We start from the raw sequence: 144,179 nt of genomic DNA, 5'->3' as shown, positions 1-144,179 counted from the left end.
TTATCAAGGTCAAATCAATTTTTTACTTTCAGAATCAATTTAGCTTAGATTCTATTTGCTTAAGATGATTATCAATAAGACATGTTAGCTAAGTTTTAATCAACTTTATCTTAAACAGTTGTTTCTATCAAGATTCTGATTCTGATTTATTTGTTATCAATAAAATATAATTCATTAAAGTTAGATTGAAGTCTTGCACAAGGTCACATAATGAGCATACAATCTGGTCTACTAGCTGTATGATAAAATAATTATTCTATCATGCTTCACTACAGCTTTAAAACAATAGATCTACTTTGCTCATCCTTTTCAAATTCTACAAGATGGGGTTATAGACATACCTTCTTCATGCCAATCTTCTATAAGAGTTTTCTTGTGGACTAACTTTGGTCAATGAAGATCCCCTTTCTTGTTTGTCTTAATTTGGAGTTTGAGAGAAGATGTTAATTCATTCATCATACGTATTTCAAACTCACCTTACATGAGCTAAGTAAAATTTTCATATAACTCTTCATTAGTAGAACCAAAAATGATGTCATCAATGCATATTTTGAGCAAATAAGATATCACAAATTCTTCTTTTTGATGTGTAGATTTATCATTATTACTTTCTATCAAAAGGGTTGCTTAAACTTTTATATTATGCTTTTGATGCTTGTTCCAAATTATATATTGCTTTATCATATTTGTAATGAGTATTTTCAAATATGGTGGTTATTTAACATATATCTTCTTTAATAAAGTAAGCATATAGGAGTCCATTCTACACACTCATTTGATAGAATATAAAGCTCATAAAGCAAGCAAATAATAATGGTGATCTTTACTTCTAATCATGCAAGAATCAAGATCTATTTCATTTTCTAAGCAAACAATTTTTCTTCATTAAATGTATTTCTGAAAAACTCAATTTGGTTATAATTATTAACATATTTTCAGATTGTTATATGTAAAAGATTAACCATATACATAAATAATTTAATTTTAGTATTTTGATAATAAATCAGTAGTCTCATAAAGAATAAGATACCTTGATATTTTTGCACCTAAAAATTTTTCATTGAATACTCTATATGCATTGCTTGATGAATGATATCCAAGGGTAGACATATCTTTATCAGATTTGGCATTATTTTCATAAGAGCATATTAAGCATAACATGTACGACTGAAAAATGTGAAAGATATGCAATGGTTCATTTTCCATTTTTTCAGAAGATCAAAATTTTCATCAAAAATAGATTTAATAGAAATCATATGTATGACAAGCAGTGATGATAGTCTTTTAAAAAAAAATCATTTAAGTAGATGACTATCATACACAATTGCCTTTTTCAATTCTTCAAGAATTCTATTAACCCTATTTTACTTAAGGTGTCCTTGGTGCTGAAATAATTAATTTCTGTATAAACTTTATCAGAATTTTGGTTTTCAACACTGTGCCATGATACTCTTTATCTTCACAGTTTGGAAACCTTTATCATTTGAAACACTTTTACAAGATTTAGCAAATACAGAAAATATTTCAAGTTTATTTGCCAAGAACACATCCAATGTAAGCTTTTGAAAACTTAGTGATGGAAACAACATCTTTAGATTTAGGAATTGATTTTTGTTTGTTTCCTTAGTTAGCATGCATAGTAAACTTTGACCTTTCAGAAGATAATCTAAGTAAGCTAATGGCAAGGTCTTTTGAGATTAAGTACATACTAGCATGAGTTGATTTTATATGCCAAAGATGGTTTCTTTAATCTTGGTATTCATAGTGCATATATTCAAAAGCACACCAAGTACACATTATCATATCTATGATCAATAAACAATAATGCCATGGATAAAAACTCTCAATCAAGCATATAGAGAATTCATAGAGTTATTCTTAATAAATTGATTAATCTTTTAGCAACTTATCCAATAGTGAGTAAAGTATACTATAAAAAGAAGTGATTTGATTATATTTTCAAAAGTATTTTCTATATCATAAAATTGGTCAATACTTGCAATTCATATTTTAATCAAATACTTAAAGCAAAAATAATGATGAAATGCAAGGTTTACTGATTTCATTATTATTATTATTATTTTATTATTTAAAATTACTTTTCATAAGTATGTTTTAAGTTTCATTTTTGACGTGTGTCTAGAACACCCATTTGTATGAAAGTTCTATTTGTTCCATGGGTATCTTGGCACACCTATATCTACATCCTCATAATTTCATTTTGGGTACCCAAGCTTGCTTGGGTCCTTGAGAGTTAGGACATATGGTTCCTTTTGGAACCCAAATCTGTTTAATAGTAATAACTTTTCCATTTGATTTAATTGTACTAGAACTATAGGTAAGGTTGTTATGTCCATTCTTTTGATGTTTGAAATAAGTTATCTTATTTAATGGTTTGCTTGGTGAATTGATAACCTTTTTCTCTAGAGATTTATTATTAAGTAAAGGAGTCAAGCCAAATTTTGATTTATCATAAGCAACATATTGGCTTTCAAACATCATTTTTAATCGTTCTGAACTTACGGTGAATTTGTTAATAAAAGATTTTAATTGATTAATTTCTTTACTTAAATTTTGATTTTCTTTAATTAAGCTATGATTTTTCTGAATCAATTCTTCTGAAAATGATCTTAAGCTTTTATTTTCAGAATTTAGTTTGTCTTGTATTTCAGCAATAGAATTTCTTTCTTTTGAAATTTCCAAATTTAGCTTTTTAAGATTTTTATTTTTCATAGCTAATTTTCTACATTCACCATACAACTCATGAAAAGCATTTAAAAGTTCATCATAAGAAAATTCTTTATGAAATTCATTTGGTCTAAAATTAGATTCAGATTTTACCTTATCTTCTTGTGCCATAAAGCAAAAGTTAGTTACCTCATGTAGTTCCTTGGAGCTAATATCATCATTGTTGCTCCTAGCTTTTATTTCCTTGCTTGACTCTTCCTTGGTCAAAACTTTCTTCCTTTTTATCTCTTTCTTTCTTTCTTCTTGCTTCCTCTTCTTCTTTGTTTTTAGGAAGCTTTTGAATTTTTTTGCTGTTATTTCTTCCTCGAGTCGACTCGAGTTTACTTGGAGTCGACTCGACTGACTTGAGAGTCGACTCGAGATCTTCGGGAGACGTCTCGTTCTCAGAGGCCTAAAAGATGATTCTCTGTCTTTTGAATTGTTCTGCCTCGGAGTCGACTCGGGCCTTGTCGGAGTCGACTCGGCTAACTTGGGAGTCGACTCGGAACTACTTGGAGTCGACTCGTTCACAGGGTCTTCAAGACTGTGTCTCTGCCTTTCAGACTGTTCTTCTCTAGGAGTCGACTCGGACAAACTGGGAGTCGACTCGGCTACTGTGGAGGATTCTGCAATCTCATTGTTAGTACGCAATTGAAGCACATGTGAGCTAATCTGAGATTTATCATAAATATTTTCTAAAGTATCCCAGATCTCCTTAGCAGATAAGCATGCAGAAATTTCATTAAACTTCGTTTCATGAATAGCACAATATAATATGTTCATAGCATTAGCATTCAATTGTGCTAAGTCCTTTTCATTAATAGTTTGAGAGAGTGTGTGAAGGTCATTTATTATGATTTTCCATAAATAATAGTTTTGTGATTGAATAAAAATGCGCATGCGAGCTTTCCAATATGTGTAGTCTATGCCATTAAACAGTGGAGGCCTATCAATTAACTGTCCCTCTCCTAGAAAACTATCTATTTGAGTTGTCATGATCTTTGGCTCTTGATCGTGAGATCAACAATTAATCTTGAGCACCTGCTCTGATACCACTTGTTGCCCAAGGTGACAACCCAAGAGGGGGGGTGAATTGGGTTTTCTAAAAATTATGTTCCCTAATTTTTACTTTGAATAGAATGCAGCGGAATAATAAGATGTTAATTACTTAAGCTCTAGGCAATTACAAGTAAAGCAGTGGAAGATTAAGCTAGAGCAATTATACTATGGCTTTAGGGTGCAATTGATCTAAAACTAACTTATAGTTGTATGATCAATTTTAATCTATGTGTATGGTAAGAATGGAGTGGAAGCTAAGCAAATCACTTATAACTCTATAGAAAACAAAGCTAGAGATATTACACAATCAAGCATGAATGGAAGGCATGAAATACAAGAGATAAGGCATCACAAACACAAAGATGTATAGTGGTTCGGTGCACCCCAGCACCTACATCCACTCCCCAAGACCTCTTGGGAATTTCACTATAATCCCTTAGATTACAGTCGGTTGTTTTACAAGCTCACAACCCAACTTGTTGTTTTGCGAGATCACAACGAACTCGGTCGGTTTTCACAGGCTCACCGACTAGAACCAACCCCGATTGTTTTTCCGGGCTCACAATCAAACCCTTACACGTTGGTTTTACCCTCGGCTCACCAACAAACCTATCTCCGTTGGTTTTCCCCTTTGGCTCACCAACAAACCTATCTCCGTTGGTTTTCCCTTTGGCTCACCAACAAACCTTACACCGTTGGTTTTCCCTTTGGCTTACCAACAAACCTTACACCGTTGGTTTTCCCTTTGGCTCACCAACAAACCTTTAACCCCTTGATTCAATTCCTTGATTGAATCAAGTTACAAGATATTAAAACAAAGAATAAAACAAATCAAAGCTTCTTAAACAAGCAAATATAACAATATAAACAGATAGAGTAAAGAGAAGCCCTCAAACGAGTTTTGAAGATGGAGGAGCTCGACTTCTTCTTTACTTGACCTTCTTCTGATTTGGCACGAAGTAGAGGATCACCGCGGCAGCACACGGATGGAGAGGAAGCTTTAGGATACACTTGGAAGCTCTTCTTCTCTCTATTTCTCTTTGGATGGCCCTTTTTGTGCTTATGGGAGATTTCCCTTGTAATCTCTTTCCTAAATGTTTTCTCCCACTTCCATGAGTTCTCCCCTAGCTCTCTTCTTGTTTTTATAGCTTTAGATGGAGTGGAAACAAGAATATAGCCGTTAGAGACAAAAATATAGCCGTTGGAACCAGTCTGCACCTCCTGACAATATTACCGTTGGGATCGGAGTCGACTCGCGCGATCAGGAGTCGACTCGGCTGTAGCGGGAGTCGACTCAAGCTTTTCCGGAGTCGACTCGGCAACTGTTCCAAATTTGAATTTTGTCCACTCGAGTCGACTCGACTATCCTGGGAGTCGACTCGAATCCCAGAGTCCGAACTCCCGATCCTCTGTCTTTTGGCTCGTCCAGTCTTGGAGTCGACTCGAACTTCCTTGGAGTCGACTCGGCTCTCAGTTTTCGAAAGTTGGTCTTCTGCCATCTTAGTGTAGTGCTGCCTTGGAGTCGACTCGAGCTGTCTGGGAGTCGACTCGAATCTCAGAGTCGGAAAACTGATCCTCTGTATTTTGGAGCCGCGCTGCCTTGGAGTCGACTCGACTTGTCTTGGAGTCGACTCGCCTCTCAGAGACGAAAATACCGTCTTCTGTCTTGGGGTTGCGCTGTCTTTGGAGTCGACTCGGACTTTGTGGGAGTCGACTCGAATCTCAGTGTCCAAAAACTGCTTCTCTGAGTTTTCCCTTGTGTACCACTGAGAGTCGACTCTCGCTTTCTTTGGAGTCGACCCGACAACCATTGGAGTCGACTCGCATTCCTCAGGAGTCGACTCGAATTCCTCAGGAGTCGACTCGAAGACTATTCTTTTAAATTTTCCTTGAATTTGCTCCTCCAATTTGAATCTTTTGAACTTGAGACTTGGGCCAATAACTTGTAGCTTTCTTCCAACTTTTCTTGAGTGCTTTTAGAGGCCTTCTTGTGTTCTTCCAACTTGCTATGTTCCTTGCAACATAAATATCTTTCTCCTTGCAACATAAACATTAGTATCTATACTTCAAGGTTTTGTGATCATCAAAATCAATCTATGAATCAATCTTTGGGTCATCATCCTTTGTATGCCCCATCATACCACAGTAACTGCACATGGGGTGATCCTTTTTTTGAAAATGGCTAACTCCTGATTTAGTAGCAGATCTGCTCAAGAATGCTATATTATTCACATTCGGATTAGCATCAGAAGTGACCTCCCTCTGTTTCTCTTCTTGTAATACTAATGAAAAAACTTTATTTATTGAGGGAAGAGGATCGATCAAGAGGATCTGACCTCGTATGTGTGAGTAAGTGTCATTTAACCCCATCAAAAATTGCATGGTACACTCCTGATTTTGATATTCTATTAACTGTTTCATTGCACCACAAGAACAGATAGGATTTGGCCTATAATTCCATAATTCCTCCCATAGACCCTTGAGTTTGGTGAAGTAGGAACTAACACTGGATTGATTCTGTGACAAAGAAGCAATGGACTTTTGAATTTGAAATATTCTAGGTCCATTACCTTGTGAAAATCTTTCTCGTAGATCATTCCAAACATCTCTAGCTGAGTTGATATAAAGAACACTCTCAGCTAGCTCTTTTGACAGTGAATTTAGAATCCAAGAAGTCACCATATCATTACATCTAATCCATACTGAAAGCAATGGGTTGGATGGTTCTGGTTTGGGAAGTGATCCATCAACAAAAGCTATCTTGTTCTTTGCACTTAGTGCCATTTCCATTGATCTATACCAACTTGGATAGTTTTCCCCACTAAGCATTTGTGAAACTAGAGTAGTACCTGGATTGTCTCCATGATGCAGGAAATATGGGCTTGATTGATCATCGGCAGAAGAAGAAAAGGAAGAAGAATGCTGTGAATGAGACGCTGCCATGGAGACTTGCTCTGATACCATGACAAAAACTGAAACTTTGAACAGTGAGGGAAGAAGAATAGATGGAGGAAGACTTCCTTTATTTCTTCACAGAAAATTTTTTGATTACATCATGAACACATCTATTTATAAGTAAGTCTGAAACTAACTTAACTAGTACAACTGGAATCAACTGAATCCAGTTATCAGTTGAACTGATCAACTGAATTTGGTTAGTGGTTAAGCTTCCTCCTCAGCTCCAGCTCAGCTCCATCTCTTCACACCAATCCTCATCAGCATGTGAGTCAGCGTATCAGTGGCGTATCAGGCAGCATATCAGTGAAGCTTTGGTGGAGCCCAGGTTGAGTTCAGCAGCTGTAACAGAGGCGTATCAGCAGCGTATCAGGAGCTATGTTTCAAGAATAAGGATGGGTGTTTGGGAGTTCCGAGACCCTATTGCAATTTTGCCTCAGTTGCATCTCTACTTCAAAAGAATCTTCGGGTAGAGGAGGTCATGGAGTTGTAAAGCTGATTGAAATGTTATATGGTTCAAAATCCTGCAAAGTTGGAGAATTGCTTTTGTATGGATGAATTGAAGATAGCACGTCTCTTTCTTTTTTGGTGTATTAGGTGGCTCATATGCTCCACTACAAGGTTGGATCTCCACTTATACAATACCTTGGTCTCCCTTTTACTAACACAAATCCCAACGGAGAGAAATGGATCTCTGCCTGCAAGGTGGCGAGAAGCTCCTCTCCGTTGGAAAAATACAATCAAGAAATAATGATGCCACAAACTTCTTTTCCCTCCTTATGTAATTAAATAATATATCAATCAATAGGCAACAATAATCTCTACTATCTACTCAAGCAATTAACAAGCAAAATAATCAAGCAATATATGCAAAAGAGGCAATACAATTTTTTTAACACAGAAAATCCTTCGATGTGAAGAAAAAAACTATGAGGCCTAGTCCAGCCAAAAACTTCCACTATTTAGAATAATGAGATTACTATAGATTCTCTCTAGTTCAACTAGAGGCTGCACAAACATCAACAAGATTTAATCTTGGCTTCCACAACAATAACATTCATCACCAATAAGGTGAATTTCAATAATAAACTGCAAAATAGAAGATGGATCTCACCAAGTGTTGATGCTTGAAATAATCAATAGAGAAAATTTTTCAAACTTATACTAGAGAAGAAAAAATATAATATAATTTATAAAATATTTTAAAGATAATTTGAGAGAAAAAGATATAAGATGCTAACATTGTATAATAAATTAATTGTAATAACCCAGAATTTTGGGGCTCGCGGGCCGGCCCATAGTGGCTGGCCCAGTCGGATCCTCTATGCCTAGCCCAGCCTATGGACTTGTGGGCCGGCCCAAATAGATTGGGCTGAACTTGGCACGCGCATAACACACGTGGCAGGGGAGGGAGACTCCTGATCGAAGTCTTCCTCTTCCCATGCTCCAATTTCCCCAAGTCCACCGAAAGAGGGCAATCAAATCCTACCTAGTTTGAGGCACTCTCCATCTATAAAAGATCCACTTCCCCTCTTCTTGGGCATGAACTTTGGGAGCTCTTCTATTAGAGTCTTTGATCGCTAGGTGTTCCGTGGGAGTATCTCGGAGTGCTCGCTATCGATCTGGTCGGAGGAGCTCCCTCTCCTTCTTCTCTTCAGCCTTTGGGCCATCGTCTCCTTGAATCCGGTCGGCACGCCGCCAAATTGATGTGAAGTTGGACTCCCCTGTTTCGGCTTATTCTCTTTCGTTATGGTCGGACGTCGCTGGCCTTGGCAAGCTGCCAGCACTGCTGGGGTTGTCGACCATGGGCCACCACCGTCGAACATCCCCTCTAGTCGAGAAGAAGGAAGAGAGAGGGAAAGCCACCCGATTCTCTCCTCTTCCCTTGCCTCTTTTCCTTTCCTCTCTCTATATTCTCTCTCTTGTTTCTTACTTTCTTTCTACTGTACTTTCTCTCTTCGAACTTTCTCTCTCTACCAAACTTTTGCTTTCTATCTAGACTTTCTCTCTCTACTTTGATTGTTTCAATCTCTTGTTTCTCTTCTTCGCATGGTTCTACGGACTAGCAGGAGGGTCCTAATGTTCTTATTGTAGACCCGGGTTGAACCCAAGTAGAGGATTCTAGACTAGTGTCGCTGCCACCAATCGTCGCGTTAGCCTTATCCCAACCATCGCTAAGTACCATTGAACTCTATCATCATGAATTTTTATCGTATTACCTGAACCATAGTCTGATTCTTGTTTCATAATTTAACGGGTTAGATTGGCCAGAGCAAACCAACCTGGATCGTCGGACGTAGCTACCTACTTGACCCTGTCCGTGTTGCACCCGACTGTTGTCAGCCACCATTGGATCCATACTTAATAACTCCTGATATATTCTCTTGATTTGATATATATTTCTTGATCAGATGAATTGGATTACAATGTATTGACTAATTCGAACAATTGGATATTATCATCTAGCTGATCTCGTGTATCTTCCTATATGAATCTATTTTCACGATCAACCCTAATTTTATATGGGGATACAGTCATCCAGACAGGAAGAAGACCAATGAGATCTCATACTCTAGTTTCTCTCTCTTACTATTTCCTTCTCTTGGTATTTTCTCTCTCTAGCTTGATCCAGAGAGATCGTTGGTTGTGTAGACTGCTGGATAGTCCGGGGTTGCTATGTGTTGGTGGACCCTTTAGTATATCAATAGAAAATTCTGGGTTGTCAAATACCCTGGATAACTTTTGATGTTGACTTGGTTCTATAGAGGAACAATTTTTTGGATAAAAGGATATTGAGTAGGGTTCTATCACCCCGGTTTGTAGGTCACATAGTGGGTAGGTGATTGGTCTGTCTGAGTTGTCAGAAAAGAGGTAAGAATCTTTGTACACCGATCTGTATGATACAAATATTTTTGTACCTATATATATGATATGGTAATGATCCAAATAAGTAACATGCAGGAATGGTTTTATGATGGTTTTGGTATTAAATCATAATTTGAAGATGTTTGCTTATGATGGATTGTATGATGGGTGCATATATGAGCATAACTTCCATAATTGGACTAATTGATATGGTGCTCTAGACTAACCACGTTATATTGATTGCCCTGTCACGGGCAGAAAATGTGACCGTGGTTAGTCTAAAGTTGAAAATAAAAAAGAATTGATGTGTGGATGTGAAATTGGTGGAATGGACAATGACTTTGGGCTTATCTTGTTACTATTGATTATCTCGTCACAGGCTCAAAATGTGTTATTATCAATTGCCCCATCACAAGCTGAAAATATGATACTATCAATTATCCCATCACAGGCTAAAAATATAATACTATCGATTGCCCCATCATAGGCTAGAAATGTGATGATACTATCGATTGCCCTATCACAGGCTAGAAATATTATACTATCGATTGCTCCGTCACAGGTTGAAAATGTGATACTACCGATTGTTCCATCATGGGCTAAAAACGTGATCAGAATTTAGCCCAAATTTGAAAAGATAATTGATTCGAATCAAATTAAAAAAAAATTAAATAAAAAGTATTGAAAATACTATTGAAGATTTATGAGATGTCATATGATAAATCACTCTTATGTGGCTGAATTTTTATTGATATTTGATTACATGCTATATACTGATTATTCGAGTATTATTGATAGTTGGTTTGTGATTTCATGATTTGTGCAACATTTTCTTGCAGTTTTTAAATTTATATTATTATTATGTTGGTATGGATGTGTGGAGATTCTTACTGAGTTGTAAAGCTCACAACCTTCTTTTTTTTTTAGTCACAGGATGCATATTTTCGGATGGGTTGGGCATGGAGTTCAAGTATCAGAGTTTTTAGTTAGTTTATTTTTCTTTGATGGCCCATAAACATTTGAAGATCTTTTAACCAAACTAGTTTGATTAGTTGGATATCTTGGATTTATCTATTTGGATTAACTATTTTATTATGGAGTTGTCAGATTGTGTTCAACTTAGGCCTTGCGTGATCCTTTAGGGCACTGCTCTAGGGCTTATGCGGCTGTGCCACATGCCCGGACCCGAGTGATGGGTTCAGGACATGACAAAGTGGTATCAGAGTTAGAGGTTATGATCTCTAGGGACATGATAGAAATGATATCAGAGCTTAGGTTTTGAGATCATTGGGGATTGTGACAAAATTGGAATCAGGATAGAGAGGTTTAATATCACTAAAGATTGTGATAGAAATATATCAGATCTTGAGGTTACCATCACTCGAGAGAAGACAAAAATAGGGATAGAGGTTTAAGATCACTAGGGATTGTGTTAGAAATGTATTAGATCTTGAGGTTACGATCACTCAGGATATGACAAAAGTAGCAAAAATAAATTTAGTGCTTAAGTGTAAGATCACTAGACATTGTGATAAAATATATGTACGATGAGTATAGAAGGACTCGATAATTTGTCTCTGATCATGATAAGAGACGCTAGACTTAGGTAAGTGTAGAAAGGTTAATTATGGCCTCCCGTATGAGTTGGTTATACCGTACCATATTTATTGGTCCATATGTTGTTTAGTTGTCTTGGAAGTTCAAACTTAATATGGGTTTAGATATTATCGCACTTTTGTTTTGCTATAATTATTAGAGTGAGATTTGTACATAGATTTTTCATAATATTGGAGTGAGTTAAGAAAGATTTTTCATAGTATTATAAATGAATGTTCTTCGAGGTTAAATATGTATGCGGATTATATTTAGAAATTAAAGTTTTAGATACTAAAAATAGGTATATTTTCTGTTGATTTATTTGATTTTATTTTGATGCCATAGAGTATGCATATTGATGGGGGAATTCTAGTTATTTGAATTCTCATATTTGGATCAGGCTATTGAATTTTTTTCATAATTGTTGGAGACTATTGGATGTGTTAATTTAAACTCAAGTCTGGGCTTATGATTTGAGCGGGGATCTTCTATTATTATTGATGAAGCTACAAGTTAAATATGATATTGAGTAAGGATGCTTACATAAATTATCACATATAACATTGTTGATGGATGTTAAGAATCTTGGTGAAGAAAGATTTGGAGGTTAATAGAGTTAATTCTACTCATAATGATTTCGATTCAAAGACTTTTAACCCATTGAATTTGGAGCAAATTTTGTTGGAAGGAAGAACAATGTAGATTGTCTAATCAAATTGCTAAGAGAATCCAGGGTTAACCCCTTTTAAATTGAACCTAGATATTTCGGATTCTAAAATCGTTGTGGAGATCATGCAGTGACCTTAAATTGAGGGTCAGTATGGTAAGTATACTTTACACAATTAAAGACGAGAAAATCTAGAGGTTATGCTCTATTTCTATTTGAAATTTGAAATTTAGATTTTCTTAGTCCTAATACAAAGTGATATTTTGGTCATAAGTTATTTAGCGGTTTTAGAGTATTTGCTGGGTTAGATCAGAGTGCGCAACAGAAGAGTGCGTGACAAATTTTTTTTAGGAGGGAGTATGTAATAACCCAAAATTTTGGGGCTCGTGGGCCAGCCCAGAGCAGCCAGGCCCATCTCGATCCCACGTGCCTAGCCCAGCCTATAGGCTTGTGAGCAGGTCTGTATAGGTTGACCTAAACTCGGCATACGCTCAACACCCGTGGTCGGGGTGCGAGACTCCCGATCGGAGTCTTTCTCTTCCCCAACTCCAATTTTTCCCAAGTCCACCGAAAGAGGGCAATCAAATCCCACCTAGTTTAAGACTTCATCTATAAAAGATCCTCTTCCCCTCTTCGTCAGCATGAACTTTGGGAGCTCTTCCATTACATTCTATGATTGCTAGGTGTTCCGTGGGAGGAGCTCGGAGTGCTCGTCGTTGATCCGGCCGGAGGCAAGGCATGCTCCCTCTCCTTCTCTTCAGTCTTTGAGCCACCATTCTCCTTAAATCCGGCCGGCAAGCCGCCAGATTGATGTGAAGCCGAACTCTCCTGTTTTGGTTTATTCTCTTCTATTTCGGTCGGTTATCGTCGGTGTCAGGATCAAGCGCTATCATTACACCAAAACCCGCAGGTGTTAGTGAAGACGCAACTTTATTTCCTTAAACTAGCGCAGGGGCCCATAGCGCCACGAGTCGACTCCGACCAAGCCTCGTCCAATGCCGGACTCCGACAGGGCCTCACCAGTGGGTTCAGGGACCCCCTAGTGGTATAAACCACCCTACTCCTCCAGCGCATCCACATTGGCAGGCGGCGGGACTGACTCGGCCCTCCAGGCCTCCGCCAACGTTGACTCGGCCCCTCAGGCCTCTGCCAACAATCCCCCCCCAACGTGATGCCTGGATTTCGAACTCGAGACCTATGGCTCTGATATCAATTGTCAGGATCAAGCGCTACCATTACACCAAAATCCGCAGGTGTTAGTGAAGGCGCAACTTTATTTCCTTAAACTAGCGCAGGGGCCCATAGCGCCACGAGTCGACTCCGACCAAGCCTCGCCCAACTCCAGACTCCGACAGGGCCTCGCCAGTGGGTTCAGGGACCCCCTAGTGGTATAACCCACCCTACTCCTCCAGCGCATCCACATTGGCAGGCGGTAGGACTGACTCGGCCCTCCAGGCCTCCGCCAACGTTGACTCGGCCCCTCAAGCCTCCGCCAACAGTCGGCCTTGGCACGCCGTCAGCACTACCAAGGTCGTCGACCATGGAATGTCGCCGACCATCGGCCACTGCCGCCAAACATCCCCTCAAGTCGGGAAGAAGGAAGAAAGAGAGAGAGAGGGAGAGCCACCCCGTTCTCTCCTCTTTCCTTGCCTCTTTCTCTCTCCTCTCGCTATATTCTCTTTCTTATTTTTTTAGTTTCTCTCTCTACTAGATTTTCTCTTTCTATAGAACTTTCTCTCTCTTTGAGACTTTCTCCCTTTATTAGACTTTCTCTCTCTTTGAGACTTTCTCTCTCTATCTAGACTTTCTCTCTCTATGAGACTTTCTCTATTTACTGGACATTCTCTCTCTATGAGACTTTCACTCTCTACGGGACTTTCTCTCTCCATCTAGACTTTCTCTCTCTGCCTAGATTGTTTCTCTCTCTTATTTTTTTCTTCGCATGGTTCTATGGACCAGCAGTAGGGTCTCAATGTTCTTATTGTACACCCAGGTTGAACCCCGATAGAGCATTCTAGATGAGTATCATTGCGGCCGCCCATCACGTTAGTCGTACCCCGACCATCGCCGTGTACTATTAGACTCTATCATCAAGATTTCTTACTATATTATCTAAACCATAGTCTGATTCTTTTTTCATGATTTAATGGGTTAAATTGGCCAGAGCGGACCGACCCGGATAATCGGACGCTGCTACCAGTTGACCTCCTGTTTGTCTTGCAGTCGACTGTTGTCAGCCACCATTGGACTCATAATTAGTAATGTCTGATCTATTCCCGTGATTTGATATAAATTTTTTGATCAGATGAATTGGATTGTGTTGTATTAATCGATTCAAATAATTGACCATTATCATCGAACTGGCCTCATGTATCTTTCTAGATGAATCTATTTTTACCGTCAGCCCTGATTTTGCATGGGGCTACAGTTATCCGGACAAAAAGGAGCCCAATAAGATCTCATACTCTAGTTTATCTCTCTTTTTGTTTTCTTCTCTTAGTATTTTCTCTCTCTAGCTTGATCTAGAGAGATCGTTGGTTATGTGGACTGCTGGATAGTCTTGGGTTGCGATGTGTTGGTGTACCCTTTAGTAGATATGTAAAGGGTTCTGGGACTTGGTTCTATAAGAGAACAATCTTTTTGACAAAAGGACATTAAGTAGGGTTCTGTGCGTCCCAGTTCATAGATCACAGAGTGGGCAAGTGATTAGTCTGTGTGGGTTGTCAGAACAGAGGTAAGAATCCATGTACATCGACCTACATGATATGGATATTTTTGTACCTATATGTATGATATGCTAATGATCTAAATAAGTTAGAAGCAAGAATCGTTTTTTGATGGTTTTGACATTAAATCATATTTTGATCATGTTTGCTTATGATGGATTGTAAGATGGATGTACATATGAGCATAACTTACAATTACATAATTAGACTAATGGATATAGTGCTCTAGACTAACCATATTATATTGATTGCCCTATCACGAGCTTAGAATGTGACCGTGGTTAGTCTAAAGTCAAAATAAAAAAAAGAAATTGATGTGTAGATGTAAAATTGATTAAAGAAACAAAAATTTTGAGCTTATCTCGTTACTATTGATTGCCCCGTCACATGTTAGAAATGTGATATTATCGATTGCCCCGTTACAAACTAGAAATGTAATATTATCAATTGCCCTGTCACATGCTGAAAATGTAATACTATTGATTGCCTCGTCAAGGGATGGAAACATGACCAAAACTTATCCCAAAGTCGGAAAGATAATTGATCTGGATCAAATTAAAAAGGAATGGAATGAAAAGCATTGAAAATACTATTGAAGATTTATGAGATGTCATATAATATATCACTCTTTATACCCTTGTAATTTGTATGTATACACTTGCAAAATACTTGCTTTGCTATTCTACCCTTTTTTATTTTTATTTTTGCATATGTACCCACGTCATTAAACACCGTTAAAAAATTAATGGTTTCAAATTAAAATGATTAAAATACTCTTAATGGATAGATATGCAAAAAAAAAAAAAAAAGACATTTATATAGCGATTGTGATGGAAGAAAAAAAATAATTTCAAAATTCTATCTTTTTAATTAAAATAAATATGATTTTTATAAACGGTGTTAGAAAAAATGTTATATTCGGGGTATTTGTGCAAAAACAGCGTTTTATGAGAGTATAGAAATAAATATAAATTTTAAGAAGGTATCCATACAAATTTAAATTTTTAGAAGAATATTCATACAAAAAAAACCCATTCACAAAATTCCCTCTTTTTTGATCCCCTCCTCTATCTAATTGAAAAATATTTACCAGTTTTGCAGAACATTGAATACTCGAATTCTTTTTATTTCATCACATAAATGGACCGATAGGTCGTCATCATCACATAATAAGGACAGATAGGTGGCATGCAGACATCTCAGCAGCTACAAATACCACATGGAGTGGGCGCATGCAGATAGCTACTGCCAGCAATAACGCACCTCTCCGCTTATTACAACGCAAAAAACAGAGGAAGCCAATGACATAAGAAATTAACCATGGGATTTGGCTGGTGTCCCCTAGTTGTGCACCGGTCGGATGAGGACGTGTTTGATGATAAGCCCCTTCTTCCAGTTCCCCGCCTTGGTCTCCGTCATGGAGAATTCTACCTGGCCACTTCCGGCTGCCAAGAAGTCACCAACAACGAGGTCCAGCCATTTGTTCGAGGGCATGCCCTTGAGGGTCACTTCACGCGAGGTCGAGCTACTATCCGGCTTCAGCAGATGAAGGGTCACCGGAGACTCCCACCCTGAACATGGCTCCTTCAACATTGCAACGATGACGACCTCATACGCTGCGCCTGCTTTGAGCTTCGACATCTCGAAGCTCCCACGGATCTCGAGCCAGGATACTCCCAACAGTTTTGGCACCTCAATCTCACCGTAATCTTGGCTGGGTTAAAAAAAAAAAAAAAAAAAAAAAAACGAAGATAAATATTTATTGAGAACCATTTCAGGAAATTTAGAGCCCGCAATAGTGTCCATATATATGTATATGTATATATAGGTAGAACTTGGGACATGGCTGGCCAAAATTTTCCATTCACCTGTTGAACAAGAGGCAGTTCCACTTCCAGTATCTTGAATCTCGTGCCCAAGAGATCCACATGTCCTTCGGGTATATAACCAAACCCTTAACACCACACCCGGGGTTCTAGGTGAACAAAATGAGGAAGCCAAAGAAAAATGCTTTAGTAGCTCAAAATTATAACTCAAAGTCACTCACTGCTCTCTTTGAATTGGTTTAAGAAGAAGATAAATCTTGATGAAAATTCATCACCATGCACGCCCTTTGCAGCGTGGACGGCATGCGGGACGGTGTACGAGAACTAATTGGACTCACCACAGGCTTGACCAAGACTCTTTTGATGAGAAGCCCCTTCTTCCAGCATCCCGATGTCTCCTTCAGTGAGAATTCGACCTCCCCGGATCCTGTGGCTTCGAAGTTGCCAACGACAAGGTTCTGCCATTTGTTCCGCGGCATGCAGTCGAGTGTCACTTGACAGGAAGTTGAGGTACTATCCGCCTTGCGGACTTGGAGGGTCACTGGTGACGCCCATCCTTGGCATGGCTCTTTCAGCATCACTTCCATCACGACCTCATACCATGTCTTCGCTGTGAGCTGTGACATGTTGAAATTCCCACGGACATCGAGCCAGCATACGTTCAAGAGTTCTGGCACGTCGATCTGACAGTAATCTTGGCTGAGGATTAGAGAGAGAGAGCATGCATGGAAAGGGAATTGGTTCAGTATTAAGATACATCAAACCATTTGTAGCTGGCACCATGACATTATGTCCAAATTAATATACAAGTAGAACTAGATATATGGCTGGGGAAATTTCGATCACCTCTCGAGTGGGATCTGGTCCCATGTCCAGTATCTCGCGTCTTTGGCCCAAGGGATGAACAGGTTCCTAGGGCATAACGCTAAACCCACGGTCTCGGACTTCTCAACACCACAGCCACAACCCAAGGACATGGAAGAACCATAAGCTAGGTATAAGTGTCTACTCAATTTAAGGAAAGAATTGCACAAAGAACATGAACGAATGAGAGTATGAAGGAATTGGACTCACCACAGGTGCCATCTTGTGTTTTTCTCAGTTTGGCTCCTTTACTCAGCTTCTCGGTTGCTGATGCATTTGGAGGAATACCGAGTGCCATTTATAGTGGCAGTCGGTCTTTTTTTAATATTAATAATAACATTGAAAAATAACTAGCAAGTCAATTGGAAAGACAAAAAAAAAAGAATAAAAGAACTTCAAGCCAATGCCCATACTTGGGGATACAAACGAAGGACCAGTGCGTTGGGAGTGGCGACGTTGCTCGTTTACCCAGCTTAATAAAGAAAGACAAGTGACTCAACATGTTATTTTTTTGATGAAGATCCAAATCGTCGTTTGAGGCTTGGCCGAAAAATCGTTGGCTCTTTCCCTCAACGTAGCAGCAAGTAGCTGGTAACCTCAGTTAGCTTAAACTTCATCACTGATTTGTTTCGTTAAGCAATTGCTCCTGCACGAGTTTAATATCCTCAGTTAAGTAATACTGGTTCAGTCGTCTCTCACCATCCAAAAAAGAATTTTCATCTTGGCGATCTCCATCATGACATCAATTTGTATTGATATCAGCCACCTACTATTTACAGATATAATATTATATACTACGATTCTTGGATTTTTTATCTCAACCAATCTAAATCGATACATTGTGAAAAATCTATGGTTCGAGATTTTCTAATCTATTTTTTAGTGAATTCTCAATTAATAGTTAACATATCAAATTCAATCTAAAGATAGTGGCTAATCAGTCTAACATATCAAAATATGATATCTCGGATATTTCTTTTATGATCTCAGAATTTCTTAGGGCCCATTTGATGTTCATGCACTACATAAAAAAAGAAAATTTCCGACTCTTATTTGCCGACGCTTATTCCAAGCGTCGGCAAAAAATATTCCCCGTCAACATTTGCCGATACTTTTTAAAAGCATCGGCTAATGACGACGCTTAAAAGTATCGTCAAAGTTAATATGTAATTGGCGACGCTTTTAACGACGCCTTTTCTAAAAAGCGTCGTTAAAAGCGTCGTCGAAAGCCAAAAAACCACCTCACTTTAGTCCCACATTGGCGGATCTGAAAAAGAAAGAACTATTTATATAGCCAAACCCAACTACTCTGCATGGATGGAATGAAGGTACCGATCGGGGAGGTTGTTTGTATTTCTCTTTGTGGTGCATCAGCACCATGGAATGGAAGAGGAGAAGATGCAGACCGCCATTGCTAATTTTCTTGGCAAATGGTAATTAGCGACGCTTTAAAGCGTCGGAAAATTGCGACGCTTTAAAGTGTCGCTAAATTGGAACTAGCGACGCTTTTGAAAGCATCGGAAAATGTTTTTTTCACTGTAGCATAGGCGACGCTTTACCGACGCTTTGTAAAGCGTCGGGATGGTTTCTACTGACGCTTATAAGCGTCGCTAATAGCCAAAAAACGCATCGCTAATGTCCAAGTTTCTTGTAGTGATGCTTTTGTTTTATATTTTTATTTTCAAATTCAAGAAAAAAAATTAGCTTAGCTAAACATATTTGTATAAGGAGATGCTTCGGGACCTCATCAAAATTTCAAGTTGCCCATTACCTTCAGCGAGACGTCTTAAATTCAGTTTCTTCATTCACCAGTACCACCGGCCATGCCAAAAATGTGATTACCGTGGAAGAAAGGGTCTTTTGTGTTAAGTCATTAAAGCATTATTAGAGAGATAAAGAAAGACTTCCATCCGAACAGTCAACTATTTCCTTAGCCTTCAGCATTCGAGCCAGAAACACTTGAGGAATCTTGAGTAGTGTGAACTGATGCCATGGTGATCGGATAAGCTCTTGCAGCCAGTAATTTGTCGGTGTTGTCTTGGATGGGAATTCTCTCGGCCCCGAGCACGTTAATCTCTCTTTTCCAATATTAATTTTATTGACTATAATGTCGTTGAAATCCTCTATCTATTGAGCAATGGAATACCTTATGTTAACTCATCAAAGTCTTATTAGAGAGATAAACAAAGGCTTCAGTATTCGAGCTGGAACCTTCTGGTTATAATAGAAAAGACCAGGGAGAGTAACACGTGAATAGCGAACGCAAGCTTTGTTGGATAAGGATATAAAATTTTCCACTCCGAGACCATGATTGAACTAAGCGGCTCCTCATTAATTTAGACTTGCTTTCGGCCTTAGAAAGAGCCAAAGGTCAAAGGACTGATAAATAAATCAGCTCTCCCCTCCCCACCACCGGCCCACACCTCTCTCTCTCTCTTAAATAAAAAAAAAAAAAGGAAGAAGAAGAAGAAGAATGTAAATTCTCAATTTACATTCTCAATTTGTAAATATAAATAAAAAATAGATTCAACTCGACAATAATCTCATTCCAGGAACCTAATTTAGAATCAGAATAGATCTAATCTTAAATATCGGTACCAATACTCAACAGAAACTTGATTATCTTTTCTATATAACAAGCCAAGCTAGAGCAATATATTGTAGCACGGTAAATTAGTTGGTGTAGATCAAACATATCGGTCCAGGATCTAGAATAAGTACAAAAAAAAAAAAAACAAGAAAGAGGTAGTGGAAGAAAAAGCTAGGAGGGAAGAGAAAGTCATCTTTTTATTAAAAAATTATTACCATGCAGAACGACGCGCTTTCAATGTATATTTAACTGCTAGCCCAAGCTTTGGATTGTTTGTGTAGACGTGCCATTAGAATATGGTCAGAGGTTCAATGGGAGTAGAGAGAGAAAGACGTCTTAGAGAAACGTGAAGTTTCTGTAAAAGAAGATCCAAACTCAATTGTTTCGGCCTTTTTTTTTTAATAAATTTATTTTTTTATCTAATTTTTTCTTCCGCTACTATTCGTTGATTCGTTTTAGATTCCGAACCGGCATGTTCGATAAAGTCCCTAAGAAACTCAAATTTATGGTGCTCCCAAATTCATGGCTGAACTGGAGCGGTACTCTTTCAAACAATCTTCCATATATTATATTGTGGTCGTAATTGAGAAGGCCCATGTGGTAGAATGCAACCTATCATCTCATACATTGCACGAGTCATTTTCAATCACAGTCTTTACACAATACATGAACAACTATGATTTGGTTCAAGAAAAACATTTGACCCATCATGGATCAATTTGGTCATCGAGGAAGATCTAGACAAGTTTCGAGAGTAATACTCATTACATCCCGGCAAGATCACAAAACTCAACTTGCGTAAGCTATAATTTTCTCACATGACATCTATTTTCGGCACTCCAAGTGCCACAATTGAAGCTTTTGTCCAGTATTTTGAGAGTAGATGGCATTTGTGGTTCCTCTCTTCATTTCATCTCACACGATTCTCCTGTCCAGAGACTCAAATTGAACATGCAATCACTACCAGAAAACACGCGTATAGTGACTATACTGTGTTTCCGGTTACTAATATGGAATTTATGACCAGAGCTCTCATCACGAAATTGATTACAAAAACACACGTCACTAAATTTTCAATAACGGCAGCGATTCCTGTCACTAAACTCCGTGACAGAACCACCGTCACTAAGCCATTACAAATCCAAGAATTAAATATTTAAAAAATTACGTATTTTCCGTCATTAACCAGTCATTGAGTTAGTGACGAAGGTAACTTGGTTACTGATTTTGTCACAGAATTCGATCACAAATTTGGTCATTGATTTGTCACAACCTTCAGTGACAGATTTAGTCGTCACAGACATGGTCACAAATATTGTCACTAATTCCGTCACTGACTCACTAAGCAAAATCAATTTTTATAAACCAAAATTTTGTCACTAAGTTTATGTTAACTCGTCACAATACTTGGTAAACAATTCAGTAACCAAATTTGGTCACTGATCACATTCTAATAATCTGGTACATTTGGTACATTGATTGGCTCATAATAAAAAAAAAATACAAGCTAGAGCCTCATCCAGTCATATGTATAAACAAAACAATGGAAGTGTTCTGCTGAAAGCTTTTCATTCAACATCTCTCTTTCCAGAATACAACAGACATATATAAATGTAGTCAGTATATGATTCCAATGGACTGACATAAATGACTTCAACTCTGTCAACCGGGAAGGAGTCGGAACAAGAACTTGTACTTGTTTAGATAGAAAGCCAGCAGTATGCTTTGACCCTTTGCTTTTGCATTGCCCCTTGTTGTTTTGTTTAACCTGTTTCATTCCATTCATCAGAGGGGCAAAAAAAAACACACAGAGAGAGAGAGAGAGAGCATTGCCCCTTTTTGTTTCCTTTAACCTGTTTCCTTTAGCAAAGTATATCCCATCTGAAGTTGAAAAGAAAGCACTACAATTCAGTTCATAGTTACTTACAGAAATATAAAAACATGAGCAAAAGTTAAGAGTGACATTAGATGAGGGCATACCTGAGAATCTGAAATTATTAACCGAAATTACAATAACCAATGACAACATCCATAGTCAAAGCAAAACTAAAAAAAGTCCCAAACTATAACAACATCCATATTTAAACCAAAACCAAAAGGGAGTATCCCATGATCATGATTCATCTCACTATGAATTGGATTCAACATTGGCCGAGCATTGAGTTGATTGAGTTTCATTGTAGAAACTTGAGTTTATGACATCTTCTACAATCTCATCTAACTCGGCATCCTCAACATCTACATTGAAATATTGCAATAATTAATAATAAATTTATTCAAAAAATAATAGAAATATAATTAATAAAACATATACCTTTCTTTTCCAACACCCAATCTTGAGTACAAATCAAGGCCTCGGCAATATTCAATTTAAGTGCACTACGATACTTATCAAGTACCCGCCACCAATACTAAAAGCAGATTCAGTCCTTACAAGATGTTAATAAAGACTAATACATACTATGAAACCCTGGTCCTTGTTACCCAGTAAGCAACAATGAGTTGTCCCAGTATATTTGAGGATTTTGGTTAGCAAAAGGACTAATAGAGAACTTCAGACACCAGATACTTTTAGATTTGTTTTTAGGAGATGGAATAATTGTCCATTTCATTGAGGAAAACCCAGAAAATTCCTACTGGTATCATTTCTAGCACCAATATCAAGATGTGTGACACTAATAAGTTAACCAGGGTAACAAATCTATCACTATCAAGTATGAGTATATATGGAATTGCACTTTCTATTTTTGATTGCCTATTGGAAGCTGATGAAGTTTCATGATTCATACTACTGCTTTGAGATAAATAAGAATGATAAAATATATTGTGAGTTTTGTTGAGAACTTGTAATTTACTAAGAAAATTAATGCTTATGGTGATAAAGGTGAACAAGCTTTTACATGGCTACTTGAAATCAGGGGCGGCCCAATGCATTTGGAGGCCTAAGGCGAACTTTCTAAGAGAGGCCTTTTTTTTAAATAATAATAATAATAATAATAATAATAAATTTTAATAAGTGCAAAATACTTTAAAAATTTATTTAAAAATAATCCGTCTAGCTTTTTGAGATGCAAAATTGCTAATCAAACTTTTGTACTCAAGATTCATTAAAATACTATTTTCAATCGATAATATAGCTAATCCATTTAATCTTTCTTGTGACATAGTTGACCGCAAATAAGATTTTATCAACTTTAATTTTGAAAAACTTCTTTCAGCAGAAGCAACTGTTACAGGTATTGTTAACAATATTCTGTAAGCAATGCATGCATTTGGAAAAGAATCTGTTTTTTTAATAAAACTTAAAGTATCAATAGGGGTACAAGTTTCTATTTGTAAAATTTCTTTTAAAACGTTTAACTCTGAAAATAGATCAAGACCATCAATATCAGAATATTCACCATGCTTTAAATAGTTTTCAAGATTAAGACAACACCTTTTCAAATTCTCTTCATTCAAAGATTTTAACTTTCTAAAATTAAACAAAAAACCAAAAAAATCTTCATATATGGTGAATTGTTCAAACCTACTTTGAATTGAAGAAATAGCTTGATCTATTACATATAAAAAGTAATCAATTCTAAAAGATTCTTCAGCTGATCTTATTGTCTCATCATCAGTATTTTCATCAAATTGTTTTTTTCTACGGATCACACGTTTTTCACGAAATGTAGGTTCTATTTCCATTTCATTTGCAATTTCTTTAGATGAATTCAAAGCATTCATAAATCCATTTTCTCTATAACTTTTTAAATAAGAAAGAAGACCTTTTAATTGATCTATAGCAACATCAATATGCATGTCTTCAGATTGTAAATTCTTACTAACTGAGTTAACAGCAAACAATATATCGTACCAAATATTCATGCCTAATAAGAATTCAAAATTTTCAATCTCATATGTAGCTAAACATATGGCTTCACTCTTTATTTTAGGATCTTCACTAGTTTCCGCTAATTGAATTAAGGCATCTCTTATTTTAGGAGCTTGATGTTTAATTGCTTTGACACTTTCAATACGACTTTCCCAACGTGTTTGTGATAAAGGTTTAAGAGTTAATGTAGATACATTATCTTGTAAAATTTTCCATCGTTTTGTAGAAGAAGAAAATAAGGTATAAATTCGTTGTATTACTCCAAAAAAAGATATAGCCTTAGGACATGAGTTAGCAGTATCACATAATACTAAATTCAAGTTATGACATCCACATGGTGTGTAAAATGCTCTAGGATTTATATCTAATAATCTTTTTTGTACACCTTGATGTTTTCCTTTCATATTAGATCCATTGTCATACCCTTGTCCTCTTATATCATTAACCTCAAGTTTATGTTTTTCTATTATATTTATAAGTTCATTAAAAAGGCCCTTTCCAGAGGTATCATCTACTTCTAAAAATTCTAAAAAATATTCTTCTACTTTTACTGGACTTGTTGAAGTATCTACACATCTTAAAACTAGGGTCATTTGTTCCTGATGGCTTGCATCAGGAGTGCAATCAAGTATTACAGAAAAGTATTTTGCTTCTTTAATCTTTTTAATTATTATAGCTTTAATTTCAGACGCTAATATTTGAATCAATTCATTTTGAATATTATGACCTAAATAATGATTGTGAATTTCACCATGTTGAATGCGTCGAACATGTTCTTGCATTACTGGATCAAATTCTGCAATCGTTTCAATAAAACTTAGAAAATTTCCGTTATTGCTTTGATAGATCTTTTCATTCTTTCCTCGAAATGCTAAATTATTTTTTACAAGATTTTTTACAATAGCAATAATTCTCAATAAAACTTTTTTCCAATGATCCTTCTCTTGGTTTATTTGTTCTTGGAGACTTTTATCAATTGTCTTATTTTTTATCAATCTCACTTCTATATCAATCCACCTATTCATGCTAATGATATGCTCATTAGTTGTTTCATGACTTTTAAGCTTGATACCTAGATTTTTCCAATCCCTACTTCCTTCATTGACTAATTGACTCGTGCTAGACTTTGAATCAAATAATTTACAACAAAAACAATATACCCTATCCAAATCCTTTGAATACACTAACCATCTTCTATCATATTTTTCGCCATTAGGTAACTTACGAATGTAATGTATAGTAGAAAAGTGTCTATTATTTTCATCCCTAGGAAAATGAAGATCATAATCTCTAATTGGACCTCTTTCTACTAATAGATCTCTCAACTTTGTATCAATATTTTTCCATTGACCAGGATCATATATATTTATAGAAATAGAACTAGTTTCATTAAACTCTACACTATCCTTATTTATCCTATCTTCATCTAATTTCTTATTGTGTTCTTCACTAGATATTGTTTGGTTGTCAATCTCATTTTGTTTCGTTCTTTTTATATCATCTTCTAACTCTATTTCGTTTTGAGTTGAACTTGATGTAGTGTTTTGTTTATTTGTGACAATAAATCTATCTAAAGCACCTTTTTGAGATTGAATGAGTTTTTCGATTTTTCTTTTCTTTTTGAGTTTTTCATACCCACATTCAAATTTTCTATTAGACATTTGAATCCAAAAATAATATTATCAAACCAAACAATTAAGACAATCACTACAAACAAATCAAAATAGAATAGAGTTGAAAATGATAAAACCCGAAATGCCAATAGAAGCGGTGTCGGACTCGACGACGAACTCAAGTCCCAACAAGCGGTGCCGGACTCGACGACGAACTCAAATCCCAACAAGCGGTGCCGAACTCAATTTTAATGGAGACCCTAGACATGAAAAACTATTATCAATTTTTAAGAATAGACATAAAATATATTTTCAAGAATCCGACAATAAAATTTTTGATAGCATTGAATGATTGAAATATAAATAGTAAAGTGGAAATGGGTGCAAAATGGAGCTATGTAAGACTGTAACAGAGAGTATATCATGACATTAAGTTTAAGAATGTTAATTGTAGTTTTTACATCATTAATTGTAACACTAAAAATAGGTTATCTCTTCATTCACCATAAAATGAAATAAATAATTTCTATAATTCTATTCTCTCTTCCTCCTGGCTCCTGCACAACTATCAGAAACAGGGAAAAAATGAAAAAAGTAGACCTTGGCCTATCAGATTAACCATTGAGTGAGTTCTTTTTGATAGGTGGTAGGGAGATCGCTGCCCATGATTCCTTGTGGTAGTTTAAGGCCTCAGAAGGAGTTTTTAAAATAATATCTTATTTAATCTAACAATTAGTGTGTTTTTTTTTTCAAAAGAAAATTCTGACTACAATTTATTGTCTGCAATGGTTATGACTGCAAATAAACAACTTAGATAAATCAATTATCAAACAATGTTGGCAATACACATGCTTGTGCAAGGAGGCAAAAAATTCACATCAGTCAAGTTTCAGTTCATTGAAACAAATGAACATAGGAAGATCGAAGCATGTGAATATTTATCTAAGATGGAAAAGATAGATGCATAGAGTTTAATGGTTTTCTTACAGAATGTAATAATAATATTACACAGTAAACAGTTATAAAATAGGTGGAAAGAAACAGTTGAAAACCCTCCATCCTGAGGTTCCATTGTTGCGAAGAAAAGGCCATTTTGGCTTTAGATATCATGCAAATCACGGCAATAGATTAAAAAGATAGTTTCTGAAACAGTGAAACCCATTCTACTTCCATCTTCAAAGCTAGAATTGCAAGTCTCACCGCGGAAACAGGGGAAGGAGAACTCACCGCGGAAACAGGGGAAGGAGCTGGAGAAGCCAGAGAGGACCGAGGACGGACTGCGGAGGCGGAGCCGCGGAGGGCCGAGAACGAGAAGGAGACCTGGAGAAGAGACGCCGGCGTCAAGTCTCAACTCTCAAGAACCGAGTTATCGAGATTCGAGATTCGAGGAACGGGGTTACGGGAAGCCGGGAAGGAAGAGGAAGAAGACGGTGGCTACGGGCTAACATTTAAGAAGTAAGAAGACTGAAGACGGTGGCGTGCCGGTGCGACTGTGCCAGGCGGATGGTTGGATGGAGAAGACGGGCTAGTTGGCTACGGCATGCTAGGGCTTGGGCAGCTGGAGAAGAAATGTCTTGTCCCGTACCCGTTGCCGTTGGCCTGGATGCCGGTTGCGGACCGTTGGTCGCTGCCCACTGGTCGCTGGAGCCTGGAGGAGGAGGCGAGGAGCTCTCCCAGAGGCGGAGGCCGGAGGCCTTCCTTTGGTCCGAGGCCCTAGGCGACCGCCTCGATCGCCTAGGGCTCGGGCCGGCACTGCTTGAAATTCGAAATGCATGGATATTCATATATCCTATCTTTCATTTAAAAATTAAAATTTTCATGTGACATGCATTTGAACATATTTTTGGGGACCCTGATGATGTGCTTTACTTGTTTCCTCGCAAATAGCTTGTTCAGAAAATTATGCAGGAAGTTTCTTGTGGTCCTTTTGCAGGTTGCAGAGAGAGCGTTATTTTTATGGAACGATGATCATTTTGAAAACTTAATCAAACAAAACTCCAAGGCGATTTTACCAATTATCTTTCCTGCTTTGGAGAGAAATACAAAGTCTCACTGGAACCAAGCTGTTCAGAGCCTCACACTAAATGTTCGTAAGATATTTTCTGATCATGATCCTGGGCTATTCACGGAGTGCTTGAAGAAGTTTGAAGAAGATGAATCTAAAGAAAAGGAGATTAAGTCAAAACGTGAAGTTGTATGGAAGCGCCTAGAAGAAATTGCCGCTTCGAAAGCTGCAAGTAATGAGGCTGTTCAATCCAAAATACAAGAATTTGCTACAGTACAAGACTTTGTGTCGTTTCGATCCTGAGAATGAAAGCCCAATCCAAAATACCAGGACCATATGTTTTCAATCTTTATGATGATCAGCAACAGGGTAAAGACATATCTATCACCTACTTAAAATCTTTATAAAGCTCTTTCTACAGTAATTAAGCTCTGCAACCTCATTCTAATTTGATGGTAAAATTGAATATGTTAAGTTACCATTGATTTTCTGGAGACATAAATTAACAGCTGAAAAATATCCATTATTGTTTGGGTGGCATATCAGCCATAATCCCAGATCAAACTGGTTGCACTTAGGTGTGAAGTCCAAAACATAGGAGGGCCAAAAAGTTTCATAGCAATACACAACCAAAAAAGTAATTAGAGAGATTATAGAGAACAGCATGGAACAATAGAGCGACAGATTAAAAGAAAATAAGACTCAGATGTAGGCATTGATGACACAATCTGCAGCAATTAAAAAGCAGCTTGCCTGGATAGTGGCCAAGATATCATCACTTTGAAAAATTAATAAAAACATTAAAAAATCAAAGAAAATAGATAGCTCTTGATGTGTGAGAAGGTCCTCTAAAAATGGCTAACACATGCACCATCTCCTTCTTCTGCCCTTCTCACAAAAAATAAAAAAGAATAAAATAGGAAGCTACATTTTAAGAACAAATTAATGTGGGAAGCTTGGTAAGCGGGTTGCCAACAATAAGGAGAGCAAGCCGACCAGTTTTCTTCCCTCTTCTCTTTATCCATATAGCTACAGCCAGATCCGGAAACTTCAAGACCAGGGCAACCCAAAACCCTAACCTTGGTACATGTAGCGCAAATCCTAACCACCATGATAAAATCTACCACATAATATCAGGAGAAAACGAAGAAAAACCCAAAAATCAAGAGGGAAAAGAAGGGATAAGCTCTATACTGAAAGAGAGAGAGAGAGAGAGAGAGAGAGAGAGACCTTGAGGACAAAATTCAACATCATAGAGAACGCGACCAATAAAGCATACAACAAAACAATAAGGTTCACATATTCCATCAATAAGCTCCACCAATGAAACAATTAAGCATACAGAGAAGCGGGAGTGAAAGGGAGGCGGAGAAGGGAGAACGCTGACCTTCCAAGGACCTGAGCGAGGGTCTTGATGTAGCCGTCGATGATCTCGTCCCGGGTGAGACTGGGATCGGCCAATCGGGGGGGCTCGATGACGATAACCGCCGCAGTCGCCGTCGACGGGGAGGCAGAAGTAGCCGGCAAAGGGGAGGAGAGGCCGGAGGCGGAGGAGAGGACAGGTAAAGAAAAGAGCTCGGAAGGTGAAGTATCCGGAGGAGAGGAGAGGGGAGAGGGACACTGAGGAGAATGGAATGGAAAGGATGTTTCGGAGTTTTTTAGTGGAGGGAAAGAAAAAGAAAAGAAAAGAATAGAAGGAAAAATTTTGGGCTCTAATTCTTTTCTTTTTTTTTCTTCTATAAGTAGAAGAATTTAGAAATAAATTTTTTATAATATTTATTTTATTTTTAAATTAAAAAAGTACCAAATTAAAAGGATAAATATATCCTAGGGCCATGGACCCAACCCGACCCGACCTGACCTGATTTTCTAGTGGGTTGGGTCTGGGTCTAAAATTAGGACCCGAACAAGAATCCAGGTTAAGTCGGGGTCACTCATGATCCGGTCTGATCCGATCCATTTGCACCTCTACTCATAAGCATGAACCTTTTATAATAAAGATATTTTAGTAAATGTGTTAAAAAGATATGCTTTCTTTTCTTTTCTCTCCAAATTCCCAAATAAGAGGAACGAAAGTACTTTTTCTTTCATTCTAAAACTCTCAAACAAGAGAAGAAGAAAGTCTATTCTATTCCTTTCTTTTCTTTCCCTCCTCATTAAAGTTTTTCTTTCTTTTTTTTTTTCTCCCCAAAAATCCCAAACGGAGGGTGAGGGAAGAGAGCTCGGGCGGCGCCATTGGACAAACCCTAACCCTAAGACAAAATTGCGGACTGAGGCCGAGGGCGATGCGGCGGGGAGTTGGGCCGGCCCTAGGCCTCATGGGTTGTAGCCCTTATTTTTTATCAGCCCAATAGTTAAACAAGTTATACGGGTTAAACGGGTCAGACATCTAAAATATATATATAACCTAATTAATAAATAGGTTAAACGGGTCAACCTGTTTACGACTTGAAGCTATTTAGGCCAAACACAAACCTGTTTATGGCGGGTCGAACACGGATCGTGTTGGCGGGTCGAACACGGATCGTGTTGGCGGGTCAGGTCATATTTTACCACCCCTAGCCATCGACCACCTCACAAATATCGCCTCCAAAGCCGAAATGGACGAACTCAGGGAGGAAAGAGGGACGAAGATATGGACGAACTCAGGGAGGAAAAATGAAGAACCGAAGACGAAATGGATTGCGGGCGCGGGATTTGTTCTAGCTATTGGGCCTGAGGCGATGCCGCGGTGGGTCATGGACTCATAGATAGGATTACTGATGGATCCATCATCTGGATTCTAAATCCTAGAGGACCCGATTTGACCTAACTATCTGAATCCGCCATCGGATGAAGAAAACAATATTCGAATCCAACCCAAATCAAATACGGAAATGGATACGGTCGGATCAAATCCGACCCGCTTTCAGCCTTGGCGTAGCATTCCAAACAGTTTACTGCCATTAATCACTAGGGGTGCAAATGGGTCATCCTTTGTGGCCGACGCCATGGAATTTGGAAATGAAAAGAAGGGATTTGGGTTTTCTGGAGAACGATTGGGTTTTGGGCTATCGAAAAAATTTGGGCGGGGCGGCGGGCACCCTTAGTTTCATTTTGGATTTCCCTTGTTTTACAATTTTTTTAATTTATAATTATCAAAAATAATATTTTTAATATTTTTGAAATTAAAAATTAAATTTGGTGACGGAAATTTCTGTCAGTATCCCGTCACTACCAAAAATAATCTTTTAAAAATTTATAAACACTTGGGTTACAATTTTTGTGACGGCTGAATTTGTTATTGTCTGGTTGCAATTTCGGTTACTAGTTTTGTGACAGATACCCCGTCACTACGGTGGTCGCTAAGTTTTGGCGTCAATCCTACCTACGTATTCTATGACCGGTCTGTCACTAAGTTCACACCACGGTGACCAAATTTCTATCTGTCACTAATCCGTCACAAATAGTGACTGATAACGGGCCGTCATTAGTTTTCCGTCACTATACGCGTGTTTTCTGGTAGTGAATAAGGTCAACTAACCCGCCATAAGCAACTTAATAACTTACTATCAAACAACTTACTATTAAGCAAGACTAATAATAATTACAAGTACTCAAGCTCAACTCGTTAGCAAACTCACTCAATTTTTTTAAAAAAAAGACAAGCTTGAACAACTATTTCAAGATTGGTTGTAGCTCAAATACCCCTTTTGATGTAATGTGGCAAGCCTAATAGTTGCTTGCCTTCTTTACACACATAAAGCATGCTGCATGGAGGTACGAGAGTGGTTTCAGGCTTGCTATTGGTAGAAGGGTGCCTCCCTCTTCCCTTCCATTTTTAAAATGTTTGATCCACCAAATTCTAACATATTGAACCGTTGCAATGTCATCACTCCTTTCATCTGCCCTTTGGTTCTCCATTCTCTATGGTCTTGGCTGAAGGTGCGAGACTTCGTTGCAACGTCCACCACTCGTGCTAAGGCTTAGAACCGATATTTTAATGCCCATGGTACTATTGAGCTTCCATCCATTATTCTCATATTTTAACATTTATAAAAAGAAAGAAAGATGGATCTTCGACAATGATACTTTGCTTCTTTCTTCGAGCCCCTCTTTTCTGCCACCTTCCTGGAGATGATTATCGAAAGCCGCCGGATATTTGATATGATCATTGCTGATATGTTTTCTTAATGTCCTAATCCGGTATCTCCTTATGATTGACCTTCAAACACCACTCGGAAGAGAGGTTTGGATCAAAATTCAGGTGATCTTCTAATTGTTAAATTCTTTAGTAGAATCATGGGGCTCAGAACCGAGATATTTAATACTTGTTTCCTTTTAGAATGGTTAAACTTTTCAAGACCATAATACTTCAACACGCTATTTGTGATGACTAATTTTTTTATTTAACTTTTTTTTTCTTGGGTTCTTGGCTCTAGTTTCATGTCTTACCAAATTATTTTGGCTGATCCTCTGTTTAGTTCTTCCTTCCGTAGAAGAAAGACAGAGGGGTGAAGGATGACTATTGGAATAAAAAGATTTTATTTCTTTTATCTTCTATATCAATCATGACAAATGTGATTGCATCCAAAGATAATTTAATCAGCAATATAATATAAAAAATGAAATAACTCTTATGAAGATTTTCTTTTTGGTTCAGGTCGACCACTCCATGGATTCAAGATGTGGGCAAAAGGTGCAAGGAACATCCTAATTCAGAAGATAAAGCATGAAGTCAAATCTCCAGTGGGTTCTACCGACGGTCCTTGATGGACTAAGGGAACAAAGAGAGGAACAACCAAAATGTTCAGCGATCAATTTTCTCCATTATCTCAAGACAATTCTATAAAGAAAAAATACAATATAATTTATAAAATATTTTAAAGATAATTTGACAGAAAAAGATATAAGATGCTAACATTGTATAATAAATTTATTAATGCATGTAGTTTTGCAAGTTTTATAGTTAGAGAACCTGGAAAATTTAATCAGACTAATGGGCATAGTTGTCACATGATAGGCATTCTCCGTATGAATATGTTAACCTTTAACAATGAGACCTTAGCATTATCTAAAAGGAGCGGCATGGAAGGGCATCATTTACGTGAGGCTGGTTCTAGACGCGGACAGCATCTATCTTGGTGATTAAGTAGATTCAAAGCTAGCACAGCAACAATGACCGCCACCCGCTACTTCGGGACATACGCGGGCTCGCAGATAGTTTGGCTACTTTCGGACCACTTATATTTATCAAAAGGCGAACAGTATTGCTGACTGGGTCTCCTCCTATGCTGTACATAATTCGGAAGAGATCCTTTGGGAGACTCATGAGTTTGTTGCTCCTCCTCTCCGTCAACTTTTCTTTTCTGACTTTATTGGTTGTACTCATGCTTAATCTGTGTGAGTCGTCGTTGTATTAAAAAAAACCTTGGTAAAAAAATATAAAATTATTAAAAAGATATTTGTATGTTCTTTCTATGTAGATAAGCACATTTGTATGCACATTCAGAAGAGAGACTTCCGAAAGTAGTAGCATAGGCGCGTGGGACAGAGAGATTTTTGAAGCATTAATATGTTGCGGCAACCAACTAAATGTTAAACCACGTTCATAAAATTCTCACAACAGTGATGGGAAGAAATCTAGACAGCCACCATCTCCACTTCCATGGTGCTCATAAAACTTCTAATCCTTCATGATTTTGAATCACCCTAGTTAAACAAGAAAGTTAATTTATTGAAGACGTATTCGTAATGATAACCACCCATATATTTATAAAAATGCCATTATACAAGCTAATAAATTGAGGACAAGTTCCTTTTATTTTTATACAAATTTTGTTATTTTTATGTCTTCTAAAAATTTATGCTAGATGTGTCAGAAATTTAGAAAAGTTTAGAAAACCATTTTCTACTTTTTATTTAAATTTATTTTATTTTCTTTAGATAAATTGTATTTCCAGGTATTAAGAAAAAATTATTGGTTTTAGAAAATATCTCCTATCAAAATCCCTAGTTGTACTCAGTTTGTTAATCTATCAAGAATATTCAATAAATCTTTCTTTGAGATTTCTCTCAATTCATTGTAATGTAAGCTCTTTTTCTGGTTCATCGGTGCCTCATTTCAATGGGAGACTGAATAATCTCAGAGGCACTCCGAAGAACTCTATCCTATCCAAGTTTGGCAGCGCACAGGGATAGAAGGAAAACCTCCTTAATAGCATAGACTGGTTCAAGGAGGAAGAGAGCTGATCCCTATCTCGGGATGAGCGGTTCCAAGACTGGGGGCCAGTGATCGGCTACAACTGGTGTTGCACCAGGGAAGCTCACATGGAAATAGAGGTCCTAGCCGTTATGGTTGCCAAGAGGCCAATGAACGGCATCATCAGCATCGGATTTTTACAGTTAAGGATGGGTGTTTAGGAGTTATTTTATGTCCTTTTGCCCTTTTTGGCTCAGTGGGTAATCCATAAGCTTGATCAGATCAAATCATCTTTCTTCTAGGGTAGGACATGATTTTTAGGGCTCGTTTGGTTCACGGAAAAAGAAAAGGAAAAGTGTGGTCAACGGAAAAGTAATGAGATGCCTCTTGTTTGGTTGGAGTTTTTAAAGGAGAGAGATGAAAAAGTTGTATTTCCGTGGGAATATAATTCCCACATTTCATAAAAAAGTTACTTTCCATGAGGCAGGAATCATTCTATTTTTATTTTTTTCCAAAAATACCCTTCAAGATTAAAGAGGCATTAAAAACTTAATTTTTATTAAGAGTATAATAGGATTACATATAACTTTTATAGGAAAATGGATGGTCAACCAAACATAAGCATTCTGAAAATCTGTCACTTTTTCATGTTTAACCAACATACCAAAAGTACATTCTCAGTCATTCTCTTCTTAGGAATCTTCTTTCAGGAATCATATTCTTAGGAAGGAAAATGCTTTCCGCGAACCAAACGAGCCCTTAAAATTTCCCATTTTTTGTTTAAAAGAGCTAATGTTCGTTTGATTGAACACCTGATTCTTAAGGAAGGCAAGGAACACGAGATGCTTTTCCCATGAATGCAACTTCTCATTTATTAGTTTGTTCAATCATAGCAAAGAAAGCCACATTTACATGTACATAGCTGGGACCCATAGCAGCAAGCACAAGAGTTGCTATAAACTTATAGAACCTTCTTAAATTATCGACTAATCAGACTTGGTTTTGATTTGAGTTGTAATGCATGATGTCTTATGCTGTTGGCAAGACTAATTGCATGCTTGCTATACAACAAAACCTGCATCCGAGCCATCTCCAGTATCTGGGCTCAATTTGTAATTGTTTTGCATATTTATAAGAGTTAATTATGTTATTTCTCTTTGATTCGGTACCTGATTCTTGGAAGATGACTCGAGATGCATGCGGGATGCTTTGGTAGTAGATGGTAAATCTCATCCAGTACTTTTCACAAAAAAAAAAAAAAAAAATCACTCATGTTCACACCTAATCACCTACCTAGGAACTCAATATTATATTCACTTTCTCACCTGTACTTCTGGAGAGAATGGTCTAGTTAAGCTTTGAATCATGTGATGTGAGTATGTATATGAGAATCACTAGCAACAAAACTAGAAAATGGTGCCTAAACAAACATGCTTGATCCGGCCATCTTTCATCCACTAGGGGTAGAGTTAGAAATGGGCTCGGGCTGGCCCGAGCCCTAACGAGCCGACTCAACCTCCGGTCGGGCTTCGGGCTAGGCCCGAAAGAGTTCAGGCCGAATTTGAATTTAAATGTAAAGCTCATTTATTTTTCGAATCAGGCTTGGATATGTCATTGCGTTGGTACTTCTACAAAGAATGGTCTAGTTAAGCTTAGAATCATATGATGTGAGTATGCATATGAGTATCCAAACTTAATTGCTAGCAACAAACCAACTAGGAAATGGTGCCTGAACCAACGTGCTTGATTCGATTGATTTATTTATTTGATTAGGTTTATATTAGTGCAAGAATGACTAAGAATATGGGATGAGTTGCGGGTGTCAACTGCTTAGAAAATTCTTTAGGGGAAAATTGGCCGGATTTTTGGGATTGAGGTTTGTGCATGGTTTAATTGGAAATGTGGTGTTAATTATGGGTTTGAAGACGAAAGGTTTTATTTTTGAAGGGAAATGTTGCTCCTGTTCTCATCTATATAGGTGACGGATTCGATTTTGGAGTTCTTCTCTCTTAATGATGATAATATCGTGATAAACATACTTGGTATCGTCTAAGAAACGTGTGATCTACATCTTCTTGATTAATTTGAGTGATTACTATAGATACTATCGTTTGATTTTAAATGTGTGAGAAACTGCTCTATCTTATTGGTCGCATAAATTTCAGATTTTGGCGGATTTCAACTGATGCTTGAAAAGAGGATCTAAATAAAACTGTGCATTTGTAAAGAGAATAGCTAAGCAACACCGGAGGGAGCATAGGGAACCCAAGCTAATAAGCGATATCCTTCATGGATTATGATCTCTTTTACCTCAAAGATCGAAATGAGGATCTAAATGTTACCTGAGATTGAAATCAAACCCTAGAAATCCCTAACAAAAATATCTTTTTTGCCCAAAGATCATATATCAAACCCTATTAGGAGACTAGGGTTTCAAATTTCAGACAAGAAGGGCACCGCATTTCAAAGCAACGAAGAAGATACAAACACAATGCGCAATTCGTTCACCGAAAATAGAAAAAAAATAAACAGTGATGGAAGAGGAGAAGAAGAATGATTTGCACCCGCTATAAAAATAATGAAAGCATATAATTTACCAAAACTCTCATAAAAAAATAAATATAATTATCTTTATAGCTAATTATAGAATACAAATTATATGGCAACAAGGTTACATAAAGCCAACGAGCCAGAATTTAATGATCAATTGCTATAAAATGTCAATTTTTCATATATATTTTTTTATTTTATCGTATGCTCTTAATTAGCAAAATAATTCATTATAACTAACCCAAGCTAATCTTAATATTTAATTTTTCTTAATATTTTTTTTTAAATGAAGGATAAAAATAGATATAGAGCTCTAGCGTTTTCTTCTATATATCACCATGAAGAGAGAGCTCCGCGGACCATAAGGTAACGAGTCCTCGTCCATTCGGTAGGTATACAATCTTGACTGCCGATTTATTCTCAAGTGTAGGCTCCACATACTAGCCACGAGCTTCCGAGTCAACTGTGCACATGCTCAGCGTTATCGAGTTCCCACCTGCCAAAGCCTTTCCTACGCCACGGATATCACTTTATTGCCTACACTAGGGATATTGCTTTACTGCCATCAATATCAAGTTCCGAATTTCCTAACCGTGGAAGTCTCATTTCCTTTCATCTCCAGAAGAACTCTACAGAAGATAGAGAATGAACAAAGATATAGAATGAACAATATTGCAATAAATAACGAGGAGAATAGAGAGTTCACAACAAAACTAGCCTCTATTGAATTTATAAATTCCTTATACACTTAATCGTATTTATTAATATATTAATATATTGATAAATTTATATTTTATTAAAAATTAATAAAGCATTCTAACAAAATAAATATTAGATAAATAAATAAAAATATATTATATTCTAATAACTATATAATGAATAAAAAAGTAATATATTGGGGGTCCTATATTTTCTAAATAAAAAACTTCCAAGCACATAACGTGGGTTATTTAATAAAAATATTGATACAAAGTAATAATATTTTAACATATTAATTGAAGCTAATAATATTTAGCAAAAATATTAATATCAATAATATTACCAAAAGTAATAATATTTTTTATTAATGATATTCTTAAAAAATTAATAATATCTAATTATAAATTAATATATTAACAAAATTATATTTTATTAGAAACTAATATTTATTAATAAAATAAATATTTTATATATTAATAAAAATATATTATTGTCTAAATAACTATTTAATTAATAAAAAATAATATTTTAGAAAACATATATTTTCTAAACTAAAGAAATTACCTACGTGCGAAGGATGCGCGAAGCTTATGTGTTTGCTGTTACAATAAAACTTCAATCAATTCCCTCCATTATCTCATGCTAATTGCATAAAGATAAATTATATTATGAATTATCAAATATTTTAAAGATAAACTGATAAAAAAAAATATAAGATGATAGTTTGGTATAATAAATTGATTGATGCATAGAGTTTTGCAAGTTTTATAGTTGATAAAGAATTTAGAAAATGCAGTCGTATTCATATTCCCATGTGATATTGCCACACTTTAGCATGAAACAATTGGCAAGAAAAACATGATCTCAGTCACTCACATGGTGCTTGGCATAACTTCTAAGCTGAATGATCTATCTGGGCTAGGGGACCAGGCCAATCTGGGTTGGGCCCGAGCACTCTCGCAGCCCACAACTTTCAGGCTCCTCGCTGCTTTAATGATGTTTCTTTCCCGTTTTTCTTTCTCGCGAGGCTATTCCGAATAATACCACCAACACCAACGCTGGCTAGGCTTTTTCCCTTTTTTTTTTTTTTTTTTGGTGTTTTCGGGTTATTCTATGGGAGAGGCCTAGACAATGGCGATCAACGGAAACAGAAAGAGGGCGTCCATAAGCTTAATCAAAACCTAGGCCAGCAGAACAACCTCTGCACCAGAAGAGCTCTCATATAGAGGGAGAAATTTGCATCGTCAACTCGTCACTGAATCATATGATTGCCGGAGTTTCAAATTACATCAAATTATTTCTCCATATAATTAGTTTTTAATTTCAACCAAATGACTATTTGCAAATTGATCCGAGAATCCAGCTACTTGTGTGCATCGAATATCTTAAGAATTAGGAGGGCAGAATCCGAACTACGATATGGATAATGGGTGAGGGCAGGAGTGAGACAAATCATTGGTGTCAACCTATTTTACAAAGTAAATCCTCAAGCAAAAATTCCTTTTATTTTTAATCTAATAATTAATAAAATAAAATATTCTTCCAATATGCCTATCAACCAAAGTAAATATTTGATCATCAATTTCCTTCATCATCTCAAGCTACTTTTTCTCATTTTTATAAAAAACGAGATACAATGTCATCTATATTTTTTACAAAAAAATTAATGAATAGATATTAAATTTTAACCAGATATACTAAACTTATTAATGAACATTGTAAAGGTACAAAGTAGAAGTTTTATCATAGATATATAACTTGATACTTTGAAAATGTAATCATAAGCTTATTTATTTCAAATGAATACAGATAAATTGGATACTAAAAGTATGTATATAAAAATTGATATAAGCCCATTAAACTTTGTGAGCATAAAATAGTTTAATGACCATAAAATCAAAGATATCACTTAATACAATTAATACATTTATGTTAGATCTCCCGTTCGTACCAATGGTTACTATGAGATTAAAATGGAATCACAGCAACAATAGTTATCCATCCATATCCATAAATTTAAATTTATATCGGGAGAGCCCGCACACATGTTATCATATATTATTCGGTCCATTTCCACCCTACAAAGAAATCTCAACAATGAGGAAGAAATCCATGGAATACTGAAAGGAAAAGGAAAGGCAAATCCATTCCTGCTCTGTGCTTTTTTTTAAAGAAAAAGGAAACAATTCAATTATTCAGAGAGAAAAAAGAGGGAACTAAACTCACTCTAACTCCGGTCACCGTCCTCCACCCCATAACCCTGAAGGGCCTCTCCAGTAAGCCGGCAGATCCGCCACTGCGGCAGCACCTCCGCCCCCATCTCCTCGTAGAAGCTAATCGCATTCGCGTTCCAATCGAGCACGCACCACTCCACCCGCCCCATGCCCATCTTCGCCGCCTGCGCCGCCACCGCCGACAGCAGAATCCGCCCAAACCCCCTCCGCCGCCACGCCGCCCTCACAAATATATCCTCCACGTACAGCCCCGGCTTCGCCAGGAACGTCGAGTAGTTAGGGAAGCACAGCACGAACCCCACCACCACCGCCCCTCCGCCGCGCGGCGACGCGAACTCCGCTGCCTCCGGGTCCTCCACTGGGGACTTCAGCTCCACCCGCCGGACGATCGGGCGGAAGAGAGAGGGGTTCGCCGCGTCTTTGGGCTCTTCGTCGCCTTGGGAGAAGGGATTCGTGGAGAGCTCGAGAATGAGGACGGTGAAGGAGTGGAAGGGCGGAGGTGGAGGAGAGGGGAAGAGGGTGGAGGACAGGGAGGACTCGGTGGCGGAGAAGAGGTGGGTCAGCTTCTCGAACTCTGCCATCTGGCGGATGAGGCGGTGGATGTGGGGCACGTCCCAGCTGTCGGCGAGACGGATCCGAGCCCACACGGCGGCTGGTTGCTCCGGTGTTGCGGCGGAGGCGGCGGCGGAGGAGGAGGACATGGTGAAGCCGCTAGGGTTTTGAGGAAAGGAGTTTGGGATGCGGCTGCGGCTGCTAGGATTCGAGGGATCGGGTGTTGGAGTAACGGATAGAGTGACGAGGGGCGAGGTATCGCTTTCGAATGGGCCCAGTGGGCTGGTAGAGTTGACTCATCCAACGGGCTCAATACTTCTCGAGTGAGGTCAATCCCCAATAAAATTAAAAATCTATAACTGTTGTTGGTGACAATAAAATTAAATCACTAAAAATTATATTTTTGTTGACGAAAACTAAGATTTGCTATTCAATTAGTGTTACTAATTTTTTAGTAACAAAAATTATATTCATGAAATAACATTTGTCATAATAAATAAGAAACCAAAAGTTGTAGTAACTAAATACTAGTCTAAGATTTAAATATTAAACTTGTATTAAGCTTGATTCAACTAAGAATTGGATCACTAATCTAATCTGATTTGAATTAAAAATATACTAAAAATTAAACTATATAAAATATTAAAAGTTTTCTATATTAAATATATTACTTTTTAATTGCAATATGAATAAAAACAATTATGACTTATGTGATTTTAAAGAAGTTTAAAAAATATATACAATTATTGGAATATACCGATTATTGATCTTTCAAAATATTTTAATAAAAAGTTTTCAAAATATTATAAAGAATAAAATAAAATTAATTATTTTTTTGTCAAAAGAAAGAGAATTAAACTTTATATTAAAAATCTAATTATTAAAATATGAATTATCATAACATAATTGAAATGAGCATTCTTGTATAATGTGAATATGTTCGAATAAGCCTGATAAACCATACCTATATATTAGAAGTCAATATTGTCATAGTGGTTGAGTAGCATGCAACAATAGATTTTGGATTTGATTAAGGATGGCAATTTATAATTCGATTGTCAATCTAACCCATGAACGATCCATTTTAAGCAAGTTTAGTTGTGACAAAAATATGTTTGGGTCGTAAATGACTTAATCCGTCTAAACCTATTTATTAAATAAGTTGGATTCAGATTTAAACATTTGCCCATTTAACCCATTTTGATCCATATAATAATTAGGTCGGGTTATAACTCGACCCATTTAACCCATTTAACATAACCGATCTATTTAACCTATTTAAAATCTGATTAACCTATTTTTGACATATTTAACTCGATCTGCTTAACCTATTTAACTTGTTTAAATCTATTTAACCCGTTAAAAATTCTTCTAACTCATTTAAGTTGTATAATAAATGTATTATGTATGTTGGATCGGGTTACCTATTTAATAAAAAGATTGGATATAGATTTGAAATTTTGACTAGTTTAATAAATAGGTCGAGTTTGGATTGATAAATTTTTGACCCAACCTGCATCTAACCCAATCAATATCTGACCTAATCAAACCCGATTGCCACCGATAGATTGGATTCCTTGTATAGGTATATAAAAGAATTTTCTTTTCTATTAATTTGTAAACATTTATCCAGAACCATATCTAAATCTAATTCGACCAAATATCAAAGCGGACTTGGTCGGATAATATTTATCTTATTTACTACTCTAAAATTTATCTAATCTTTTAGACAAATTTTTTATACTTTTTTTGACTAATGATGTAACAACTTAAGACCTCACCCAAAATGGCTAGCCGGAAGTTATTATTTGGGTTCCTTGATCCTGTATAAGTACCCAAGATCTACCCAGCAAATAACCGATGTGGGACTAAACACACGTCCGCTGGGTCCTCACATACTCCCCCCGTTCAAGCCCTGACGTCCTCGTCAGGCTAAGGGTTCATATCCATTCAAATCTAATCACAAACACCACGATCGGCCCGTGGTCAGCCCCAATGGATCCGTGCTACAGTGTCCCCTAGTCCACATAGGTTATGGGCCGGGTCCGCTCTGATACCACCAAATCTGTCACGCCCCGAGCCCGAGGCGCGGCAGACGCCGCACGCCCGCACGGCGGGCCGCACAGGCGCGCAAGGCAGCTGATCATATCAAAGCAGATACAGCTTTTCAAAGATAACATAATTATTTAAATTGTTCAAAAGCGGTCTTACAAAATTCCAAAATAACATATGCCAACATAATTCAAATGTCCAAACTAAACTAACTAAAATGCCAATAACTGAAGAATCATCGGAAACTCTAACGCACTCCCCAATCCCGTGCGATCAAGCCTCTGGATCTGAAAAATGGAGAAAACAGAATAATGAGCTACACTAGCCCAGTAAGCAACAAAATACCCCAGAGTGGGGTCAGAGCATATCAGATCAAAATACAGGATAATGTTTGAAACAAATCACAAATAATATCATTTTTGTCTTTATAAAACTCTGATATCATAATCTCAACATGATAGGCTACGGCCACGTAACCCAGTGGCATGGGTTGCACAGAGTGCCAGAAACCACTATTGTTAGTCACCGGTGGAAACGGTGTCCAGAAACCACTATTCTAATCACCGGTGGTGCGGTGTCGAAATCGGTTCCTCACAGATTACAAGTCGACAGGTCCAACGTATAATCCCCATTGGCGGGGCCAGAACAGAACAGATCATAGCCATGTTGAGAATACATATATATAAAAATAGATTTCATAAACTATATAGTCATATTTCACGGATTTCAGAGCATATAATATGATTTTCAAATAAAACTTAACATGCCAGACCCATTTTACTAAATACAAAACATATTTCAAAATTTAATCCAGCAATAATTATTTTACCGAATAATTTAGAAAAATGCACTTTGAAGCATTAAGTTACTTACATCTTCTCGCTTAATTCCTACTTCAGGTAGGCGGATCAGGTTCACCTGTTAACATTTAATTAATTTCTTTGTTAATTTCAGAGCTAAGCAAAAGAAATCAAAAATAATACTATTGGGTTTCGGGTTCGCCTAAGCAGCAGAAAGGGGGGAGACTGCGCACACAGGGTCGTATTTATGCACTGACTCAGCAGGATGCTCAGGCATCCAACACGGTGGTGTCAGGTACATTGTCAGTTGCTTCTGTTTACGCTCATACACTATTTGATTCTGGTGCTACGCATTCCTTTGTGTCATCTACATTTGTGCAAAAACATGACCTGCCTTATGTGCAATTAGAGTATGATCTGCATGTTAGCACTCCTGCCGGGAGCGGGATGATTGGTAACCAGGTCTGCAAGACTTGTCCGATTCAGATAGTAGGTAGAGACTTGCCTGCTGATTTGATAGTTATAGATATGCATGACTTTGACATAATCCTCGGTATGGACTGGTTAGCATCACAATTTGCCACCATTAATTGCCATGAGAAACGGGTAAACTTTCAGATCCCCGGAGATACCGAATTCAGCTTCATAGGGAGTGGTGCTTATACCTCCCCTCGAGTTGTCTCCGCTATGCAAATTAAGCGGCTGCTTAGAAAGGGGAGTATGGCGTATATTGCCACAGTGGTTGATACCAGACAATCAGATCAAAGATTGGAAGATATTCGAGTAGTGAATGAATACCCTGATGTCTTTCCGGAAGACCTTCCTGGCTTGCCACCAGATAGAGAAATTGAATTTGCAATTGATTTAATTCCTGGTACCACACCAATCTCTAAGACCCCCTATAGAATGGCTCCAGCTGAAATGAAGGAATTAAAGGAGCAGTTGCAGGATCTTCTTGATAAGGGTTTCATCAGACCTAGTGTTTCACCTTGGGGAGCTCCAGTCTTATTTGTAAAGAAGAAGGATGGTAGTATGAGATTATGTATTGATTATCGAGAGATAAATAAAGCAACAATAAAGAACAAGTATCCTCTACCAAGAATTGATGACTTATTTGATCAGTTAAAGGGTGCTCAGATATTCTCTAAAATTGATCTTCGTTCTGGGTACCATCAATTAAAGATAAGGGCTGAAGATGTGCCTAAAACTTCTTTTCGTACTCGTTATGGGCACTATGAATTTTTGGTCATGCCTTTTGGACTGACAAATGCCCCTGCAGCTTTTATGGATCTGATGAACAGGGTGTTCAGACCCTTTCTGGACAAATTTGTAGTAGTCTTTATTGATGATATCTTGATCTATTCTGGGAGCCAGGCCGAGCACGAGCAACATTTGAGGTTAGTACTGGAAACCCTAAGACAAGAGCAGTTGTATGGTAAGTTGAAGAAAAGTGAATTCTGGCTAGACAGTGTGATGTTCCTAGGGCATGTAATATCTAAAGAGGGTATCTATGTGGATCTAAAGAAGATCGAGGCAGTGGTCAACTGGAGCAGACCCAATAGTGTTACTGAGATTCGCAGCTTCTTGGGCCTAGCAGGATATTATAGACGATTTGTTGAGGACTTTTCCTCTATTGCTGCATCTTTGACTCGACTAACTCGTAAAGGAGTTAAGTTTGAGTGGTCAGATAAATGTGAACAGAGCTTCCAGGAGCTTAAGCAACGTTTGGTGTCCGCTCCCATCCTTACCCTTCCCTCTAGTGGCGAAGGTTATACCATCTATAGTGATGCCTCAAAGAAAGGATTGGGTTGTGTACTGATGCAGAATGATAAGGTTATTGCATATGCTTTCCGACAATTAAAGTCATATGAGGAGAACTACCCCGTTCATGATCTGGAACTTGCTGCTGTTGTTTTTGCATTAAAAATTTGGAGACATTATTTATATGGTGAATCTTGTAAGGTGTACACTGATCACAAAAGTTTGAAATACCTTTTTACCCAGAACTAAACATGAGACAGAGAAGATGGTTAGAGTTACTGAAGGATTATGATTTGTCTATTCATTACCATCCGGGAAAAGCTAATGTGGTAGCAGATGCACTGAGCAGAAAATCCACTGGTAGTATTGCTGCCTTACTCACCTCTCAGAGGAAAATTCTGGAAGATCTGAGGAGAGCAGAAATTGAGGTATGTTGGCATGATTCTGATGCACAATTAGCAAACTTACGTGTCCAACCTACCTTGATAGAGAGGATCAGGATTGCTCAAGCAGATGACCCTCAGTTGCAAAAGCTTAGAAGTGATATTGAATCAGGTTCTCAATCAGAATTCAGACTTCATGAGGATGGATCATTGAGATACAGGAACAGAATGTGTATTCCAAATGACTCCGATTTAAAGAATGAAATTATGAAGGAAGCTCATAATACTGGATATACAGTGCATCCTGGGGGTACTAAGATGTATAAGGATTTGAAAGGCACATTTTGGTGGAATAATATGAAGAGAGAAATTGCACAATTTGTGGCTCGGTGTTTGACGTGTCAGCAAGTTAAAGCAGAGCATCAAAGACCGGCAGGGTTGTTGCAGCCCCTACCACTTCCTGAATGGAAGTGGGAACACATCACTATGGACTTCGTCTCCGGGTTGCCTCGCACTCTTAAAGGTTATGATGCTATATGGGTGATTGTGGACAGATTGACAAAGTCGGCACACTTTTTGGCATTCAAAGTAGGAATGACCTTGGAAAAGTTTGCAGAGCTCTACATTGAACAAATAGTGAGGTTGCATGGAGTACCCGTATCCATTGTTTCCGATAGGGACTCGCAGTTTGTATCTCACTTTTGGAGTAGTTTGCATAAAGCCTTGGGGACCACTCTGAGCTTCAGCACAGCTTTCCACCCTCAGACTGATAGCCAATCAGAAAGAACCATTCAAACCTTGGAAGATATGCTAAGAGCTTGTGTAATGGATATGAAAGGTTCTTGGGACCGTCACTTGCCTTTGGTTGAGTTTGCGTATAATAACAGTTACCAGGCAAGTATTCAAATGGCACCTTATGAGGCTCTATATGGAAGAAAGTGTAGATCCCCTATCTGTTGGGATGATGTTGGTGAAAGAAAAATTGTGGGCCCCGAGATTGTGCAACAAATTGTAGAGAAGATCCAGCTGATCAGGGAACGCCTCCGGATAGCTCGGAGCAGACAGAAAAGTTATGCAGATAATAGAAGAAGGGAATTGGAATTTCAGGTCGGAGATCATGTGTTTCTGAAAGTGTCTCCTACTAAAGGGGTGATGCGATTTGGAATACGCGGAAAACTTAGTCCACGCTATGTCGGCCCCTTTGAGATTCTGGAAAGAGTAGGAGCAGTGGCTTACAAATTGGCACTTCCACCTTCACTGTCTGGAGTTCACAATGTTTTTCATGTTTCCATGCTAAGAAAGTATATTCCAGATATGAGCCATGTGGTAGAAGTGGCTCCCTTGCAGCTTAGAGAAGATTTGACATATCCTGAGCAGCCTATACGTGTGGTTGATAGAAAAGAGCAAGTGTTGAGGAGGCGCACGATTCCTTATGTTAAGATCCAGTGGAGCAATCACTCAGAACGAGAGGCCACGTGGGAGCTGGAGGACGAGATGAAGGAAAAATATCCGGACCTTTTTGCAAGCTAAGGTATGTTAAATTTCGAGGACGAAATTTTTTTTTAGGGGGGAAGAATGTGAGACACGGGGCTGAAGTCGGCAGCCCTCGCCGACTTCAGCCTCGATTCATTTGGGGAAGGAGCCGGAACAGAGGATCGCGTGGGCGATCCTCTCCGGCTCCTCCGGAGGGGCAAACAAGGCAAGGGCGCCGCGAGATTCCCGCGGCGCCCCTCCTAGTCCATCCACGGCCGATTCACGGCCGTGAATCGGCCGTGGATCTCGCTTGACCGCCGCGATCTTCGCGGCGGAGAACCGTTACGATGGGGCTATAAAGCCCCATCTACTCCTTCCCCTAGGGCATCCCGAGCTCCTCCTCCTCCTCCTCTTCTTCCTTCCCTCCTCCTCTTCTCCGACCGGTGTACCCTCCAGACCGAGCGCCGCCCAGATCCCCCTCGCGGCCACCCCCTGTTCTGATACCCATCTCCTTGGGTTCAAGCGTCGCCGCCGCCGCCTGACACCGGACCGAGCCTCCCCCGGCCGAGATCCGCCACTCCCGTCGACTGCCGGTAAGCCCTCTTCCCTTAGTGCTCTCCGATCGTAGCCAATGCATGCCTTCCTCCCTTGGTTTTGGCCCCATGAACCGAGACCATTCTCGGTTGCTTCTTCACGCCGGGAGCCGCAGCGGCCGCCGGCCGCCACCGTGATCGGCTGGCCGTCGATCGGGCGACGGCCCCCAGCCACCTAGGCCGGCCCTTTCCCCTCTCCCCTCTTCCTTCTCTTGCTATCCAACTCCCCTGTCCATGGGGAGTTTGGGGAAGATGAAGGCCCATCGTGGGCCGAACTGGGCCAACTTGGGCCTGGTTCACTAGGGGCCCAACTTGGGCCCAGTTCAATAGTGTTGGGCCCAGATGGGCCATAATCTTTTGTGGGCCCAATTTGGGCCCAGTTCAGCCTAGTTTGGGCCCTATTTGGGTCGTACCCTTTTATGGGCCCAATCCAAATCTGAAACCCAGTCCAAACCCGAAACCCGTTTCGAACCCGAACCTGAACCCGAAACCCAATAATATTATTTTTGATTTCTTTTGCTTAGCTCTGAAATTAACAAAGAAATTAATTAAATGTTAACAGGTGAACCTGATCCGCCTACCTGAAGTAGGAATTAAGCGAGAAGATGTAAGTAACTTAATGCTTCAAAGTGCATTTTTCTAAATTATTCGGTAAAATAATTATTGCTGGATTAAATTTTGAAATATGTTTTGTATTTAGTAAAATGGGTCTGGCATGTTAAGTTTTATTTGAAAATCATATTATGTGCTCTGAAATCCGTGAAATATGACTATATAGTTTATGAAATCTATTTTTATATATATGTATTCTCAACATGGCTATGATCTGTTCTGTTCTGGCCCCGCCAATGGGGATTATACGTTGGACCTGTCGACTTGTAATCTGTGAGGAACCGGTTTCGACACCGCACCACCGGTGATTAGAATAGTGGTTTCTGGACACCGTTTCCACCGGTGACTAACAATAGTGGTTTCTGGCACTCTGTGCAACCCATGCCACTGGGTTACGTGGCCGTAGCCTATCATGTTGAGATTATGATATCAGAGTTTTATAAAGACAAAAATGATATTATTTGTGATTTGTTTCAAACATTATCCTGTATTTTGATCTGATATGCTCTGACCCCACTCTGGGGTATTTTGTTGCTTACTGGGCTAGTGTATCTCATTATTCTGTTTTCTCCATTTTTCAGATCCAGAGGCTTGATCGCACGGGATTGGGGAGTGCGTTAGAGTTTCCGATGATTCTTCAGTTATTGGCATTTTAGTTAGTTTAGTTTGGACATTTGAATTATGTTGGCATATGTTATTTTGGAATTTTGTAAGACCGCTTTTGAACAATTTAAATAATTATGTTATCTTTGAAAAGCTGTATCTGCTTTGATATGATCAGCTGCCTTGCGCGCCCGTGCGGCCCGCCGTGCGGGCGTGCGGCGTCTGCCGCGCCTCGGGCTCGGGGCGTGACAAATGATATTGTCACAAAATTATAATTTTTTTCGTGACAAGTTTGTTTATGTCACTATATATTAATCTTTGATGGTGAAAAATATGTCATATTATGATAAAATTTTCAATTTTGTATGGTGGAAACTATCATTACCAAATAATACTATATCATTTAGTGATGAATATATTTTTGTCCCAATTAATATATATTTGTTGATGAAATATTTCTATCGTCACTAGATATCTTTAGCGACACACTTTTTATATATATTTTTTTCTGGTGATGATTTTTTTCGTCAAGTATACTGTTTTTCTTGCACTTTAATCTACCTTTCCCCACCCGGTCACACCCATTCAAAAAAATCCCTTCAAGTGAGTCTAGCAAAATCAAGGAGCCCTCCTTTCTTATCTAACAAAACTATTTTTACCTTCCAACCAACGAGAACCTTAAAATGAATGTATCACATTTCTATAGTTTCCATCAAGAAAAGCAATGACCTGTTTCAAACCAGAGCCAAACAACTCGGTACTGTGTACTTATAAGACAGAATAAATGCTGAAGCTACAAACAAGACGGTCAAATGAAGTGGCAAGCTACAAAAATTTTCAACCTCCTCTGAACCATCATGGAAGTAGGACCTGCAGGACTGCAAGCAAGCCTCAAAACCTTTCACAGAACCCTTTAATGCAGTTGATGATCTAAGGCTCCTGCTCTACGGAAGATGATTAAGAAGCTACCAAAGTTTCATTTCAGATAACAATCCATCCATATCCCACTAAGGTCAAGCTCCGCGACAGCCTAGATCTCTGTCATCTTTTTCTTTGTATGCTTTTTTTGCACAAGGTAAAGAGGTAAACATCATAAATCCTTGGGAGACAATCATTGCTTGCTATGTTTGGTTGGGGGTCATGAGGTTGGATGCATGGAGTTGGAAGGATCAATGATCCCAATCCACTGTTCGGGTCAAAAAATTTCTTAAAAATAATGGATGAAAAACAAGAATTGCTGGTCCATCCTGGCCTACCAATTGCCATCCTCCTAATTTTGGGAAGATGCAAAAAATGATGAATGGAGTATGTGAAACATGGCGTTTCTACGTCAACAAAATTGCCCTTTATTATTTTTTTTTTTACAAAACTCCAACACTTCTTCATTTATTCATTTATTTTATTTATATATATTATTTTATTTAGCAGTAACAAAGACCAAATAAAATGTGAATATAGTACAACAAGAAAAGTTCTCTCTCCATCAAATATTGTTTCTGGGGATATTCCATCTGATAAAAATTACTGTTTTTGATTCATTAGCTGAAAAATGGAGAGTTAAAATGCGATAGAATGCAGAAGCAGGCATGCTTCATGATTGTTGTATGATTTCCAAATACTTTTCTTCGCTCAACTATTGCTTGACAATTAATCTTCAACACAACTTTTCTGTTGAATTGTTCATATCTTAAGTACTTACTGAAACATTTGACCTAATAAGACATTTTTTTTTCTCTTTGAATTGACTGGTGAAATAAGACCGACTGTTTATGTAAATTTGGTCTCCCCAGTCAGCCCCGTGATTCAATAAGGCCCAATAAAAAAAAAAATGAGGAAACTTGAATGGGCATCTGCATGAATATTGACTGCTAATAGAACAAAACTTTACCGTATTCACCAAATTGTTCTCGTTTGTGACCCTGTCTCAAAAACCTAGACATGAGTCCACTGCAAAAGATGTCCTATAAATTCTTTCCCCTTTCCAGCCCAATATATTCATACATCTCACTGGATAAAAGTAACTTAGGCTTTTTTGTTACTGCTGTATAGATAAATTGGTATCAGTAACTTTCATGAATTCAATTGTAGTAGTCACCTCCGCTTTGAAAGACAACTATTCATCAACCATTATTGAATTTTTTTTGGATCAGCTCAAATCACTAAGCAAGTTTAGACATCAGGGTTATTCAAGAATGTTCAGATAGCCTAGACAATATATTGGGCAACATATCTAATTTCTGATTATATATATCGATTTGGTATGCAATAAATGCCTCAGTTGCTGAGCTTGCTACTCTTTTCTTCACGTTCTTTCCGAATTAATGCTTGTCCTATTAGCTTGTGCACTTATGCTTAATTTTGATATTTGCATTGGTATTTATGTTCAACTAGAGAGAAACAATTTGACAATGGAAAGTATAAACAGATTAACCATCCACAAAATTAGCAGCCCGTTAAAAAATATATAACACAATCTCATGGGAAGGCCAGTGCACCAAAAATATCAACCCAAAGAAAACCAACCAAGATAGACATTAGATACGATTTTTGACCAAACACATTATTTAGAATCAATACAGCATTGATTTCACCACCGTTTTCTAAAAAAAAAAACCAGAAAAGTTCGGTAATAAAAGGGAAGAGCTTTCAACACATCCACTAGACGGAGAGTTCCACAAGGAAACCTAGCTTAGAGATGAGTTTTGATGACAACACATGATGGAAGCAAAGCAAGAGGTTTCAACATGTATGTACACATATATTTACAACAGTATGTAGGAACGACAACCTTAGACGGAGAAGGCAGTGACCGTATCAACGTGAGAAGATTAAGTTCGTTCAAGAATGCCTGCATGGTACAATAGAGCCCACAAATGTGCAATAAACTCCCCACCTGTGACTAGTTTTTCTGCATGTGCTGCTGCGTTATCTGATGGAGCAAGGAATGGTTTCAACTCCACCCAAAATTTTGCCAAGACCCTCCACCTCCGTTCTTCATCTTCTACGTCCATCGCCAGCTGCTTTGCTAATTTTGCACCCATTTCTATGATATTATGATCTCCTGTATCTCCAGTCTGCATCACCTTCTCACACATGCCATCCTTACTTTAAAACTCCTTCAAGAATGTCCTGGTTTCAGATACTATCTCTTTTTTTGTTTTTTTTTTGCTGAAACTTCAGATACTATCTCTTTTTGTGTTTTTTTTTTTTTGCTGAAACTTCAGATACTATCTCTTCAACCATGTATTTTACAGAAGAACCTTCAACCGGTTCTCTAGCTCCATCCCGCCCTCCCTCGGTTCCCTTCCTCTTGGCTTCCTCCGCCTCGACCGCAACCGTCTCACCGGCCCTATACCTTGCTCGCTTTCCCGATCACATAATCTCAAACAATAATAATAATTTTTTAATCAATTTAAATCAGGATCTTAAATAAATAATTCTCATAATTAATTGGTCTAACGTAACATAAGACAAAAACAATGCCAACTAATTATTATGATTCAATTCAAATAAAATATTCAAACTAAACTAGCCTAACTATAGCCTAAACTAGAAGTCCAGTAATTGTGAATATTTAGCACACTCTCCCAAGTCCCAAGCAATTATTAGTCATGATCTAAAAAATAAAAAAAGAAAAAATAATGAGCCGTAGTATGCTAGCTCAGTAAGCAACATAATACAATAAATGAAGTCTAAGCATGCCAAATAAATAGATAATATTAAGATACTGATGGAAATAAATCAATTTTTTGTAAAACGTGTGTATATATATATATATATTATTTTTATAAACTGATACTAAAGACCCAACATCAAGCTATGGCCAAGTAACCTAGTGTCATGGTTTAGATAGTAGATACAAGGTGCATAAAATTTCAGATAACAGATACCACTATTCTAATTATCAATGGCTCCATGTCAAAACTAGTTTCTTAGATTCTAAGTCGACAGGACCAATGAATAATTCTAATTATCGGGTCCAGATTATAGTCGTACTGAGACTACATATATATATATATATATAATAAATTTTATACTATACCCAATCATATCTTCCAAATTTTATCTTATAAGAATAGCATAACACATAATATATGTTCAAACAATTATTACTGTAATAACATGTCTGACCTGTTTAATCAAGTATAAAATAAATATCACTATCAAATAGAATAATCTAATTACCACTTTACTAAAATTCTAAAAATATGCTTTGAAGCATTAAGTTACTTACCTCTTCTTGTTTCAAAATTCTACTATAATTAGATGGGTTAGATTCACATGCTTTAATATCATTAAAATATAATCAACTTTATCATTACCTTGAAAGCCAATCAAAGTTAAAAATTAAAATATTATTGTGGATATGGCCTTATGCCCAAATCAAGTGGAGGAAAGGTAAGGTCAATTTGGCGGCGGTATCCGACCGCATTGCTCGATTTGAATAAGGTAAACTGAACTAGTTAAGATCAAACATGATTTAAGCGACTCAATGAAGATCAATGATGACCGAATTTTAAAGAGACCTGACAAGGGTCGAGGTAATGGGTCGGCCTATCACCTGGGCATCGGAGTAGTTTTTTTTTTTTTGGTACAGCAGTGGTTCATACCCTACAGGTATGGACGCGACCAACAAAATCAGAAAATAACAAGACAGATAAAGAAGCCGGTACTCTACCACCCTCCATCCACACAAAACCTCCAGAGTGGTGGGCTGCATAGGAGGCAGCCCAATCAACCACTCCATTTGCTTCCTTGTAGGTATGTGTGGCCTGATGGGCATCACACTCCTGCAACAGTTTGCGAATGTCAAGAAGCAGTGGCCTACCCTCGCCTGCACGACCTCGGCCCCGGACTCAGTCGATCACCGTAGCCGAGTCACCCTCGAGAATAAGCCGATCTGCACCCAAGGTCCGACGGGCAAAAGAGATACCCTCCCAGGTCGTTTCGAGCTCTGCACACACCACCAAAGCATTGAAGATCCACTAGCCACCTGCCGCCACTAGTCTGGACTCATGGTCTCTAATGACAAAACCTGCACCACCGTGTCTCCCATCGCCCACCACATTATCATCGAAATTCATCTTCAGAAAGCCAAAGGGTGGGGGCACCCAAGATACGAACACATACCTGGGCGCTACAAGAGCAGGAAGGGGGCTCTAGATGTCCCTGACCAGACCAGTAGGTGAAATCTCGGTAGCACTAGTGAACTCTGTAGCATGCAGTAGTGTTTTGGCTGCCACCACTCTCGGGGGCGTACTGCTACTCTCAAAAACTCGAGCGTTCCTGTCCAACTACGAGTGGCAGGCCAGGTAGGCAGCACGAGTCCCTCCCTCCTCCAGCCCAGGTCCTAATGCCGACTCCTCCAGAAAGAGCAGGAACTTCTCAATGGACGGCCACCTCCGCCCCTGGTCAAGATGAACCCCGGCACTCCTCCATATCTGATTGGCCCATGGGCACTCAATCGACACATGGTATATGGTCTCCTCCGCCTTCGAGCAGGATCCACATGTTGAAGAAATCCTCACACCTCGCCGAGCCTGAACGCTCCTCGTGGGTAGGCAACCCCAGGCTACCTTCCATAGAAAAAGTGCAATGTGAGGGTGAAGATGTAGCCTCCAAATCCAACCGCCCTCCATCTGCCGAGCCACCGATCTCCCACTCATCCTTAGTATATCACGAATGCCCACCATCATCCGACCAGTCAACCTCCATACCCTCCTATCCTCCACCTCCTCCACCGGGATCGGCACTGATAGCACTTACTCAGCAAGCTGCCCACCAAAAACTCTCCTGACAAGATCAGCATCCCATCTTCACTCCCCCCCAAACAAATAGGTCACTGACTGTGTGGCCCTCTAGCCATCTATGGTCAATCAGGGTGGGCTAGCCCTGTAGTGTATCCTCCGCCAGCCACCTATCCTCCAAAATGCTGATAGCCCGCCCATCCCCAACCTCCCAACTAATCGTCGGAAGCATCCTAAGGGTACAAAGCACAAATCTCCCTCCAAATAAACGAGGAAGCCTGACCCGCTCAGACGGCAACTAGGGTAGCTGGGTCCCCATACTTTGCCCACAGTAAGGAGACCCAAAGACTCTATGGCTCCAGAAGAAATCTAACTGCCAAGCTGGTGGCCAATGCCTCTCTGCGCTCCAGTAGTGAAGGAGCGTATGGAGTCAACTAGGAGCAGTTCAGGGTCTCTACATTGGAGTCAATTAGAACTTGAACAAAAGGCAAGATCTTAAACCAAGATTCCTAGGCGTGCTTAGAGAGAGAAAGAGCGAGAAGAGAGAGAAATAATATAGAAACAAAGAAGAAGAAAGAAAGAAGAAAAGAAGAGGAAAGAGAGGAAGAAGAATAAGAAGAGGAAGGAGAATGTGAGGGCCATGGTCGGGTGGCTGTGGTGATCGACGGCCAGAAGACTGGCGCAGAGGCTACCGGCGGCAGTGCCAGGGCGGCCGACGACAAAAAGAAAGGAAAGAAAGGGCTAAAAACAGGAGTTTCGCCCCCCCCCCCCCCCCCTTTTCTCTCTCTCTTCTTTCATGATTCCTAATGGTGGGGTTTCGGTGACGTCCCAAAGTGGCGTAGGGGACAAGTCCCCATCTCCGACTAGATGCACTGATGGTGGAGGAGGCCGAACAAAGAGCATTTTGGATTGAAAAATAGGAGTTTGATAGATCTAAAAACAAAGCCTCTTCTTCTCTGATTTTTCCAATAAAAACTTGGTCGGCGACAAGGCTGGTGAACGAGGAAATAAAGTAGAAGAAGATATAGACTCTTACCTGGACTTCTAGCAAGAGATTAGCCGTGTTTTCTAGCGAAACATGAAGAGTTTAAGCCGTTGGCAATCTAAGGAAAAAGATAAGAAGAACGACAGCGGCTACGACGATCTTTCTGTGAGGAAGAACTAGGGAGCTTGAGGGCTTAAATAGATGTGGAGGCTAGGCTTATCCTAGCCTCCGGCGAAGTTCGTGTTGGAGGAGGAGAGTTTTCCTCCACCGAATTCTACCAGGGCTCTGCCTTGTTTTTGACTCGAAACAAGCCTTCAAGCCTATATTTTGGCATTGGGCCAGGCCAACAGACCGGCCGGGCCTCACACTATACGAGCCATGTATTTGTATTGTTAAAAGTGGGAATTAATGACTAGACTATATTGCATTATTATTTTCAATAACCAGTACATATAGAGCGTACAAGATCACGCAGCTACAATCATAGAGGTATTTTATTCCGTAACAACAATTGTAGAGTCATTTCATTTCTAAGAGAGAGGAATGTTCTAATCATGTCATTGCAACCATAGAAGAGTCGAGAGGTATTCTTGTCTAATTACAATCCAGTATTCTATTCTAATCCAGTAATTACAATTATAGAAGAGTCGAGAGGTATTCTTGTCTAATTATTTAGTTCAAATATTCAAAGTATACAAATCCAATATACCAAAATGATGAACGAATAGATGATGGCGAAGTTATATAGACTCAATAAAGAAAGGATCTTTGCCTACATAAATATCTTAGGACATGGACCGTAGAGTATCAATATATTGGCAAAATTGTTGAGGATGATAGTGTTATTTTGATGATTAACAAGCAATTATCTAGAGTATGTTATAAGTTAAATCGATACTACATGCTTAAGTCTGTTACTCTTAGTATATTTGTTTAAATTGATATAGATACATTTCATTGTTTATTTGAATGAATCTAACCTTGAGATGCAGCAAAGTGTGGATTGAGTCGACCCAAAGGATGATTGGGTCGACCCCGGCACATCAAGAAATCATTTGGCACACTTCTGCAAAAATGGCACAGATGAACAGTGAGTTGGGTCGACCCAAGGAAAGCATGAGTCGACCCAAACATAAAGATCCTCAAAAGAAAACAGAAAATGGTTCTCTGGATTTACTGAGAGGGTCGACCCAAGATATAGTTGAGTCGACCCAAGCTTGAGTCGACCCAAACCCTGAGAGGGTCGACCCAAAGGCAAGACAGAAAAGAAGACAGAAAAGGTTCTCTGGAAACCCTGTTAGGGTCGACCCAAGAAGAAGTTGAGTCGACCCAACTGAACCTTGAGTCGACCCAAAGAAAGGTTGGGTCGACCCAAGTGAAGGAAGGCTGAATTGCAAGTTTCTGTGTTTCTGAGAGGGTCGACCCAAGGAATGTTTGAGTCGACCCGAGTGAAAGTTGGGTCGACCCAAGGACAGGTTGAGCCGACCCAAACACGGGCAGAAGCATAACGGCTAGTTCTGCAGATGTACTTTTTGTCCTTCCAAAAGTGAGTAACGGCTAGTTTTTGAATTCTAACCATTGGGGCTTGTCCAATGGATGTAGGAAGCTATTTAAAGTGGCACTATTCATCAGATAGAACATCTTTTCCAAAGAATATCAAAGAGTACACAAGAAAGAGAAAGTGCCCTAATCTTCTTCATCCAAGTGCTTCATTCAAGAATCAAAGAAAGGGGTTGAGCAGATTCAAAGAGTCATCAAGAGCTCCATCCTCCCTTGAAGAGTGAAGCATCCTTGACAAAGAAGAGAGAAGTCACTTCAAGCGATAAATACTTTCTAAACTCTTCTTTGTAGTTTATATTGTTTTATTTGCTCATCTAGGAGTTTAAATCTTCTTTCTTTATTTGTTGAACTACTTGTAAAGGTTGGTTGGTTAGCCCGCAAAACCAACGGGATAGGTTGATTGGTGAACCCGGAAAACCAATTGTAAAGGTTCGTTGGTGAGCCCGTAAAACCAACAAAGGTTCGTTGGTGAGCCCGTAAAACCAACAAAGGTTTTTGGTGAACCCGGAAAACTAAAGTGTAAAGGTTTTTGGATTGTGAGCCCGGAAAACAATCCAACTGTAATCCGCGGGATTATAGTGAATTCCCAAGGGGTCGCTTGGGGAGTGGACGTAGGTGCTAAGGAGAGCACCGAACCACTATACTTTGTGTTGTTTGTATTGTAATTTGCTTTAGCTCACTAACCATTCATTTGACTCGAGTAAGATAGTTAAAATTAAAAGAAACCAATTCACCCCCCCTCTTGGCTTGTCACCTTGGGCAACAATTGTCTTCATCTTTCTTTTTCTAAATAGATCCTTCTAATTTTCAAATATTAATTCAAGTCCTAAGTAGGTTGTCAATCCCTGTCCTCCTACGTTAGTTGATGTTTTGATGACTCAATAGCGACATATGCACAACAAATCCTATGGCATTTTATTTTCTTTAGTTTCTCAAATTTGTTGACACCAATGTATATCTAAATTTATCGGTCTATCCCTAAAGTTAGCTAAAAATAATTTCAGCCTTTATAAACCTGGGATCCTATCCTAGTGTTGAAACGTTCAAACCTTATTAAAGAAGCCAATTGATCAACTCAGTAAAGTCCCTTGGAGTTGATACATGATACTTGGATTCAAATCCCCGCCTTCATTAAAATTCGTGATTTGGATAAATTATGATGGATATTGCGTATCCTTTTTCAAAATTTAAATTCACTAAAAGAGTGAGTTTGATACCATGAGAGTAGAGGGCACCAAAAGCTTGCATTAACGAAGTCTCTTGTGGTGATACTAGATCTGGTTCAATCTCAACCTCGACTTGGTATCGGATTGCTTTAACGTTTTACATGTGTCCTTGATCACCCGTAATTCATGATCTTTGCTACCTCTGTCCTCCAAAGCATATTGCACATACAACTTGAGGACATGGTTGCACTTATATTATTTCCTTTCATATTGTTAGCTTCTTTCAAGACCAATACTTTGATTTCCTACGAGATTTACTTCTCCTCTTTCACCTTCCATGTCAAGACAAATAATCAATGGAATATCCTTTTAAAACTACTTGAGATTGTGAATAAAATGTAACTTATTTGCCTGGAGGAATATAAAAGGCTCGTGCATGGCGTTACATACATATATGAATTACTAGAGCTCTCGAAAGGATAAGGCAATGAGATTATTATTTTACCCGTGCATACAACTCTAAGTTTTGGTTTCTCCAGGTCCCGGATCATCCTTCTGAGGCATATATAATGCTTGTCTCTTCTTTGCACGTTTATCTTTTATGCTGATACTTTTCTCCTTAGTTTGCGCCTTGTATGGGAAAATTGATAAGTAATGTATTTTATTAAGTTGCAATATGAGTTTAATAGAATATCACTTTCAATCTGTCCTTTTGGGATGAAACATAGAACTAGAATGAGGTACATGCTATGCAAAATGTGATGACGTCCTAGATTTTATTGATAATATTTTATTAAAAAAATATTACATACAATGCTTTTATTTTGATAAATTTTGTTGTTTATAATTTTATAATTAGTTTAAAATTTATATATAGAGGCATTTTATTAAAATTCCAACTTTAAATAAACAGTGAAAATTTTTATACAATCTGAAAAATCTGAATTTAAAAAATAAGATATGATCAGCTAAAAAGTAGGATGACAACAAGGTAAGTATAGATCAGGTAGGCCGATCACGTACCCACTCCACAATTAGAAACCAGGTACCCATACCTACTAGCAAGACGAGTTGTGGCGGATTGGGTTAGATAAAGCTGCAAAAATTATTATTTTTATTAAAATTAGGCACATAAAAAATATAAAAGTATATATATCTATACTTCATATAATATTAAATGAAAAAAGAGTCTAAGACATAGGGCATAGCAAATCAAATTTTTAATAACGTTAGAAATACAATAAATAAAAATATTATTCTTTAAGAAATAAAATCTTCTTTAAATATAGAAAATAACAAATAACTAGACAAGCAATTCGGGTGAAGGATAAGTGGGAAGGGGAATTCAGTAATGGATTTTTGAGAAGGTTATATAATATCAAGTCAGGTTCGAGAATACCGGCACCTCCTCAAATCCATTGTGGATTTTAGAATCAAAATCCATTGTAGATTTTAGAATCAAAATCCACCCCTAGCACTGACTTTAAATGGGTTAGGTAAAACTCGCCCCATTAAGATCGGGTCAGATTGGGTATTTGATGGAGCGGCTTCAATTGCCATACTTGCTGAAAAGATAAACAATCAAATAAAAATTTTGTACCCTTTTTCTGCCTAAACAATATTCATATAACAACTTAAATCTTCCAAAACATTTGCATGGGTGCAATGGTAATTCTAGAATACATAAATTTATAAAGGTCTTAAATTCAGAAATTGACGCTGTTCAGATACTGTTGAAATTTATCAACCTTGACAGCATTACTCTCACAACCTTGCTAAAACAAACCATTGTGAGAGGATTTTGAATGGATACTTAGAGCTCAAGAGTTTCTTCTTAATAGATAAATGTCTTCTAAGTCTGTGCTACTATACATTAGTGAATCGTGACAAAGTATGCTCCGTTTTTCAATAAATATACTCCAACATATTGAAGTAGAGCCCCAACCCTACCCTCCCAAAAAAATGAAAAAAAATAAATCAAATACTATTTAATAAATAACTAGGTAAGAATACGCAAAGTGGAGCCATGCCTTCAATAATAATAATAAAAAAAATGTGAAATGAGTCTGTTAAAAGAATTTCTATTAGTTTACTCGTTAAGGACTCGTCTGATTCATGAATTTTTTTTTTCTCATTGAAATATTTTTCTTAAAAATTAATTCCTAAAAATACGATGCCTGAAAAAAGATTTTGGCATGTTTGGTTAACTATGAGAAAGTGGACATTATATAGTAGCTTATGTTTGGTTGAGCATCTAATTTTTGAAAAAATTGTGTGAAATATCTATTATACCTAAATAAATATTTATAATTTTTGATGGCTTAAGAGTAGTTTTGAAAAAAATCTCAATTTTCAATCGATAGAAAAGTACTTTTTCCATATTCTTCATGAATTTTTTTCCTATGAAATATGAAAATTTTATTCCTACAAAAATGCTATTTTTTATTTCTCTTGTTTGAAAACTTCAACTAAACAAGTGGTCTTTCTTTGTTTTTTCGTTGACTACACTTTTTTCTTTCTTTTTCTGCAAACCAAAGAAGTCCTGAGTCTTTGCATTTTCTAGTTTCTTGGAGCCATCCGCACACAATTTCTACATTGACAAGTCTGTACCAAAATTTTCCATCACCTATATGTTTCCTTGTGATATAGCATGTGCAATAAGACAAAGTAGTAAAATATTTGATATTTTCATTACAAACATATTCTGGTTCTTCAGTAAAGTGAACCCTATCCCCACCCACAAAGAAAATTAAAATTTAAAATAATTTAATCTTTTTGCAAATAATTTTTATTGATTGGATCATAATCATCGAACAGATATTTCTCTTCTCAAAAATCTAGTTCTACTAACTCTCCATTCAATTTAGAAATTTATCATACACTTACCTTGATCGCTATAGACAATTTTATGAAGGGAGAAAAAAAAAAGCTAAGTAGACGTCACTCTCTCCCTCCTTTTGAAAAACAGGGGGTGCACTTAAAAACCCCTGTTAATTGGGATCTAATCTTCTCTATTTTCCGGGGTCTTGCTGCTTCCGTTTCCCGTTCAGACTATTTTCCACGTCCAATCCCTTTCAAAAGACTTTTCCACGTCCATTCCCTCTCAAAAGATTATTTTCCACGTCTCTTCCCTCTCTCTCTCTCTCTCTCTCCCCCTCCCTCTCTCCCTCCCAAGACAGAGAGAGAAGAGGAGGTGAGGTGAGCTGAGGTGAGGTGGGGTGGGGTGAGGTGGGGTGCTCGTTGTCCAGTCTTCTCTGACGACCCTCTTGAGCCTTTGAAATTCTCCAAGCCCCTGAGAGATAAGGAGACTCGTGGGTTCTTGCTCTTTCTCCCCGTAAAGCAAGTTTGAGTTCGAACAGAAGAAAAAGCTCCTTTTTTGAAGTAAGAATGCATTGGTTTATTCTTTTCTTTAGCCATTTTTTTTGAATTTTGTTAGAAAGATAGGATTCTGAAGAGAAAAATGTGGATTTTTGTCTCGCTTTTGAGAGAGGAGGAAGTTTCTTTGGGCATCCGTTTCGGTAATTTTTGGAATTTCTACGAAAGCATTAGTTTATTCTTTGAATATTGAGCCTTTGGAACTTTAGTCGTCTGAGCTTGTTTCGTAAACAAAACTCGCTTCTTTCTGGCGACTAGCTTCAGCATCGGTCAAATCCCTTAATAAGTCGGAATGGTAGGGAAGGGGACCCTCTCTACTTCAATGGAAAAGGGGGAATCGCCATTTCACAGCCGCCCCCCCTACAAAATTTTTACCTATCATTTCGCTTGACATGATCACGAACGAAGACAGAGAATTGCGTAGATAGGAGGAGGAAACGAACCAACCTCGAGCCCCCAACCAAAGGGAATGAAATGGAGAGATGATCGGAACGATTGAGGAAAGAAGGAGAAAGGTGGCCCCTTTCGCCCTGGGGACATCGTAGGAGAACAATATCGGAGACAGGCTTCGAAGGTTGTTCCATATTTAGACGCTAAGCGCTTGAGGATAATAGGTTACGTTGGTATAATGTGGTGATTTGCCTGCTAACTTTCTGAAGAATTGAGTAATTTAGTATTGCCATGTAGAATTTCTGATATGGGTTTAGATATATTTACATTGGGTAGTTTCTTTCTTTACTCTGTAATGGTTTTGTGTATGGTTTGCTGAAGAACAAGTGCAAATGGTGGGTTTGCACGACTTACTAAAAGATGGTTGTTTACTAAACAAAATAAATAAAAAGTTATTTTTGTCGTGTAACCTTTGCCTTTTTTTTCTTTCCAAATTTCCTTTGAAATTCTCCCCTCAATGGACTGGTTATTTAGAAAAGAGTTCCTGCTTTAAATGCACATGTGACTTATTGATAATGAAATTTAAGATGGTGGAGGATTCTCTCGAAGAAACCTGAAGGATATCAGTCTTGCTATCTGAAATTTGAATAAGAGGAAAATGATGACTTCTGCTCTAATGGAGGTGAAATGTTTCCACTCTTAGAGGCTGGCTTTTGGGACATGATTTGAGAGGGGGAAATCATTGTTTTTGTTGATGCATGTTGGTATATTTCTTATATATTTCATGAGTCTTTCCTCGCCTTTCATTAGAAAAATATTAGTCTCTGATGCTTGATCTTAGTGTACAATCAAATTCTTCAGATGTGGATTGTTGATCGTGTATGCATATCTTAATGATCCTATATGATGTTAAATGTAATGGAGACGTTTTAGTTCTTTGTTACACAAAAAGTTCATGGTTTTGTGTCTCTTTTCCTTTGTGAATTTCAGTCTGCAGAGTAAAATAAGGGGTCTTACAGAGTGGGGTTATGAAGTGTTTCCCTTTCTCAAATGGAGAGAAGGGAAAGCCTCAAGCCCGAAAATCTCCATCAGCTATGTCAAGCAGTACCACATCGACAGATCGTGATATGAGGAAGTCAGGGTCTGAGATCAACTCGCTAAATGTCACAGATGGGAGTGCTGACTCCATTGGGGGGTCTCCATTCCTTCGTTTGTCACAGAGGGCATGCAATCTCAGGGCATTTACTTTTCAAGAACTGAGGAATGCTACAAGGAATTTCAGCCGCTCACTAATGATTGGAGAAGGTGGATTTGGATGTGTTTACAGGGGCACAATCAGGAGCTTTGATGATTCAAACACATGGCAAGATGTTGCCGTAAAACAACTCCATCGCAGTGGGCTGCAGGCAAGTTATTTTAGAGTCTGTTATGAATAGATAAGTCTCATTTATTAAAATTACTATCTTACTTTCCCCAAAATAGTCTGTATGTTACTCATTCTTCATAACATTATGTCATTTATTCATCATACAATTGAGTAACACTTTGTTGATAATCAGTAAGAGGGAAAAGTTCTTCGAGTGGCATAGATCCATGTTTTATAATGTCATGGTTATAGATTATCTTTTATTTAGGTAATTATTGCGTAATCAGCCATTTAGTCTAATTATAAATATGAATTGTCTATTACACTAATTCTCAGTGCAACTATTTGTCAGATAGTTGAGGATCATCGTTTTCCTTATTGCTTTTGTCAATCCATTGGGATTGTCATTGTAGATATAAGAGAATATAAATTCTTGGGTTGTCAGCTACTGCGAGAGAAATGAATGGAGGTATGATCTAGATGGCATGCCGATGCACACAAGGATTTCTATTGGAATTAAAATCATATCATTTTTCAGATGTTATAATTAGTTGTGCACCCCTGGTCATAATTTGAGCTACACAGTGCCATCTGAGGCATGCAAGAACTTGTGTTGCCAATGCCTTCATTTCTTACTAGTTTTATGTTTTGAGTTTTAGCTTGTTTAGTCATTATGATGGTCAAAATTGGGCTTAAACTTACACTATGGGAATAAAGTTGAGCTTCAATCAAATTAGTAAGGTTCTTTCGCTCGTTTTGGGTTGAATTAGATGGTATACTTCGGATTTGCAAGGTCTTGTACAAGTGTCCTAGATGGTTTGCTAGTTTGTTTACTGGATTATATTTAAGAATCTATTTTCTTTGAGTAATTGTTTATGAATTAAATTCTATGCTTTTTGCTTGCATTACAAGATTCACTAAGCAAGGCTTTAAGTACCGAATTATATTGTTTGGTACGGAATGTATCATTATTGACCTGATATGGTACCAGTATGGTATGGGGTTCTATATGCCGGTGTTGATACATGGTATGGATACTGTTTTGACTCTGCCACATGTCAGTATGGGGGCATAGTAGTAGTAAACTGTACTGGCAAGGTACTGGTATGGACTTGATATTGAGACTTGGAACATTGCCACCAAGACTACCTCAAAGAGGTGAAGCACAAGAAAGTAGAAAAAAGTGCATGAAAGATTTGAGCACTATAGAATACCAAATTTGAGGCACATCATTGTGCTATTTCTTTTTGAAATTGATGCCAATGAGATTTAATGCACTACACTTTTTTCCTCCGCTAAAGAACAATCTATAACTCTCTGTTAGTGTCATCTTTTAGCTGTGCCCAAATCAGAGGTATCATGATATAGGCATTCCCATGCAGAAGAAAATCTTGAAAAATGACTCAGAAACTGGAAAGGAGAGAAAGATGACAAAAACTAAAAGTGTGTGATTTGCTGCAGGAAGTCGGTTAATACAGAATTTGTGCTGTCCCTCAAATTTTGCTCACAAATATATTCCATGAAATAAAATGGTCATTGATTAAAATGTTATACCACTGATGCATGTCATTTTGAAGAATACATAAACTCAAACTTGTTACAAATAAATAATTATAAATTCTTTATGCTTGGTCCTGTGTCTCTGTCTTCTTTACTGCTATAACATATCAGAATTTCAACTGGTAAGCTCTAGCCTGAATGTGATGGTTGACGTACCTTATCAATATCCAAGATTATGTCATGAAACACTATTTCATTACCTTATCAATATCTGAAATTATCAACCACACACACACACAGACACACCAAAAATGACTTTTTCCTCGTTAGCTTGTCACTTGGAGCTCAGAAATTTTACGCGCTTTATGCATGTGACTACTCTCACTGGCATGATAAGGAACAAAGTCTGTGAATAACTATTTCTTTGTCCAGCTCTATATAACATATATTGCCACGAATAAATTACCAATGGAATACCAAAAAAAGAAGTAAACAAGATTACTAACTGATAGTAATGAGTTAGGAAATTGAAATTGGAACTGATACTTTTTGTTAGTCACTCTGCAGTTACATTTTCTTGAACGCTTAGTCCATTTGAATACCATCCGCTGCAAAGCTATCTTTGCAATTTACCATCATATATGACAGCCATTAAATTTCCTCCTTTTCTCTCTCAAAATCTTAACATGTTCCATGGCACCCATTATTTTCCTTATATAATTAAATTACAGGTCATCTATGAGATAAAATTCACCTCTCACCATTCACCTTTTTCTGATAACTCCACATCTCCTGTTTTATCCCGAATCCCCCTTGCCTCTCCCCTCCCCTCTCTCCCTCTCTCTCTCGATCCTCCTCTTCCCTCTCTCCTTATCTCTCGAGCTTCCTCTCCGGCCTTTGCTCCAGGTTTTGGTTGCTCGCTCTTTGGAGAAAAACCCTAGCACCCCCTTCGATGTTGCTGCCGCCCACAGTGAGGGCCTCTTCCATCACTTCGGTCTATTTGTGCTCATCCTCCTTGGGTCGGTGCTAGGATCTTTGTGGCTAGGTGAGTGCCCTTCCCTCTCTCTTCCCCCCTCTCTCCCTCCCTCCCTCTGCACCTTCTCCCCTCTCCCCCTCTCGCCCAATCTTCCTCTCCCACTTCCTCCTCTAGCCTCTGCTTCGAGTTGTCATCCTCCACTCTCTAGAGGAAAACCCTAGCATCCACTCCAACGCTGCTTTCGTCCATGGTGAGGGCCTTTTTTGTCACCTCGGCCTTTTCGACCTCATCCTCCTCAGGTCAGCACCAGGATCTTCATGGCCATGTGAGTCCTCTCTCTCCTTCTCCCACCTTTCCTCTCCTTGCTTTCCCTTCTCTCCTTCTCTTTTCCTCTAGTTTTGGCATGTGTCGGGTTGGTATAGTATATACCAGTACCATATCGAACCGATCACCAGCCAGTACGGCCTCTAGTATTGGTTCAGCAAACTTTGGAAGAAACGCTGAAACATGTTCCTTTCATGGTGTTGAGAAAGCATATGATATAAGACATTTTTTCCACTTTGAAGCGACTGGTGAAATAAGACCGACTGTTAATGTAAATTTGGGCTCCACAATCTGAGCCTCCTGATCCAATAAGGCTTAATAAAAATATGAGTAAACTTGACTGCTAATAGATCCAATTTACTGTATTCACCAAATTATTCTCGTTTATGATCCTGTCTCAAAATCCTCAACATATGATGTTCACTGAAAAAAGTGTCCTATAGAATTTTTCCCCTTTTCAGCCCAATATATTCATACATATCACTGGATAAAAGTTACTAAGCTTTTTAGTTACTGCTGCAGTAGATAAATTGGTACCAGTAAGTTTCATGAATTCAATTGTAGTAGTCACCTCCACTTTGAAAGACAACTATTCATCAACCATTGAATTTTTGTGACCAGCTCAAATCTCTGCAAAAGTTTAGACAATATATTCGGCAGCATATCAAATTTCTGATTAAATATATCGATTTGACTTATACGGCAAAGTGTTCATGATAACAGGTATACAATAAATGCCTCACTGCTGAGCTTGCTACTCTTTCTTCACTTCTTTATCAAATGAGTGGTTGTCCTATTAGCTTGTGAATTTATGCTTAATTTTGATATTTGCATTGGTATTTATGTTCAACTAGAAAGAAACTAATTTGACAAATTTTACTCCTAATTTTGTCTTTAGGGACACAAGGAGTGGCTAAATGAAGTTAATGTTCTTGGGGTTGTTGAACATCCAAATCTTGTCAAACTTATTGGCTACTGTGCAGAAGATGATGAAAGAGGAATGCAACGTCTTCTTGTATATGAATTTATGCCTAATAGGAGTGTGGAGAATTATTTGTCAAGTCAATCTACTACACCTCTTTCATGGGCCATGAGACTTAGGATAGCTCTTGATGCTGCTCGTGGCTTGACATACCTGCATGAGGAAGCAGATTTCCAGGTATTTTGTGTTTATTTTTGTCAGTTTGCTTTTACCTAGATCATAGTCATTTTTTTTTATGTTATCGAGAAATCATGGATGTCTTGTCTAAGGGTATAATAAAGTCAAGATTGATCAAGCAGGCAACGATCAAGGTCAGCTTGAAATTATTTTCAAGCCTGAATTTTGAAATCAAGCTTCATTTATTCTATGATTTTATCAAAGCCTAGTTCAAGAATGGAGCCAAACATGAGCCTAATCGATCAGCTAGAACTTGAAATCAAGCTTATATTAAGCTTGAACCAATGTTTAACTGATTTAAATAATTAAATTTGGAAAAAAAAGAGTTAATCATAAAGCATAAGTCTAGAAAAACTGCTAAGTATGCAAAGAAACACTCCATATATATAATACAACCTTGATGCATATATAACATTTTGAGCCTGTGATTCAAGTTCAAACTTGGTTCATATTTAAACTTGATTCAATTAAATATGAACCATGCTAGATTCGAGCTTAATTCAAGCTGATCTCTAGCAGAGCTCGAGCTTCTCAGATCAATTGACAGCCCTATCTTAGTCAATACTTCAATCTTCGCAGAATATGCTTATTAATTTTTGAGCTGCTTGAAGCAAATTCAGACCCGAAAAACCTATAGGTCCTATTTGATATCAAATTACCAATTCTAGATTCAACATTTCATTATTAGATATTTCAGTCCATTCAATTTTTCACTGTGTACTAGTTTGGAATTGGGATCCATGTGAGAGTGCCTTATTGCATGGGAACATTTGAATTGACTGATAAGATCAAAATGATCAGTCGCTACCATTATAACGATCTTTTACAGTATCTCAACAACTACCTTGTCTTGAGCATGGATTGTGCACTAGCCACTTGTACTGACCAAGTCAGAAGTGTCAGATGATGTCACAATCTCTCCTACTTATGCTATATATATTGGGATTTATTACTGCATCTTCATGCATCCTCCCTCCTGTTTTGCATCTAGTGCATAAGTTTTTTTTTTTTAATTTATTATTTGGCTTATTCATTGTAAATGACATAATTCTAGGTATTGTTTTTAGAAATAAGATCTCTAAATCGTCCCAACCACCTAGCTTATTTGTTAATCCCTTGACTTGTTGCTGGCCGCCTATTAATAAAAGATTTACACAGAACAAATAGAATCTAAGTTTGGGTGCTAGAGTTGGTGCAACATTCAAGTAAAATATTTGGGTTGCCAAGACCAACCACCTATTTTCAAAGATGTATGAACCAAACTGAGTACATTAATTCCATTAGATCTTCTTCTCTTTATCACTTTTTTTCTCTATCCTCTTTATCCTTCTACCTTCTTTAGAAGAGATCTTGACTCCCAACACTTTCTTCGATATTAAAGCTTTCCTTAACATCAAGGGTTGTGCTCCTTGTCCCTTATAATTTATCCATATTTGCCAAATATGTATTGTCTTATTGGATGTTTAATACAATGATGTTAATTTATTTGAGCTACTAAGGCCAACCACCTATTTCAAAGATACATGAACCAAGGTTCGCCTTCTCGGTACTGGATTCCATACCTGTGCCATGTCGGTACGGTGTCAGTACGCCAGGTATGGTGGTCAGTTTGACGTACCGAGACTCGGTATGCTCCCTATACCAAGTCTCGATTCGATACTAGTATGGTATGATATGGTCAGTATGGAGTGGTATGCACCCTTATGGTGAACTTTGAACCAAACTAAGTACATTAATTTCATTAGGTCTTCTTCTCTCTATCACTTTCTTCACTACCCTCTTTATCGTTTTGCCTTCTTTAAAGGATATCTCGATTCCCTACACTTTCTTATATCTTAAAGCTTTCCTCAACATTAAGGGTCGTGCACCTTCTCCCTTATAACCTTATCCATATATGCCATGTACAAATTGTCTTATTGGATGATTCATGCAATGATGTTATACATATGGTCAAATGGGATCAAAATCGAAAAATTTTACTGGCAAATGTTATTCAAGATCCGCGGAATTGTCCCAAACTATTCGGTTCGGGAGATACCGAGCCGTATCGACAGTAGACTACGATGGTTTTGGTTTTCAAATTGAGAAACCGGCGAAGAAAGAAAGAGGGAGAAGGAAAGAGAGGAAAAAAGAGAGAGGAGGGACGGAGAGGGAGGAAGAGAGAGCAAGGATGGCAAACGGTCGGTGGAGGCTTGAGGAGGGGCGAAGAGGGATGGAGGTCTTTTTTTATTCGGACAAAATTAAGTGAAGTCGATAAGGAGGTTGCCGACTTACTTTAATTAGAAATAAAAAAGGGCCCCCCTCCGGGATCCCTGTTTCGTTCGAAACAGGGGAACTAGAGGGTAGAGCCCCTCCCCAGCCCTCCGTGGCCGTCCGTGAGCCTCCATTGGTTGCCCGCCACCATCCGTCTCTCTCCCTCTCTTCCTTCCTTTCCCTCTCCTTCTGTCCACCTCTCTCCTTTTCTTTTCCTCTCTCCCGTTCTCTCTCTCCCGTGCCCTTTCTGCCGTGTCGAGCCATGCTCCACCAGCCTTCTCCCCCTCTCTCTCCCTCCCTTCCTCCCTCTCCCTCTCCCTCTCCCTCCCTCCCCCCTTTCTCTCTTTTCCTCTCTCATGTTCTCCCTCTCCCTTGCCCTCTCTGCTGTGTCAGTGGCATGGGGGCATTACCGAACTGTGCCACCAGGCAACCCGTACGGGCTTTGATACCGGCACAGTGATCCTTAGTTTAATTAGTTGGAGTTATATTATCTATTTATTTTAAATTCTTGATACATTATTCTTAACCATGCTTTTTGTTTTTTAAAATTCAATGTACCTTTGATAAATGTTTCTACATAATATATGTACTTGTACATTTGGTGCATCTACAATGTTGTTTGGCTAGGATTTGAGTTTTGTTGTTACTAGATGAGAGCTTAAACTTTTTCTGAGTCCAACAATATGAAGTGAATTTTATTGGCAATATAGTAGCAGTTGTGCAGTACTTTGCTAGGTCTTTGGCAACTTAAATGGTACATCTTCTTCATAACAAAACTTTGTAGCACTTTAGACAGGGCATGGATATGTGGCTATGGTGAGCGATGAAATCACCCCCCCTCCCTAACTTACAAAATCATATTCTAAGAAATAGTCGATAAATATCTTTATTCTTCGAGCATGCTGTTGGGGTAGTGCTACAAAAATGGTTAAATGCTAGAGCATGGAAAATGTTCGTTCAGTTTTAAGAAACATATCTTTATATATTGTCCTTTAGTTACTAGTATAGATCAATAAAACCACATCTTTTTTGAGAAAAGCAATAAAACAACACTTATACTTTTATTCTAACTACTAATCCCAGTATATACAGCCACCAGTTGTTCTAAAATACTTAAAAGAGTGTTTTATTGTGTCAATGAACCAGAGTCGGCCCGACCGTTAGGCGAGATAGGCGGTCGCCTAAGGCCCCGGCCCGAAAAAAGGCCCCCGCCCGACCGACTAGCTACAATAGTCTGTCCTCCGTGGAGGTAGAGCGTAGAGGGCCAAAGGCAGAGCCAACGGCTACCTCGACTGCTCGACAAGATGACTGAGGGAGTGAGGGTGAGTCACCGTCGGGCGTCCCAATCCCATCACTCATCGTCCCTTTTTTTTAAATTCCCATTGTCCTCCACGGCTCCACTCCTCCTCAATCCTCATCGTCCTCGGTCCTCCTCAGCTCCTCTTCGGCTCTTTCTGCAGCTCTGCTTCACCGACCGCCTGCCGGCGACCTCGTCTCCTCCGCCTCTCTGAGTCCCCGGTGGCCGGTACTGGGTCGCAGGAGCCAGAAGCCTTCCGCCAAAATCACATCTCCCATCTCTTACCCAAGTCCTCGGCCGCTCCCAATCCCATCCGCTGATCCGCGGTCGTTTCTAGTTAGGCCTGAGATCAAGGTATGCCTTTTTTCTTCTTGTCTCGTTCTCCGAACTCTTTTTGTGATAACCATTCCTCTGTTAAATGGCCAGGCCAAGGCTTTGGCTTGGCTTGGCTTGGCTTTACTTGATCTCACATCGTGAGTCTTTTCGTGGTCCACCAACTGTTTGACAAATTGTGTGAACGAGTTTGCTTTTTCCACTTGGATTAAAAATCTTGATTGGTGTTGCTAGGTTATAAATTTTATAGATCAATGATGCAGCAAGATGTCTTGCCTTTGGTCCCCGCATTCCCTAGTCATCAGGTTAACGTCTCTCATGTGACACCGAGATGATTCAGTTGTTTATATTTAATTGAATTTGACCTCTTAGTCCACTCTTCCGTTAATTTTAATACATAGATTATTTTCTGTTTAATGGCTAACTTATCGTACTGCAGATTTCCTGGTATGAGTGTTCTCTGAGAGTAACTCGGACGTATATGCATACGTGTGTATAATGGCTACATCAAAGTAGTGTCTTTGTGCTTTAGCAAAAAAAAAATGTAGTGTTTTTGTGTACTCGATTCGAATTTAGGTTAAATTTTGTGGAACCTAATAGGATTACAAATTTGATATCCTTGAGACATGTTCTAAATTTCTAGTTGGATACTGTTGCCGCTGAAATCGAGCCCAATCTCGGTGCTGACTAAGCTGGATGGTTGTGGAAGATCAATAGTTATCCGCAAGATAGGCCCGACCGTGTATTTTACACTTATTAAATTTTTTTTTATTTTTTTTAAAAAAGGCCTTTTTTAGTAAGTTTGCCTTGGGCCCCAAAATGTATTGGGCCGCCCCTGCAATGAACAGTAAAAAAAACTTGATTTTTGATTTTTAATTGCTTACTTCTAACCTGCTTATGTTGCTAATGATGATCATGCTGATCCCTGAAAAGGTTATCATTTACTCAAAGTAATTTGTATGCGCAGATAATTTTTCGAGATTTGAAAGCATCCAACATTCTCTTGGATGAGCATTGGAATGCAAAATTGTCCGACTTTGGCTTCGCTAGACAAGGACCAGCAAAAGGGTTTAGTCATGTTTCAACAGCGGTGAGTACATATGATGATCTAGATGCCTCAACATTATTGCTTATCCAGCTGGTATTAGTCTCTCTTAATAGCACCGGGAACTTCCTTCCAGCTGCTTTATTATGCTTACTATCAGAATATAAGCTTTTACATATGAATGTTCATGGACAATGTGGGGAGCATTTTGAAAAGTTTTGATTGCAAAGTCTTGATCCAGGTCATCTAGATGATCAGATGCCTAGAATCCTGAGTGGCATCTCCCTTTTCTTAAGATGTTCCATGGACTGTAATCCATCAATTATATAAATTTCTGAAATTTATCTACATATAGTTCAAAGAAATTTCATATTAGTTGATTCTTTTTGGTAATGGGATAGGTTATATGATTTTGATGTATGTGCTCAGTCATGTTTTACTTAACTATTGTGATTTTCTAAAGCTAATTTTCAACGTATATGTATGTTAAGAAAAATATAGATTATATTGTTATTTTTAATATAAAATGCAAATTGTCAAATCATATTGTCTCTTGCTTCCTTTTTGCAAGTATTACCTTGTCTAAGGAATCTTTATAGGGTTCCAACTGCATGAATTCCTGCAATTCTTCCTATATGCCTATAGTTTCCCTGGCCAAAAAATTGACAACATATCAAAGCTTGCCATTAGGATGAGAGTCACTTGTAAAACATTCTCAAACTATAGTGGATTGTACCTTGATTTATAAATTGACACCAAAATGTTGGTATTTTTATGTGTCAGGTTTAGTAACTTGGCATTTTTGCACAATTGCCAGGACATCAGGTGGTGCCTAAGTGGATCAACACCTTCCTAGGTTTATGCATAGACAAACCTGCCTAGATGAGCTGCTTCTAAGTGATGGGCCCTTGAGGAATCTGCCTGGACTGTTGTAGCATCTCAGGATGTGATTTAGCAACCATGGTCAAGGCAATGTAACATTTACCAATTTGCAGGAGAAACAAGAAACAATGTTTTGCAAGTTGACAGGAAGTATAAAAAGAGATAAAGTAGAGCAGCCAAGATAGGTAAGGATGCCAATAGGTGAGGTTGGGACAAAGCATATCCATAATATGAATGGTTGACCTGATGATGCAGCGCAAAACAAGAAGAAATTAGTCCTATGTGTTTCCTGTTGACCTCTCAAATTAGGAGACATGGTAATACAGGTTTCTTCCTCTATTTTGAGGGTTTGTGTTGAGTATTAGTCTTGCACCAAGAGAGCCTTCTGAGAATGTGTTTACTGCATTTCTGTGGTGACCAAATTCTTTTTTTTTGGATGATTCTGTAGTGACTAAAATTCATGAAATTAATGAGGAACTTAACAGTTTGCATGAATCAGGAGTTGGTCTTTTGAAAAAGTACTACCCTAATTTATTAGCCAGTATCCACAAAATGGTAGTTGTCATGTCGCTAACTGTATTCAAGGTAGATAGAATTGCATCATGTAATAAAAGATGCTTTGAAGGTAAATCTGATTCCTCTATAATAAAAAACAAACAGGTTGTGGGAACCATTGGCTATGCAGCTCCTGAGTACATCCAAACTGGGCGCCTCACTGTCAAGAGTGATATATGGAGCTATGGGGTTCTTCTCTATGAGCTTATCACTGGCCGTCGCCCAATGGATAGGAACCGCCCAAAAGCTGAGCAGAGGCTCTTGGATTGGGTCAAACCATACAAATCTGACACTAGGAAGTTTCATATGATCATAGATCCACGGCTACAAAGGAACTATTCTCTAAAATCGGCAACAAAACTTGCAGCAGTGGCAAACAGGTGTCTGACACGCCATCCCAAATCACGGCCTAAGATGAGTGAAGTGTCAAAGATGGTGCAAAGCATTGTAGAGAAATTGGAGATTGGCACCCTGCAGCCCCATCTGAGGAGTTCTTCAGAAGAGGCAACTTCTAAAGAAAGTATAAAAAGAGGGATGAACTCGAAGAGGAGTGGGGATTTGAAAGTGGGAAAAGGGATGCAGCTTGTGGGGCAAGGATCGACACCGAAGCTTGTAAGGAGACTGTGATGATGAAGATGACAATGATAACGAGAAATATATGTTATGCAATTTGTTATCTTAGTTGCAGTTAGCAGCAATATATGTTTTGAAATATGCATAATGCTTGTATATATCATCTGTCACATCAATGATGAGGACCTCTATATTTCTGAGTTTGGTTGTCATGCGGCAACAAGAAACCACAAGTGAATCTTGGTCAGTTTTGCATTGTGATATTGATATCAGATCTCATTCTATTGTGTTGATGCGTAGCCTAATATTGCAATGGAAATTCCCTGCCTTTACGGCAACAAGAATGAATTACCAGCAGCATGGTGGGAGGTTGTAATGTGAGAATGCTACTGCTCACCTAAGTTTAATACATTGTGTATACTTGTTATTCCCTGTAAGCACAATGAGAATAATAGCCCCATCTTCTTGAATAAATCTTGCTTATGGTTCCATATATTGGTTGATACGTGTATGTTAGATTTTTCTTATATATGTTAGATCAGAATTTCAGAATTCTTGCTCTGCACTGTATTTTGGATAAGATATTCCAGAATTTTCACAATGTTGTACATCTAGATGGACTGCTATCATTGTGTATGCAGCCATTTTTCTACATCCAGAACCATTGAACCTTGCATTCTTCTTATCAGGCATGGGATTCTGCTGCTTTTTAACCTTTATAGATCCATCAGTACAAATTAATTTGTATACATTGTTGTCTGTGCTTTCTCTTGTTCAAACATTTCGTTCCTGCTAAGAATTGCGAAGCACAAAAAGAACACCAAAGTAATAGCGCATATACCATATTGCTAAGCACATAGGAAAAGTGAGTCAGAGCAATCGGCATTATGCAAGTTGATTATTCTTTTATCAGTTTTGGCAGTCGTGTTTCATTGTTATCATTCGTTGAATTATGTTTTTAGGATTCCCATTGGTTTTACTCTTTCATCAAGTACAAGTTAATTTTCTGTTTATGTTTTACTTAGCTTTTGAATTGAATTTTTTTTGATAGGCATACCATACTAGAATATCAGATTTTGGAGTTTAATGTTTAGGGGATCTGTTCTATTGCCCATATATATATATTTTTGATTTTGCAGGCTTATGGTAGGCTAGGCTAAAAAGGTTTCATTTAACTCTTGGTTAATCTTCAATCGTTGATTAATAAAATAGCAAACATTTGGCATGTACTGTTGTCTAGTCGGTTTATGGTCCGTTTTGGTGACTTCATGTATATGTTTAAGTATGTTTGGGAAATTTCCACAAAAAAAGAGTATTTTCAGGAAATTAGTTGCACATCCATGAAATTGATTGTGATGATACTGGTGGATTGATTCTTATGGTCCATTTAAGTCTCTTTTAACTAGTTTAATGAATCACTTTATCAGAAGTGTTTCATTCCTTTTCATTGAGGATAGTTAAGCATTAGCCATCGCATGATGTGTAACAGTAGAGGTTAGAATATAGCATGTGATGATAGTGCTGAATCACATCCCTCTATGCATATTTATAGTACTCTTGAAAAGCAATTAGCAGGAGGCTTTGGTCACTTTATAGCAGTCGTGTTTCATTGTTATCATTCATTGAATTATGTTTTTAGGATTCCCATTGGTTTTACTCTTTCATCAAGTACAAGTTAATTTTCTGTTTATGTTTTACTTAGCTTTTGAATTGAATTTTTTTTGATAGGCATACCATACTAGAATATCAGATTTTGGAGTTTAATGTTTAGGGGATCTGTTCTATTGCCCAAATATATATATATTTTTGATTTTGCAGGCTTATGGTAGGCTAGGCTAAAAAGGTTTCATTTAACTCTTGGTTAATCTTCAATCGTTGATTAATAAAATAGCAAACATTTGGCATGTACTGTTGTCTAGTCGGTTTATGGTCCGTTTTGGTGACTTCATGTATATGTTTAAGTAAGTTTGCGAAATTTCCACAAAAAAAAAGAGTATTTTCAGGAAATTAGTTGCACATCCATGAAATTAATTGTGATGATACTGGTGGATTGATTCTTATGGTCCATTTAAGTCTCTTTTAACTAGTTTAATGAATCATTTTATCAGAAGTGTTTCATTCCTTTTCATTGAGGATAGTTAAGCATTAGCCATCGCATGATGTGTAACAGCAGAGGTTAGAATATAGCATGTTGATGCATGTGATAGTGCTGAATCACATCCCTCTATGCATCTTTATAGTACTCTTGAAAAGCAATTAGCAGGAGGCTTTGGTCACTTTATTTGTACCTGTAAATGACTAAAACATCCCTTCACCAGCCCCCCCCCCCCCCCTCCCTCTCTCTCTCTCTCTCTCTCTCTCTCTCTCCTGCTATATGGAGCATTAAAAAGTTATATGATGTGATGAAGCATGATGGACATTTCACCCATCTTGCAATCCCTTCATACTAAGTGTTTACTTCTCCCCAACAGGATCTTCTCCTCTTATTAATTCATTAACTCTATATTATATATATAAATTTAGACATAGTAATTCATTAAATTGAACAACATCTTCAATTTTTATGGTCTAGAATAAATGTCCCATTTATTTATGGTGAAAACCAATGAAATATTTTGGTTGTAAACTCTTTTATATTTTTATCTCGAAACTGGTGGCATCATGATCACCAAATCTCCTTATATCATCTTTTCAAGACCTCTTGCCTTGATCGTAGTCTATCCCTCCCTCTCGAGCTATCCTCGACTGGTTCAATCTACAAGCCTGGGATTATCCCCTCCCTCCCTCCCTCCCTCCCTCTTGAGACTAGAATTCGAAGGAATGGCTTGCTTAACACCATCTACTAGAACATGGCAGCACAATGCACATATATGATAGCATCAGCAGATCACTTATGGATAAATGGCTTCGTCGGATACTCGGTGAAAAAGGTAAGAAGGTTCTGTAGATGACTACAGGGCTGGAGGAGCCCATGATCATGGTGGTGAGCTGGTGGAGAAAGCCATGCAATATAAGGCTGGTGGGGAAAGCCATGCACTGCAAGGCTGGTGGAGAAAGTAATGAGATAGTTGGCGGTGCAAGTTACGGGCATGGTGAAGATCCAAGATAGTGAAAAATCCACCGGCTCGAATTGATACAAGAATTATATTGCATAATCTTGCTCTAACTAACAAAATACTTGCTTGTTCCTTGATGCTGCATAATTGTTTGTTATTTGTTTCAATGAAAATTTTATGCCAAACATGTTGCTCCAGACAATGCTATATTAGGTGACCATATATAGATTTGGAGTATAGATCTCTGATGGAATTCTATTCTTTTGTCTTTTGGAGCATAAGGTGAACAAAAATGACACTTTCCATGTATTTGTCTATAGCTGTATCCTTTATCATATATTAAAGCATATCTAAATACTTCATAGAACTTCACTAAGAATTCATCCTCCTTTATAGTCTTAATCAAGGATTGGATTTTCTTTGATGTTGCAGGTCTTAGCGTCCAACATATTTGAATATGAAGTTAGAAAGCTGTTGGAGTTTTAAATTGAAAAAGATTAATTTTTTTTGAAAAACGAAACCAACATTGTTCCCTAAATTTTAGTTGGTTTAATTGCTTTAAAATATTTTTTTGTCAAACTCCTCTTTCTGAATGACTTTCCAAAGAGTCAGGACTCTTCACAAGAAAACATTAGTTTCCAAAGAGACGTGATGTTTTCAAAATATCACATATTTTTGGAATCACTGCATTTCCTCTTTCATCCGAATCGAGTCTATAAATAAACTCTTCTAGGATATATCCACTCCATCTTCCTCTGATACTCTGTCTCTCACAGCGCATTGCTTTCCAGACCGAAATTTGCTTTTCTATAGTGCTCCTTTTCCAAATTTCCACTTCCTTCTTCCTAGGCAACTAAAAGAAATAATTCGGGTTAAGCCTCCCAGTAATCATGCTCGTTAGAGGAGAATCGAGCTGAACCAGATTGTTGTTCCTTAGGGATGACATCGTCATAGACCCACACATAGAAGATAAATCACATTCTTAGAATATTGTACACCACACACCTTGATCCAGGTAAAGTTTTTTCAATCTTAAAATTTTTTTAGTAGATTATTCTTTTCTAATACTATTCTAAAATAATAAAAATAGCAATAGTTTAAGAATATAATCATGATAAAACTAAAAATTGCGTTTTACATAAAATTTACTTTTATTGCATAAAAACAGAAAATTTTTATCTGTGTTATTTAGAGGTTTTTTCTTTACAAAAATTATTTTTTTAAGAAATTAATATTGCTTTGAAAATAGTGCAAACAGAGTTTTCTGCAACTTTAAAAACTGTATAGAAATTTTTACAGATTTAAAATTTTTGCAAAATTTCTCAGCAACTTTAATATCTGTGCAGAAATTTTCTATAGATTTAAAATTCTGTGCATAAAGTTACTACAACTTTAAAATTAATGCAAAATTCTTCTGTTGCTTTAAATGCTGTGCAAACTGATTTTCTACGAGCTTTAAATTCTATGCAGAAATTTTCTGCACCTTTAAAATCTGCGGAAACATTTTTCTGCATCTTCAAAATCTATGCAAAAATTATTGCAGCTTTAATAACTGTGCATATTATTAGTTGTTTTCAAAATACGCATTGTTGTTGCTTAGAAAAATATGCAAAAATCACAAAGTTACTTTACTTATCATATTTCTTAGTGTAATTATTTGAATTTTTTGTTGTTATTGCTCTTTATTGCATTTATTTCAATACCTAGCATTGTATTATTGAAAGCCATTAATTAAGTATTTAACATAAAAGGTAACTCCTTGAAATTTATGTTTGCAGAACCAATTAAACAACCAAAATTTCATAGATGGCTTTTTCTGATAATCATAGCGCAATTAAACCCAAGAAATTTAATGGTTTCTTCTTTAGAAGATAGCAAAGCCAAGTAAAATATTGGCTTACCATCTTAGATTTGATCTCTACTATTGAGTCCCCTAATACTAGACAATTTTTGGTAGGTAGACTAAGTAGATATACACAAAATTCAAATAATCTCATTGGTCAACTATTGAAAGAGTATTTTGATATCTTAAGGAAATTCTTGATCTATCTCTCTTGTATATTGGTATACCCTAAGGTGGTTGAGAGTTAAAGAATACAAATAGGATTACTAATTCTCTGGATCTAAAATCAACTAATAGATTTCTTTTCCTTCTCGACGATGTTGCCATAGCTTGAAGATCTTCCAAGCAAACTTTTATATCTCAGAGCACCATAGAGGCCGAGTTGATTGCTCTAAATACCACCTAAATTGAGGTAGAGTAGATTAAAAATCTTATTTTAGAGCTACCTTTAGTACCAAAGTTAATTCCAAACATATCAATATATTATGATAATAAAGACATGATAGAACTGACAAATCAAAATAAAGTAATATCATTTTCTTAAAATTTGTCAAAGTTGAGAAAAACTTGGCAGATCAATTAACTAAGAATTTATTTAGCAGTGGAGTCGCAGAAACATTGAAGAGGATGCGGCTTAAGCCCATTACTTAGCCACTGACACTAGATACCCAACATCCGTGATTGAAGATCCCATAAAAGAGATTCAATGTGATAGAAATGAAACTGATTGAGTGATTGTGTCAGAACAATTCTCGAAATGTCTTCTCCTATCTCTATGATGAGTGGCAAAATAAGTTAGAAAAGTTGAGTTACACTCTTAATGAGTTTAAGATAGAAGAAAATCTACAGGATATTAGTCCACAAATATTCTTGGCAAAATAAATTAGAAAAGTAAATTAAAATAAATCTACAGGATATTAGTCCACAAATATCCTTGGCAAAATAAATTAGAAAAGTTGAGTTATACTCTTAATGAGCCTAAGATAGAAGAAAATCTACAGGATATTAGTCCACAAATATCTTTGGAGGATTTACCGATGTGAGAATGTCGTATAGGCCGCAACCAGGGGTTTGGGCTAATCCTATCAAAATTTTCATGAAAAATCAAGATACTAAATGCAAAGGCGTGCTGACCATATAAAAACCCAATTCATTCGTACAGTATGTATAATAAGTTGAAATCTAAGTCAAAGGATTTGGGCTAATCCTAACAAAATTTTCAAGAAAAATCAAGATACTAAATGCAAAGGCCTTTAAATGGCGCTGACCATATAAAGACCCAATTAATTCGTACAATATGTATAATAAGTTGAAATCTAAGTCAAAGGATTTAGTTCAAGATCTAATCCACTATGATTTCTTCACATGGATACAATCAACATTAAGTGAGGTTCAAGTCCATAGGACACTTCGCCTATGCACAATATAAGTTGCTCAGACATTCTTCTTTAAATTTTTTTAAGAAATTTTTTTGTGAGGGATTGTTGGAGTTTTAATTTGAGAAAGATTTAACTTTTTTCAAAAAACATAAACCAACCTTATCCATTAAATCTTAGTTGGTTTGAGTGATTCAAAGTACCTTTTTATCTGAGGCCTCCTTCCAAAGAGTTATGACTCTATTGAAAAGAATCTTGATTTCCAAAGTGATAAAGTGTTTCTAAAACATCACGTATCTTTGAAACCATCGCATTTTCTTGGTCACCTAGATAGAGTTTATAAATAGATTTCTTTGGGATACATCGAATATATCACATCCACTCCCTCTTTCTCTGATACCTCCGTCTCTCACAGTGCACTATTTTCGAGACCAAGTCGCTGCTTTTCTGAAGTACTCTTTTTTCAAGTTTCCACTTTCTTCTTCTTTTTTTGAGCAACTGAAGGAAGTCATTCGAGTCAAATCTTCTGTGGATTGTACTCATTAGAGGAAGATTAGGCTGAGCCGGATTATTATACTTTGGGGATGATATTGTCGTAGACCCGCACATAGGGGCTAAATCACATTCTTAGAATAGTGTACATCATATGTCTTGATCCAACCAACGACTTTCAATCTTCTGAATTTATTTTAGTAAATTATTCTTTTATAACACTGTTGTAATATTATATAAACAATATAAAAATTTCTAGGCAATATTGCTCCAACAGTTTTGAAGATGCAGAAAAACTATTTTGAACAGAACCATAGTGCTTCCTTGGTCACCCAAACAGAGTCTTTAAATGGGCATGGGATCCATCTACCTTAGGATATCTGATTACAATCTGATATACACACTACTGTTTTTTGATACTCTACTTCCACAACAAAGACTCTTCTCTCATTCTTCCACTACAAATAGAGACTTTGTTTCTCTATTTTCTTCCTTTCTTTTCTGGACAACTGAAGGAAATCATTCGGATCAAACCTTCCAGCAATCGTGCTCATTAAATAAGAATCAGGCTAAGCTGAGTTATTTTATCTCTAGGACGAGATTACCATAGATCAGCATGCAGGGGGTGAATCATGTTTTTTAGAGTAGTGCTCTCACATACCTCAATCTAGGCAAGCTTTCAACCAATTAATTTTCAAAGTTTAGTAGATAATAAGTTTTTAATTCATTTTATTTTGTCAAAGCAAGATAGCAATTTCTATGTATATTTTATTCCAACAAAAGATTTAAAGTAGTAGCCTAGATATGTTTTTAATTATTGAGATAATCATCTGACTTTTACTTGGAGCTGACTCTTTTTAGATATTCTCTCCAGTGGGATCTCAATTACAAGTATCCTTAAGGAGCTAATATGGTCAATTTATGGCTCCTTTAATGGGCCATAATTTGGTTAAACTATAACATGTCCAACTCTATGATTGGTGTATTAATTGCTCGCAAGGTCTGCTGGAGTTCATACCAGCCAATGACTGGTTCTGTTCGATGCGGAAGGTGAGAGTAACGATGATGGCGAGGTTGGGTTGCGCCAAAGCCCATGGCAGTGATGATGGTGAGCCCGGCATGGTGGAGTCACTTAATTGTCTCATAATGTTCTTCCCTCCAATGAGTGTGGACGCCCACTATCTTCTAATAGTCTCACAGCGCTCAAGTCCACTGCCTTCCAATGAGTGACGATGCCCATCTCGACATGACCATCTTTTGCGCAAAAAAAAGGAATCTCCATTGCGTGAATACACCATTGAATGGCATAATGGTCACTTTGAGATCTGTCCAGTGCATAATGAAAGAGTTTATAGTGCTTTGAGATCGGTGCAAGGAGCGATCCCATAACCAGCATCGTGAAAGAAAAACGATCATCCTTTTGTGCTAAAAATACAACCTAAACCTTTTCGACATGGCCTTTTATCTTTTTCTCGAGTGTTCTCTTCTCCACTCTTTTCTACATTTATCTAAAATTTATATCTCTATGAAATATTTTAGTGTGTGAACTCTATTTTCTATAAGTTTATATTTTTTAATTACACTTCCTCTTTGTAACTTAAACACTCCATGGCATCCATATATGCAATCTTTGAACTCAATTTGAAATTCAAGTTAACTAAAATATAGATGAGAAAGATTTTTTTTGTAGTATTTTGAAATATATGCCATAGACAAAGATGAGGGCATGCGTTGAGAAAGACTATTTTAATTGCCTTTAACATGGAAGCACATTGATCCATGAAGATTGTTTTAAGTAATTTCCCAGATATTGCAATAAAAAAGATTCTAAATAACTAAACAAATGAATTAATGGTTTAACAAAGTCGCCCCTGACATGACTATTTGCTCGTGATGATTAATATCAAGTAGTATTGCAAAAGGTATTTCATATTGATTCATCTGAAATGTAGTACCAATAAAACCACATCCTCAAAATATGCTGTCCATAATCAATTTACCATTTACCCAAAAGAAATTGGTAACTTGTCTTGCTTCATCAATTTGTATGGCATAATAAAATGAAAGATTATTTGATTGTCTACTCTTCAAATGATTTATGAGAACTTAGTGCATATCTAATCTTAAGTTATCACAATCTCTTAATACATAAATAATTAGAGTAATCTATTTTTGTGGACCCTATATTTTCGGTCCCTTGTAATCTTTTGGCAAAAAATTGCAAGCTTGTGAACTCCAGCTTTTTCATTTGATCAATAACCATTATGTGAATTAATAGTGTTTTGCTACGCCACCTAATTAACATGTATACCTTGTCAAAACTTATCAAAGGATGATTATGGTCACTAATAACTTTACGCACAACTGATTCATTCTTATGGTCAATTTTGAATTCACCCCAAGCCATGCAATTAGATCTCTCAATAACTCCCGTTTTCTTAGTTATTATGCGGGTTGAATACCATAAAGTACCTTCCTTATTGTAGAAAAATATTCTACTCTGCATGCTTTAATTCTTTCTGCTGTTACAGTGACTCTTACGAACATTAGAATTAGATCTCCAAGAATATGAGTTATAAAATTTATTTTCTTCTTCTAAAATAAACACCAAGCCAACTTCCTGCCTAGGATGTGAACCAACAACTACCTTTTGCAATAAAGATCCATTTCCAACAAATCCCTACAATATATCAAATGATTGGAAAAATAATAGCATGCTAAATCTCAGATTTTAAGAAAAAGCTAACAAATTATCATAATGAAGCATAGTTATGAAATAGTAAGATAGAAGTTCGCAGTAAAATTGATATGGGACTACTCAAAATTTCAGCTTACCCCAACCAAGAACTAATACAATACACTACATGAAATTTTAGAGGTGTTTTCTTTAATCCAATTTATAGAAGGTCAATTCTTCAAAAGAAAGCAAAAGCAATCAACCAATTTGGATGTATCACAAATATGTCATTAGATGGCCAATAGAATGTACATGCTAACTATCTTGTATCTTTACATAACGTAATTCACTTGTTGAGTATCTTTTTCATACATAAAAGTAGATATCATTTTTCATGATTATTACGTTGCTTATTCTCCTATGCAATATGGGGCTTGAACATTACAAGATTTTAAAGTAATATACTAACAATATAAGCTTTCTCAACATTTTTATCATAAGTTTTTATACTTAATAAACTATAAATGAAATTCAAAATCTCAAAAAAAAATTTACTTACAACTTAACCCATTAAAATCTATATATTTTTGATAAAATCAACAATGGAGATAATGAGAAAACATAAAGTAAAGAAACATTAAAAAAAAAAAAAAAGCTCTTTGAAGTAGCCCCGCCAACCTTCAAGGCTAAATCATAAATTCGTGCTAAAGAGCTTGCCAAGGGATGCACCCAAATAGAGCTTATCACGGGTCAGGTGGCCCGCCCTAGTCCAGCCAAAAATTCAATAGGTTTAGGCATTAAAATTTGGCCCATGGGATGGCCTGGACCAAAAAGAGTTGGCCCGATCAAAAAAAAGGGTTAGGCCTGGAAAAATCTAAAAAAATGAACCCAGCCCGATCTAAGATTATACATATTATATGTTAATTATATTAACTAATAATTAGTACATTTAAGCCTTAAATATACCAATTATTTCAATATTGCAACTGGTTGAGGGAATTAAATTTTATTACTTGTCTAAAATGAACTTTTTAGATGCTACTTTGTATCATATAATTAGATTGAACCTAGCCCATATGTAGGGCTGAAAGTAGGCTGGGTCGGGCCATGCCTCTATCCAAATTCAGTCTGGACTTTTTTCAGGCTTTAGGCCGGGCTTAGGCTAGAAATTTTTGAATAATCCAAGCGTGAGCCCGGCTTGAACTTTATTGGGCTGGCCCAAATTATCCGTTTGGGCCAAAAATAGATCTGGCATGAACCCAACCAATGTTTAATATTTTTAATAATATTGCTTCATAAGTAATGAGCTAGTTAAAAATTAAGCTCGTTCCTATAGTACAAATAAATGATACATGATATATTATTTCCAATTAAATCTATTTTAATTTATTATTTACTTTCTCATTATTCTCTCTAAATAGCAATATATAAAAACAAATTGATTCAGGCATGAATTTGGGCTCCATTTCGGGTCTTGTTCAAGCTCAGGCTCGGGCCAGACTAATGGCATATCCGAGCCCGCCACAAAAATAAATAGACTCTACATTTAAACTCAAATCCAATCTGAACTTTTTTGGGCCTAACTGGAAGCCCGATCCAAAGTCAGCCCGGTCTGGTAGGCTTGGGCTCGGCCCGAGCCTATGTCCAACCCAACCCTACCATGGGACTGGGCATATATATTGGCCTAGCTTCTATTGTAGCCGGATATTTAGCTTCGATTGGAGCCCGATATTTCATCAGCTTTACACTGAAGACCCTGCCTAGTGTGCCCGAAAAATAAAAACGAGGGCACTCCGAATCTTCTGGAAGTCCTATGGGAGCACATTACAAAGTCCTCCTAAACCGGGGGAAATGCCATTCTTCCAGTCACCTTATCCTCAAGGTTTCCTTCCCCACCCATCTCCTCTATTATCCCTCCTCTCCCCTCTCCGTCTATAGAGAAAAAGCTTTCAATTACTTGGTGAAATGGCTTCAGCCAACGCAATCTCCACCGCCTCCTTCCTCCGCTCCTCCCATCGCCAGGTCTCTCTCTCTTTTCTCTGTGAATTCTGTTATAAGATCTATGAGAACGATGTTCTTGTTGCGGTTGGGGCTTATTGTCGAATACCTTGCTCCTGATATTTGCGGTCTCTGTGGTGAAGCAGGAGAGCCTGTGGAGGAGAGCAAGCCCGGGGCAGAGGCCCAGCGGCAAACGGCAGCTCGTCGTGCGGGCGGTGGCCAAAGACATCGCCTTCGACCAGAGCTCCAGAAGCTCTCTCCAAGCCGGCGTGGAGAAGCTCGCTAATGCTGTCGGAGTCACCCTCGGCCCTAGAGGTATTCTTGTTTCCTCCCGTTCCTTTCTTTGTTGGTTGTTTTTTCTTTTTGTGTATTTTGTAGTTGTTGGTACGTCTTCTGTCTGAAATCTGAACTGAGTGCTTTAATGTCGCAAATCCCTAAAAAATTTTAACTTTTTTGCTGGCCATTGAGTTGCTGTATGTTTTTGAACATTGGTGGAATTTTTAGGTTGTAGCTGCACTAATGTGTCGGTTTGATTCTGATTTGAAGGGAGGAATGTCGTGTTGGATGAGTTTGGGAACCCCAGAGTGGTTAATGATGGGGTCACCATCGCTCGGGCTATTGAGCTCGCAGATCCTATGGAGAATGCTGGTGCAGCGTTGATTCGTGAGGTAGACAGATAGTTTTATAGCATTCATTTAATTGCCTCCACTTTAGCTTTTTATATATTTTTTTTGTTCCATGGGTTGTTCACATATTATGATGGTAGACGTTAATGCAATTTAATCCTTTTTTTAGCTAGAGCAAGTGTGCACAAACAAATTCATGTTTTGGAGGGAAAATTACATTAAAGTTATGGTTTCTCAGATGTAATTAATCATACAAATGAACAGAGCAATAAGTAGTAAAAGATTAAAAAAGTGATACTTTCCTACTTTGCCAAAGGCATGAAGAGATCTAAAGTGTTACTTGTGAGGTGTTTGAACCTATGTAAACCAAAATTGTAAAAGATGCTTAAGTTGATTTAATGCGTGAGGGAGAGAAAGAATCCTTACCAAGGGAGAGCAATTGTGGGGCCAATAAAAGTGGGAGAGTATTTGTATAATCAAGTTTAACTTAATAATAAGATTCAAAAGCAAGGAATGGCCAGCATCCAGTCTGTTAGATCCTATGGTTGTGATTGCTTCTTGTCAGAAATTTGTTCATGCTTTTGTGCTGTTATGCTTGTAGTAAACAGGAAATTGGATTAGTGATGGAGCATGTTTTTTTAATTGTGGATTGAAGGTTGCTAGCAAGACAAATGACTCTGCTGGTGATGGTACTACGACCGCATCAGTTCTTGCACAAGAAATCATTAACTTGGGTCTGCTGAGTGTTACGTCTGGTGGAAATCCTGTGTCCATCAAGAAGGGAATCGACAAGACTGTACAGGGGCTGGTGGAAGAGCTTGAGAAGAGAGCTCGCCCTGTTAAGGGACATGGAGATGTAAAAGGTATCATAAACTTGATGTGTCTATTGTTTCTTTAATAACTGTCATTATATTTGGATTGGGATAATCAGCATCTTTTTTAGGTCAGCAGTTGCGCCACACTTTAAAAAGTGGTCACTTGTATAGTTAGAAAAGAAACTGAATAGTGCAAAAATTGATGATATTAGTAATTTATTCCTTGTAAATAGAAATTTCTATTAAAATCCTTTTATTTGGTGTTGTAGCTATTGCTTCTATCTCATCTGGTAATGATGAGTTTGTGGGAAGCATGATTGCTGATGCTATTGATAAGGTCGGCCCCGATGGTGTTCTTTCTATCGAGTCTTCATCATCCTTTGAGACTACTATTGATGTTGAAGAAGGAATGGAGGTTTGTTGCATTTTCCAAGACCTCAAACTACCCCAGCTGTTGTCTCCTTTATATTTTGAAATAGGTGCATTATGTAACTCTATTTATGTTTGTTTTCTGAAACCATCATTGCAGATTGACCGAGGTTATGTCTCCCCACAATTTGTCACAAATCCTGAGAAGTTACTAGTTGAATTTGAGAATGCCAAAGTTCTAGTAACTGACCAGAAGATTTCAACAATTAAAGAAATAATCCCTTTGTTGGAGAAAACCACACAACTGAGAGCTCCGCTTCTCATCATTGCTGAGGATGTAACTGGTGAGGCTTTGGCAACTCTTGTTGTGAATAAGCTGCGGGGTATACTTAATGTTGCTGCAATCAAGGCTCCTAGTTTTGGTGAGAGGCGGAAGGCTCTTCTTCAAGATATTGCCATTGTGACAGGTAACGTTTAGAGGTTCTGTTTCTTAATTGATTTAAGATTTGCTTATTTCTTCTCCTTGACAATTACAAACGAAATAGTTTTATACCTCAATCCTCCTTCAGATTTAAATATATATTCTGACTGAATTTGGTAGCACTGCACATGTATACGAAGATCATCATCTCTCTGTTTTAATTGGTATCATCTGATTACTACTGGTGGTTTTACTTATCTAGTATATCCTTTTTTGATAGTATACCAGTTCTCATTGAAGCATTTTTAGCATCTTATCCTTATTTTTTGAATTTGTTCTCTCTCAGGTATTTGGTTTATTATTAGATTATAAGACTCGTGAAATTTCAAATCATTTTGTGAATATTTACTTCAAAAGGGTTCTCTTCAGTCATTTAGCTACGCAGCTCAAGTGGATGCATGCTGAGACTTCTGCAAATCATTTTCTTGAGGCTGTGAACTCACTATTAGGTTAAGTAATTTGTTCTAATTGTTTCAAAATAAGTAAACTCGACAGTTGAGTATTAAATTATTTTGGATTTGTATTTGACGGAAAATCTTCTTCACATCATTTTTGCAAGGATAATAGATGCAGGTGATGAAATTGGTTAATTGTTGTTATTGATGCATACTTTCATGTAACTTAGCCTGATGTTTGAGCTAAGCTTGTTAAGAATGGCAGTTTTACTTTATTCTTCAAGTTCACAAAGTCAAGAACTTAGCTGCAGGGAGCCAATTCAATTTCTATATTTTTGGTGGAGGGGTCAATTCTTTCTTTCTTTTTTCAGAAGTGAAGTCCCTACTGGTATTTGGAGTTCCTATCTCCACATAGTTGTTGACCTCTTTTCCCTGTTGCCTGCAGAGAGACAACAAATAAGAATAGAAAATTCATGTAATAATTGTCCAGAGTCATGCCAGATCTGTACTCTATCTATTTCTATATTTTCCTGTTCAACTATTTCCTGAAAACTGTTGAGAACAGAATTTTTCTTCATATCATTCACTTTTGAGTTTCTGTTCTTTTATATTATTGTTGAGAGAACTAGAGCTCGTAGTTATAAAAATTCTTTATTATGTGATAATTGTGAAGGGGAAGGATTCACCTGACTGTATTTCTGTTCTATTAGAGTGTACAATCCATCGCATTATTTATAGTTGCAGTGTTACCTAGAGACACCAAATTTTGTGCTCTTTGGTGTGTTGGACACTACCACACTTAACGACACTCCTTGACGCTTTATAAATGGCATCAGATTTGATGTGATCATTATTATATGTCTACATCCATGTGAAAGTTATCAAGTAATACGTAACGGCCAAAAACAAACATTTTATTGATTTTCTGACATAAAGGAACAATAGGTCAAGCACATTAATATACATAGATCATTACATTATTTGACATAGGTGTATAAGATACAGGTGTTTTCTGTCTAATTTTTAAAAGGTTCATGTGTCAGAATCTTCTGGATGTTTCGCATGTCCAAGTATGGTTGATGATATTTTTTTTGTTTTGTAGGCATAAGCTGTAAACTATGGTGCATCATGCTTCAAGAAGATACTACTTTACTATGATTTTTGAAGTGATAACCATGTTTCAACTTATATCCAGTAAAACCTTCAACTGGGAGACCTCATGCTTCAATTAAACCCTGATTTGCAATTATTGTGTTCATATTGTAGCTATTTGTATCCATTAATCTGCTGTCTTTCTTCTCAATTCCCTGACTATTCTTTTCATCAACTGTCTATTCAGGAGCTGAGTTTCAAGCCAAAGATCTTGGATTATTGGTAGAAAATGCATCTGTGGAGCAGCTTGGCACTGCAAGGAAGGTTACCATCTCTCAAAACTCTACCACCATTATTGCAGATGCAGCAACCAAGGATGAGATACAGGCGAGAATTGCCCAGATAAAGAAGGAGCTTGCAGAGACAGACTCTATTTACGATTCTGAGAAGCTAGCGGAGAGGATTGCAAAACTCTCTGGTGGTGTGGCAGTTGTCAAGGTCGGTGCTGCAACAGAGACAGAGCTTGAAGACCGCAACCTCAGAATTGAGGATGCCAAGAATGCTACTTTCGCAGCTATAGAGGAAGGAATTGTTCCTGGAGGTGGTGCTGCCTATGTTCATCTCTCTACCTGTGTTCCTGCCATAAAGGATAAGCTTGAAGATGCAGATGAGCGCCTTGGTGCTGACATTGTGCAAAAAGTAAGTCTTAACAATAGTTGTATCTAAAGTTGTTTCATAAGGAATTCGTTTCAGCTAAAACTTCAGGCCTTTTAAACTCCCCTTAGCTAATAATCCTTGATTCATTGGATCTTATTATTTCGTGACCGGACAGGCACTGGTGGCACCTGCTGCCTTGATAGCACATAATGCGGGTGTGGAGGGAGAAGTGGTGGTGGAGAAGATTAAGGACAGTGAGTGGGAGGTTGGTTACAATGCGATGATTGACAAGTATGAGAATCTGTTAGAAGCTGGTGTCATCGACCCTGCAAAAGTTGCTCGATGTGCATTGCAGAATGCTTCATCAGTTGCTGGAATGGTCCTAACAACACAGGCTATTGTTGTGGAGAAGCCCAAACCAAAGGCACCGGTGGCTGCACAACCTGAGGGTCTTACCATCTAAGCACTCTGCCCTATTTGGTCTCCAAGAATTAGGTTAGATGAATGATTCAGAAATCACAGATACAAGCGCAGAGTGCAATTTGAGAAGGGACTGTGTTTTAGCAGCATTGATTATTTGTAGTGTTATCCCTTCATCGGGATTATCTTTTCCTTGACTCTTATATTTTGTGTAAGTTTTGCATGAAATGCAGGATTGGCTGCTGCTATCTTTCAAGTGTTATATGTTATTCATGAAGTTTTGAGGTTTTGTTGCCGTTACTTCAAGACTTACCCATAACTTATTGTGAAATGTTCCTATTCAGGTGCTGTCTCATCTAATTTTCATCACTTTGATTATGCATTATTTTGGGCATCAAAATTTTTGTGGCTACCGCTGTTTAGCCAATCAATCTGTCTCCAATAATATATTCTCGCTGACTGCGTCCTATCCTATAGGGATCATCAATCATCAAATCAACAGCAATAAGCTCTGTTTTTACAGGCTCATATGCCACACACATGATGACCGAACTCCAGTGGATTAGGCCGTCAACCTTACGGCGTCTCCCAAACAGCTTCCCAGTTTGCCTAGTTTCTTATTTTTTCTGTTGTGGAGTCCTTTTCTTTAGCAGGCTAGCGGCTGTATTGCAGAACAACAATCATAATCATGGATTGTGTAGAAGAAAAGATTCAGGACAGTGTTTTTAATTTATGATGGGTTTTCATTTCCATAACAAAACATTGTGGATGGTTTCGTTCTAAAAATTTGGCTGGTCAAATGAAGCAAAGCACGAAGTTATAATGGAACACAAAATAATATAATGCAGAGAAACAAATCAATAAAACAAATGAACATGAATTATGCTACAATGTTTATATTGCGTAACTGGTAAAGACTGGTGGTTAATTAGAAAAAGCATAAAGATAAAAGATGACCCAATCCTGGCTGGTTGCCCAATCAATTGATTCCAGACTGCCTCTTGTGAAGACCTGCTGCCTCATCAGATGCTGATGAAAAACTCCGCCAATCTGTTCTATATTGTTGAACATGATCTTGCCATCTAGAGCACCATCGCGAGCATCCACATACTGACATCACAATAGTTTTTCATCTTCCCTACCATGGCGGAAAAAAAATCCGTCAGTCATACTTAATTGCAAACTATTCTTACCATCACAATGCTATATAAAAGACTCATGCTCATCATTTTCACCTGGGCCACAAACAATTACTGCAAACCAAAAGACTAACTAAAAAGAGGGGGATCAGGGTGCTTACTGCATGCACACCAGAGAACTAATGACGGGAAACTATCACATATTTTGGACAGAGATAGGCCTGTATATATAGGAAAATTCTTCAGACAGAAATACTTTGATGGGTTAAATCTGCCACATAATATAAATGTGGTTCATTATATGTTTGTCGTCTTAGCAGTACATAGGATTGCACAATGAAAACATCATTGGAAAAGGTAAGACTGAAACTATAGTGATGGCCTCATCCTAGCTACCCAAACCACACTATACTATATGCTGGATTAGGCAGCAAAGATGACCCAGAAGGAATCATCAAAGGAAAACCTGAAATAGTTGTCCAGGATCCACTTGCATGCACAGTGTAGATTTCAAAATAATGAATACCTGCATGGCTTGCTATGTCTGCATGTACATACATGTTTTCTTGTATATCAGTATTAAGGTGAGAGCTAATGCATTTCTTGTCTCTACTATGCAGTAATGTATTATTCTAGATTCACTTCAATTGGGCATGTCAAGAAATTTTTATCCATGACATAATATATATACTCTTGTTTTTCATTCTTGTAGGCTGGAAATATGAACCAAGCAATGATCTAAGAAATAATAAAGATTATAAAAAGGGAATTTTACCTGTAAAATTGAATGCTTGTCATTTGTTCAGTGCTAATGTTGGTAATATGGCTGTGGCTTCACCATCAAGGACAAGAGATTTCTTATCCACAAAGCATTTTGTTGCAAACTTAACACTGCCATAAGAACCAAACGGATATGTTAAAATAAGGGAAACCTATACTCTCCATTAAAGGTGAGAGATGGTGTAACAGACATGTATCTTTTCTTGTTTTCTCTCACATGTGTTGCTTGTACTTCAGCAACAACCTCATCTTCAATATAGACGGGCAATTTAAACTTCAAAGTCTGAGCAATGTATACTGCTCCAGGCTACACATTCAGGGCAAAAAAAAGTAAATTACATGGTGGAGAGAGAGAGAGATGTCATGTAATTCAGCCAATAGGCACATGTGTGTATACTGGTGTGTACTGATATCAGAAGAAAATCTTTTTTTACCCAAATTTATAGCAACATAAAGTCATTTTGTCAGAAAAAAATTGCACCAGCACAGAAAGCTTACAAGTAGAGATACCACTGTTGTTTGCAAAACACTCTACCGGCAATCATTGTAATGAAGATAATAACAAAGGTCAAGCTAAATGCTGACGATTGAAGAGGGAAGCTAAAGAAGAGAGCTTTGATATGTGAGTCATGTAGCATGCATGCTTTAGTAAGTACTGCTTTAAGGTGAGATCCAGCACATTGTCAAAATTATAGATAAAAGAGAGTCTTGATAGACAATTTAGCTTCTTGGTCAATCATAACAAGAATGGCACAAATTATTGTTACGATGAAGTATGACTTCTTTGCTATCACTTGAATTTCTAAATCCATAATTGTTGGCAGCTCCCTCAAACCAACTAAATGGTGATGTCGATACAAGAATTCGATGTCTTCTTAAGGATCCAGCATGTAAGATGTCGCACTAAGAACCTAACATTTAGATATTGAAACCCTCTTTCACATCGTCCTGGGGGCAAAATGCAAGCTCTACCATTGTTGCAGGTTACATCACACAATTCTGTTATAAAACATGCAGATTTCCTAAACAACCAAAGCATACCATAGCCTCCAACAATTCAGGCAAAGGGGGTCAGACATTCATTATTCATTTGAGATCATTCAATGATATATAGCGAGTCTCAAATACTTCTACATTGATACAAACCAGCATTGCTTCCAATGTCACTGGCAGGACTGCAAGGCAAACAGAAAATTTAAAAATAGCAGTTGCTGAAATCTAGCTAAAGGGTGTCTATTCATCTCTTTGAAGACTTACTCTAATGATAGAAGCATAGTCAAATTTCCTGAGCCACCTCACTCTCACTGTGGTACGTAGAAGTGATATTTATTTATGATGTGATAGGAACAGAGATACAACTTAATGGGATTGTGTTCATAGGAGAGATCGGTGCATGCCACAGGTAGCAGCTTTCTCATTCGCCTTTCAGCCGATTGACGAAATTCCTCAAAGAACCTCAGTTCCTAAGCACGCATTCAACTAGAGAGAGAGAGAGAGAGAGAGAGAGAGAGAGAGAGAGAGAGAGCAATATACAAAATGGGAGGCAATGACGGATGGGAAGAGTGATGCGACGAGCATGCCGTGGACGACTCTGCCGCCATCGAAACCAGCGATTCTCCGGGCGAAATCGGCATCAAGATGGACGGGGTTGCGGTCGCCGCTCACCTCCGAGTACCGCGCCACGTCCGACTCGGAGAACCGCCTCGATTCCCTCAGTACATCGCCGACTTTGAGGAGCCGAGTCGCTTCTGGGGTCGTATAGGACGAGAATGAAGAACGGAAAAAGATGGCGAGCGGAGGAGCAGGGCGACAGAGGATTCGTTTGAGAAGAGCGGCTCCCATCGTCATCGTCATCGTCGGGAAAAGAACGAATCAGCCCGGCGATTGACAGAAGAAACGAAAGGCGTTCGACGAAAGGCTGAGGCGACGCCAAACAGTACGCAACGCGAGCCCCAAACGAACCGGGTCAGATCTGGAACTCCGGACTTGGCTATGTTTTGAGTGTTCGGTCTGATGCTGCTCTCGGGCACGGTTGGACACAGTTTTGACTGTACATGACTAATGCAACAGCCTATAACCGTAGTTTTTGGTCGCGATTTTTGTGTGCCGCAGAGAAAATTTTGATTCACATGGGAATAGAGATCCATAAGCCCATATATCCTTGGTGATTAATGTGGCTGACACTATTAGAATGGAAGGAATCCATAAGTCTATATATTCAGGCGCAAAAGATTATAGATGCTAAGGTCATCCCTATTTTCTCTTATCTAGATCATCATTGTTATTGAGTATCCTCTATTTGGAGTAGGTACTTTGCAATCTTAAGGGCTTTCTAACTAGATTAAATTTTTGCATTAGGAATTGATTAAGGATTCATATGCCATGATGTCAATATGAATGAAAGACTATTGTTATCTCTAACAATAAAGCTAACCCAGCAAAAGAAATGGTAATTGATGCATCAAAATGGACTTTTGAGCATATTCGAAGGTGAGGCAGCCATGAGTCTGGAACGGAGGGGGAAGTTTGAAGGATTTTGGGGAGCCATTGCTATGTGCTAACTCAATTCACTAGTTGAAAGAGGAGAGGACAATGTTTGATCTGGACCATCAACTTGTGTGAACCATCCGAAATAAATAATGAGTTTGGATGAGGAATTTTTTTTAATTAGGTTGGATATTGGTTGGGTATATGTGTACCTATTGGCCCTTTCAACTCGATTGAGCAAAACTTTAAAATTCAACCCCAAACCCCCAAACCCTTAGGACACTGCTAATTATGTAATGGTTATAGTCTAGTCAAGAATTTAGTCAAATGATTAAGAAGGTTGCACAATTAATACTTAAAGAATGAAAAATATTAAAAGAAGAGTGGAGAGAAAAATCATTAGAAATTTATTATATATTTTTTTCAGTTTATTTTTTCTTGTTGCTTGCTTACTTTATCTGGATGCCAAACCTAAATCTATGGTCATATTATATCTTCACTTATGAAGATATATATATATATATATATATATATATATATATATATATATATATATATATATATATATATATATATATATATATATATATTTGTGGTAGGGGTTTTCGAGAAAATGGATTGCTAGATTGGGTATATAGGGTATATATTTGCGGAAACAAATAAATTAGAAAATCACATATAAATTTATATTTTTTTTATCCTGATTAAAAATAGATTGAATATAAATTAAAAGTTTTCCAACTCAGCCCATATTTGACCTGGAGGTTAACCCAAGTTTAACTAATAAGTGCAACATTTTTAAAATCTATTGATGCATTTTATTCTAAATTTTGCACCTATGGTTAGAGTTTTAGGTGCAATAGATTTTTTAGCTAGTTATATTATTAAGTGAGATCAAGAATTTTTATTGCTTTGATATGAAATCATTTAAGCTTCAACCTTTCAAGGGATCTATGTTCTTTTTGTTTACTCAATTTGCCCTATTCAATTTCTAAGATTATAATATAAAATTTAATAAGATAATAAATAAAAATTTTGTTTACTATTGAGAAAATTAACTAGGGCAAATAGCTCAGAATAAAGATCGCAAAGGATGGAAAAGGGGAAGGGAGATGGTGTGGCAAAAATGATATAGTTAATTTAATATAGAAATCGCAACCACTTCCACCAGCAATTTAAGCTACACGCCTAGGATCATAGTAGACCAAAATAAAGTAGCAAGAAGAACAAATTTGAAGGAGGAACAAACAATCAAACTTTTACTAACTAAACAAGATTATAAAAGGATTATTAAAGGATTGATTTAGAGATATTTGATACATTAATGCTCACCTATTTCCTCCACTTACAAATGGTTGATTACAAGGATTTGTATAGATACAATATGACCCTTCATATACCTTTTATGTAAATGCATTACTATAACCCATAAGACATGGACATTAAATAAATATATAAACTCTAAGAGAGAATTACTAAGAGATATGCTCTTAGACTTCATTAATTAGTACTAATCAATACTTTGTTAAATTTGGTTTACTTTCCAACATGCTCCCTTAAACCATTTTTTTTTCATATGCCATTCTAAGCACCACTTCTAGCTTCTTAAAAAATTTGAAACTTGAGGGATGTGGAAACATGTAGCTTTTCAATTTGAAACTTGGGTCCAATGTTTTTAAATGCAATAATGCTTATGGTTGTCTCTATTGATATGAAAGGTTCATGAATATCTTCATTCTCTTGTACAAAATATTTAGTTGCATGTATGGTATCTTCACGAAGATGTACTTACCTTCCACACTGTACATGTGGCCTATCTCTTATAAAACTTTTCCAATTGTGCATGAGCTTGCTCCTCTAATTAAGAAAAGCTTCCATGCTAATCCAACCTACATCATAAAAAAAATTCCCCACTCTCCTATATAATTTTAAATCTTTTATATTTTCAAATATTTTAACTTCATGTACTTCACCATATTCATCATATGAAAGAGCTATAAAAAGGATTAAAAAACTCCATGTACACGACATCAAAGATGCCCCAAAAGGTGGCAACTTCATGTATCTTTAGATCCATGCACCAAGATCCCTTTCTTTGTAGGCCACATCCCAAAGGCACATACTTTTTATGAAAATTTTTAACTTGTTCAACTTGAGTAGTGTTTGCATTCTTATTTTCTAGAAATTGAAATCTTCTTATACTCTTCCTTGCGAATAGCTTCCAAAGTATCCCCATATTTACATTGGTGGCTCCTTAAAGCTCCTTAAAATGAATAAGGCCCCGCCACACCTTAGCCACCACTTTTGCTTAGCTTTGGCATGCATGCTACCAATTCTAGATATGGTTGGAAACAATCTCCCAAAGATCTTACCCTTAGAGATAAGCTTTCATGCAAAACTTTTGACATTGGTAGTTGGTATTGTGGAGCTTGCTTACCTCGAATTTGTTCAAATTGTTGCTAGGATCCATCCTTATCAACACGAATCTATATGTTTAGATATTCTTCTACTAATCTTCCTCTTTACAATATTACAAGCACAACTAAGCTCCCAAAGAGCTCTAATCCTATGTGGAGAGTGCAGGCACTCTTACAAGTCTAGCTGCACTCTAAGCTACATCTCCAAGATTGAGGAAGAAGAAGTACTAAAATAAAATAGCAAGAAGAACAAATTTAGAGAAAGAAAGATAACAAAGGGACTAATTTAATCAGACCTAATACACTAGTGCTCACTTGTTCCCTCCACTTATAAAACTGTGAATTACAAGGATTTATATAGATACAATGTGACACTTTCTATACCTTTTATATAAATGTGCCACTATAACATAAAAAGGCACAAACTTAAATAAATACATAAACTCTAAGAGAATTCCACTTAGAAACAGTTATGTTCTTGGACTTCATTAATTAGTACTAATTAATACTTTTTAAATTTGTTTTATTTTCAAAAAATTAAAAGCAGGAGGAGACAAGAATTTGACATTTATCCAACTTGACTAGCCATTGTAGATTTAGAAATAGATACATAAATGGAAAAAAGGGGATTGAAAAGAAGGAAGAAAAACTACCACAATCAAAATTATAGTTTGATATTTTTCAAAATAAAACATAATAATTTACATAGTTGAAGTGTGCATTCACCAAAAATCTACAACGCATGGAGCAGTCAATTAAACTAGGACATTAAGAAGTCTTCTTGCTCTTCGTAACTCATTTTATGTCACCTATGAATGAATGATGCATTTGATGACCTTAAATAGCCAATTATATAAGCACATGTCTTTATTTTTCCATTAATATTTTTATTAATTCTAATTTTAATAGAAAACCACGCTTCCATCATCTAGAAATAGTTACAAAAAGATTTTAGAAAGATTTTTAAGAGGTCTTCTTAAAATTGAGAAAGTACTGTAAGTGCAAACATATTGGCATATTGCTATGATCATTCGTAGAGTTAAAACAATCCTTCTATTATATATAATGAGTATAATTTGATATTGTTATAAATAAAGATTAAAGCTTTAATTAAATCGTGTATGGGTGAAAAAATTTAAATTGTTTGCACATCAAGTATAGTATATGAGAAAAAATAGAAAAATAATGTCTGATAAAATAAAGTTGGAAGTTAACTATTTGAATATGAAATTTTGGATCCCCAAATTACCATGGGATATGAGTGGGAAAAGATCAAATTTTAGCTGCATGAGATGAAGGTATACTATAAGTTAATGTGAAAGTGCAAATACATCATAGGATTTAGTTTGAATATTTGAATGCAGCCAAATCTGAAAGGAGAAGGTTAGATTGGCTATATGTGGTTCAATTAAATAATTTTGAAAAACTTATCCCAAAAAAGTTTCACATCACATGCTGTCTAAAATAACAAACAAATGATCAGAGCAGAAAGAAGTAAATGTGTCAAACTTATTGAAATATGTTTTCCCAAAATAATAAAAATAACCCACATGAATATATATGAATTCATGAAATCTCAAAACTATTACAAAAAGAGAGTTCCTTTTGAGCACCTATAATTAAAAAATTAAAAAAAATATATCCTCAGCTATGTCAATGCATTCTCTTGTTGTTCTTAGCCTGCTTATATAATTAGATCACCAACCACCCTAAAAAGATCTAGAAAGCATGAGGAGAGTTGCAAATAGGTTGGGACAATCCATGATCTGACCAAATCTCAATCTATTTAGACTTGATTTGAACCATATTTGAAGACTCGTGGATTGGGTTGAGTTCAAGAATTGGATCCGATCCAAGTCTCAATCTTACATATATATATATATATATATATATATATTTAACTCGATCTAATCTGACCTAGTGGCAGTTGCAGAAGCAAAGGTTAAGCGGAAAGCAAAGAAACTAGCTGGGGCTTCTCACTTGATGCTTAAGGAAGAGTTATATGATAATGCTCCAACTGAACAACATGGTGGCCAGTCTCCAGCTGTAGGCTCTAAGTTGAAGTTGATTGGCAAAAAACAAATGGCTATTGAGGGGTTTAAAGCACAGAGTGAAATGGTCATTGAGAGCCTTGATCAACTGATCACTGCTTGGGAAGACCGGAAAGAATCTGTTATTATTGAGGGTGTTCACTTAAGTCTCAATTTCATGGTGAGTACGTATGGAAGAATAATGCCTTATTCTGTTTCCTTCTTCACATTTATCTCTTTGTGAGGACAAAATTCGTGACGGTTGAGTAGTTCTACAGTCTATACAATGCATCTAAGACAAATCATATATTCTAAACTCAGGTCATTAGTACGCTATCAAAGTTGATTAATCATATTCATGTTGAATTATATTTTGTGTTCAATTTCTTTTCAACTTGATGGATATGGTCGAAAGTTTCCTTCCATGTATTCTAAGAAATATGACCTATTTACTATATAGGTTTTATTTTTATTTTTAAATTTTCTAATTGTTTCTCTAATTCTCATCTGCTAGATGGGACTAATGAAGAAGCATCCTTCGATAATACCATTCATGATCTATATAGCAAATGAGGACAAACACATGGAGAGGTTTGCTATACGTTCAAAATACATGACATTGGACCCTGAAAAGAACAAATATGTTAAGTATTTTCAGAATATCAGAATAATCCAGGAGTATCTGTGCAATCGGGCTGATAAACATGGAGTGCCCAAAATAAATAATACAAATGTTGACCAGAGTGTGGCGACAATTCATGCCACTGTCTTCAGCTGCCTACGGAGGCGTGAGGCCGGAGAGCAGCTATATGATCTTACGACAAACACAGTGCCTATGATAGATGAAGAGTATCGAAACCAGTGTGCTGCTAACTCACTGGGTTCCAAAGGAATGTTTCAATTGATCCAGAGGAAAGGGTCCCCAAGACATCTGATGGCTCTTATCAATAAAGATGGCTCTGTTGCTAAGTCTTGGCTTGGCAATGGTAAAGGAAAACTCTTCTCTAACCAGGACAGTGAGAAGTGTGGAGAAGGTCCTGTATATGGTCTCTTACAGATAGGGAAGTCAGAGCCAGTTAATCTTCAATTTGGTAATTTTGGGATCAGTGGTTGGCCTAATGATATTGGGAGCACCAGTCAGACTGCAAGCATTAGTGACTCTGGGGCTGATGGTACTGACACTGGTAGCAGATATTTTTCCTCCTGTTGCGGCTCTCCAAGGTCATCAGGACCTGCCAAAGAGGTATGTTATATTTTTAATCTTCTAATATCATGATCTTTTTGCATGTCTTCTGATCCTTCAATTGATCCCATTTGAAAATTAGATTGTTGAGCTGGGCAATATATTTCCATCTTTCTAGCAAAAGTACCAGTTTTGCAGAAGATGGAGGTGTGGACTAATGGTTTTACATCGCATCTTTCTTGAGTCTCAGGAGTTGAATAAGGAATAAGAATACACCTAAGCTAACCTGAACATCTACTTAAGTTGAACTTCTTGGATCCGTAAAACTCAGAAATGAGTTGTTTCATTGTCTATTGCTTCTCACCCTTGTTGCTAATTTTCATATTGCTTTCCAGTCCCCAAGTTTTGGTTTACCTTTTTCTGTAGTTGGGATAATTTTCAGCATTTCTATAGGCTTGGATTGCTAGTACGTAGTACTTTCCATGTTGTGTGACATTTGAAATTTGACATGTTTTCGTGATGCAATGTTTGCTATTTGCTGCCTGGCCTTTTACCAGGAAAATATTACATTATTATTATTTTGGGTTCTGTTGACTTAATTTTTCTTGCACAATCTAACCAACAGCCTCACAGTGCAATTTACTACACAAGCATTTTTCACCTGAGTGACTTCATCACCTAGATCCACGGTGATGTGACCACTAATGTTAACCTAATTGTCTCTTTAGATATCTTGACAAATTTTGGCAGTTGGGTGCCCCCCCAAAAAATACTTTCTTTTATTCATTGTGCAAATAAATGATGTGCTTAGGATGGCACATGCATTCTAGCTTTTGTAGCTTGAAATATGGTATTGTAGAAGTTTAACTGTCTCCTTAAAAGATTTTACTGATTCTACATCTGTAGCTTTATGAAGATATATCAAAATATAAAACAGCATCTAGTGTGTTTGGTCTTTACTATTTTATTCTAATGAAATTTGACACATTCTCTTGTTCTTAGATTGTTGCATTAATTGATAAAAGGAATAAGTGAAGGTATACCGAATCGGGCCAAACCGTCTAGTTCACCCTGTACCAAACTAAATTGGTGGGGAATTAGGTCGGTGATGCGTTCGCAAAAATGCTTTCACGAAACTAATCTCCCAAGTGCAGGAGAATCGCACAAGCAGTAAAACTCGGGAGTCCGAGGTCGATTCCTCAAGGAGCGGTCTATGAATTATTAGTTTAATTTCAGATGTGATTTCAGATGGTTTTTAGAAGTTTAGAAAAACTAAACTCGGCGATTTCTTGATTAAGGATTAATTTGATAGAATAGTTCTAATCATGGAGTATATAATCTGAAAACATGAATTCAACATCCAAGTATTTATCGTGCCGGTTACGTTTACGACAAATCAAACATCGAAACAATCCATGCATCAATATATATAAACCATACAAGATCTATCTAATAAATAAATATGCAAGAATCCAAAACATACCAATGGATATAAATCAATTAGAATAAAAATTGAGAGTGTACTTGAAGAAAGCAACATGACAAAGGTTCATCCATCACCATTTGCTAAAGGAGTTAGCCTCCCATTACAAACATCACCTCCTCTTTTCTTTCTTTTTTTTCTTTTTCTTTTCAGAAACAGGGCATATCCTGTTTCCCTTTCTTTCTTCCCTTCTCTCTTTTGAAAACAGAGTCTCCTCTGTTTTTGAATGGGAACCAAAACAGCATGAGAGAGAGAGAGGAAGCCCCCCTCCTGGCTTGCTAACCCCTCCTATTTATTCAAGGAAATCCTCTCCAAATTTCAAATAATCTTCCAAGCAAATCAAAACGGACGCTGGAATCTGGGATGCGGATGGTGCCGAGATGCTCACGAACGTTGGAATGGAGGAGGAAGCGGGCGCTGATCACAGGACCTGCAGGAGGAGCGGATGGCCGGGAAGAAGCTGGGATGCGGATCCAGAAGCAATGGACGCTGATCTCGGCTGGGAGGAAGGCTGAGAAGCGGATTGAGGTTGTGAATGGCTGGGAGGTGAAACGGAATCAGTGGAGGAGGCGAACAGCTGGGAGGTGATCGCGAGATGATCACGGAAGATTGCTCGCGGGAGAAGAAGCTCGGACGCCGTGGATCTGAGACTCCGGAAGATCGCTGATGCTGGGGGGTCCGATGCGGGTCCGGAAGAAGAGCTGGGAGGCGGGAGATGGTAATGGATGATGCGTGGGATCCTGAGATCTGGGAGGTGATCGCGGGATGCTAGGGGGTCTGATGCGGGTCCGGAAGAAGAGCTGAGAGGCGCAGATGATAATGGATGAGAGCTGCGGCAGGATCTTTGGCATGTGTCATGGCAAGAAAGCTGGGAGGCGCAGATGAGTGTTGGGAGATTGCACGCGGGAGTGCCAGGATCGTAGATGTTCCATTGTGCATTCCATATGGATGGTCGCCAGGTGTCGCTCCAATATTGTCAGGCTTGGCTGCTGCCCATAATTGTGAGCTTGATAAATGATGGGTTCGACTAGGCCATGGCAAGATCGGGTGCGCACAGCTTGGGCTATATATCTTCCTGAACCAAATCTGTATCAAATAAGCATTTTATCTCTGATTTACGATAAACTATACGAAACAAAAATATAATATTAACTCGGCGATATTATCATCATCTGTTAACAATAAGACTAATTTAAGTGGTATGTAGATCACACTTTTGTGCTTTCATCAGTCGGTTTTGCCCTAAATTTCGAAATTCTTCCTGAACCGTTCTAAACCGCTTTGACCCACCCGGTTTGGTTCACACTGGTTTGAACCGGTTCTGCCCTCCCTATCTTTTTAAAAAGCTTGAATCATGGTCTATTGAATCGGGATAAACCACCCGATTCACCCCATACTAAACCGGTACCGTATTGAACCGATAGCCCACCAGCATTGATCCCGGTACCGGTTTGGCAGACCTTCAATAAACAATTACTTTCTTGACAAAACTATCAAGTGAAACATTTATGTTCTAATGGAAGATTTTCTTGCTATCTAGCTTATATTCAGCATATTTTTTATCACTGTGGCTGCTTCTCTTTTTTCCTTACGGCATGTTGATTCTTCTCTCTTATCATTTAGCTAACTGACCTAGCTCTTGTTTTATCTAGGTCAAGGAGGAATTATCAGCGTCTGTTAGTGAAGAAGCTGACGATCCACTTGATGTGGATAGCAGTGAGGATGAAAGTGATATTGATGACAAGGAGATCCCTGAAGAGGTAAGAAGGCAATAAATTCTGATAAAAGGATGCTGCAAAGTATCATAAACTTATCAATGATAGTTTCACAACATGAAATCAATCCTTGGTGTTAAACGAACTGTTGTATTTGATTTAAAAATGACATTTTCATCAAACAAGGACCTGAGATGGTACTTGAGGCTATTGCAGTAGAGGTTAAAAGTGCCTACCTGTAGTGGATGATACTGTACCGACCTACTATTGTACTAGTACAATACATGTGCTCGATATGCTTCAGTACTGATATGTGGTTTGGGTGTTATGCCAGCATCAACAACATACCTTGTGTTGATATCAAGATTATGTAAACCAGTTTTAGGAGTTGTATCAGTTAGGAATCGGGTTGGTACTATACTATACTGTACTAATAAGTGCCGGTCAATGAGAAATGAGAGGAGAAAGGCATCAGGATGGGACCGGTTCCAGCATTGTTGCAAACTAAGACTAGGAATTGTCCCAATTCCACACTAATTCGGTTCAGTATGCTCCAAACCAGGCAGTTCAGCATGGCTCCACCTGCCTTGCGGTATGGGGGTATACCATACTATACCACACCCAATAGTACCGGTATGGGGCCCATGTCGAGACCAAACATCAATTACAATTCCTTCATAATTTATCTGATATTTAGACAATGCAATTTGAGGCATGTCAGGAAGCAAGTTGTCAAAGAGCAACAAGCATAGATTTTTCAAGGCAGCTAGATTTTTGTAAAATCCAATTGTGGTATAGAAAAGTTTAAAGATAAAATATATTGACTTTATACATTGAAGTTAGTCATGCTGTTCTTAATATCAGGAGAATCTATACAAAGATATTATGAAGTCATCACAAAGTTATACTTACAATTCATTTGGTATTCTAGCTGCAATAATGTTGTGTGCTTAGTGATGACTTTTTCCCTTTCTGAAGTCTCATAAGCTAAAGCTACTCTGTAAATTGAGTAGGAGTTGGCTACTGCTGATTTGGTTTCATCTTGTTGCTAGGAGTCGGAATGATTTTTTCATCCAAGCTATTCTGATTGCTCAAAAATCAGTTATTCATGTTTTTCCTTGTGCCTTAGCCAGTGACCTAGCTAGATTAGTTTCAGGTTGAGAATGACTTACAAATAAACCCTGTTTTACTCTTTGTTTTCTTACAAGATTTACTGTGAAGTGGCAAGTAGGGGCGTAAGAATCTGCCTTTGCTTATTCTGTCTTTCAGATGGCAGGCTCTGTTGATGAGGAGTTGACCAAGTCTGATGAGGAGTTTGACGACTTGGCCATGCGAGATGTGCAAGAAAACGGTTACTGGTCCGATGAGGAGGAGGAACCAAATTGTGTAAACAAACCAACTGCTGAGAACAAACTGACTGAAACTTGTTCAGAAATGATTGCTGGAGATGATCTGGTGAAGTCTTAAATAAACGTGGATCTCTTTCTAAAAATAAGTGAGCATCTATCTGATATGATGAACACACTTTTTATTTTTCTTAGAAAATGCAGGGATGCATGGAAGCAAGAAGGAAGAAGCATTCACAGTGATTCATTGAGATCCCGCAGTCATTCACAATACATTGAAGCCTGAGGCAAGTCTTGGTCATTATCTAGTGGGTATATCCTTTCAGGGGCATAGCCTGCTGTGAGTTTTGCAGAGTAAGATTTGAATGCCGTGTCCTTGTTTTTTCTTTGCTTGATAACATTGATGGCTTACTAAAATTTCTTTGATTCTTATACTATTCCGCTGTTTTGGATGTTTCTGTCTCCACTGATTTCTTCTTGGCATTTCGCAGGGAGGATAACCTGCTCCTTTTAAGATGAGGACACTCAATTTTCTTTGGGATCAATCAAAGGGACTGTTGGCTTAAACTTAAAGAAGATTCTGGGAATGTTGCTTGTCTGGGCCGGTACCAGTCCAGTAGGGAATGTAACAGAGATGCCATCACTCAGTGAACTTCTCGGTCCCTTAATTACATGATGAATCATTAACAGGTCTTGATGTCCCTGAAATTGAAGTGTCAAGGGCTATTGCAGTTTGGCTGCATCTGGATATAACCCCACGATCTTGATCGAGCCCATGGATGAAAGCATGTTCTTTTATGTAATTTTGGAAGGAGAAACACCTATCACAGTGACCAGAAAATTGAAATCCCTAAGGCCTGCAGTTCTTTGGAAGCAAGATCCTTGGCGTTTGGCTTGTTTACCAGTTGGGAAGGTGCTAGGCATCGCCATCTTTCTAAATTCTTAACGTGGTGCTCGAGATAGGTGCATAGGTAGTTTGTTTCCTTAATATAAAGGTTATTTGGTTACCCATGAGAAATTTGTTTGACTTGCTTTGTTTATTGGATGCATTGCCTTTTGGCCATTTTTTCTCAATAAAAATAAAATTTAAACGGCTTGGTAGTTAATCACGATCATGTCATTAGTTTTTAACGAGTATCTAAGTACTTTTGCATATTTTAGGTTGTTTCTTCAGTCTGTTGAGGTAGTGAAAAGAATCGTTATAGAATGCAACAGAGAAGCCAACTGGCTGCAGTTCAGCTTGTTGGCACTCTTCCTACGGGGGAGTGTACTAGGTTTCCAAACCTGGTTGTTATGTTCCCACTATATTTCTTAAAAACATGAGAAAAACAAAGGAAGAGATTGTAGCTTTTCCTTTGAGTAGAAGTAAGACATTAAAGCTTTCTTTGCTTCTGTCGAACTGAATAATTCCGGGAAATTCTTAAGATCTTATTCTCTCAAAGTCACTTACATTGAAGGGGAAGAGTTTTGTTTTTGGATCCTTTGCAGTCATATACCGGAACTGGTGAGTGCCAGTCTCTCGTTACCTGTTATCTTTGAATCATGCACATCTCTCACCATGCAATTTCTTTGAATCGGGCATCCTCCATTGGCTGTTTAATATTAGCAGCTTTGTTCACCTTGATCTCCACGGATGTGAATTCCATGGCAGGTTGCCTGTTGCTTTGCATATGTTGACAAATCTCAACCATTTGGAGTATTTAGATTTATCTGAAAATCGAATTAGTGGTCAAGTTCCAGAAAATTCAGGAATCTTAGCTGCTTGCGGCACTAAGCATTGACTGCGAATCAAATCAAATTACTGGAGAAAATCTAGTAGCCATGGGAAATCACAGCCACTTGGAATTCTTGGATTTGAGTTCTAATAAAATTAACGAAGAGATACCAAAAGGCATGGGAAACCTCCTCAACTTAGTGGAATTGCATTTGTACATTCCAGGAAGCACTTCGAGTGCAATGCAACTGTCGGATTCTGGAGCCAGACTTCCTTCTGTGTAGGAAGAGAGTACAGTCAGCGGGCACCTGCTCCTTGCTCATACATCTGGAGGGAATCCCAAAACAGGGTAGAGCTATTGCTTTTTTTTCTCTCTCTCTTCCTTGCCATTGATTAAAAAAAGGTTATTAAAATCCTTCCAGATAAAATCGAAAGAAGAGGCAGTCGCATCTGCAGGCCATCCACATGCTCTCGGCTACTCGACTTTAAAGCTAGTCTTTATGGGACCATGTCCAACCACCACCCCAGACTTCTAATTCAGGTCAGTTTATCTGCAGCTAGATTTCCGGATGCCGAAATAACCCGTGTTTGGTAACAGTTGGTGATCAGCTGAGAAGAATGGGAAAATAGCAGAGAAGCAAAGTCGAGCATATTTTGGCAGTGATGAACAAAGGAAGAGAGCAGTAAGTTCACAGATACCGAGCAAAGACTTTGTTTTATGTACTCGAGCATCTGTGCTGCATGGCATTTGTAGAGATTGCCTGTACAACATAACAGCAAACATGTTCTCTATCCTGCAACTCTCACTGATTATGGTGCCTTAATTGACAACACATGGTGAATGCACAAATCTGGCTTCAATTTTTGCTGTCAGCTTTCAAACCTGCAAATACTGGGGTGCTTTTAAGTGCATCATTAAATTTTGTCGAATCTAAATAATGTTGGTCATCTTCTCATTGTGCAAAGGAATTACAATTGCAATCATACAACTAAAACACAATAAGCTTAAAAGAAACCTCTGTAGTTCAGTGTTTTTTGTTTTCTTTCTCCAATTCATCAGTTTCTGAGAGTCCTATTGAGAACACTGCAGAAAATACCTTACTAAAAACTAATACCAGATCAAAACATCTGAGATACACCAGTATTCACAATAGGTCACCATACTCTGCCATGCTTTAAGAGTTTTAGAGGACTAACATGTTCCAATAATTTCATCCATATTATCAAGTGCATGCAAAACCTTCTTTTTGAGACTGCATTTTTCTAGCATCATTGGTTATGATTCAGCAGCACCTAGCTTCATCCTGTGACAAAAGTTGCATATTTGATGAGATATTTGGAAAATGCAGCAGGGGGAGCTCGTCTGGTTCATAACAGGCACATATAAAAACTTCACTTTCTCAGTTCAACCTTCCTCCCAGTCGATATCATCTTCATCATCACTGGATGCATTAGCTTCAACATTTAGATCAGCCAGTTTATATGTTCCGCCCGTATTGCCTGTAATCATTCAAACATGGTTCATGTCATTTACCCGACATGCTTTAGAAGATTCTGATACACTACAAGCATCTATTTAGCAAAAAATGTAACATCTAAAGAAATGTGGGTATCAACATCTTAAAATACAAAGAGAATACATTTATAGCCTTACTCAAAAGAAAAGAAAGAAAAAAAAGAGGAGGAATTAAAATCGGTCACTATTGGGTGATTTGTCATGATGCTGCCTCCTGGATAAGGAAAACAATGCTCCCACACAATCGCACAAAAAACTACCTAAGCCCAAGAAAATGTAGGACTTTTGGATGCTCATGAAGGAATTTGGTTCAATAGCATTCATAACATTGGCTTGGTTGGCCAGCAGCAAATCAAATGGTGCTGAGTCCTGTTCATACAATGCCAATGCTCTCTACTGAAACTGACAGGGACAAGTAGAACTAGATGTAGCAGCCAGACAGAAGAGAGAAAGAAGGGATATGAACAACCAAGGAAACAAATTAGAAAATAAAGACAGAATGGTCAGATTTCTCAGAGAATTTATATCCTCAAAACACCGAACAGATCACTTACAGGGAAACTATACTTGAATATATAAACAATCACTCTTCATTACTTGTCAGCACATGGACGTCAAAGCCCAAGATTCATATATAATGCCATAAACAATGTCCCTCAATGATTTTGAGTATATCAGCCAATGATCTTCTGATTGATACAAAAAGTAACCACTCCTTTCTATCGACTTCTGGATTAAGGGTCAGTCCACTTCAAAATGCTTCCTATTCTTTAGCCAAAGAATTGTTGATTCATTGACAAGATACACTTTAAGAAACCTTTGCTCATAACTTCATCTAACAACATTACTTGGCCGCATAAATTTACACTGCAAAAGTCATGGCTCAACACTCTTCTTCCAAACAGTAATCTGATCATAGATGCACTGAATGCAGTGACCTTTTGCAAAGAGCTATATCATTGTGCTTGGGATGACAATTCAAATACAGCTTTGATTGCAACTGCACTCAATTGGAAGTTAGGAGTTCTTCCCATTGTCTACCTTGGCCTTCCTCTCTCCAGCTCCAGATGCATAATCAGACTAGCAGATTTTGGTCAAAATGTGCAACCAGATGCATGCTAGCTGGAAGAACCTCTCCTTCAAAGGAAGATGAATCTTGGTGAATTCAGTGGACTCCAATTTACTGACTTGTCCATTTTTAAACTACCAGCCTGGGTCATTCAAAGAATTTGCCAAGCATTCCTATGGAAATGTACTTGCTATTAGTGGGTTCTCATGTCTGGTTAATTGGGGTATGGTATGCAAGTCCAAGGAGGGCGGAGGACTAGGATTCAAGGATTTAAAAGAGATGAATCAAGCTCTTTTAGGTAAATGGTGTAGAAGGTTCTACTCTCCTGGTAGTTCCTTTGGAAATCCCTGATCAGAAGCCAATTTGGTCCACAATTGAGAAAAGAAGACACTCCAACTCCCTGTCTGGAAAGACATTTGCTCAATTCTAGACACCTTTGGTGTGGTTATTTCTTTTGCCATAGGAGGAGGCTGCACAATCAGATTCTGGGTGGATGACTGGTTGGTTAATATTCCAAACTTCTCTTTCTCCCTATGTCATATACCACTGCTTTAGAAAAGAATCTCACAGTTCAATCCCAATGGAGCAGGCACAGAACAACCTGAAATATTCCTCCGATAAGACCACTCATGCAGAACATGAAGAATGGATTGAACCTGATAATCTACTTCCCTTAGTTCAGCTAGGCAAGGGACTGAACCTACTGAAGTGGAAGTTGAGCAATTGCCTCACCTACCCAGTTAAATCTTTTTACTCTTAAAATTGGACTACTCAGTCTTTTCCTCTCAGATCTCTGGAAGTTGGTAGCGTTGGAAAACATGTGGATTCCTACATGGCTTGCAACTAAAAACAAGCTGAATACCAGGGAAATACTTTATATATATATATATATATATATATATATATATATATATATGGCATATTAGCAACAAATGCACTTTGAAATTGCCCATTCAAAACATTTTCGCACCTCTTCCCGAAACAAAATTGGAGCCTTGTCAAGTCCTCAAGTTTAAAGGACGCCCTGCCAGTTTGACGTCTCTTTGGACTATCTGGAGGGAGAAAAGAGTTGAAAACCCATTGTAACCAGAACAGGACCAGCTCATTCTAGCTGTATACTGGAGAATTTGGAAAGACAGGAACACATGAATTTTCCTCCGAGAAGCCTCCTCAATTGTCTTCAAAGTCTGTCTTAGCTCTTCCTGTGGACCTGACCTTACTTTCCTATCCTTAAGCCAGGAGGTCATTTTCAAGAGTGAGGGAATTGCTTAGTGATCTTGCCACCTCAAATTTGCAGTTTTCCTGTTTTTTTTTTCCTGCCTAGCTTTTTAGTCTGATCCCCTCAAGGGCTGCAAACAGATGGGTTGGACTGGGAAATGCTTGACCTTAACCCAACCTAGTCACATTACAAGTCTTGATTTTCTTAACCCAAACCCACACCATTGGTTGATTGGATCATGTCAGATCAGGTTGTGCCCATGAAAAAATTGGACCCAATAGGGCACTCGAGTAGGGTCAGGATCAAGCATGACCCAGACAGAACCCAAGTTTTCATGTTTGGGTTGGGACCAAGTCGAGTCAGATCTACATTTTGGGTCAAGCATTTAACAATCTTTTTAAAATAAAAAATATACTAATTGGTATTGAAATAATGATCACAAGAAATCTCCAAATACAACTAAAGAGATGCCAACAAAAATATGAATTTTTATTCAAGTAATTTTTTTAAAATTTATCCAAGAAAATGACAATTCTTAACATACAAGTTCATAAACTACAATTTTAAAGATTTGATAATTGATAGACTTGAGAAAATTGTAAATAGGAATCCAGCAAAAATCCAAGTGAGAGGAGGTGAGAGAAGGTAGGGTCAATGGCGTAAAAGGAGAGGGATTAGTTAGGTAAGGTTCATTTGACGAATTTTGAGAAAGGCATTTGGAAAGAAAGAGGGGAGCTGTTTCATATGATTTAGGTTTCGAATCAGGCTGGCTCTTGTCCAGGATGGATCAAGTATATATTTTGTTGACCCAAATAGGCTTGAATGATTTACCAACCAAGACAGGTTAGTTAGGTTGAGTTAAAAATTGCAAAACCCGGTCCATGTACTCCCGACCCAAGCTACAATCTTAAAAAAAAAAAAAGACTAGGTCTAATCAAGCCAGAAGGTCATAGGTCGATCTAGCCAATTTGTAACCATTTTCTCCTCTCTCTCTCTCTCTCTCTCTCTCCCCCTCCCTCCCTCCCTCCCTCCCTCCTCATGTATCTTCTTTAGTTTGCCCTCTTTTGCAACTTTATTTAATTTTTAGTACATGATTGGGACAAAGCTCCATTTCAATCAAAAAAAGGAAAAAAAAGATGCAATGACCTTTATTGGTCACCTATCTTTAAGACAACCTTCCTAACAAAAGAAACTCTTCAGTTCATAAAAAGCCATTTTTGCTTGTATAGGATAAATTGTCCTAGAGAGTGAAAAAAATACATACCACACTAAAGATGAGGCTTCCTTACAAGCACACATTAATTGAGAAGGGAAGATATTAGCATGTCTAGAATATTATGTTGTAAAGAATTAGCTAGCTCCATATTCGCATATATTTTTGGTGGATGTTAAAAATGTCTTATTTATAGATCAAACAACCCATGACAATAAGAAAACTACAAAAAAAACTGCTTGCTAGATTAATTTTCCTGAGCACTACCTTAAGGCATAAAAACTAAAAGAAAAGACCAAAAGTTTATCAATATGATGATTAGTATTGCAAGTTGAGACCAGCCACATGGGAGCATTATTCATCTCAATCACAGCCAGTTGGCACTTATGACACTTGAGCCCAGCACAACCAAGGAATCCCTCTTGAGAAGTGTTTGCTCATAAGTAGAAAAAAAAACATATTTTCTTCCCTAATTTTTGGGCATGGTACTCAAGTAAAACATGGAGCTGATGGCATCTCGAGGAAGACCTCAGAATCCAGCAACTGCATTCTAGACTCCAGGGCTTTCCCATTATATATAAGAGAGATGGTTTAGGTCATAGAACCACATGCATATATTCTACCCATTAGATTCAATCACCCACCTCCTCATGAAATACAGTCATAAACACGATCAGCATATGCCACTTACACATCAATGTTGATACCATGAATGCAGCCTATTAGCTCAAACACATTTAGAACAGCTTCTGCAATGTTTATGGTAGTGACATGTATCTGTATTATAGTCTGTATTACTGCTCCGTACCGCTCAGTACGGGGCATACCGTACCATATCAGGAGAAAATCAGTACGAAACTTAACTTCAAGTCGATACAAACCCCATACCGTCCCGTACTGAGGTATTCCAAGGCGTACCTATGTGCGTACTGGCACATACTGAGGCTTACCGACCTGTATCGAGGATACTAAGACGAAAATTGAGAAAAATGGTTAGATAGCTATTTCAGTACAGAGGCATACCATACCATACCATACGGAACTGATAAGGTACCGATATGGTACCTGGTACCGAGATTACGGATCTTGATCTGTATGCAGATTTTTTAAGAGTTTTATGAGTCATAGGAGTGTAGAAGACTAGGACACCACCAACATACTAAACATACAATATCCACATATTTTTGGGGTGGTAATATCATCCAACCTTTGACATTCAACATGCGGAGGAGAGAAGAACATAGATGATGCTTGTCTCTATTTTGTTTCCTATAGTTGACAAAGCAATTTCACAATATTAGCTAACATTGTTATAGAATCTAAAACTCTAGTTATGGCTTATAGTATTTCATTTTGTAGTATTTTACTAAGAACTACATTTTACTTCGTATTAGTTTGTAGCTTTGACGTATTAAATATAGTGTATTCAAAATCTACATAACCTATTCATATTCTCCCTGCACCAGTATTCTAAAACCCAGTCAACTTGCCTGAGTCAACCTGGTTGACTTGCCACCCAAGATGCATAGCAGGTTGGCTTCGTACAAACCAATTCAAATTGTTGACATATGGTTAAACTACTAAAACCACCCAGGTCAAGTGGCTCAAATCTGCACGGATTGATAATACCATGGTCTGCCGAACCGGCCGGCTCGGCTCGATACAGACCGGTCCAACCTAGAACCGGTACCCAGACAGCGTGGATACCGGTTCCAGCTGTTCAGATACCGGTTCCAGCTGTTTTCGGGCTGGTACCGACCGGTACGCATGTGTACCAGCTGCATACCGGTCTCGTACCGGTCCATACCGGCCGGTTCGCACTGGTACCATTTTTTTTTGGTTAAACCACAGCGCGCGCGTGCTGTGGTGTGAGAGTGCATAGCCCTTTTGCGGCGCGCTTTCACGGCGTGCGGGCGCAATTCCCCATGCTGGGAATCGCCCCGCACGCGCGGTGCAGGCCAGCTCATCCGCGTGAATGCCACAGAGTGGCATTGAATGCCATTCTGTGGCCAGCTCTGCCGCATCCGCGCGCGGACGCGGACGTGGCAGAAAAATATTTTTTTTTGTGTCACGTCCATGCGCGGACACGGACGCAAACCAAAAAAAAATTTTTTCCGCGCGCGTCTGTGAACCAAAAAAAAATATATCTATAAACAAAGACCGGTTCGTACCGAAACGGTTCTCGAACCATTCCGATAGGCGACCGGTACGCCTATCGATACCAGTTCAGTGTACCTTGAATAATACTAATAGACTTATTTAAAAAAAAAACATTCAGTAATGCCCTAATCTTCTCCTCACCCATTGCTTCCACTGGGGGGAGGCTAATTCACAGTATCCTCTCCATATCCCTTCTTCTCTTCTCTATCCCCTTTTCATTTCTCTGCTTCCAAGAGGCCAATAGGATTTTCCTCACTTTCATATTTGGAATGGAGGGAAATTCTTTTTTCTTTTCTCTCCCTCTTTCAGTACAGTACAAGGATGGCAGTTGACGGATGGCTCTAAGACCTCTAGATGCTTATAGGCTTCCAACTTGAGGTAGTGGGCCAACAAGACATGGGTGGATAGAAGAGTTTTGAGAATCGGAGTTCTAGGTGGGATGGATGAGATGTGAGAAGTGGGAAAAGGCTAGGGATCAAGGAATTTAAAAAAAAAAAAAAATAGTTGGTTCAACTTGCAGTTGTCCCAAGGTTAAATCAATAACCCATGGTTTGGCCACCTTTAAAGTTCAGGCCAGGTCAATGGGCTTAATTCATTGCACTAACATTTCACTCTTTAATTTTTCAAACAAGGCTCATGTACTTAAACCCATTAAAGCATTATGTTCTTTGTGAATATCAAAGTCTCTAGGTGCAAAACTAAATTTTGTAAGAGCATCATGCACAACACTAAAATCTGATTGAACAATACATCAATATCAAGAGGAAAATATAAGCAAGACCAAGGTCTGTTATGCCAGAACCAGAGCCCAGATCGGTTGCCCGGCAGCACGGGTCGATACACCCCCATACCATTCCGTGCCAGGCCCATACTGACACAGTAGAGGAGGCGAGACAGAGGGAGAATAGGAAAGAGAAAGAGAGAGAGAGAAGGGGGAGAGAGGGAGGGAAAGAGAAAGAGGGTGGCAGTGGCCGGCAGAGGGGTGGCGAAGAGCCAACAGAGGCCCGTGAGCGCGCAGAGGGCGGGCTCCGCTCTTTCTTCCTCTCCCTCTCCTCCCTTCCCCACTCTCTCTCTATCTTTTCCTCTTATCCCCCCTCTGCGAGCTCGCCGGCCTCTGTCGGCCCTCCGCCAGCCTCCGATCTTCCTTCCTCCCCCTCTCCCTCCCTCCATCGTTCACTCTTTTCCTCTCTTTCTTTCTCCTTCTCCCCCTCTGTTGGATGCTTTTCGTTTTGGTTGCCGAAACCGTTCCGGTCCGTCATCAGTACGGCTCGGTACTCTCCGAACTACCTGTTTCGGGACAGTTCCGCCAACCTTAAGCAAGACCCTAATTGTTAGAATTCAATGATCCAAACCTTATGAATCAAGATAGACCTAAGCAATCTGGGTCTCATCCCTGAATTTGAATATAATAGAATTATAAGTTCTAGGCCTGTATTTTGGTTTATATAATCTTAGAATCATAAGGTCCAACTTGATCATCTCATATACATATTAAACAATGTGGAGGTCCATCTTCAATAATTCAATTGATTCTATGGATTCTAGAATTATTTATCCATCGTTAATATTTCTTCAGCACATATGTTAGCATATTTACTAGGGTTTATAACTTCCGATCTGTAAAGGGAAAAAATTGAAGTCTGAGATAAACTTCACGTTTTCAGAATCATGTGTTAAAATGATTCGTATACCCTTAACAAAGAAAAATTGAATTAATAAAATTGGAGAAATAGTATAAAAAATCTTGAAAATGGATGTCTGATTCATTAAACATGATATCTATGGGTTTATGATTTTGGATACTAGATTCTTATAGTATGGCCTTTTATTGTTTTATTTATCTACATTACAAATGACCCATTTTCAATCTTTTTCATGTTTCTTTTATATTCTTAAAATATTTTAAGTAATTGAAAAGAAACTTATGATCCATAACTTAATCCATGATCCAATCTGATTTGAATCCATTTACAATGTATGACCCGATCTCAATCCTGACAACATTGAGCAAGACCCCTTGCCACAACAATCTTAGACATTTAGCACATCGATAAGATTCTCAAAAAGTCATAAATGGGTTCTAATTGAGCCAAACAACAGTTGATCTAGTGAGTGACTAACTGCGCACTACTCAATGTGATGCAGAAAGTTGAAACATCTAATATATGCAGGTATATGTGTAAATATATCTCTGACTATATAAATTCATGCAATCATCAAAGATTTTGGTAAAGCAAGATACATTCCAAAGAGATTAATAGCAAACAGAATAGACCTGCAGGTGGAGACTCTTCCCATTCAACATCATCATTTTCATCATCCTCCCGTTTTGCTTTCATACCAACTCGACGCTCAGCATGGACTTCAGAGTCCCCATTTGAAAAGTCAGATTTGGATGCCCTGCTTGTTTCAGATTCTTGTTGCATTTTCTTCAATGCGTCTTCTTGTTCTTTCTGCCTTTTTACCAAAGCCTCATAGTAGGCCTTAAGATACTCATCCTATAAATATTATCAAATTCCCAATGAGCAGCAACATTCAACAATAGTAAAAACAACTGTCAAGAATATGATTTGCAATAGCTACAAAAATTCAAGCTTTTCCACTAGCCTGTCTACTCTTTTCATCTTCTTTCAGGTCTTTTGATTTCTTGTCATCAATAGGGGCTGAGCTTTCATCCATTTTTGTTACTGGCATGACCTCTCCATATTGTTCTTTTGTAAGATTCATGCCTTGTTTAATCATCCAAGGGGGTAAAACCTTCACAGCTGTAGCTTTTGTATCAGACTCAGTGTCCTCTTCCTTTACTTCAACACCAGATAGAGCAACCTCAACCTGCAAAAAAAACCACAATAATCATCTAATGAATACAGAGAAAGACATGGCATCAACAGGAAAACTCCGGAGCTGCCAATTCCAAGAAAAAAATAGATTCCACAATCCATTCTAACTCGAAAGTTAGGTTTTGATGAGAAGTCATCTAGGCATAAATTGATAGATAAATTTGTCAAAGAAGTGTTGTAACTGAACTCATGAGAGCAGTACCTAAAGGATATCTCATGTGCACCATAAATTGAGATAATTTTTGTTAATTGTGTTACAACAATGGCATATGTTGCGGAAAAGATCAAGCCAAAAGGTAAAAAGTAAAAACAGTAGCAAAAAGGTCAAACAGAATTAGGAATTAGTATATATAGAATATGATTTATATGTGAAATAAATTCACATAACTTTTGAATAACATAATTTCTCATGGAGAATTACGTGGAATGAACAAATCATTTAAGTAATCAACCAACAAGTACAACCACCCACACCCAGCATCTGCACTTGCCAAACTGACAATATGTGTTAAGTGCAGCGGATCACAGTAATGTGCTTGTCATTTCTATTTTAAGCAGTATACACAAAAAACAAAACTAGGAATCTGGAAAACTAAAAATATAAAAATGTTTGTGCACATAATATGAGTTGAGCAAGTTTTGATGTTTATTGTGGTCTCACCTACGGGTGGAAAACGAGCCAAACACCAGGCCTAGCTCTAGTCTGGTTTGGTTTATAATAAAGCCGAGCTCGAGCTAGCTCATTTAATTTCTCAAGCGGTTCACAAACAACTTATCAAAGAAATATAGTGAGAAATTAAGATCATTTAAGGCTTACATTTATATAGTTTTGAGTATAATACTGATTACATTTTAATCTTACAATCAGAATACATTCTATTCTACATCACCTACATTAAGTTACAGGAAATAATTACAAAAAAATAATTTATACATATATATAATAATTACAATAATGTGATATATATAAATTAGTTATACATTAGTATCTCGAGCAGATTCAAGCTGAGTTTGACTGAGCTAAGTGTAGCTCTAATTTGGCTCATTTCGTAACCGAGCAAGCCAAACTCAAGCTAGCTCATCAACAACTTGCTCATTTGCCAGCCTAGTCTCACCAGCATGACTTATGTCTAAGACCATGCATCAATATCTGTTTAGCTAGTATATTTATTGTCCCACCATTTCATAATATAACCGAGACAGAGCATTATGCCATGGCACATTTAGTATTATTCAGGTCCCCATCTTTTTTATCAAATTTAAGCTTTGTGTGGTTTGCTCTGGTTAATAATGCCTTTCTGATGTTAACTATCATTTTGAATGGTAAAGACGTGGAAGCATGTTTTATCAGTAATATTTCATCAAAGTGGAAGCACATATATATGAGAATTCACTGTGTATAATGTATATGCAAGAACTGAACATGTATCTTAAAGGTAAAAGAGAGTTAAAATCATTCAATTCCAGAATCAATAAGAAAAATGGTGTTAGGATAAATCATTGATTTAGCTTCCATCTTTAAGCATAAACTTCGATGTTCTCAATTTTAAAATGCTACATATTCCATCTTCAGCAAACAAGGAATAACAAAAGAAGGCAGTAGTACTGTTGTCCCACTTTTCATAAAAAGAGGTTTGACAAGGACAATTGAGTTTGTTAACAAATTTTGAAAAAATCGAAGGGGATTTCACTGCAGTCCTTTTTCTCTTGATGAATAATAAAATATTTGCTGACAGAATTGAATAAGTAATCAACTAGCACAAGGATCTGGGTCAACTGCATATATTCTGCAAAATGAGTTGGTCTTCCACACCCTTATTAAAAAAGAGAATCTGCCACCACTGCAACAATGACTACACATCCTTAATTGAGCAGTCAGCTTCCGTTGATGTTAGGTAACTGACACAAAATGAAAAGAATATCCAATGTTGCCATTTCTCTTTGCAAATATTGTATTCCCTCATCAGTTAAAGACCTTTATTCTTGAGAAAACTTGGATGCTAGCAAACATAATTTATATAAAAAAAAAGTCCAAGACACATTGTTCCAAATGTTTTCAAAAATGAGGCACTTGGATCCAATATTCACTAATGAAAATCATTTTAAAAAATCAAGAAGTACATCCATCCCTAACTTGCACCTACAAAGACGCTATCTGTAAATATTACTGCTTATGGAAAAACCTAGTTGAATAAGAATTCAAAATTCAAATAAATACTAAGTGATGGTCCCTTCAGATTAGCAACCACATGGAACACCTGAATTTGCCTTACAGTTTCTAGCAAGAGTTACCTAGATAGGAAACCAAGATGAAGAATAACCTCAAAATGAATGTTAAACAGCAACACAAAAAAGTAAAGAAAACATGAGGCAGGAGATCAGACAATAAAGGTGGGAGACACTAATAAGAACTTTTGTTTCCAACAATAGCTAGTGCTCAAATTAAACTCGAAACCTTTTGAATAAAATGTTGTACGACCAAGTTCCTGTATAATTATTTGTCGAATTAATATAAGACAATGTAGAAAATGGAGAAAGTCTCCAATTTTTTTCCAATTTATTCCTTCATATGAAGTGAATTATCCACCATCATGCTGATGATGGGAATTAATTCAATGAGAAGGAGCATGAAAATGTGGTTTATCAACTATTCAGAATGTAGTAGGAAGCTTCCCTGAAGCATAATGGAGTAAAATCTGTTTTTTATACATGAACTGAAGTTACAATATGTATGCATACATGTTAACACTATAGTATGTCCTAGTACTGACAGCATCGCCAATCAATACGATCTGACACCAGCTGAATGTGTTAACCAACAGAGCTAGTAACCTTGCATTAGCAGAATCCTTTATTAACCAATTGATCTTTCAGCAATCAGCACTACAACTTGACTCCTCTTAAATTGCATTCATTGTGACATCCCTTCAGATAAGGTCCACCGTACCGGTACCGGTCGGCGTACCGGTGGCGGCCTGTACCGGTCCGAACCGGTGGCGGCCTGTACCGGTCCGAACCGGTCACGTACCGGTCCTGTACCGGTCACGTACCGGTCCGAACCGGTCACGTACCGGTTCTCCAACAATAAACCACCGGTACCGGATTCCATGCTGATCCGGTACCGGTCCCAGGCCGGACCGGTACGTACCGACCCGTACCGGTCGATCCGGACTGGTATGACAGACTATGCCTTCAGAGTTACAAGCGACTTCCGAAATCACCTATTTAGAATTACAATGCTTTTTTCATGCCATCTCAACTTGTTTCAGATCTGCCCTTACCAAAGGTGCAACATCATTGCTTTGTCTCAGTAGAGACTATAATGATATCTTCTTTCTTATCTCCTTTTTTTTTTTTGAGAACTAGAATGGGAGGAATCCTGGCCGAAATTAGGCTTAAGGCAGGACTAGAGCCCAGGACCTTAGTATTAACCCTCAAAGATTACCAACTGCACTAGAGAACAGTGATTTCATTTGCATACAACCTCCAATTTTTGTTCATGCATCCTCAAGAATCTTCTCAGCTCATTGTACAAAATCAGATCTAAACCACAATATTATCCACTCATGCATGTGTTTTGTGTTCTACTATATATTCCTAGTTTTAACATTTCTATCCATGGGTCTATTGTTTTCTACATCATTCTTGTTCTACTCTTGAGGCAAAATTTACGATCAAGCTTGAGTTAAGACATAAGAGTTAGAAATAGCACAGTGGCTTATCTCTGCTGTTTGTATCAATTTTAATGAATCCATTTATTCTTTGCAAGCATTTAGGTCTGCATGCCAGTGTTTGGCATAGACTGGCACATCGTAGGAACAGCCAATTTCACTGGCATGTATGGACATAAGGACATGCACATTTTGGGGTTTTTTTAACTTAATATATTCTAACTACTTTCTGAGGCTCTTAAAAAGACATATCGATGTTGATTACTGTGTAGTGCACTACTTAAGGTAATGTGGCAGAGTATTACACCCTAGCAATGTATTAAAACCAAGAAAATGATATTGAATGATCAGAATGCTAAATACATTCTCTCCTGTGGCAGTATCCATTTCCTCCTCGAAATCACCAATGTAAATCAAAAATTCTCAAACACAATTTGCATGTTACCTAACATTAGAACCAAAAAAGGTAAAAATAATAAAATTCTAATTTTTGAACAGAAAAGGGAAACGGGTTATTTCCTAATTCCATGGTGGGATTTGAAGTTGATATGGCTTGATTTGTGAAGACCGCATCTAGCAGGCACCTCTTCACGACTTTAGTGCTCTCAGAAGCTAAGAACGAGCTCTCAATATACCTTTCTGATAAAACACCAGAAGATATCAAGGAAAAAAAACATTTCAAGCCTATAGACTGATTGCCAGTCAGTACCATGCCAATTACACAGTCCAATATAGACCAATATGGATCAATATGGGTCAATACCGACCAACCTTGGCATGCACTGATTCCCCATTTTGGTCAAGCGTTGGCATAGTATGTGCCATACAACATGTAACAGCCAGCAAAACCATGATGACTGTGAGTTGTCAGAGTCTCCATTATGGACCTTTCATATACATGAACGCATAGCATGCTGACATGCAGATCTGCCTTGTCCTAGATGTACGCCTAACACATGCCTTAATAAGAACAATCATGTCAACCAAACACTTGCTTCTTGAGATTCATGAACACGAAAAATTTTACAGATGAGCACCAAAAAACTACCACAAACTTCTGTATATCACAGTTGACAGATATGAAAGGAATCGTTCTACATGACTATATAGCACTTCAAAACAGCAGCCCCCTGAAGTAAGAAAATTATCCCGAGAAGAACTCCAAAAATACTTTGACAAAGGCTTTTGTTACAAATGCGGCGCGAAGTGGGAAAAGGGCCACCAGTGCATAGCCTATTATCTAATACAGCATAATCATACAAAGTGAGGTCTAAGTGATGACATAGACTGCCATAAACTCATGCATTTGTTTGATTAACCAATTATTGAGTATTTAAAAAGCAGATAACAAGCATACTCTTGTCTCGCCAAGAAATGGCATTGGTGTTCCACCATATCCTTGTCCTTGAGATGATTTGGTGGAATCAACTGCACTAGAATCACCACTTGCACGAGCAGCTGCATTTGCTCGAGCTTCCCATGCTTGGAGACTTCCAAATTCAGGTACAGGTAAATCCTTTACTCTTGCCAGCTGCAATGTCAATGGCTTCAGCTGCTCCTGAAATTCATGCATGTTTAATCAGCATTTCTAGATCAGGCTAATACAAGACAGAACAACAGAATAACATGAGCCTTCAGGCATGATCATATCACCTTCTACATCTCAATCTCACTAGGGAATAACGAAGCAAAAGCCACCACCTTATTCTCCCAAAAACTCTTATTTAGTTCACTTGTAAAAGAAATGTAGATCTAAACAGTTTGGCATGTCTTGAACAATGTAGTCCCAAAATATCAAAAAGGTCAACTAAATAGTATATTTCCCTTTGTGATACATATGCATAAATTAAAAAAAGAAAAAAGATCACTTTGTAAGCAACTGACCAGAAATAATGCATGGCTAAAATTGATAAATTCATTAACATTCAAATTCATTATCATTATTTTTCATATAATCAAAGCTAATACTTATGGATGAAAAATTTGTGGCGCTTAGGTGGAGGTATCATTATTTTGGCACTCAATATCAAAATGAGTTCCCCCGGTACTCTCAGGAATCCAATAATCAACTTCGGCAAATCGAGTTACTTTCACCAGTGATTAGGTAACACATGTATTTTTGCAATATAATCATCCATGAAATTATCTGCAAATTATTAATATATAGTCTGCAAGTGGTTAATCTGCTGATAGGTGCATTAGTGAAACTTCGGCCTGGCCTATATACTTGGCTCATAATTTTGTCATCTATCAATATCATGGCTGGTTATTCATAGAGGTATTATAATATAGTGTACATTCCTGAGTGGTTCTTTACCATTTTATAATGGGGTTTTTGCATATATACCCTCATAAAATTACTATTTACAAGTACATCCTTATTTTTTTCTTTTTTGCATATTTACTCATACCATCTAATGTCATTAAAAAAGGCTTAAGAAAATGACTGAAATGCCTCTATGGATAGATATGCAAAAAAAAAGTTATAAGGCTATATACGCAAATAGCAACTTTATAAGGGTATTTATGCAATTTTTAATATTAAGATTATACATTCAAAAAGAGATCAAAACTCAGCTGAAACTTACTAAGTCTTTTATGATTCAGTTGGATCAACATGTCAAAAATAGATTGAACCATATTGCCAATTTTCTTTTTCAGGATCATGACTTGGTCAAGTTGGAATATTAGATGATCATTTTGGTAATGCTATTCTCCATTTGATTTTAATATAATTATCATTATTGAATTTATGACATCTATATATTCTTCAATATTTTTAAAAGATTAAAGCATATCAAATTTAAATTAAATATAGATGCTTAGATTAGTAAAATATTTTTTAGTGATTTGTAAATATTGAGCTGTTATTTATTTTTTAGGCGAGAATTTCATAAAAGCAACATAGTTCATTCTATAAGAGTTGATATTAACATCAGATCATTGACATGATAATATTAATTTTTTTTTTGCCATCTTTTTTTAATAAAAAAAACCGAATTATCTTTACTAAATTTTGATCATTTTTTATTAGCTTTTTTAAAGTGTTTACCCTCCTAAATATGCGTAATTGCATGAATACCCTTGCAAAGTTGCTATTTGCATGTGTATCCTTATAAAAAAAAAATTTTTGCACATCTACTTGTAAGAATATTTCAATTATTTCAAATTTAAATCATTTATTTTTTAACAACATTAGATGGTATGGGTACATATATAAAAAAGCAAGAAAAAAAGTGGTATACATGAAAAATAAGTATTTTATGAGGGTATCCATGCAAATAGCAATTTTACAAGAATATTTATACAATTTTGTATATTTTGGAGGGTATATATGCAAAAAACCCTTTTATAATTGAAGGAGAGTGGCATAGCTGGGTAGATCATTCTAACATCCCCCCCCCCCATGTGCATGTCTATGTGTTCCAACCAGACATTCACATCTTTCCAATGTTAGATGCTATACTTCTAATTCTGTCATTTTTAATGGCTGTTTTTACATTAGAATATCATGGGCGGTAGCTTCCAGATCAGTGCCCCAGCATATTATAATCAAAATATGCACTGCATGAAATGTCGATGAAAAGTACTTCAAATAAATTTATAATTGTTTCATATAAATAACAAGAGAAATGCAGGCATCCCAGGTTTTTATATGTAAAATAAGCAAACACTCAGAGATAATAGGTAATTTCTCCTTCCAGGGTTTCCTACAACAAAATTTTTGAAGTTCTGACAGTAATTTTATCATTTATACTTGAGATGCCAATATTAGAAATTGTATTTCTACCATATCTCTCTCTCCCATCTTACATATGCACCCAAGTTGTGGTTTAGGAAAGCCGTGAAGTCATTGTTGATGAGTAGTTCTAGAGAGAATGCAAATGAAGCATAAATTGCATACTTGACGTACACAGATGATTCCTAAAGAGATATGAACTGACTCAAAAAAGTTCACGGCAAAGAAACAAAATGGCATTCTAGGGCTAACCTCCATCTTTTGAAGCATGTCTTTTAATTTTTCACGTCTGCGCCTCCTAGCATTGTCGTCACCATCTCCCATTTCCTCAGCAGCAAGTTTATCACTCTCCGCAACAAGTTCACCATTGCAATTTTCACAGTGAAAATAGTCGTCGGTAAGACTTACAAGTTGCAGTGCATCAAAAGCTGAATATCTGAGCATATGACAGTCAACAAATTTGAAGATTCAGAACTTTAAGAATATCAACTTTGTAACTCTCACATTAAAAAGTCTATCAGGTATCTTGTTACCTTTTCCCACAATTAGGGCATGTATACTCTTGAATGGTATTCCTGCTGTCTAATTCATCCTTTAGTTTTTTCTTCATTCGATGCAGCCGATACCTTACAACATCGTGGACCTGCATTCAAGTATCATTATGCATATGATATAAAGAAATCAGAGAGAAGCATCAACATTATATGCAGATAAATGAAGGTTAACAATCAACAGAGAGAAGAGAAACTGTGCTTGCTATCAACCATTATTAAAGTTAACAGTTACTGTAAAAGCCCTTAATAGAAATTACCACCACTAAAAAATATTTGCAACACTTAATTGTTCTCAAGGTACCAACATAGTCCAATAGTGATAAGACAAGAATCATCAAAAACTTAAAAAATGAATTATCTAAAGGTAAGAGTAGCTTCATACACCTGCATTTAAGGGAAGAGTAAATACTGATATAGATAATTACGTCTAACAGGATATGAGTTCAGTCTGTTGAACAAACAAACCTCTACCATTGAGACTAACTCATCAACATCCTAGAATTCATGATACAAAGTTCATTTATCTGACACAATGGCATGAATCCAGATCCAAATGCTGTTGATCTTTTTATGTTTTGGTTGCAAGCTTCTGCTTTAATAGCCAAAAAGGAGATTGAAATCAAAGCCAATATGGTATTTATCTTCCTCTTTGTGGTGTAACTTTGCGTTTGCAAATTACTTGGGATAGAATATGAAAAATTAAAAAAAAAACTTTTGTTTAGATATGCAGACATGAGTTTAAACACCGCAAAGAGGATGGAGTAGAATGGGCAGTCTTGTCAAGTTGCCTAGGTGGTGTCGACCCAAAACACCTGGGCAGCCAAGCACGTGCCCAAGTAAAAAAAATAAAAAATCCTAAAAAATATTGTTGTATGTTTCATACTATAAAATCATATATAGTTCAAGAAAAGCCACAATAGAACATCACATTGATAAATGGTAAGGTGGTCAACTGCTTTGGCTACACATTTACTTTACCTTAGCTAATATTTTTTTTGTTAAGTGATCTTAAGAATTTAAAACAAGGTTCACCATATTGGTGCATATCACCCCATACTAGGCATTTTGAATTGTACCTGTACCACACTGAAACTCAGTATCGCGGGCATATCGAGTCTTGGTATGCCGAAATGACCCCATATCAGGCGTACCAATACTATACTAGCACGGTACCAGTATAGGAGCCAGTACCAATACGGAGGACCTTGATTTAAAACTTCTAAGAAACATAATATGTTTAAGCATTAATTAGTATCTAAGAAAACATGTTATAAATGCACTCATCTTCTCTATTGAAGTGGTAAATACATTTTGGTCAATACAAATCACAGAGGCCCTTTTACCGACATAGGGTACCGGCTGGCATGGTAGGTATCGTATATCACTATGGATAGCGCAGGCTGGTACAAGCAGTACTAGCAAATACATGGACCCATGGATAAAATAAAAATATATGTAAACAAGCAACTTCTTTTGGCGATTGTGAAATTGAAGGACAAGATTCTACGTCAAAATTGACCAAACATTTTGATTTGAAAGTTCATAGAAAGAAGACAATGACTGTTTCAGAGGCAACACAAAAAAAAACCAATACATGAGGTTCTAAATGCTACGGAATGGGGTCGTCTCGACTTTTTCATGGATTAGGTCACCCCGCATCACAACAATTGGATGGTAGATGTCCCATCCCACTCAACTCATTCTGTCCCAGCACTCATGATGGTAGGACACCCTGACACTCGGGATGGTGGGACACCACATCACTGCTCTTTTTCTCCCCGCGGGATCAAATGGTAGGTCGAGAGCTTGAAGCAGCTCCATAAGCATACCTCCCACCGGTATTCAAAACCTTACCAATAGAAATACTTATATACTCCTTAAACAAGGAACTAAGTCACTAAGTTAATACATGGTTTTTTATTGTTTAGACAAGTTCATGTTTTCTTCCTGGAAACTAACATCATTGAGCAAAAATTACTATAGATATTGCAATAAGTGAAGATCTTATATATGCTTATTTAGAAGTTTTCTTAATAAAAATAGACTCATAACAACAAAAGACATGATCATAAACATCTCACAAGCATCAAAATATATTATGTGAAAAAGATAACGAAAGAAGCAATAAGGAATCAAAAATACCAGAGGTATATAGAAAGAGACCTGTGCATAATCCAAGCAACAGTAAGAATGGGTATGCAGTTTTGTCTTCTCTTCACCCTCTTTGAGTATTTTTTGACCATCACCAGTGGCAGCAACTGCAGCACTAAATACTTTTGCACACTTGGCCGTCTGCAATAAAGTGAATATGAGACAGGCTAGGTCAAAATAGAAAAGGAACCAATAGTGGTTGATTCTCAGTTTTCTTTCAAAGAAATGAAGGAAAAATAACCTGACTACCCAATAGATGGTAAGAACTAGCACAACAGAGACCAAATTTTTCCATGGTTGCATATTTAGATTTGGAGAAGTAATTGTGATATCAAAAGATGAGTAGCAAACATTTTGGGCAAATATGTGGAAAATGGAAACGTGGTCAAGTACAGGTTTCTGATTATCATTGCAACCACAAAATGATTCTATGTTCTTTCTGCCAAAGAAGGATGACTGAACTTTTCCACAAGAGTCCCAACAACCATCGTAGCATGTTTCTCTCATACTGTTTTCTTCTTAATCCTTAATATTGACGTTAGACCTTTCCTCTTCAGCATCCTCGCATATCCATTTCATGCCAACAGGATGGATCCTACATGAACCAGGCCATTTTCATCCCTGCAAGTCACACATTTACTTTCAAATCTGAGTTGTACCATCTTGATAACATTTAAAGTTTCCTCCCTGACAACCTTGGTGTCTGGTCATTCATACATCATAAAACAGGTACCTGCTTTGCCTTCTTAGTTGTCTCCAAATATCGTACATCTATCCATGGAGCATCTTTACTAATTTTTTTAGTTTTTGTTCTTTATAAAAATAAATTAGAGGATATAAGTTTGATATCCGCATGCTCAATCCAAAGAAATTTCAGCACTAAGCATTTTCTCCCTCAATCCTCTTGACGTACCTTCACACATGTTTAATCAACATGGCAAACATTTAATTCATTATCACCTCTTGGCATCGAATAATCAGATCTTCAGTGCTAGCCATGTTCTCTACTAATCCGTTTAAAGCTACAATTTGAACATTTCAGGTGTCCTGTCTCACATATGGTTTTATGATCCTAAGGCTTTCAAAGCATGACACCACTCGTTGGAAAATTATAATAGATTTTACCCTGAATCTTCAAACTCACTTTCTTTCTATGACTAGATTTTTATAACTCAATCTTAATGATGGCTAAAAATTAACTCAAAATCTGAGCATGAATTTAGATTACATGTATGAGTAAAATATGGATATGATTTATTTGATTAGACCAAGCATCATGATTTAACCAGTGTTTCTTGAGTTAAACGACTTGTTTTATATATTAGCATCCCCATGAGAGAGAAAAGTGTTAGGTTTAGTTCTTTTACTTGGCTTAGCATAAGTAACATTCTCTTTTTGGTGCATTCAGGATCAATCCATCTCTTACCCTTTTTTTCCATCCCTCTCTACATCTTCCATTAGTCTGACCCATCTTTTGGCAGGTCCATTTGAGTGTAGAAATGGATAATCTTGGCACAGTAAAATGAAGTCAGCCAATCATTTATAAGCAGCGATTGCAAATGCACAGGCAAGTCCTTCGGTTCGAGTGATGGTTCACCAGTAAGAAATCAACGAAAAGCAAGCCTTCTTCCCAGCCTCCTTCTGCTTCCCCGGAGAAGAGCCTCCTTGGCCTCTTGGCAAAGGACTCTATGGATAGGAAGCTTCCCGGAGTCTTCGATTTCAGTGCTGTATGCTTTGCTTGCTCGCTGGAACGGAGTGCTCCCCGGGGCCCAAAAAGGGGAAAAGAAATTCCAATCAGACGGAAGTGAACCTGATCAGCAGAGGATTGATCGGCCACTCCAGAAAAAGGATTGTTGACAGGTTCAGGCGATTGATCAAACAAATCTTTCCTTCCCTTTCTTTATGATAGGGATTCCAGCAGAGGATTGATCGGCCACTCCAGAAAAAGGATTACGATAAAGCTTTGCTATCAGGTGTATACATTCAAGTGTATCTTTCAGGTAGGCTGGAATCCCTAGAAAAAGAGTTACCTCTTAGCTCCGATGAAATTTATAGCAAAATATGGCAATTAATTAACGCCTCAGCCTTCCTCCCCTAGCAAAGTGGACATAAAACCCGACTTTTGATGATTACAGCAATGTCTTGCTAGCTTTGAAATACTAGAGTCATCTACAAGAAAAATTCTGAGATTATCACAACTTATTCATGTTAGACATGACTGTCATCATGAAGCTCACTGATCGCTGTCTTGCTCCAATGGACCATCTCCTACATCAAGCCAGCATTCTCCAAACAACATGGTTCTCTTTGGATTAAGATCCTATAAGAGATACATGTAAGAAGGTAAGACTTTTATCATCTGTCTAGCTTCTTCCCAAGGCATTTGCTCAAAAGTTTTCTCCAACAAGGTAGATTATAAAGTATCAAAATTGATCCTCCTGAAGAAGGAATAGCAGTCCAAAATGTTTGATTGTCCATCATTAGAAGCATCTCTACAGAATCTCATTCCCAATATGGACCATCTTGCCTCTTCAGCCATAAGAATATCCTTTATTAACAAGAACTTCTGCAATCTATCACTATTAGCGATTGCTAGCAGTCTGATGTTGTTAAAGCCCCATATGTTAAGCTCTAAGTGCAGGGTACCCTTTCCGACATCTTGTGGGCATAAATGACAACCAAGGGCAAAAGCATATGGACTAGCTTTGTTACAGAGTGGAGAAAATTTTACGCCCAGGAATTGAAGGAAACTCAGCTCATAATTCTGTGGTTCCTTGATACATTTTATCAACAAGTTTACTGACATTCTGGAGTGCAACTTCAGACTGAGTTTATAATGAGTGAGCAAATGAGAAGAGCTTTTCATGCTTTGTACTAGAGCAACTTGTTCCAACAGCAGACATATAGAGCTAAAACTAAAGAAAGAATGATAAATCCATAAACAGGACGAAGGTGCTATCTGCTAAATCATGAAACCCAATCTTTAGATTTAATACCATGTGAGTAACCATACACTTGCAATTCAAGAACTAAGTGGAAGAAAGGAAGAGGGAAAAAGTATTTTGGAGAAAAGACATAAGATATGAGATATGTTCCTTGAAGATATTCTAGTAATAAAGGTTGGACAAGAATAATCATGGTTAGTTGCAGTCATGACAAGTACACTTTTGAGTTTTGACCGTTGAAATACATATTTTGCACAAATACATAATTTCACGTGCTAAAATGTACGAATCCTAACATCATTTACTTTTCTAAAACTATAACAATTTACTGTTAGTCTAGTATCTTTAACTGCTATTTGCAGCATCTTTTGGGGCGGGGGAGAGATGGATATGGGGACGAGGAAGATGGCTTAAGCTAACAATTTAGTTCCTTTATATTTACATTTTACAGGTTTATATTTACATGCCCACTCATAAAGTGAATATGTAAATCTATATAATTAAATAGAACATAACATAGTCGGATGCCTCCAAATGAAAAAAGAAAAAATGGAAGACCAAATAAACACTAATGATTGACAAAGGCATTTTGCAAACAGCCAGATGTATTTTCAATGTAACAGACTTTTCATGCTATCATCTATATTCACTCTTCAAATAAATTATTACTAACCTCCTTCCGATGATCTCTTGTGACTAGTTTCTCTTCTTCAAAAAATCGTAAAGTGCGGCGAAGTTGTTTCGAATGCAGCTTCAAAGCCTTAGCCAAATCTTCCTCTCTAACCCATTGGCGCCTGAGAAATGAAGTGTCAAAAAATGAAGAAACTCATCCTCAACAAGTAAGTGCTTCCCTTTGCCGAAGAAAGGCAACTTAAAAAAGGAAAAGGGTTCCAACTTACTGTCATAGCCTGTTTGGCAGAGCTAGCAGTCTTGGTTAGGCCTTACCGAGGAGATATTCCTTTAACAGGAAATTAAACTAGAAACTGATAGGTCAAAAATTAACAATCATAGGGTTACCATGTTAGCCCCTTGATGAACTGTGTAAGGAGAATATGTTGTTTAAAGATCAGAGATAGGACTCAAAATGAAACAACATATAAATGAATAGCTCAGGCTTAGCTTGATAACAGGCCCAATTTAGTTTCTTTGATCAAAAGCAAGACAACCGCAAGTCTCGCTTACATCTCATCTCATTAATGAGTCAAGCTTTGAACAAGCTGGGCTCACGAAAGTAAAAAAAGCCTCGCTCAGGTCAATACTAGCCTCATTCAAGCTCATGCAACAAGTAAATCATCAACCTTGAGCACCCTCTAACCATATTACAAGCCAAGCTTGAGCAAACTAAAGCTTGGGACAGTGTGGTTCCCTTGCAGCCTTAATAACAGTTTTCCAGTATATCCAAAAGTTACCAGTGTCTGAGCTCTCACAGGTTGTTGCGAGGGCGGGGCTACATGATAATAAAGCATCCGCTGTGATGCAATTACCAGCGTATTCAAAGAGTGAGTTCTTTGTTTAAGATGTAAGTTCATAAAAAAACCCTGAACAAATTATGAGTTCCTTGTCAAAGTCAGATTTTGTATATTAATAGAACCAAGGTTTTCATCTGAAAAAGCTTCCTGTCTGCATGACACCAATGACGTACCATCAATGAACAACAGCCAGATTGGTAAGGAGCAACGACACTTGTTGCTTTTCCCAAATTAAGATAAGATGGGTTGCCAAGATCTACGAAAGTAGAGAACTTAGAATTCTCTCCCTCCTTATTTTTCTTACATTATTTTATACGCACTATAAATAGAGATTAAAATTTCACAGCCTATTCCATAAATTATAGACATTTGAGGAGATGCCATACTCCATGCATTAATATAAACCTATAGCTTGTGCAAATATGGGAGCTCGTTGTCAAAAAAGATTTTTTGCATCGTTTCCAGCTGACTACATCACACCAATTAACACATATTTTAAGGTTCATCAGGTTAAAGAAACGTTGAAAAACCTGAATGGAGATCAGCTGTCAAAGATGCACCCATCTTAGAAAATAACTAAACGTTGAAAAAACATTATGATAATTAACTCAGACATTAAATTCACAAAGAGAATTCAAAGCTGCACTAAAAAAGACAAAATTTTCCACAGAACAAGAAGGAGAGAAAGAGCAGCAATAAAATAAGGACAATAAGAACATTTTATACCTAGTAAGAGCATCAAGGACAACCACAGCCATTCCCCTATTATCTCCCCTCCCAGCCTTGGGCTGGTTATCGCCCTTCATAGTGATATCATCGTAGAAAGCCCGGGCCGCAAGCCTCACCAACCTACCCATTACCATCAAACAAACAGACACAAATCAAAATCAAGGTCAATCAGAAAGGAATCTCGTTCCGATTTCATCGTCCCTACCCAGATTCACCAAAATTCCACCGATTTTGGGATCCATCGACAGAAATAACGTAACAATTCAGACACAAAAAACAAACCCTCAATCTTGAAGGGGAAAGTACCTGTTGAAGGGCTCCAAGCTCATGGTGGAGCAGAGGAGGGAGCGGGATTGACTGCAGCTTCGGTGAGGTTTAGATGATTTACAGCCGTTCGGAGCAGGAAAGCTTAGAGATCAAGGGGAGGGAGAGAGAGAGAGAGGGGGGGGGGGGGGGGGGGGGGTGCCGCAGGGGCCGACGGGGGATGGGGCCTTCTTTATGTGGTTCGTACAAGCTTTATGGTTGAAAGCCCGACTTTTTTTTTTTTTTTTTTTTTTTTTTTTTTTTTTTTTTTTTTTTTTTTTTTTTTGATGAAACGGGCATTTCATACAACTCGGGTACGAATACACCCAATAGAGTCAGAAGACAAAATGCTCCGAAGAGCTCCGGGCAACTCATACTCGCCTGACCATAGGGTACCTCCTGAGTGGCTCGCAACAAATGCCGCCACCCAATCGGCCGCCCCATTGGCCTCGCGATATACATGCATAGCCTGGAAACTAATCTCCCTCACCATATCCCAAATATCACGGATCAGAGGGTGAACACCCCCATGGCTGCACGGGCCCTTTCGGACCCAACTGATCACAGTAGCGGAGTCACCCTCTAACAGGACTGAAGTCGCCCGAAGCACACGCCGCACGTAGCACATACCCATCCAAGCTGCCCGCAGCTCTGCCCCAGGGACCGAAGTATCAAAAATCTGACATCCCCCTGCCACCAACACACCAGAGCTCGGCCCCCTGATAACAAAACCAGCCCCTCCTCTCCTACCTCCATCCAGGACTGAGCCATCAAAATTGACCTTGAGGAAACTCGGGGGTGGGGGCTCCCAGGTAAAAAATACCCTATGTGAAGCTGCCGAAGCAGAGTGGGGGCCCCAGATGTCCCGAGCTATCAAAGGTCTATGGGCTAAGTCTACATGAATAATCTCTGCTGCCTGAGCACTGGCCCGCTCCATCACAAAACGCGGTGCCGGCCTACCCTCGCCAAAGACACGGGCATTCCTGGCCAGCCATATCTGATAAGCTGTACAAGCTGCCCGAATAGCCATGCTGCGCATCAGAGGGGTGCCCGCCCATCGCTGAACCCACTCCAGAAAACAGTCCCTCCGACTCCATGCATCCTCCGGAATCCCAGTCAGCCTCCAAGCATCCCGCGCCCGAGCGCAATGGAAAAGGGCATGCTCCACTGACTCGTCCTCCCCACAATCCGGACATAGAGGAGAGAGGCTCACTCCTCGTCTGCTCAGCACTGAACACGTCGGCACGCACTCCCAAGCCACCTTCCAGAGGAAAAGAGCAGTCCTCTGGTGTAGCCCCACCCTCCACACCCAGCCACAATCTAGGCCTGGCACTGACTCCCGCTGAATGACTCGGGAGACATCACCAACCCCGACACTCGCTCTGCAAGTAGTACTCCAGACCCTGACATCCGGACCTGCAGAAACCGGAATGGGAAGTGCCCGAACTCGCTCTGCCAAATGCTCTCCGAACAGCTGGTCAAGCCTAGCACCATCCCACTCTGCCGCCCCCGGCCTGAGAAGGTCGGAAACCCGGAGTCCCTCTGCCCCCGATCCACTAAACATCGTCGGCCATAATGTCAATGGGAGCGCGTCCACCCACGGGTCCTCAGTCACATCAATACTCCGGCCGTCGCCAATCAACCATCTAGTATGAGCCAGGGCCATCGGCAAGTGCCGCCCAATCTCTCGCCATATAAAGGAAAACCTACGGCCCCCTACCGCCTGTGCAGTAAGTCCCGCACCACCGTATCGAGCTATCATGATCCGGCTCCAAAAGCCCTGTGGCTCCAAAACGACCTGCACGGCCCGTCGTGCCAGTAAAGCCTCGCGCCGCACCTGGAGTGACTGCACCCCTAAGCCACCCTCCCGCAGTGACAGACATACCCTCTCCCAGGCCATCAAATGTACTCCGCGACCTCCCCCACATGAGCCCCATAAGAACCTCCTCATGAGCCTCTCAATCTCCTCCAGTACCGTCTTCGGCACAACAGTGTGTGCCATCAGATAAATAGGCATAGAGCATAGAACTGACCTGATCAGCGTCAATCTGCCCATCATAGAGAGAGAGGACGCTCTCCAACCCTCGAGTCTGCTCCGCACCCTCTGCACCAAAGTAGAGCACTCCGCCACCCGCAGCCTCCTCCCTGTAATGGGGACCCCCAGGTAAACTAGGGCCCCCTCCTCCTCCTGCATCCCTAGGATCGCCCTGACCTCCCGTCGCACCCTCCGCTCCGTGTTCGTACAAGCTTTATGGTTGAAAGCCCGACTTCGAGCAAGTAGCTAACGCGCATCAGGTCCTTTTGAGATGGGTCGAGGTTAAACCGATTTTTTTTTAAAACCACTTTTTTTTTTTTTTTTTTTTTTTTTTTTGCACTAAGACGGATATATCCAATAAAATTAAAAAATAAAATATTTCGCAATGCCTTGAATAACTTTTTATTTCTAGCCTACAAGTATTATCGGAGTGACTGGCTATATAACTAACCATCGAGTCTGCAGCCTCATAAGCTTCATGAAAAATATGTTTAGTCTGAAAGACCTTTTTGTTTCCCATCATTGTCCAAATATTTTGAAGCAAGCGGGCACTACGATTATCCCTTGGCCCCCTACTTCATTTTTTTTTTTTGACCCCACCCCACCGTGAACTTCTTGTTTGAAAAAAAAAGATGCATTTGGATTTGCAAAATTAGAAGGATCGTTTATTAAATGCGCACATTTGTTTCAATTTTTTATTTTCTTTTTTTAAATAGATATTTTAAGGAGTTAGGACAATTTTACTGGTTGCCTTCAATGAATCGGGCTCTTAGCTTATGGTCAAAAATGATATGACGTTTCATGACCCGTGAGTTTAGTTTGAGGTGATCCAAATCCAACTTGAAACAAAACTTCCATGTCGAAGAAAAATTTAAGCGCTTCGAGAGGACCGTTCAACCTCCAAATTAAAGAATGGCTGAAACAATTTTCGCTCTCCATTTGTCTACCTTGCTTTTAGCCTCTGTAGCTGTTGTGAGACTAGGAATGAGAAAAACAAGCTTGACTCCTAAAAAAAGTATTAATTGGCTCCTACAATAAGGTTAAGCAGATTCTCGAGGGCAGCAACATAAACTTCCAAAAGCAAGATAAATCAACTTTCTAAATTATTCGAATCTATCAAATTTCTTGGGAGGGTAGAGAGTAGGTATAAATGACCTCTTCAAATGTGATGTTGTTAGTGGGCATTGTGGCTATAATAGGTATTGGATTTTGGAGTCAGGTTGATTTGCCCATGGTAGGTCGACCCGATTCATTTTATTTGAGGGGAAACAATCTTTCAAGACACATGTTGGATATCTGATAATTATCAAAGACAGCTGATTTCTCCCTCTGTATATGCAGACAGTTACAAAACAAAAAAAAAAGTGATTTTTCTCCATATTATTCTAACAAAAAGGGTTCTTAAGTTGTGATTAACAAGAGTTTTTCCATTCTATAATTATGCTTACGACTTGTGATTCGGTCGAAAGCTGATGATACAACCTGATCTAAGAATAATGATTTGGTCACTAAGAATAATTCACATAAACTAGAGTTTTAGATCAAAAATGGTAACTTTTTGTATACATATTATTTTGATCTAAAAATTTATATGGATACAGCTAACATATAGGACAAGCTACTATAAAAGTTTTAGGACCCAACTCTCACTGTGGTAAGAGAAAACTCAAACCCAAGTTATGGGATTTAAAACTTTGAAGATTTATAACTTTGTCTACGATGCATATTTTTACATAATTTTGGTGTTATTGGATAGATCTTTTCACAAGCTTTCTGTACATATAAAATTTGAAATTTTTGGACAAAAATTGAGAATTTATGACGTCTGAAAGTTTTTTAGGATTTTTAAAATTTTATTAGCTTAAGGAGCAAGAAAATGAATAGTAACTTAGACTATTCTAATTGCAATCCAAAAGAGTGTGATTCACTATCTATCATAGAGACATCAAAATCAAATTTTGACCACACCAATGGATTCATATCAATTTATTGAATTTTTTTTTGTGTAATTTATTTTATTTTCTGAACATAAAATAAATTATTATTACTTTTTGTTTTAGAATGAAAAGAAAATGATAGAAAAATTATTTTTAAAAATTAAAAATTTTGAAAAATTTCTGGTGGCTTGTGCGCTGCATATTCTTAGTGTTTGAAGTCCAGTGGAAGAAAATACTTATGTTTAGGGCTTTATACTCTCCGAGACTCCAACAACATACGAAATGTCATTATTTTTTATTTTTAAAAAAAATCATAATAAATTATATATTAATCAAAAAATTGTGATTTCAGTTCTAAAATTTTTCAAATATAATGCTCTTTCATATCAAGTGCTTTAAATATATTTTCATAGTAGTAAAAGTTTTTCCAATAGCCTCTAGATAACTCTTAATATTTTCTTATGTAGGGTAGATGACATCTTTACCGCATAATAAAAGTGAAAAAAGAGGCAAAAGAACTGAAACCCAGAAAGCCGAATTGAAAATGGCTATAGCTTAAAAAACAAAAGCTGAGAATGCTTTAAGCGTTACTGCCGAGTATAACATAAGGATGATGCCCTATGAATTTAAGAAATTATACTACACCTTGATGTGTTATGAAATAGATCCAAATCATACCATCAGGCAACACTTTAAAGAAGTAGATAAATTAATAATGAACACTGAGATAGCTGATTTTATTCCATTAGAAGAAGAAAAGGTTGAAGCATTACATAGGTCCTTATTAGCCCGTTGGGCTACGATGGTTAACGTTATTTGGGCACAATTGGAGTTCCTTAAAAAGGAGTACAAAGTTGTGAAATGAATTTTGTGCCATAAGTGAGAACTTGATTTGGAGTTTAATATGCAAAATGTTGCAAAACGTGCTGCAATGTTCTCCGTTTGTTCCAATCCTCGAAGTACAAAAGTTTGCATTGGCCTATACCCTTGGATAGAAAAAAAGGGACCTAAACTTGCAAGTAATTTAATCAATAGGAAAATACCGCTGTCTCGAAGTTTTAAAGGAAGAAATTAATGTACACATATTGTTTGTGCATTTCATAGAACTTTTGTATAAAGTAGGATGAAATTTGTATTACTTGTGAATGCACGTAGTTCAATGTGTATGCTATATGTAATTTGTCATATTTGGTATTTTCATAATTTAACGTTATGTGCATTTAATTAATATCGATTGCATGAAAATATCATTTTAAGTGGGAGCTGAAATAACATTGTGATGGAAACTTTCATTTGAGAATTGTTCTTCGTGCAATGCAATTAAATACATGATCATGGAACGTTTGTTTTATAGATGATGATTGGAAACATAATAAACTTTTGAATCTGTACTTATATAAAATTATTGTTGATTTAATTTACATATGCACAAAGTTAGACGTGTGTGCGTATTTTGAGTATTGATTAATGTCTTTTATTACTTGGTAGACCATGGCATCAAAGAATATAATAGCTAATTTGAATAAAGGCAAAAAACTGGATGGTGACAATTACAATATATGACACCATAAGATCCAATATGTTTTTTTTTTTTTTGCTAAGGCGGATGGATCATACCAAACAAGTACGGATGCATCCAATAAAATCAAAAAATAAAATACCTCGGAGTGTCGGGGCAACTCTCCATCTCCAGCCCACAGGGTACTATCCGAGTGACTAGCTACATAAACAACCACCCAGTCTGTGGCCTCATTAGCTTTATGGAAGACATGCTTGGCCTGGAAAGCCCCTCCATCCCTCACCATCACCTAGATATCTCGGAGCAAAGGATGAATGCAACCGTTACCCCTTGGACCCTCTCGGATCCAGTTGATGACTGTGGCCGAGTCTCCCTCTAAGACGATGGAACTAGCCCGTAAAACACACCAAATGGAAACTCTGAACATCGGCGCATGGCCTATAAAAACTGATCCCTCCGGCCTCAAACCTCCCACAGGATCCCTGCCAGTCTCTAGGTCGCCCTGGCCCATGTGCACTGAAACAAGGCATGGTCCACCGTCTCATCCACACCACAATCCTTACATACCGAGAAAATTCTCAGTCATCGTCCACTAAGTACTGCTCTCGTCGGAATGACGGTCCCAGACCACCTTCTAGAGAAACAGTTCAACCCTCGGGTGAAGTCCCAAGTGCCAGACCCAGGCGCAGTCTGGCCCAGGCTAATGCTGCCGCCGAAGAATGCGGGAGAGATCACCCACCCTGACGCTGGTCCTGGTAGAGGTGCTCAAACCCGCACGTCTGGACCTACAAATTCAGGTAACAGAAGGGATCGAACCCTTTCTGCCAGATGCCCCCCGAAAAGCTGGACCAGCCTAGTCTCGTCCCATACAGCCCCTCCGGGGACAAGGAGATCACAGACATGCAGGCCCTCCGCAATCTCGACACTAACTATAGTCGGCCAATGCTGCAGAGGGAGGGCATCAACCCACGGGTCCTCAGCCACATCAATACTGCGTCCATCGCCTATCAGCCATCTGGTGTGGACCGACACAATAGGCAGGTACCTCCAATCTCTCACCATAGAAAAGAGCATCTCCGCCCTCGGGCCAGTGCCTCAGGGCCCACCTACCCATAATGGGCTACCATGGTCTGGCTCTAGATCCCTTATGGCTCCAAAAGGAACCGAACTGCATGCCGGATAATGAGCACCTCCCATCTCTCTAGGAGAGACAGAACTCCAAGACCACCCTTACTGAATGGAAGGTAGATGCTCTCCCACGCCACCAAGTGCACTCTCCGACCACCTCCATGAGAGCCTTATAGGAAGCTGTGCGGTAGCTGCTCAATCTTGAGTAGCACTATCCTCAGCACCACATATTTGCCATGAGATAGATGGGCATGGAGCCAAGTACGGATTTGATTAGTGTCAACCTACCCATCATAGATAGAGAAGCTGTCTGCCATCCCTCCAGCCTACCCTAAACCCGTTACACCAGCCTGGTATACTCAGATACCTGCAGTTTCCTACCTAAGATTGGAACACCTAGGTAGCTCCAGGTTTCGTCCTGCTCTAGCATTCCCAGAATCCTTCGGATCTCCTGTCGAACCTCAGACGACATGCTAGGTCTGAAGAAGATGGTGGACTCTGGGCATTCACTCTCTACCCCGACGCAACGCAGCAGCCAACACCCTCCTGATGGCCCGTGTGTCCATTACTTGCGCCCTTGTCAAGAGCAGACATTCATCGACAAAGAGTAAGTGAGATATTGGCTGGGCCCTGGAGTTGGAACGTAAGCCTCCAGCTCTTCGGCAGTGCATGCAGCCCGTAGTGCCCGAGATAATATATCAAAGCAAATGATGAACAAGTATGGGGATAAAGGGCATCCCTACCGAAGCCCCATGGTGGATTTGAAAAAGGGGACGGTGTGTCTGAAGGGAAAATATCCCGCAAAATCCGATAAAATCGGATGCTAGGTCAGAAAATCAGTTTTAAAATTTTATCTATTTATTTATAACAGGTATAAATAAATAACATAACTATATTATGTTTACCATACCTCGATCCCGCAGCGGAAGATGGTCAAGGTACACAGGAACAGAATCTGGTACAGGGCCAAGTGCTGGATCAGATACTGGATCAGATGCTAGATCTGGTACTGGATCGGAAACTGGATCTGGAACTGGATCTGGTGCCGGATCTGGTCTGATGGATCTGGTGCTATGCAAGGCCCGGATGTACGGACCCTCTACTTCACACGCACGCCAAGAAATGCAGGAAGGTAGGATGATGTCTGTATAGTGCAAAAAACCTTTTTGCAAATAAGCCCCTGGAAGAAAAGAATTTCAAAAATTCTTTCTTCCTTTTTTTTTCTTTTCCCGTTTCCTTTTCCTCTTTCTTCCCGTTTCCTTTTCCTCTCCTTTCAAGCTACTCAAAAGATCACGAATCTCCCCTCTCCCCAGATCAAATCTCTAGCAAAGAATGAAGAGAACCTCAGCCTATTTATAGGCAAAGAAAAGGCTGAACCAGGGAAGAGAAAACGGCAAAAGGGAAGAGTGAACGCCAAACGTTTCATGATTTTATTGAATTTTTTGAACCGTTTGATTTCAATTAAATCAGTCCTATGTTAAAGAGGTTTCAAAACCGAAGAGACACGTCTCTTCGGATCTTCAAATGGTTGCAGGATGAGGAAGATCAAGCGGTCAATTGATGTGTTTCGAAGAAGGGAAAAAACGTGGTTCACGGGAGAACGATTCAGCAGAAAAAGTGGTTCACGGCTGATGTGGACCGAAGAAGAAACACAGGAAAGAGTCAATTAAATAGAGGGGCAAACTTGTAAATGGGTTAATTCAAATGGGCTGAATCAAATGGGCTTGGGTCCATCATTGGTTCTAAACCAAATTGAAGACCAATTTGAAAGATTTTGGATCCGGAAAAATTCCACATGAATCTGATTCATGTGAACTCCAATTAGTTCAATTTTTGGATCAATCCAAGTCACACTTGGACTAGAATAAATATGGAATAAATTCTAATAAAATCATCATGAAGCCCAATTACATTCATTTGAATCCAATTCAAAAACAAACTCAACAAATGAGTCCAAATCAATTTCAATTACATTAATTGAAACTTGATTAAGCCAGAATACAGACATAATTAAATACACATCCATGAAATTCAGTATGTACCTCATGTTCAGTGCCAGCTGAACATGGACAAAATCAAATCTCAAATGATCCACAATTTAATTCTCAATTAAATTGGATCAAGTCCTTCCTACTTAACTTGACTTATGTGCGTGACTCCGATAGGTTCGAACACTAAGCCGGTAGTACATGGACTACTCCATACACTAATCGAGGTGACCATCTAGCAATGATACCCGACGTCCGGATAGGTCGAATATGCAAAGCAACATTCAAGAACCTAGACGTATGGTTGTTGCATAATTCATCCCTATGACCTTCGATGCTCAAGATGACCTCAGAGAGGACTGTCGACCTCTGGGTCCGGTCATCCATAGTGTATTTCAAATAATCAAATCAAGTGACCTATCACTTGGTTTACCCTGGCCAAGGTTTTACTGAATTGAAATACAGTGAGACATCAACTCCTAAAATCTGGAGCGGTCAATCCCATCTTGACTCATACACAGACTTCGCGAGTACTTGACTGCACCCAGCATCCTTCCGATCCCTGAATTAGAAATTCAGGTCATCCAGTGCCTAAGTACAGTGAGTTGCTTGCAAGTCACCGTGACAGTCTCAGGTCTAAGGGGTACTTATGCCCATACGTTTTACGAGCTAACTCCCGACAGTGGAGTGCTACGCAGGTGAGTCACTATTCAGTGACGATGTACTCCTACATCTCACCTGTATGCCATACAGTGTCTCCACACTCCTTGGTTTAAGAGGACAACCAACTAAATGGCACACAACGACCTATACTTGACATAGCTATCGTCCAATTGACAGCTCGTCATTTGGTCGCGAACTGGTTTAAGGACTAAATGATAAAACCTCTTTTATCCACTAAATTAGTCCTAAGGACTTCATCACAATACACAGGAGTTCAATTTGAAGATGCAACACTTGTGATGAATAGAAAATTGCCAGAATAAATTTTTATTCATTTTAATAAAACATATACATAATTCAATTTCTTACAATTAAAAAATTGGCTTTGGGACACAATTTCCAACAACTCCCACTTGAACTAAAGCCAATTTGTACAGTATCTAATACCCATCTTCGATTTGTGATAATCGAACTCCTTTACAGAAAGGGCTTTAGTGAATGGGTCAGCTAGGTTCTCCTTTCCATCGATCTTTTGAAGATTGACGTCACCTCGTTCCACGATCTCTCGTACAAGGTGGTAGCGACGCAGAATGTGCTTGGTTCTATGGTGGGACTTTGGCTCCTTTGCTTGTGCAATGGCTCCAGTATTGTCACAATACAAAAGAACTGGACCATTGATTGAGGGAGCAACACCAAGTTGATTTACAAACTTCTTGATCCAAACAGCTTCCTTTGCCGCATCTGATGCAGCAACATACTCTGCTTCGCATACGGAATCGGCTACTGAATGCTGCTTGGAACTTTTCCAGCAGACTGCTCCTCCATTCAGGGTAAACACAAATCCTGACATACTCTTACTGTCATCATGGTCTGACTGAAAACTAGAGTCTGTAAATCCCACAAGTTTTAAGTCAGATTCTCCATAGATTAACCATTGGTCCTTAGTATTTCTTAAATACTTAAGGATGGTTTTCACCACCTTCCAATGGTTCTCACCCGGATCAGACTGATACCTACTTGCTACTGCTAGTGAGTAAGCAACATCCGGTCTTGTACATGTCATGGCGTACATAATAGAACCTACTGCAGAAGCATATGGGATTCTACTCATACGCTCTCTCTCTTCGGAAGTTGTCGGACAATCTTTCTTAGAGAGAGAAATTCCTTGGCCTATCGGAAGATAGCCCTTCTTGGAATTCTCCATGTTGAACCGCTTCAACATAGTGTCGATGTACGTGGATTGGGATAATCCAAGCAACCTCTTAGATCTATCTCTATAGATTTTCATCCCTAGGATGTAGGATGCTTCTCCCAGATCCTTCATGGAGAACTGTGATGACAGCCAGAGTTTCACATTTTGTAATGCAGGAATGTCATTCCCAATTAAGAGAATGTCATCCACATATAAGACAAGGAATGTGATCACTGAACCGTTAGCCCACTTGTAAACACAAGGTTCTTCTTCGTTCTTAACGAAGCCATACGTTTTGATAGTTTTATCGAAACGTATGTTCCAACTTCGAGAAGCTTGCTTAAGTCCATAAATGGACTTTTGTAGCTTGCATACTTTGGACTCGTCTGTGGATATGAAACCCTCAGGTTGTATCATATACACCTCTTCTTCTAGTTCTCCATTTAGAAAAGCTGTTTTCACATCCATTTGCCAGATTTCATAATCCATATATGCTGCTATAGCTAGCATGATCCGAATAGATTTTAGCATTGCCACAGGGGAAAAAGTCTCGTCATAATCGATACCATAACGTTGACGATACCCCTTGGCAACCAGACGGGCTTTATAGGTCTCCACCTTTCCGTCTGCGCCTCTCTTTCTTTTGAAGATCCATTTGCACCCTATGGGTTTTATCCCTTTGGGTGGATCAACTAGTGTCCATACACTATTGATTTCCATGGACTCCATTTCGGATTTCATGGCATTAAGCCACAACTCAGAGTCAGACCTCTGCATAGCATCCATATAGGTGATCGGATCCTCATTGTTCTCATCGAGCTCAATAGGATCCGCGTCATGGACCAAGAAACCGTAGTATCTATCCACTTGACGCGGCACTCTACCGGATCGCCTTAATGGTGCTTCTACATTGGGCTCCGGGTTTGATCTAATCAAAACCGATTCTGTGGGTTCAGTAGATTGTGTTAAATCTTCCACCTGCTGAACTTCACTAAGTTCAACCTTAGAGGCAACAATTTCTTCACCAAGGAATTCCTTTTCCAAAAATGTTGCCTTAAGTCCTACGAACACCTTTTGTTCATTAGGAAGGTAAAAGTAATAACCCCTAGTTTGCTTGGGGTACCCTACAAAATAACACTTATCGGACCTAGGACCAAGTTTGTCAGTTTGAGAACGTTTAACATAAGCCGGACATCCCCAAACCCTAAGATATGAAAGTGTCGGCTTACGCCCAGTCCATATCTCATATGGAGTCTTCTCAACAGACTTACTTGGAACCTTATTTAGTATTATACATGCAGATTCTAAAGCATAACCCCAAAAAGATAGAGGCAGACTAGTAAACCCCATCATGGATCGAACCATGTCTAACAGAGTTCGATTCCTCCTTTCGGATACACCATTATGCTGAGGTGTTCCTGGAGGGGTCCATTGTGAGAGAATCCCATTCTCCTCTAGATAAGTCAAGAAATCACCGGAAAGGTATTCTCCTCCTCGGTCTGACCGAAGGATCTTAATACTCTTTCCAGTCTGTTTTTCTACTTCATTACGAAATCGTTTGAACATTTCAAATGATTCCGACTTATGCTTCATCAGATAGACATACCCATACCTGGATAGGTCATCTGTGAAGGTTATGAAGTAGGCATAATCACCTTTGGCACTTACGTTCATAGGTCCACATACATCAGTATGTATGAGGCCAAGAACATCACTGGCTCGTTCACCCTTTCCAGAAAAAGGTGACTTGGTCATTTTACCCAGAAGACAGGATTCACAAGTTGGCAATGATTCACAATCATTGATTTCTAAAATGCCTTGTTGGGCTAACCTGTTTATCCTGTTTTTATTTATATGACCAAGCCGGCAATGCCATAAATAGGTTTCATTGACTTTATCTAATTTAGGGTGTTTATTAGATGTGTACATTACATTCACAGGCAATGATAGAGTATAAATGCCATATTTCATTTGTCCACTGAAAATTTTAGTATCATTCAAAATGATATCACAAAATCTTTCATTTATATAAAAGGTATAACCATTCTTGGCCAAAAAGCCTACAGAGATGACATTCATCAAGAATGCTGGACAAAAGTGACAATCATCTAACATAACTACTCCAGACTCAAAAAACAACTCAATGACTCCTAAAGCTAGGACTGGAACAGATCTTCCATCACCAACATTTAGGAATCGATC

The 144,179-nt window shown here is 38.1% G+C and overlaps 8 protein-coding genes, 1 long non-coding RNA gene and 1 other non-coding gene across 14 annotated transcripts; 3 read left to right on the top strand and 7 right to left on the bottom strand.

The window, feature by feature from the left end:
• Nucleotides 1-1,586: 1,586 nt before the first annotated feature.
• On the bottom strand, nucleotides 1,587-5,901 carry LOC149753375 (uncharacterized). Its single transcript, XR_016395750.1, has 2 exons — nucleotides 4,511-5,901; nucleotides 1,587-4,472 (listed from the first exon to the last, which is right to left on the bottom strand). It is a non-coding gene; the product is annotated as an uncharacterized LOC149753375 (long non-coding RNA).
• Nucleotides 5,902-15,700: 9,799 nt separating this feature from the next.
• On the bottom strand, nucleotides 15,701-17,557 carry LOC103705406 (protein PHLOEM PROTEIN 2-LIKE A1-like). The gene is made up of 5 exons (XM_088723479.2): nucleotides 17,496-17,557; nucleotides 17,268-17,365; nucleotides 16,760-17,120; nucleotides 16,464-16,570; nucleotides 15,701-16,309 (listed from the first exon to the last, which is right to left on the bottom strand). Exons 1-5 carry the CDS (start codon nucleotides 17,505-17,507, stop codon nucleotides 15,937-15,939), a joined length of 951 nt encoding a protein of 316 aa, XP_088579605.2. The 5' UTR covers nucleotides 17,508-17,557; the 3' UTR covers nucleotides 15,701-15,936.
• Nucleotides 17,558-22,911: 5,354 nt separating this feature from the next.
• On the bottom strand, nucleotides 22,912-26,212 carry LOC149753374 (uncharacterized). Its single transcript, XM_089923734.1, has one exon. The coding sequence runs from the start codon at nucleotides 25,408-25,410 to the stop codon at nucleotides 22,912-22,914; it is 2,499 nt and encodes an 832-aa protein (XP_089779860.1). The 5' UTR covers nucleotides 25,411-26,212.
• A 2,098-nt stretch (nucleotides 26,213-28,310) lies between these two features.
• On the bottom strand, nucleotides 28,311-28,405 carry LOC120110960 (small nucleolar RNA snoR109). The gene has a single exon (XR_005512079.2). It is a non-coding gene; the product is annotated as a small nucleolar RNA snoR109 (small nucleolar RNA).
• A 10,403-nt stretch (nucleotides 28,406-38,808) lies between these two features.
• LOC103703648 (GCN5-related N-acetyltransferase 8-like) lies at nucleotides 38,809-39,835 on the bottom strand. Its single transcript, XM_008786573.6, has one exon. The coding sequence runs from the start codon at nucleotides 39,730-39,732 to the stop codon at nucleotides 39,025-39,027; it is 708 nt and encodes a 235-aa protein (XP_008784795.1). The 5' UTR covers nucleotides 39,733-39,835; the 3' UTR covers nucleotides 38,809-39,024.
• Nucleotides 39,836-60,321: 20,486 nt separating this feature from the next.
• On the top strand, nucleotides 60,322-73,839 carry LOC103703665 (serine/threonine-protein kinase PCRK1-like). 2 transcript variants are annotated; one of them, XM_088723481.2, is made up of 5 exons: nucleotides 60,322-60,699; nucleotides 62,074-62,489; nucleotides 66,148-66,408; nucleotides 71,259-71,381; nucleotides 72,879-73,839. In XM_088723481.2, the coding sequence occupies exons 2-5, from the start codon at nucleotides 62,112-62,114 to the stop codon at nucleotides 73,398-73,400; spliced, it is 1,284 nt and encodes a 427-aa protein (XP_088579607.2). In that variant the 5' UTR covers nucleotides 60,322-60,699; nucleotides 62,074-62,111; the 3' UTR covers nucleotides 73,401-73,839. The 2 variants fall into 2 exon arrangements, with proteins under 2 accessions (XP_088579607.2, XP_088579608.2); XM_088723482.2 differs by having other exon boundaries at nucleotides 60,424-60,699; nucleotides 72,154-73,839.
• A 10,653-nt stretch (nucleotides 73,840-84,492) lies between these two features.
• Nucleotides 84,493-89,986, top strand: LOC103705413 (ruBisCO large subunit-binding protein subunit alpha-like). 2 transcript variants are annotated; one of them, XM_039126757.3, is made up of 8 exons: nucleotides 84,493-84,812; nucleotides 84,935-85,103; nucleotides 85,335-85,456; nucleotides 86,070-86,277; nucleotides 86,499-86,644; nucleotides 86,759-87,065; nucleotides 88,814-89,265; nucleotides 89,399-89,986. In XM_039126757.3, the coding sequence occupies exons 1-8, from the start codon at nucleotides 84,756-84,758 to the stop codon at nucleotides 89,684-89,686; spliced, it is 1,749 nt and encodes a 582-aa protein (XP_038982685.2). In that variant the 5' UTR covers nucleotides 84,493-84,755; the 3' UTR covers nucleotides 89,687-89,986. The 2 variants fall into 2 exon arrangements, with proteins under 2 accessions (XP_038982685.2, XP_038982684.2); XM_039126756.3 differs by having other exon boundaries at nucleotides 84,932-85,103.
• Nucleotides 88,371-93,691, bottom strand: LOC120110864 (hydroxyacyl-thioester dehydratase type-like protein). 2 transcript variants are annotated; one of them, XR_005511984.3, is made up of 5 exons: nucleotides 93,096-93,691; nucleotides 91,754-91,869; nucleotides 91,558-91,673; nucleotides 90,944-91,003; nucleotides 90,645-90,781 (listed from the first exon to the last, which is right to left on the bottom strand). XR_005511984.3 is itself a non-coding variant. In XM_039126758.3 (4 exons), exons 1-3 carry the CDS (start codon nucleotides 93,414-93,416, stop codon nucleotides 91,577-91,579), a joined length of 534 nt encoding a protein of 177 aa, XP_038982686.2. In that variant the 5' UTR covers nucleotides 93,417-93,691; the 3' UTR covers nucleotides 88,371-90,781; nucleotides 91,558-91,576. The 2 variants fall into 2 exon arrangements, 1 of the variants encoding a protein (XP_038982686.2); XM_039126758.3 differs by lacking the exon at nucleotides 90,944-91,003 and having other exon boundaries at nucleotides 88,371-90,781.
• A 4,261-nt stretch (nucleotides 93,692-97,952) lies between these two features.
• LOC103705432 (P-loop NTPase domain-containing protein LPA1-like) lies at nucleotides 97,953-104,570 on the top strand. The gene is made up of 5 exons (XM_008789143.5): nucleotides 97,953-98,677; nucleotides 99,011-99,739; nucleotides 102,815-102,922; nucleotides 104,147-104,332; nucleotides 104,419-104,570. The coding sequence occupies exons 1-5, from the start codon at nucleotides 98,450-98,452 to the stop codon at nucleotides 104,464-104,466; spliced, it is 1,299 nt and encodes a 432-aa protein (XP_008787365.4). The 5' UTR covers nucleotides 97,953-98,449; the 3' UTR covers nucleotides 104,467-104,570.
• Nucleotides 104,571-106,869: 2,299 nt separating this feature from the next.
• On the bottom strand, nucleotides 106,870-131,749 carry LOC103697620 (Transcription factor TFIIE, alpha subunit). Of its 2 annotated transcripts, none has more exons than XM_039126760.3 (10): nucleotides 131,519-131,749; nucleotides 131,210-131,332; nucleotides 129,688-129,808; nucleotides 126,082-126,210; nucleotides 123,898-124,007; nucleotides 123,617-123,800; nucleotides 120,983-121,183; nucleotides 115,722-115,946; nucleotides 115,390-115,612; nucleotides 106,870-107,437 (listed from the first exon to the last, which is right to left on the bottom strand). In XM_039126760.3, the coding sequence occupies exons 1-10, from the start codon at nucleotides 131,539-131,541 to the stop codon at nucleotides 107,343-107,345; spliced, it is 1,434 nt and encodes a 477-aa protein (XP_038982688.2). In that variant the 5' UTR covers nucleotides 131,542-131,749; the 3' UTR covers nucleotides 106,870-107,342. The 2 variants fall into 2 exon arrangements, with proteins under 2 accessions (XP_038982688.2, XP_088579603.2); XM_088723477.2 differs by having other exon boundaries at nucleotides 126,061-126,210; nucleotides 131,519-131,723.
• Nucleotides 131,750-144,179: the final 12,430 nt, after the last annotated feature.

This window comes from Phoenix dactylifera, chromosome 6 (genome assembly GCF_051530095.1).
Source record: "Phoenix dactylifera cultivar Ajwa chromosome 6, Ajwa_hap1_PhDact_Kaust_v1.1, whole genome shotgun sequence".
Taxonomy (NCBI): Eukaryota; Viridiplantae; Streptophyta; class Magnoliopsida; order Arecales; family Arecaceae; genus Phoenix; species Phoenix dactylifera.
The sequence above is the reverse complement of the archived record's forward strand: the minus strand, read 5'-3'. Positions and strand labels throughout refer to the sequence as shown.

Bases quoted from the DNA above. Each gene is read 5' to 3' on its own strand.
- LOC103705406 (XM_088723479.2), bottom strand. The intron at 17,121-17,267 runs GTGATCGAAATT...TCTAATCCTCAG, and splicing joins GACCAGATCCCACTCGAGAG to CCAAGATTACTGTCAGATCG. The intron at 16,571-16,759 runs GTGAGTCCAATT...TTGTTCACCTAG, and splicing joins GAGTCTTGGTCAAGCCTGTG to AACCCCGGGTGTGGTGTTAA.
- LOC149753374 (XM_089923734.1), bottom strand. From the start codon at position 25,410: ATGTCTAATAGAAAATTTGAATGTGGGTATGAAAAACTCAAAAAGAAA.
- LOC103705432 (XM_008789143.5), top strand. From the start codon at position 98,450: ATGCTTAAGGAAGAGTTATATGATAATGCTCCAACTGAACAACATGGT. The intron at 99,740-102,814 runs GTATGTTATATT...TGTTTTATCTAG, and splicing joins CATCAGGACCTGCCAAAGAG to GTCAAGGAGGAATTATCAGC. The intron at 104,333-104,418 runs GTGAAGTCTTAA...TATTTTTCTTAG, and splicing joins TGATTGCTGGAGATGATCTG to AAAATGCAGGGATGCATGGA.
- LOC103703665 (XM_088723481.2), top strand. From the start codon at position 62,112: ATGAAGTGTTTCCCTTTCTCAAATGGAGAGAAGGGAAAGCCTCAAGCC. The intron at 66,409-71,258 runs GTATTTTGTGTT...TTGTATGCGCAG, and splicing joins ATGAGGAAGCAGATTTCCAG to ATAATTTTTCGAGATTTGAA. The intron at 71,382-72,878 runs GTGAGTACATAT...AAAAACAAACAG, and splicing joins TTAGTCATGTTTCAACAGCG to GTTGTGGGAACCATTGGCTA.
- LOC120110864 (XM_039126758.3), bottom strand. From the start codon at position 93,416: ATGACGATGACGATGGGAGCCGCTCTTCTCAAACGAATCCTCTGTCGC. The intron at 91,870-93,095 runs GTATATTGCTCT...CTGAATGTGTAG, and splicing joins CCGTCATTGCCTCCCATTTT to CCTGGAGCAGTATACATTGC. The intron at 91,674-91,753 runs GTCTGTTACACC...TTCTTATGGCAG, and splicing joins GAAAACAAGAAAAGATACAT to TGTTAAGTTTGCAACAAAAT.
- LOC103697620 (XM_088723477.2), bottom strand. From the start codon at position 131,541: ATGAGCTTGGAGCCCTTCAACAG. The intron at 129,809-131,209 runs GTATAAAATGTT...TTCATTTCTCAG, and splicing joins GTCCTTGATGCTCTTACTAG to GCGCCAATGGGTTAGAGAGG. The intron at 126,211-129,687 runs GTTAGTAATAAT...ACTTTATTGCAG, and splicing joins CAAGAGATCATCGGAAGGAG to ACGGCCAAGTGTGCAAAAGT.
- LOC103703648 (XM_008786573.6), bottom strand. From the start codon at position 39,732: ATGTCCTCCTCCTCCGCCGCCGCCTCCGCCGCAACACCGGAGCAACCA.
- LOC103705413 (XM_039126756.3), top strand. From the start codon at position 84,756: ATGGCTTCAGCCAACGCAATCTCCACCGCCTCCTTCCTCCGCTCCTCC. The intron at 85,104-85,334 runs GTATTCTTGTTT...TCTGATTTGAAG, and splicing joins AGTCACCCTCGGCCCTAGAG to GGAGGAATGTCGTGTTGGAT. The intron at 85,457-86,069 runs GTAGACAGATAG...TGTGGATTGAAG, and splicing joins GTGCAGCGTTGATTCGTGAG to GTTGCTAGCAAGACAAATGA.